Source organism: Phaenicophaeus curvirostris, chromosome 13 (assembly GCF_032191515.1).
Source record: "Phaenicophaeus curvirostris isolate KB17595 chromosome 13, BPBGC_Pcur_1.0, whole genome shotgun sequence".
NCBI lineage: Eukaryota > Metazoa > Chordata > Aves > Cuculiformes > Cuculidae > Phaenicophaeus > Phaenicophaeus curvirostris.
The window spans coordinates 12,148,222-12,281,746 of NC_091404.1; the positions used below are offsets into that span (position 1 = coordinate 12,148,222).

A 133,525-nucleotide genomic window follows, 5' to 3' on the forward strand; every position below is an offset into this window, starting at 1 on the left:
TGTGCCAGGCTTTGCTGCTGGCCCCAAGAGTCTCAGTTGACACTTATCTAAATTAAATCTCCTCATTCAGCGTGCCCAGCTTGCGAAGGTCATAGGATCCGCCGGTACTGTTGCTCCAGCCTTCCTTCCATTTGCAGTTTCCTCAGTGCTTGCTCTATCTGCAAATACGATCCACAGAGTTTACCCAGAGCAGAGCTTCATTGGTACTGGAGGCACAAGGTCCGCAGACTTAGGACCATCTAGGCCATGTCTTCAGGCTGAGGTGGGTGCCCCCTGCTTGTACATGGTGCTGGGGATGTACGTGAAATATTTCCTTAAGAACCTGCCATAAAATATCAGAAATACATTAGACACATGGATAAGTGGCTGTTAGATAAGGGGTTGGTTTTGAAGAGCAAGGGTTGGACTCTCTTTTCTTTGACAGCTTTCAGGAGAGCAACATCTGAAACACCCCCCAGCCTGCATGGAGGATGCTCGGGGGCTCCAGGAGGTTGGGTAGAGCTTGGACAGCCTTGGTGCAGGCAATGAGCAATTTGACAGAGCGCAGAGGATCTCCTCAAGGCATCGCTGAGCTGCACACCCACCGGCAGAACAGCTGCTGCAACAAGCCCTGTCCCTCCCTCAGCTGCCCATCTGGATCCCATCCAGCAGAGCGCCCAGCCCCAACAGCAGCCACAATCTGCACATGTGGCCTCCACCACAGCAGTTCCCCAGGAGGGTATGATATACCCCAAGGCTGCATGACGGCACAGGGGACCAAATCCCTTTGGATCACCCTGGAAAGTCCCATCACAGATGCAGCATGGGCGCAGGGCCAGATCCTGCGCTTCTCGATGCCCAGCGCTGAGCAACGAGCTTGCGACAGCAGAGAGGTGCAGGGCTGAGCTGCCCCCATGGAGAGGAGGGTGGTGGAGTGGGAGGGAGCCAGCCCAGCCAGTTCTTGCCATGCTCGGACTGCCTCCAAGCCTGGAGAAGCTTGCCAACCCCTCTAACATGACCCAAACTCAGCTCCCCAGCAGCTCGGACACCCAGGAATGGGTGAGGTCCCTTGGCCGGACACCACCCCCACTGCCCACAGAAGGGCTGGGGGCACATTTCCTTAGCACACGCAGCAGCCCCACAGCCACAGCTGAGCTCTTCAGACCCCACTGCCCCTCGGTGGGGAAATAAACCCTGCTACAGCATCCCCAGCTAGGCTAGACACACCCTAATGAGCAGCCAGAGGAGCCAGTGTAACCCTCCAGGATCAGCAAAGGACCCAGTGCTGGGGTGAAACACAGCTCAGAGAGGTCACTGAGGATGCTCTCTTTCCACACAGTATTTTGGGGACTGCTGGCTGAGCAACTGTGTCTGGCACAGCTCTGGAGAGAGGTGCCAGGTCACCCTGGAGCAGGAGGAGAGGAAAGGTGACCTCTGCACCTGGCTGTTTGGGGAGCAGGAGGACCAGCCCCATGGGAGCTGTGAGCCACCCCAGCCCCACTGGCCAGTTGCCCTTGGCTGGTCCCGCAGAACGGAGCATCCCTCCAGAGCCGCTGTGTGCGGCACCCGCCCCGTGCCGCACCAACAGCAGGGGTATTTTTAGCTTGGAAAAGCGCCACAAAAATCATAGAGAGACATTAGCTGGAGTTGGGACCAACGTCTCCATTCACCTTGCAATCTCCTCCAGGTCACCCTGCCCAGCTTAGAGAGGTGCTGGGTCCCGCTGGCACTGCCACATGAGCAACAAACACCCGCTGGGCTCCCCAGTATTGCCACCGTCCTGTCCCCTCCTCTCATGTCACGGTGCCGGCCTCCCCTAGGGAGCAGCCCCAGATCCTCTCAGCACCCCGTGGTTTTCCAGGTCCACTGGAGGGGATGTCCTACCCTGACTTGCTGGTGGCTACACACGAACCAAGTGCCTGCTTGCCCTGTCGAGACATGGTGGGTGTTCAGGCAGGGTCTCAGACTCAAAGCACCACACAGTTACTCACCCCTTAGCTAAGCATTTATTGCCTTGAGAGGATTATTTCTCCTACTGGGAAAGGAAAGCCCCCACTGCCCATCATACACCTTCTCTGGAGAAAGGTGAGCACCAGCAGAACGACCCAGCCAGCGTGGGCTCTCACACAGCTCCTCCATCCTCTGGATCCAGGCAGATCTGCGGCAGGTAAGAGTCTGGCCCCAAGGGAATAGTTTGATGCAGGCTCAGAGACAGCGGACAGAAAGGGAAAAAAAGGACATCACACTTTCTTCCCTCTCTTAGCAACGCCAGCTTCTGCTACCTGCACCTCTCCTATTAGCAGACCCTGACACAGTGATGGGGACGGTTTGGGGCTGGGATGGGAGCATCCCCAGAGAGGGCCTCGCCAGTGCTCACCCAGGGGACTGCACCAGGCTGGCAGCGGCTGCGCACACCCCAGCTCACAGTGTGGTCCTTGTCCCCCCTGGTCTTGCTGTCCCCACGGAGAGTGGCCACGGGGCAGCCTGGCGGTGGATGCCTCCGGGAGCCCATCGCTGGCAGCTGCCTGCTGGCTGGCATCTTCACTGTTTACAGAGAAACCACCTCATGCTCTGATTTGAGGAACATGGGGGAAAAGCCTGTTCTTGTCACTCCCAAAAATCCCCTGGCTGGGATGCGGTGCAGTGCCTGGGGTCCTCCAGGCATGGCTGGGCTCTGCTTTCGCAGCTCTTGCTTCATCGCCCCGATCCAGCTGGCAACAAATCAGCGCTGCCTTCACCTTCCCAATGGGATACTCGCTGCCTTCATTTTCTCAGAGCTTATTTTCAGCACCACTTAGCTCCTCGCAGCACCGGCTGCCCGCAGAGCTGCAAGGCAGGCAGGAGGGCTGTGGCTGCACCGTCCCCCGCAGCCCTGCCCTGCCACGTTGACTTCACTGGCCTCTCGAAGGGCCTTGTTAGCTTGGCCCTGCTGACCGCAGCACGTGTTGCTGGTTATCTTCAGAGCCCCTTTCCATGGTCACCTGCAGAACCAGCTCCACAGCCGCTCCAGCTGTCCCCAGGCCCCTCCATGGATGGATGCAGGCACGCCACGCGGGTCCCTCAGTTTCCCCAGAGGGCAGAAGGGATGAGGCCGGCTCCCATCCTCTCAGCAGTGTCAGATCAACTTAGCTTGGACAGTGTCTGCAAGAGGACCTGTCACGTAGTGTGCATTTGCTCCGTGCCCCTGGGCTCCAGATCCTGCCTTGAGCCTTCCCGAACCGTGGCCCCATAAACATTACTGGCAACGGTAATCGGAGGAGACTTCTTCTCCTGCTGGTGCTGGGAGAGCCAATGAGTGGGGACAAGGACTCCTGCACGCTGCTCACAGCTAAGTGCCCACAGCCTACAGCTCCCTGTCCTCTTCCCTGCACTGGACAAGGCTCCCCAGGCTTGGCTTCACACAGCCAGTCGTCCCTCACACCAGCTCCCTGCAGCAAACTCAGTGGAGAGCTCTCAAATTCCTGGGATGACATCCTGCTGAGGAGGAGCTGGTGCAGCCCCGAGCCCCTCACTTGCCCTGGGGAGAGCGGGCACACAGGGTACCACACTCTCACCTCAGGACCTCTGCAGCATCAGCTTCATATGGCAGCCCCTAGACATTGCCAAACTGTAATTAATACAATTAAATGAAATGAGGCACAGCAGGGTGAATGGAAACCTGAACGACATACCTACCAGAAACATTTAATCTACTATTTTCTCTGTTTTTAATACTATTTGCTTCCTCACAGATTGATCACAGATTTCCTAGGACTGGAGGCGACTGTGGCTCAGTTGGGTGGCCCTGTGGGACAGGGCAGAGTCAGTGAGCAGCCCCAGTCCCAGCCCTGCCAGTGCTGCCCTGGTTAACAAGCAGCTCCTCTCCCTCTGCCTCAGTTTCCCCCTCCCTGACAGCCACTGCAGCGCCCCACATCACGTAGACTGTCCCTCTTGCCCTCTCCAACGAGCTTCCCTGCACCTACTGCATGACAGGGTTGCCCACCTGCTGACCCCCTGGCAAGGTGAGCACAGGGGTCCCAGCAGGAGGGCTGAGCCCCCAGGTCTGTGCCCCTGCCTGCCTGCTCCCGGGGTGGCACTGCCAGGACAGGCAGGCAAGGAAGGATCCCAGCTGTTCCCATCTGCTTCATCCCGCTCAGACGGGCAGTTTCTCCAGGACACCCCTGCACAACCCTCTGATCCCAGCGCATCCCTCACCCCCGGAGCATCCCTTAGCCCAGCACATCCTCTGACTCCAGCACATCCCTCGCTCCCAGAGCTTCCCTCATCCCTCTCCATCCTTCCAACCCAGTGCATCCCTCAGCTCTCTCCATCCTTCCATCCCGGAGCATCCCTCGCTCCCAGTGCATCCCTCAGCCCTCTCCATCCTTCCATCCCAGCACATTCTTCGCTCCCAGAGCATCCCTTAGCCCTTTCCATCCTTGCATCCCAGCGTATCCCTCGTTCCCGGAGCATCCCTCAACCCTCTCCATCCTTCCATCTCAGCGCATTCCTCACTCCTGGAGCATCCCTCAGCCCTCTCCATCCTTGCATCCCAGCGCATCCCTTGCTCCCAGAGCATCCCTTAGCCCTTTCCATCCTTGCATCCCAGCGCATCCCTTGCTCCCGGAGCATCCCTCAGCCCTCTCCATCCCTCCCTCCCGCCGCACCCCTCTCTCCCCGCGCCTCCCCGGTCCCCTCTCGGCCGTCGGGGCGCTGTCCCTGCCCCGGTGCGGTCCCCGCGGAGCCCGGGGGGTCCGGGCGGCGGCGGGAGGAGGCGGGCACGGCCGCCGGAGCCCCCCACGCCCTCCCCGCCGCGGCGAGGCTCCGCCCGGCTCCCGGACCGGCCGCGGGCCGCCCGGACTATGAGGAGCGGGGGGCGGCGGCCCCGGTGCGGCGGGAGCGGGGGAGCCCCCGGCCGGGTCATGCCCGTGCGCCCGGGGCTGCGGCGGGATGGGCGAGCTCCGGGACGGCGCCCTCGCCTTCCTCCTCCTCCTCCTCCTCCTCGGCTGCCTCCTGCCCCGGCGCGGCCCGCTCAGGTGAGCGCACGGCGCGGGGCGCGGGGGCTGCGGGGGCCGCGAACCCCTCCCCAGCCTCCCCGTCCCCTGCCTTTCCCCGCACGGCACCCGGGATCTCTCCTGCGGGACCCCAGGCATCCCCATCCCCGAGCTGGAGGAGCCCCGGGATCCCAGCATCTCCCCCTCTGGGAGAAGGATCTCTCCTGCGGGACCCCAGGCACCCCTATCCCACACCTGGAGGAGCCCCGAGATCCCAGCGTCTCCCCCCTGGGAGAACGATCTCTCCTGCGGGACCCCAGGCATCCCCTTCCATACCTGGAAGAGCCCCGGGATCCCAGCATCTCCCCCTCTGGGAGAACCTCTCTTGTGGGACCCCAGCTATCCCCTCCCCGAGCTGGTGGAGCCCCGGGATCCCAGCATCTCCCCCTCTGGGAGAAGAACCTCTCTTGTGGGACCCCAGGCATCCCTTCCCACACCTGGAGGAGCCCCAGGATCCCAGCATCTCCCCCTCTGGGAGAAGAACCTCTCTTGTGGGACCTCAGGCACCCCTTCCCACACCTGGAGGAGCCCCAGGACCTGCACCACCAACCTCTATCCGGACCTCTCTTCAGGGCTGCTCCAGCCAGAGCGCTCCCAGCCCAGATCCAGAACTCCCCATGGGCTCTCACAGCTCCCCTGAAGCTGACTTCACCCCCAATTCCCCGCAACCCTAACCCAGCACCCCCAGGACCCACCAGACTTTCCCCCTGCAACCCCAGCCACACACAGCTGGGCTCTGCTTGTCCCCTGCCCCAGTGCTGGGTCCCCAATGGTCCCCAGGCCAGCTGGGGACCCTCACCGTGGTGGGATAAGGAGTGAGCCCAGCCAGGTGATGGTCCTGGCAGGTCCCTCTCCGGTGCTGCAAAGCCCTTGTGATGCCCTGACACTCCCCTGGCTCAGGGAGTTTGAGGCGGGGGTGTCTCAGGACAGTCCCTGACCCAGCTCAGTGGGTGCCCCAGGGCCCATGGGTGCAGGAAAAACTCTTGGCCCACTTGGGTGGAAAATTCAAAGCTCCCAGCACCTTTTTCTCCTCTCCAGCCACAGCAGGTGCTATCTGTGACAAGGAGGGATGCAGGGCAGGGAGTGGTTGGGGGGCTGCAGCGCCCCTGAGCTAAACCCACTCTCCCTCCCAGCACTCAGCCAGCGCGGCTGGAGCAGCACGGGGGAACCGCAGCGTTTGTGCTGAGGAGGGGGGGAAATCGTGTCAAAATGTTATCGCTTCGCATGTGAAAACTGTTTGTCTCGGGGTGGCATCATTAGGCAGACACGAGCATCTTCCATCCCCTCCGTCCTCTCACTCCGCAGAGGTGCTGAGCTCCAGGGCCAGGTTAGTGTCAGGGTCCCCTGGGGCAGGCAGTGCTCGAGCTGGGGAGCTGCAGCCAGACCTTGGGAAGAGCCAGGACCCAGGGGCTGTGTGCCAGCGTGGTCCTGCCAGCGATGCTGCCGGAGGCGGCTGCACCCAAGGTGTTCCCGCACCCTCTGCGCATCCCAAGGTCCAAACGTCGCTGGGGCTGCGGATCCGCTGCTGCTCAGCCAGGCAGCTGAGCCTCTTTGAGGAGCTGCAGCAGCGCCAAGGGAGCCTTCCTTCCACATGCTCTAGGGAAGAACCCTCAACCTCTTCTCCAGTGGAGGAGGACATGGCTCACAGCAATGTGGCAGGCAGAGGCCTGACTTAACTCCTTGTTATCCTGGCCCCTCGCAGCCCTCCTCCCAAAGGTGCATCTCTAATGCAGCTCCTGGAGGGGGAATTACTCCCAGACTTTTGCTCTTGGCCTAGACCAGTCTTGGGTACTGTCTCCAGTTAAGGGAAAACCTGCCTGGCTGGATTATTTTGGAATGGCCATTGTGACTGTTTCTAGCTGGCAAGGCTGCACATAAACCCCTCCAGGATGAATCTTGCTCCCCTGAGAGGAGGTAGGATAGAAGTGTGTTGGAAGGAATAAGGAGGTAGGAACAAGGACCCCAGAAGGTCTCAGCTCCCAGCATCACCCTCTTTGTGTGATAACGGAGTTTAGCTCCAAACAGGAGCAGTATTCACCTGGGCATGGACCTTGCAGAGTTCTGAGGCAGCGCGCAGCAGCACTAGCAGTGTGCTCAAAGCTCTCTTTGTGTCTAGAGGTCTCCGGCTGCTTCCTCTCCACCACAGCCACAAGCCTGGCAATGTGGTGAGCGAATGTCTCTCACATTGTTCCTTGAAATGATTATTATAGACTGACAGAAGGAGAGAAACTGGCAGGCTGAGATGCATTCACAAAAATATCCCCTCCGAGGTCAGTTTAAATAAGTCTCCATCATCGATGGGAGCGCTGCGTGGGAGAGCTCATGTCTGCTCTGCACCACGGCCAGCGTGCAGGTGGGCTTTGCTGCTTCTCTCCTGCCGCATTTTCATGGCAGGAGGGGTTGGAACTAGGTGATCTTTAAGGTCCCTTCCAACCCTAACTATTCCATGATTCTAAGGTGTCACAACCCCTCCTTGCTCACACCAGACCAACCCCATGGCTCAGGGTGTGGGGAGGTGTGTGTGTCATAGAATCATAGAATCGTAGAATCATAGAATAACCAGGTTGGAAGAGACCCATCGGATCATCGAGTTCAACCATTCCTATCAAACACTAAACCATCTCCCTCAGCACCTCGTCCACCCGTGCCTTAAACACCTCCAGGGAAGGTGACTCAACCCCCTCCCTGGGCAGCCTCTGCCAGTGCCCAATGATCCTTCCTGTGAAAAATTTTTTCCTAATGTCCAGCCTAAACCTTAAACCTCCCCTGGCGGAGCTTGAGGCCATCCCCCAAGCACCCTGAGCCATAAATCTGTGCTGGGTAGGGTATCAACATTTGCTCAACAACTCCAGCTGGGGCTACTGATTGAACCCAGGAGGGAATCTCCTCGTTTTCCTCCTCCAGCACCAGCACAGAGCCCAGCTGCCACCTGTGAGGCCACCACCCGCTGCGCCCCATCCCCACTGCAGCCCTGGAGCTGCGAGGCACCCAGCCCCAAATGCCACATCAGGTGACACAGCAGGCAGGGACTTCGCGGGCAGGGGGACAGGCAAAACATGAGCTCTCAGGCTGGCAGGTGAAGGGGGGAAGCTCCCGGGATCACAGCAGAAGGAGGAAAGGCTCCCGGGGTCAGCATGCTGACTCCGTACTGGAATGGACGTGGCAAGGGCGCAGCTACCTCCCCGGGGAACAGCTGGCAATCCCCGGGGGTGCTGAAATGCACCTGCAGACCCCTGGGTGCTGGCAGGCAGCTAACCTGCCTTCTCTCTGCCCTGCAGGCTGGTCTCAGGGCGGGAGGAGATTAAAGCTGCTTCCCGAAGCTCGCCCCAGCCCATGTCACCCTCTGATTTCCTGGACAAGCTGATGGGACGAACGTCAGGGTATGATGCTCGGATTCGACCCAACTTCAAAGGTAAGGGGAGGGCACGAGGCTCCCAAACCTGGCAGTGACCCACACTTACGGATGTCAAAAAACAGGGAACGAGCAGGTACGGGTCTAGAGGCCGGACCCCATCTCACGTCCCTCCATCCTTACACCTTGCCCAGAGTCCTGGCTGCCCCTGCGATCGCGGCGTCCTGTGAATCCCTGCTTTGTGCAGACAGCCGCAGGGCTTGCAGAGTGTGCTGGGTTTCACCTAAGCGCCTTGTGAGGGTGGTTCCAGTGGGCAGGGGGATGTTCGTGTGCGTTCATCCATGCGGTGTGTGCAGGAGATGGGATCCCCACATGAACCCGTGTGGTGCACGTGTTTTCCCGGCCGGCAGTGAGAGGAGGCTTCACGCTGTTTTCCAGGTCCGCCCGTCAACGTGACGTGCAACATCTTCATCAACAGCTTCGGCTCCATCACTGAGACCACCATGGTGAGGGTTTCACCAGTGCTATGGGCTCCTCTCCCAGTGCCTCCGGGCTGTCAGTGGCTCTGCCAGGGAACGTGTGTGTCCCGGTGCCTGAGCTTGTGGTCACAGGCGTCCTGGGAGCCCTTCTCCAGAGCCAGCCCTTGCCCTGTGCTAGGGACATGCTGAGCCATAGCAAACAGCTGTGGGTTTTCTGGCTCTGTGAGCTCTGTGTCCCTGCCATCCCCAGCCCTCTCGGGTGCACGGGGAACCCCTCCAAGGAAGCCCCGGAGCTAAAAATTCCTTATTTGTGCTGCTGCAAAGCCTTAATACCATTATCCATCACATCAGTCCCCCACAGAGCCCTGCGAGGAATGCTGTAGGCAGTAGCTACTGGTCCTCCTCTTCCTTCTTCTCCTCTCAGCTGCTGGGGTTTTGGCTTTTTTAATTTCCTCTGATGCCGACAGTGTGGGAAGGCTCCTGAGCTGCCCCTGCACCTGCAGGGCTGAGCCTCGACTGAGAGACCCCCTTCCTCTTCCTCCTCCTCCTCCTCCTTTGCCTTTTCTTCCTTCTCCATCTCCTCCTCCTTCTCTCTGAGCACCACAGGGTGCTCCCAGCTGACGCAGTGCTCTCTGCACCAGGACTACCGGGTGAATGTCTTCCTGCGGCAGCAGTGGAACGACCCCCGCCTGGCTTACCGCGAGTACCCTGACGACTCCCTCGACCTCGACCCCTCCATGCTCGACTCCATCTGGAAGCCAGACTTGTTCTTTGCCAACGAGAAAGGGGCCAATTTCCATGAGGTCACCACTGACAACAAGCTGCTGCGCATCTTCAAGAATGGCAATGTGCTCTACAGCATTAGGTAGAATACTTCTCTTCTGGAGCAGTGTCCGAGTGGGAAGACAAAGCTTTCCTCCCATGAGGCAGCTTTCCACCCCGCCTCTGGCTGACCCTAGCCCCCAGCAACCTCCTCCTTTTCTCTGCCTCCTCTAGGCTGACACTGATCCTGTCCTGCCCCATGGACCTCAAGAACTTCCCCATGGACATCCAAACATGCACTATGCAGCTGGAGAGCTGTGAGTACCTATGGGGTTTCAAGCTGTGCTTAGTCTCGTCTCGTCCCGTCCCGTCCCATCCCATCCCATCCCATCTCATCCCATCCCATCCCATCATATCTCATCTCATCCTAAAGGCCGGTGTCTCCCTGCTTCTGAGGGAGGTGAGCAGGAAGGAGCAGTTATTCAGGGTGAGGATGAATGGGGTGCATGTGCGCCCCTATCCTATGTCCCCCTCCATCCTCTCCAGTTGGCTACACCATGAATGACCTCATCTTTGAGTGGCTGGAGGAGCAGGAGGCCGTACAGGTGGCAGAGGGCTTGACACTCCCGCAGTTCATCCTCAGGGATGAGAAGGACCTAGGCTATTGCACAAAGTACTACAACACAGGTGAGCACCCCCGGGACCGGCTGCCTCCCCCTGCCGTCGCCTGGGGGTCCCTTTTGCCCACTGGAGCTGTCTTTCCCCACAGGCAAGTTCACCTGCATCGAGGTGAAGTTCCACTTGGAGAGGCAGATGGGTTACTACCTGATCCAGATGTACATTCCCAGCCTGCTCATTGTCATCCTCTCCTGGGTCTCCTTCTGGATCAACATGGATGCGGCGCCAGCCCGAGTGGGCTTGGGCATCACCACTGTGCTCACCATGACCACGCAGAGCGCCGGCTCCCGTGCCTCCCTGCCCAAGGTCAGTGCTTGCTCCATGCTGGGCTCCCACCCTGCAGCCTGGCTGGGGCACCTGGGCTGCCCGCTACCACCCCCAGGGGCAACCTTTTCTTGGGAAAGGCTCCTTAGCCTTGCCAGCTGGGATACCACATGTGCTGATGGGGAACAGGGTGCTGCTCAGCTGTGTGAGCTCTGGCCCGTGTGTTCTGAGATGGCTCCTGTGTCTCTTGGCAGCAGGGTGAAACTGGTGGGGGGGACAAGTGAATCATAGAATCACCAGGTTGGAACAGACCCATCGGATCATCGAGTCCAACCATTCCCATCAATCACTAAACCATCTCCCTCAGCACCTTGTCCACCCGTGCCTTAAACCCCTCCAGGGAAGGTGCCTCAACCCCCTCCCTGGGCAGCCTCTGCCAGTGCCCAGTGACCCTTCCTGTGAAAATTTTTTTCCTAATGTCCAGCCTAAACCTCCCCTGGCAGAGCTTGAGGCCATTCCCTCTCATCCTGTCCCCTGTCACTTGGGAGAAGAGCCCAGCTCCCTCCTCTCCACAACCTCCTTTCAGGTAGTTGTAGAGAGCAATGAGGTCTCCCCTCAGCCTCCTCTTCTCCAGGCTAAACACCCCCAGCTCTCTCAGCTGCTCCTCATAAGGCCTGTTCTCCAGCCCCTTCACCAGCTTTGTTGCTCTTCTCTGGACTCACTCCAGAGCCTCAACAGATGCAAGGTGAGATGCAAGGCAGTGGGTTCCTCAGCCCCCTCTTGCTCTTGCAGGTCTCCTACGTGAAGGCCATCGACATCTGGATGGCCGTGTGCCTGCTCTTTGTATTTGCCGCCTTGTTGGAGTACGCAGCCGTCAACTTTGTCTCCCGACAGCACAAGGAATTCATGCGCCTGCGCCGGCGCCAGCGGCGGCAGAGGATGGTGAGTCCCTCCCGCTGCCACTATCATGACGTCTGCCCATCCTCAGCCGCTGAGGGGACAACCTGGGGCTGCAGGGCCAGTTTCTCAGCAGCTGTCGGAGCAGGGCTCGTGCTGGGCTGTGTCCCACCACCTGGGGCTCGCGACCAGCCCCTCCAGCACATCAGGGATCCATGGGCATCGCAGCCCTTCTGCTGCGTGAGCAGCACCGTGCTCAGCACCCGTGGGTGCTCCAGGCTAGCACAATCACGCCCAGGGTGCCTCCTCCTTCTGCTGGAACATCCTTGGGCTCTGCTTCCTCTAAAAAAGCAGACAAACAGTGAGAGTGGGGGAAATGGCTTTTCCCCTTACCTGAAGCCCCAAACCCAAGCTCCTCGCTGTGCCACAGTGGTGACAGGTGCTGAGTGATGCATCGGGGTGGTGAAACCCCAAGGGGACCTGGTGGCACCTTGCAGGCAGGGTCTGTGCTGCAGACAGAAGTGCAGCAGGGCCTGGAGAGGCAGGTTCCCACACTCGTGGGACAGTGCTCCCCCCCATCAGCCCATCAGTGCAGGCATTAGGCCTGCGAGATGCTCAGGGAAGGCACGTGGCTGCCCCACTCTCATTTTCTTGCCGTAAGCATCAGACCTCCATGGAAAACATGAGGACACGTACACACCATGCAGGCTTACGGTGCCCTGGGCAGCCAGATCCTTCAGTATGTGCTGAAGACAGATCTGGTGTCTGGGCACTGTCGGAGGGGCTTCCCCGCAACGCGGAGCCCTCGTCCCCCACCATCCCCATCCCAGCACCCAGAGCCGCTGTCCCCAGGGCCAGGGCAGAGCCATCGGTCACCCACTGTCCTGTTTCTGTTTGGTGCACCCTGTCGGATGCCAAAAGGGCCTGAGCAGCGGGACGGCCAGCCTGGAGTCCCTGCAGCAGCTGAGCGTCCAGTACGGCAGCGAGCACACCTACGCGACGCTCTCGCAGCTCTCCAGCTCCCGGGTAAAGCACGACCCTCCGGCAGCCCCCCCCATGCAGCGCAGCGCACCCCCAGCAGCCTCACCCCTCCCTCCCCAAAACAAACCCCCCAGAATCCATCCCTGGAGGCCAGCAAGAGCCCGTGGAAGCAGCAGAGCAGTGGTTTGCACAGAGCATGTGCCCATAGGATGGGGTTGCCACTCTCTGGGCTGAAAAGAGACTTGAGAGAGGGATAGGAATGGAGCAGATTTGCCTGGAGACACCCCTTGCCCGTGCCTCAGTTTCCCCTTCCGTCAAGCAGAAGCAGCACAGCCTCTTTTCCCAAGGTATGGGTGATGCCTGAGGAGATCACTAACCACTCCTGGGCTGCCCAGTTCCCCAGGCTGTGTCCACACCTCTGGCAGGGTGAGGGCTCTGCCTGCCCATTTTCCTGGTGCAGGCAGGTTTGAGGCACTCACGGCTGCCGGCGGTAACTCCAGTTGCTCGTGGCACACTGGCACTTTGTATCTCCAGGCTCCCAGGCTCTCAGGCTGGCAGGGAGATGCTGGAGGACAATCACAGCTCGAGGAAAGAGATCAGGGCTGGTGCATCCTTGCCTCCCCACCCAGCCAGGCTTTCCCCGAGCTTCCCCTCTGCCATAACCTGCCCTTGGATGCCAGGAGAGGCTTCCCAGCTCCTCGCAGCAGGCTCCCTTGCCCTCCACTTTTCACAACCCCCAAGCACCCACCGCTGGAGATGAGGGCACAACATCCACCCAGCCAGGGCAGGGAGGGGGAGGCTCTGCTGAGCCCAGGAACCATCTGGCAGCTTAATCCAGGCCAAGATATGGTCGCCCTGAGGTGGAGGCTGCAGAGCCACCCCAGGGTGCTGCTGGCAAGGCACTGGGTGCAGCCAGGAGTACCCTGGGTTGCTGCTTGGTCAGAGCAGAGTCCCACTGCCTGCAGCTCCCACGCCAGAACTGCCTGATGCAAACACAGCCCGGGTGCCACAGCATGATGGCAAATCCCTCACACAGACTCCACAAACCTGGGCCTGAGGAGCTCCTTGTATCCAGTCGTAGTCCCCAGTAAGGGCCCCAGGGCTGCCCCAGTGCAAAGAGACCCAGCTGGGAGGACCAGAACTCCCAGTTTGCCATCTTCTCCCCCCAGTGCCCGGGCTGGGGTTGCTGTCTCCCTGAGCTGAGGAAACACATCCTGCCTCCCAGGGTACACAGGGCACCCCACCTCCCCCAGCACCGTGTCCCCCAGGGTGGCCACAAGCACTCAGCCTGTCCCAGGAGATAAAACTCCACAGCAAATGAGAACTAATCTCAGCAATTTGAGCTGCTGCTGCTCTCCCTGCTGAGAAATCTTGCTTAGCCGGCGTATTGCTGAGTTAAATAAAGATGCTGGGGCACAAGCTCTCTGCATGAGAGCCCCCTTGCCGGCTGAGCGCTTGTGCAGGCTGACCTCAGCGAGGAGGCTGCTCTCTGCAGTTTGGAGGGCAGCACGGGTCGGCGATGGCACTTGGGGTCTGTCACCTAGGCTTTGTGCGGGCATGGCATTAGGTGAGGGGCTGGCCTGCAGCGTGCCCTGGGGGAAGAGACCCACCACAGCCAGATACAGCACCAGCGGGGCAGAGAGAGGATGGGTCACGGAGACAAATGCGTGGCCCAGGAGCTCGGTAAGAAGCCAGATATGCAGCCCAGGGTTTGCAAATGCCAGTCCCTCAGCAAATCTTTGTGCACACAACCCCCCACCAAGGATAAAAGAGCAGGATGAGGGAAGTCACTAATGATGTGCAGCTGTCAGTGGAGAGAAGTGCGGGCACCACTGGCTGGTACCCAAGGGGCCGCAAGGCAAGCACGGCTGTGCCATCAGTGATGGGCTGTGACCTGAGAGTGAGGGCAGGCACCTCTCGCAGCACTTCTGCGGGCTTGATATGGGCATGCAGCCCCCTGCCAGAATCAGGAGAAATGGGGTGAGCAAGGGCAGGAAGACCAGCAGGGAGTCCAGCTCTCTCAGCCTCCCTCCTCTGCTGCACTGGGAAGCCCCTACCAAGTAGCCATGGGGAGAAATGAGGGTCAGGGCCCTTGGAGGGACTGGGAGGCCCTGCAAGCCCTCATGGTTGCCAAGCTCTGCACCAGCAAGTTGCCTGTCCCCTCCTATTAACCAGCACAGCATGCTTTCACCCTGCAGAAAACACAGCTGCTACATAAGTGCCTCCACCTCCAAGATCCCTGCACCTCAACACATCCTGAACCCCTGTGTGCTCTGCACCCCATTGCACCATGAACCCCTGTCTCGGCATCCCCATGCAGCCTTCATCGCTTGCATCCCCATGTGCCCATCTCCCCCCTGCCCAGTTCACCCCTGTGCCCCCGGCTGCCGGAGAGCCGGGCTTCCCAAGCCCCTAAGCCGGAGCTGGGAGGAGGCTGGGGCGGGGGGGTCAGTGTTGGGCTGCCAGGGTCAGGGTTGCTCTTGGATGCACCCTCAATACACGCGCAGGGTGACGAGGCAGTCGGTGAGTGCTCCTCCCGCACCCCGCTGCCTCCCCATGCCCGCAGCCCGCTGGCCCGAGGCTTTAGCCTGCACACTGCAGGCTGTCTGAAAGAGCACCTTACCTTGTGCCGGCACTTACGTGATCGTATGACCTGGCGGGGTTCTGTATAGAACACGCAGCCTCCAACGCCTGCTCGCCGTGCAGTGTCAGCACCCACGGGGTGCCCCAGCTGACAGCCTTTCCCTTCTCCAGGAGGAAGAGCTTGTCCGTGAGAGCCGCTTCTACTTGCGAGGCTACGGGCTGGGGCACTGCCTGCAGCCGAAGGACGGGGCTGCGGAGGGTCCTGGCATCTACAGCCCCCCGCCAGCCAGCATGCTGCTGCGGGAAGAGGAGAATCTCCGCAGGCGCTACATTGACCGGGCCAAGCGCATCGACACCATCTCCAGAGCTGTCTTCCCCTTCACCTTCCTGGTCTTCAATGTCTTCTACTGGGTGGTCTACAAAGTGCTGCGCTCGGAGGACATCCACTCGGTGCCCTGACTCCTGGAAAAGCACGACTGCTTCTCCGTCTGACCCTGCCATGTGCCCGGGTACCACAAGCTCAGCCAGAACCATGTTACCCCCTGTCCTGGGGCAGCAGTGCAGCCAGGCTTGGCCTTGGACGCTGGACATGTGTCAGCCTCCATGTCCCTTCAGATGCCAGGGCAGTGAGCAGGGGCATCGGCAGCCTAGATCCCCGCGGTCAGCTGGAGAGAGGGACCCCTCCTGCCTCCTGCATGGTGTCACCCCCAAGTACCCAGGGATGCTGTGCTGCTGGGGGGATGCTGTGCAGCCATGGCCCAGGGGAGCCCCTGGGGCTTTGGGATGCTTCACAGCAGGTGCCCAGGGAACACCACCAAACACCCTCCACCTCCCCGCACCTCCCATGTCAGCCTGCTGCTCTCCAGGCTGCCTCACTGAGCCATGAGCCACAAGCAGCCAGGTGAGAGGTTGAAGTCCTCTCTCCTCCCCTGGCCAGGAGCTCAGTTGCAGGAAACAGCGGGTAGCATCCCTGCCTGTGCCTGAACCTCGCGGGGTGCTGGCTATGGCCCCCCCAACCCAGCAACGGACAGGGCTCCTCCAGCCCCCAGCCAGCTCCAACGCGCAGCAAACCAGTGGCTCGGCGATGCTTCCCTCCCCGCAGAGCCCAGAGCTGCCTATGATGCCCACAGCTTCAGGTAGGACTGTGGCAGGGACGCTGGGAAAGAGGCTCCATCTCCTCCAAGAAAACACTAGCCCTGGGCAAAGCAGCATGTGAGCCCAGTCCCACTGACAGTGAAGGGCGCAAATGGCCTTTGCAGCTGCAGAGGGAAGCTGGTTAGCACTGGGGAGCCAGCGCTGCACTACGATAGGAATGGTTGGACTCGATGATCCAGTGGGTCCTTTCCAACCTAGTGATTCTATGATGCTACCTGCAGGACAGGGCCCACAGCCCGTCTTCCAAGGGAGAGTTTTCAGGATAAAAGTAGTGGGGACAGCTTGGCCAACCCCTTTGGAGGAGCAGAGTGAGCAGTGGCATCCCCAGACTGCTGCGTTCCCACAGCACCACAGTGCCAGCAGAGGTGCAAATCATCCTGTTCCCCAGCTTTCTCCCCACCCTGGCACCCAGGCACAGTGTCCCCTGGGCAGGTTCACCCCTGCTGCTCCTCCATCAGGGAGAAGAGCAACCAGAACCTCGACAGGACAAGCTCAGCAAGGCTTCCAGCCCTCCAGACCTGGATATCCTTCATGCTTATCAGGAAATAAAAGCAGTAGGTGACGTTTATTTAAGTCCTACAGAGAGAAACGTGTTGATGCTATCCTTTCCCTGTGCTTACAGCTCAGCCCAGGGGGCTTATGGCCCAGCGGGGTCCATCCTCGGGTGCAGGAGAGGGCCTGGGGTCTTCCATGCAGAGCAGGATGGAAATGGGATTTGCTTCTTTCCTTGGAGGCTATGGTGCCATCATGGCAAAATGAGGCATCTGGTGACTTGTGGGTCATGGTGAAAGTGACCCTGCAGGGCAGGGAGATGTGGGTGGGAGGCCAGCACTGACTGCTGAAGCCAGACCCAGGCAGAAATCCCCTGACGCTGCTCCTCGGGCAGGCAGTGCTCTCTCCCTTGCACAACTCACCAGAACCAAAGCCCTGCACCCTCTGGGCACCCTGCAGAGTGCTCGACCACGTGCACCCATTTCACAGACGGGGCAAGGGGAGGAGAACCAACACTAGCCCATGGCTAGGACCACCAGGACAGGCCAAGCCAGCTCCATCCCACTGCTGCCTCTGTGCCAGCCTTCCCCGCTGCCGGGGTCCCCGCGGGGCTGCTGTGTGTCCAAGTCTGGCTTTCAAGACAGCAGAGGAAGGGGTGCACCCAGTCCCCCGAGGCCAAACTCCGAGATGTCAGCGCCTGGGCAGCATCTGCGAGCGCTGGACAACCCAGCCACCCTCTAGCAGTGAAGGGCTTTTTTTAAAAGCATAGATCTGCGTACGCAAATAAAGCCTTTCTGGGATTTTCAGTGGTGTGCTGGGGGTCTGTCTCTGCTAAGGACCCTGCTGCCAGCTCCAGCTCCCGGCAGGACCCCCCGTGTGTGGGAGGGATGTGGGGATGAGGGCACAACAGCCCTGTGGGGACAGAAGCCCTGACCTGCAATTATGCCCAGATATCATTACTTCCACAGGCGATTTTTGTGACATAACTGGTGGCGACTGTCATGTTGTATCTCCCGCATGGAAGATGCCAGCAGGGCTGGCCAGGAGCCTCCCACAATATCCCAGCCCCAAACTTCATCACCCTCCTTGCCTACCCAGCTCTGTGGGGTGCTCCCTGTGGTCACCCCAACTCTCTTCCATTCCATCCAGGCTTGGCTGGTGGACAGGACCCAAGATGGGGCAGATGCGGGGCTGGCCTGGGGCTCGGACCCCTGAACATGGGCGAGCACCCTGACTGGCAAGTGTCCCTGCGCGGTCCATTTGCGCTGGCTGGCTGGGCCAGCGCCAGCTTTACAGAGCTGCCAGCTGTCCCTGGGGGGCTTACGCCAGCCCTGCGGTGCCATCCGGGGCCAGCGCCTTTGTCCCCAGCTGGCGCAGAGGCAGGCAGAGCCCGCAGCTGAGGGCCGAGTGCCCGAGCAAACATCAATCTCCTTCTGTCCTCCTGGCCAAGTTTCACAGACTGGCTCTGTTGGTACCTTGCAGCCCCATCACCCACCCAGTCCCATCGGCACCTTCTGTGGCAGGGAGGAGAGAAAACAAGGTGCACCCATGCCGGTTTGGTGCTTGGGTTGTTCTTTAAACAGGACAAACCAACCCCTCCGAAGGTCTTGCTCCTGCCCCCACCCCAAACCTAGAGAGACATAGCCAAGGGCAGAGCCAGGAGGTGTTTCACACAGTTTCTTCACTCCCTGCTCTCCTTTCTCTGCCTTGTTGAACATCACATCTGGGCACCTGGCTTCTGTTTGGAGACAAACACTCGGTCAGCCCTAAGCTACCCGGCTTCAGGAACAGGCACATCCTGGAAAAATGAAAAGGGTAAAAGCCTAACACATCCTTCCTAAGATAAAACCCCTGGCACCCATGCGCTGGTCGCAGCAAGGTGAGGGGGCCTCGCTGTCGGCACTGCACTAGGAGAGGCATGAGATGTGTGCTGCCCCACAGACCCTTGCTGTTCTGGTGGCCCTGGGAGCAGCTGCAGGGTCAGGAGAAACACTCAGACCCCATCCGTGGTCCTCCCAGCAGCCTGGTTTTGACCGGGAGCTGCTGGGACACCCATACAACTGCAGGGCTGTCACTGCCCTCCGGCACGCAGCTCCAGCAGGTCCCTCATATCTTGGGGACAGTGGCAGCACCCAGGGTGGGGGTGATGAGCCCCCAGGTCACAGTGTAGCCAGGGGCCAGCCCTGGTGGATCTGTCCCCCAGCAAAGCCCACAGCCTTCAAACAGTCAGTTTTCCATTTCTCACCCAAGGCTGTGCACTGGGGGACACATCCCAGCCACCACAGAAAGCGGCAGCGGGCACAGGACCAACAGCCATAGCCATGTTATTTGCTAGTTTAAAGGCAAGTTAATAGAGTTACACCAGGTTAGCAGGACTCCCAGACAGTAAAATGAGCATCGTTGGTGCTGGCAGCTTCCTGACAGCCTGTCAACAGCACGCCCAGGGCGGGGGGGCCACGGGCACACACGGGTTTGGGGCAGCACAGCCCCTCACCAGCCCCAGGGACTCTCTGGGACATCTGCGTGGGGCCAAAAAAACATACCTTTGGCTGGGCGCTGCAATAGCTTGCCAGCCAGGCCCCCGCTCCACCAACCCCAGGGGCCCTGATCCTGCTGAAGCTGAGTTCTGACGCTGTGGATGGCAGCATCGGGGTGCCAGACCTTCCCTTCCTCTCCGCTTCCCTCAGCAGTGCCTCCTGCTCACATCCACCACCTGGAGCTGTCCTGGGGCAACACCAACAGCCAGAGGTTTAGCAAACAACCCTGTCCAGGTGGACCCAAACCTGAAGGACAACACGCACCACGCTCGGTACACCGGGTTTGGAGCCAATTCTCAGCTACAGCTCTGCTAGCGCTGCTCCCCAAACAGAGGAGCTCCAGAAGCCCCCAGCAACACCTGCCATCTAAGTTGCAGCATCACATCACAACCCGTCACCTCCACTTGCTCAGAGGGGCTTCACCAGTGCTGTGCCAAACCACACGCTGTGAGTCCAGCCTTCACCGTGCAAGGGAAGCCAGACAGCACACGCAGGCCATGGGGCACCCCACATGCTCCCCAACCCAGGAGGTGTGGACACCCAGAAAAGGGCAGCAAGGGAAGGCTGGAGCCCAGGGTCTAGCAGGGATCAGCCCTGCAGCACTCCCAAACCCTGGGAATACAGTCTGGCTCTGGGCTGTGGTTTTGCACAAGAAAAAACAAAGTGATGAGGCTTTCCAGCCCCAAAGTGGCTTGTTTTGTCTGACTTCAAAAAGCCTTTGCGCTTCAGCCCCTCAAGGGGCAGTGGGAGGACCCCAGCACTGAAACAAGGAGCAATTATCAAACCGCAGGCTCTGAAGAGCTTTTGTTCCCAGGATGCGGCAGAGCAGGGATCGGAGGACACCTAGCGAGACGCCTCGATGGTCCCATGCACCAGAAGCCAATGTCGCCTGGCCCTGCAGCTTTCCCATCCTGCTCCCCTCCTCCTGCTCCAGTGGGGCTGCAAGAGCTGGTCCAGCCCTGGGGGAGACACACAGGGGGAAGAATTGGATCCTCATTTCCCACAGCTGCTTTAGCAGTGAGAGCATCTGTGTCTCCCCAACAGGCCACCAGTGCTGGCAGTGCTGACACCTCCAGCAGGGTGAGGTCCAGCAGTGCTCACAGCTGTGCGACTCCTGAAAAAAAACCCAGGGATTCAACCTGGGGCTGATCTCAGAGATGCTGCCTGGAAAGCAGGTGCCCCTTACGGCTCTCTGGGTCCTGCTGACACCAGCACTGCTCCTGGCCAGAGGTTCTCATCTCACCCCTCACCCTGGTCAAGCTGGGCAATGCCCAGTGAAAATGACTTATCCTTGTGGCTGAACTTGTTTGAAGAGATCTGTGTGGGCAGAGACGCAATGGATCCAATCCCCTCTTCTGGAATCCAAACAGAATCTCCCCAGGAACAACTTATACCCATTGCCCCTTGTCTTTTCTGTGTGACTCCTTGTAAAAGGGAGTCTCCACCCTCTTATATGGCATTATCTTGTCTTACGGCACAAACCATCACGGCCTTTTTGCATCCAAGCTGTGCTGGTCCAACCTTTTCTGGGAAATGCCTACTGTATTCGCACAATGTCCACACAGTAAGAGTAGCAGCCACAGACACTGTACCGTACCCTGGATGCTATTAATCACAAGGTCAAGTGAACTTAATACAAAGCTTTCACAAGATAGAAAAGAGCAACAAAAACTTAAAAGCCCACAACAGTAACAAAACCACCGTTCACAGCAGCCTTGCCTCCCCCTACCAGGTTCCCAGGACCCAGCAGCAGGAAGAAGGTGCATGCACAGGCTCCCAAAATACCAAAGAAGCTGGCAAATAAACTCTCTATTAAGACTTGTCTTGGAGTTTTAGAAAGCGAGCAGCCTTTATCAGGCCTGGGCAACACGAGGCAGTGATCTTCATCAATGTGTGCAGCGAGAGCAGAGCTGGGACAAAACGGATTTCCCACTCACACACGTGTGGATCTGCTGGAGGGCAGGGAGGCTCCGCTGGACCGGACTGCTGGGCTGAGACCAACGGCAGGAGATTTAACAAGGCCAAGTGCTGGGTCCTGCACTTGGGGCACAACAACCCTGTGCAGCTACAGACTAGGAGAAGTCTGGCTAGAAAGCTGCCTGGAGGAGAGGGACCTGGGGGTGTTGGTTGACAGTGACTGAACATGAGCCAGCAGTGGCCCAGGTGATCAAGAAGGCCAATGGCATCTTGGCTTGGATCAGAAACGGCGTGACCAGCAGGTCCAGGGAGGTTGTTCTCGTCCTATACTTGGCACTGGTGAGACCGCTCCTTGAATCCTGTTTTCAGTTCTGGGCCCCTCACCACAAATCACAGAATCACCAGGTTGGAAAAGACCCACCAGATCATCGAGTCCAACCATTCCCATCAATCACTAAACCAGCCCCTCAGCGCCTTGTCCACCCAGCCCTTAAACACCTCCAGGGAAGGTGACTCAACCACCTCCCTGGGAGCCTGTTCCAGTGCCCAATGACCCTTTCCATGAAAGATTTTTTCCTAATGTCCAGCCTAAACCTCCCCTGGTGGAGCTTGAGGCCATTCCCTCTCGTCCTGTCCCCTGTCACTTGGGAGAAGAGCCCAGCTCCCTCCTCTCCACAACCTCCTTTCAGGTAGTTGTAGAGAGCAATGAGGTCTCCCCTCAGCCTCCTCTTCTCCAGGCTAAACCCCCCCAGCTCCCTCAGCCGCTCCTCATGAGGCCTGTTCTCCGAGAACACCACAAGAAGGACGTTGAGGCTCTGGAGCGAGTCCAGAGAAGAGCAACGAAGCTGGTGAGGGGGCTGGAGAACAGGCCTTACGAGGAGGCCTGAAGGGAGGTTGTGGAGAGGAACGGCTGGACTCCATGATCCAGTGGGTCTTTTCCAACCTAGTGATTCTATGACTCTATGGAGATGGCGGGGGGGGGGGGGGGGGGGGGGGCTGCGCTGCGCGGTGACCCCCAACCCCGTCTCCGCCAATCGCGGGGCGCGGGGCTGGTCCCCGCGCCCCGCGATTGGCGGAGACGGGGTTGGGGAGTCCCCACGCGGGGCTCGGTCGCCATCGTCGCCGCCCATCCCCGTGGCGTCCGGGCGGCTGAGCATGGCGTCGGCCCTTCGCTCGTGGTTTTTCTGGGCTCCGGTGTCGTGGTGGCTGGGGGGGGTGTCGGCGTTAGACAACGGGCTGGCCCGGACGCCGCCGATGGGCTGGTTGCACTGGGAAAGGTTCCTCTGCGCCACCGACTGCGGCGCCGACCCGCGGCGCTGTGTTAGGTGAGGGGGGAAAACGGGGGGGGGGGGGGGGTCAGGGATGGGAGGGAGGGGGGATGCCGGTGGCAGGGGTGTTAGGGTCGGGGGAACCGGTACTGGGGGTGTTAGGGCTCTAGGTGCCAGTACTGGGGGTGTCAGAGCTTTAAGTAACCAGTACTGGGGGTGTTAAGGCTCTAGGTAACTGGTACTGGAGGTGTTAAGGCTCTAGATAACTGGTATTGGGGGTGTCAGGGCTCTAGGAACCGGTATTGGGGGTGTCAGGGCTCTAGGTACCGGGATTCAGGGTGTCAGGGCTGGGGAAGAGGGGTACTGGGGGTGTCAGGGCTCTAGGTAACCGGTACTGGAGGTGTTAAGGCTCTAGGTAACTGGTACTGGAGGTGTCAGGGCTCTAGGTAACTGGTACTGGGGGTGCTAAGGCTCTAGGTAACTGGTATTGGGGGTGTCAGGGCTCTAGGTAACCAGTACTGGGGGTGTTAAGGCTCTAGGTAACTGGTATTGGGGGTGTCAGGGCTCTAGGTAACCAGTTCTGGGGATGTCAGGGCTGGGATGGGAGAAGAGACCAGTACTGGGGGTGTCAGGGCTCTAGGTAACCGGTACCAGTGGTGTCAGGGCTAAGATGGGAGAAGGGACTGGTATTGGGGGTGTCAGGGCTGTTACGGGCAGGTACCGGTACCAGTAGTGTCAGGGACTGAGGGAAGGACCTGTACTTGGGTTGTCAGGGCTCTAGGAACCAGAACTGGGGGTGTCAGGGCTCTAGGTACCAGGATTCAGGGTGTCAGGGCTGGGGAAGAGGGGCACTGGGGGTGTCAGGGCTCTGGTGAGGGGGTGACTGGGGCTGGGGGTGACAGGGCTGGGACGGGCAGGGACTGGTACAAGGAGTGTCAAGGACTGAGGGAAGGACCAGTACTGGGGGGTATCAGGGCTCTAGGTACCGGTACTTGGGGTGTCAGGGCTGGGGAAGGGGGGTACCGGAGGTGTCAGGGCCTGGGACAGCTCTGGCTCCCAATGTGCCTTCCCCATGTCAGTGCAGAGCCAGGCTCACCCCTGCCCCGCTCTGCGCTGCCCCTTGGTTGCTGTGTCAGTGCTAGAGGCTCACCTGCCACGTTTTCCGTGCTCTTTCCCAATCATGCTGTTTCCCATTGCCCAGCGAGAAGCTCTTCGTGGAGATGGCCGACATGATGGTTGCCGAGGGCTGGAGGGACGCAGGCTACGAGTTTGTCTGCATCGACGACTGCTGGATGGCCCCGACGCGGGATGAGCACGGCCGGCTGCAGGCTGACCCGGAGCGGTTCCCCAGCGGGATCCGCAGGCTGGCCGACTACGTGAGTGCCACCCGCCACGGCACAGGGCAGTGGGGCAGCCACGCTGGGAGCAGGGGAGGAGAGAGAAGGCTAGTGGGAACGGCTGAGCTAAGGCCCTGCTGCCAGAGTTGGGGTTTGTTTCCCTTGCCTGCCCAGTTCCAGTTCCTCCTCCCTCATGGGTGCCCCATCCCTGGTTCTCTTTTTGTCTGCGCTCACAGGTCCATTCCAAGGGGCTGAAGCTGGGAATCTACAGTGACGTCGGGAACAAGACATGCGCTGGCTTCCCTGGAAGCTACAACTACTACGACCTGGATGCTCAAACGTTCGCTTCTTGGGGCGTGGACCTGTTGAAGTTTGACGGCTGTAACTCCGACTCGCTGGAGCTGCTGGCAGAAGGTAGGTGTGGGCTCCAGGCAGTGCTGCACCATGGGCTGGGAATATTCTGCTGGCAGCAACAATTCAAGGCCCAGGACAGGCTCCAGGGAGTTGGTTTTCCCTGAGCGTACTCATTTAATGGATTTGCTTACAAAAGCAGGTGTGAGGCTCTGTTCTGAAGCCAAAGGCAGCGAGCATTGCTGGCCCAAGTGTTTGTTACCTGTTCAGCCTCCTGGAGCTGTCACTGATGTGCACAGCTTGAGAGAGCAGTTTTCTCACACCAGAGACCACAATGTGCTGAGCACAGAAACATCAGCTGCTACTTGGGGGGCTCCCAGGGCAGACTGCGGCCTCAGCTCTTCTGCAGTGCTGTTACTGGAGAGCTGAAAGCATTTCACACACTTAACCCTTAATCCCTTTGGTGAAGCTGTGTCAACGCAGATCAGCTTGAAGCTCAAACAGCTTGTGTCAGCCACAAAAAGGGCAGTTATCAGGGCTTTTAACAGAAAAAAAAGGAAGGGAATCCTGGCATGAAAACCCTACCGGGGTTTTAATTTTAAAGCATGCCAGTGTAAATCCTAGATCAGAAGTTACGTGCACGCTGGCTGGCAAGTCAGCAGCTGAAAGCTCAGTAGCAAACTGTGCCACGGAGGCTTGGCCACAGGCAAGCACAAGCAAATCGCAGTGCTACAGAAGCAGACCTGCAGGAGGAACAATGGAACTCAGGAGGTGGCTTTCTTTGCCTGGGCTCTTGCTGCTGGCATAGGCAGTACCACGGTGTTTGGCAGCAGGAGTCCTGCGTGCAGTCCTGGCTTTGTCTGGCAGGGAGAGCCTGGCCCCTCTCTGTGCCGGTGATGCTGTCAGTCTTGTTTGTTCACTTTCTTATCTGCCCTGAAGATTAAGGGATGAAGTGTTTTGTAATGGAAAAGCACATGGGAAGGGCAGACACAGTGTTGCAATGGCCTGTGGTCAAGCATATTCTTCAGAAGGGCTCTTGTAGATGGCAGGATGTCATAGAACATCTTTGCTCCTTTGCTGGCCCCACTTCTTTCCCTGCCTGCACAAGTGACAATCCCATCAAAGCCAGTTGGTGGGGCACATGCCAGCTGCTACAGCCAGGAGCACAGCTCAGCACTGTGACAGCTGAGCCGAAAGCTCTTGTTGGATCCTACGTGTAACCCAGATACAATCCAGTTGTATTGAAGCAGTTACAGGGGAGAGAGCAAACTTTTCATTCCTTCTTTGCTGATTAAAAGGGACTTAACAGGGCTGTTTGGGGACAAGATCAGGAAAAAGTTAGTGCTTTTGCATTCCTGCCCCCTCCATACAGTGCAAATGCCTCATAAGAACGTGCTCCTGCAACATTACCTGGCAAAGTTGTACCCAGCAGGCTGATAGATTCCAACATGTATTTCCCAGGTATCTAAAGGGAAAAAATACCAAATAGCAAAACTTCGGCCTCTTCCCATGGCTCTGTGTACAGAGATCAGCAGTCTCAGAGCATTAAGCCTGGCTGTGGCCTGTAGTGAAGCTGTGAAGAAGTTGCCCTGTCCCTGGGGGGCAGTAGACTGGCTCCAGACTGTAGGCTTCCCTGTCCTCCCTGGGGTGCTTGGGCCACAATAACGTGTTCAGCCTCAATTTTGCAAGTGTTGAACTGAAACGTGTATTTGTGATCTGTGATCAGTTCCTCTGTTTGACCAAGGAGGTGGTGTAACCTCTGTCTGACGCCTTCCTCTAGGTTACAGGCGCATGTCTCTGGCCCTGAACAAGACTGGGAGGAGCATTGTGTACTCCTGTGAGTGGCCTTTCTACTTGAGGCCTGTGCAGCAGGTAAGGAATGTGTCTCGAGGCTTATCTGGGGCTGAAAGGGGGAAAACCAGAAAAGCGTTAAGACTGCCAAACAGCATCCCAAGAAACTTTCTGCTTTCTGGTCTGACACGGAACAAGACTATGGTGGAGGAAAACATCCGTTTCCTCTGGAGCCCAAAAGGATACCTGAGGCAAGTTATTACTCTGCTGGAAGGAATTGAGTAGGATCCTGCAGCATGAAGGCGCAGCCCAGCTGGGGTGTGCCACAGAGCACAGCAGCATCCATCTGCCTTCTGTCTCCAAGGAACAAAATCAGGGCAATGCAGAAACACAGCTAGTGGATACTTTGGTGTTATTCCTCCTGGACGCACAGTGCTGCAGACTCAGCCTTCCTGTCACCTCTAGGGACCAGGGGAGTGCCTTCAGGACAGCCTCTTTAACAGGAATTCTCCGTGCTGTTTACCAACAGATACTGCCATCCAGAGTCTGTGACTGACACGTTGCTCTCCACCCATAGCTGGCTTGCCCTGTGCCACCATGGCAGGAGCTGCCATTCCCTCCCACTGGGAGCTGAATGCGTTAGTCACTGAAGGGAAGGGTGTAAGCCCAAGAATTGGCAATTAGTGGGATGTCAGAGTTTAATCCCACTGGCTCTATCACACTTTCAGTAAAACAGTGCTCAAAGGAATTTTCTAACAGAGCTAGGTGACGACTATCATTCTCCCAATGGAAGCAATAGTGTCTTAAGTCCAGTCTTAAAAGACTGGACTCCTAGGGAACCAACACACACTAGATCATCCAGAGAGCTGGTGGGGGGAAGTGTTATCATAGTTCTCCCCTAAACTATGCCAGATCCAGTCTAGCCTTGTGTATGATCCTGTTCTCGTACAGCCAGGCTCTCTGACTAATCCCACTCATCATTTTGGCAGCCCAATTACACAGAGATCAAACAGTACTGCAATCACTGGAGGAACTTTTATGATGTCTACGATTCCTGGAGCAGCATCAGGAGTATCTTGGACTGGACCGCACTTCACCAGGACACCATTGTGAAGATAGCTGGGCCAGGGGGTTGGAATGATCCTGACATGGCAAGTAGAGTAACACTAACCTCCTTTACAGCACCAGCAAAAAATCCTTTCCTTGGCTGTAGGCTGAGAGGAGAGGGAGGGAGGGAGTCAGGGGAGAAACATTGAGTGGAAGGGCTCTGACAGGGCCCTAGGATCAGGAACTTGATGAGAGGGTCCCTGGCTGGAAAGGGAAAGAGAACTACAGCTACAGACAGTACTGAGGAGGCGCTGTCTGTGCAATGCAGCCTCTACAACCAGTGCCGGTTGAGAAAATAGGTGTGGCAGTTGGAGACAGTCTCCAAAGCGCTGATATTCTAGCAGAGGGAAAATACGTGGGTGCCAGGCTGGGTGCCAGCATTGCAGAGAAGGAATAACTGCATCCCAAAGCAGGTTCTTAAATGCTGCCTAGCCAGTTATGGATCCTTCTTTACCTCCACCAGTGGTTCATGCTAAATTGCCACAGTAGTCATGCCTTGTCTTTCCCAACCTGCTTCTGGCACTCAGCTCATCTAACCAGTCCCCAAACAGGGGTGCCACCCTCAGCCTCCTGTCATCTCACGTGTTCCTCGGCAGGCAGCATTATCAGGCATTTTTGTTTCCTTATCACAGCTGGTGATTGGAAACTTTGGGCTGAGCTGGGATCAGGCGGTGACTCAGATGGCAATGTGGGCTATTATGGCAGCTCCCCTCTTCATGTCCAACGACCTGCGGCACATCAGGCCCGAGGCCAAGTGGTTGCTCCAGAACAAAGAGGTGATCGCCATCAACCAGGATCCGCTGGGCAAGCAGGGATACCGAATTGCCAAGGTACGGCAGGTCTGAGCCGGGGGCACGGGGTGGGGCGCAGGCGGCCAGACAGCCTCCTCAGGAGCAGGACGCAGAGGGTATAGAGCCGTGCTTGGGGATCAGGAACAGGGGCCCAATGAGCCCACTTGTTCCTAAAGCCTGCTTAAACAGACAGACGCAACAACCATCAGTTCTGCCTGCCCTAATGTAAGCCCTGGGTTTATTTTCTCCTTGGCAGGACAAGAATTTTGAGCTGTGGGAGCGGCCGCTGTCTGGCCAAGCCTACGCCGTGGCAGTGCTGAACAAGCAGGAGATTGGGGGACCCCAGAACTTCACCTTGTCCTTCACCTTTCTCGGCAATGGGCTGGCCTGCAACCCAGCATGCTCCGTCCGGCAAGTCCTGCCGGCCAGCAGGGACTGGGGAGTTTACAGCTGGGTCTCCTCCGTGGGTGTGGAGGTGAACCCAACAGGCACCGTGCTGCTGAAAGTCATGGCACTGTAAGAGGCACAGGGACAATATTTTCGTAAGCCTCAGGCTCTATCCAAATTTCTTGCAAGAAGCCGCCTCTCTCCTTCCTCAAAGCGGGGTGCCAACGCTCTCTCCTTGGGCATTCACTCAAGTGTTTCTGTGGGACTTTGAACCTTCAGCCTTATGTGACAAACACTCGCTACTCATCAAGAGGTAACAGAGAAAGACACACTGCTTCTCAGTTTACCCTGTCTCAATCAACCCCTCCCTCCAGGGCAGCAGTTCCTGTTAGCACCCAATGCCACTACCAAAGAAATGCAAGGGGTACAGGCAGTGCCTTTGTGAGCAGGGAAACACGCCTCCACCTGCCTTGCTTGTGCCTTGCCAGGCCAGGGCACACAGTCCAAGAACAAGAAAAGGTGCTTCTACTGCTAAAGAAACCAAACACTCAGAGCGTGGACATCTGCTTCCACCTTCTGGTAACTCAGGGATTGGCCTAAATTACTGCACTTCTTAGCAACTGCTTTCTTGACAGCTGCCCGTTTAGCCTAAAAGTGATTGTCTTTTGGTATCCTCTTATCCCAGGAGTCTTCCTTTCACCACTGGCTGTCACTTCCATTTAGATGGCAATTCCATCTCCACCCCTCCTGAAGCCCTGTTCCTCAGTGAGCTGCCTTCTAGAAACACCTGTGTGCTTGCTCTCCACTGCTGGCAGAAACTGTTAGGTAGAAGAACACAGGGCCCTCTGAGACAGGAGGTGGATACGTAAATCATGTACCAGTGTCCTCTTCTATTACATAATCAGGGTATCTTGATTTGTTATTTCTGTAATTATGCACTTTGATTAAAATGTCCTTTGAAAGGCTAAGCTTTACCTTAGTTTCCCAGCACAGCAGTACACTATGGTATCTGAACACAAATCAGGCTTTAGAAAATGGGACGGTTTGTTGCAGTCACTGTTCTTGTGCAATTTGTCACGATTGCCACAAACAGCACTCAGTAAAGCTGACACAGTGTGGCCACGCTGTCCACCTCAGGGGCAGAGGCCGAAGCCGCTGCTGCAAACAGCTTAAGCAGCAGTTTGGAAACACCAATCTCATCAGCCAGTGCTAAGAAAGCCACCAATTCTGTTACTGTTCGGTAATTGTGCACTCTGGGTTTCTATGAACACGTAAAGCACCATTTCTCCATCCTCTAGTTCCATTACCACTATGAGTTACTTCACACTGTGCTCCCTCCTAGCATCTGCAGACAGTGGACTTCTACTCGTGGGCAGCGTACTGCTGCCTCAAACGGATCATCCCTCAAAGCCCCGTGCAGGCTGTCCTATCAGGTACCAGCCTCTCTGTGACTGCCCATCAGACACTGCTCATTTGAAGATTCAGTGCTGTCCTTGGGCTTTTTCTTTCAAGGAAAATTCTAAGCAGAGGTGTGAACAGCAGCAGGTCACCCCATCGCTTTCAGCAGCAGCGTGTGCAGCTGGGGAGCGCTGGGCAGGAAGTTTTGCCACTTGTGTCCAAACTGCTGTAACTCACAGCCACGACACACAGGGAGCCACAGCGAGGAGCCCCTGCCCAGTAGGGCAGGTGACACATCATCCGAGAAAGCCCCTAGCACTAAACTCACTGGCTGCATCTTTCTTGCCTTTCCTCTGGGGCAAGGGCTTGGTAGAGAAAGCTTCATCTAACAATTCAGATTCACCACAGAACGCCTGGAACAGAACTGCTGAAACAGAAGCATGAACTGCCTGACGTCAAACAAGCTGCAGAAATTTAGAGCAGGCCGTTTTGAAGAGCAGCCTTTACCACGGAAGCTCACAAATAAGCTGGGTGAAGTGCAGCAACACAACAACATTCACACAGGGAGGCCACAGGTGCAAAAATCCATTGGAGCCTCAGGCTTTCCATATACTCCAGAACAAGTACTGGTAACACAGTAAGGAGTTCGAGCCATCAGGCAGAGCTTTTTCAAAAGCCTTCAGATTACAAGCTGTTCATTTACTGAGCAGCTCTGCAGGCGACACCTTCCTGTTGGGCTGACATCCCTGCAAGCCCCATCCCACCAACAAGAAAAGATATACAGGAACAAGCAACGGATCACCTCCAAATATTTTAATACAGTCCACAATGAGTGGGATGGAGCTTAGAACTGGATCACCTGGCCCTGTAAGAAGAAAGAGACAGAGTGAGTTTATTCACAGATGAACATCCCCACCCTTTCTCAGCCACTTGCGGTGCACAAACATACCTTTCTCTTCTTGTCTCCTCCCAGTTCAAAATGCTTGCACCTCTTAATTGCCAGCATCCTCTTGGACCTGCAGTTGGGCTCCACGCACTCCAGCCTCAGCACAATCTTCTTTGTGGTCTTTGCCTGGCAGGAGAAGAGCAGAGCGTTATCAGTGAACACAATGTCCACAAGCAGACAAATTGCCACTAGCAGGGAAAGCTTATCCGCGCTCCTGAAGATTCAGCAGCTTGCCTCAAAGTGTAAAGGAAAAAACTTCCAGCAGTTAGGCCCCCTCCATTAAAGACAGGAAGGTACCTTAAGGACTAGTACAGGAGTTGAGCCACCTGTACTTCCACAATAAAGGACACTGGCACTCTGGGGCAGGGCTGGTCCCCAGCAGAGATCAGCCACGCTGCTACCGACCTGTGCCAGCGGATGCTCTGAGGAATGGGCACTTCTGCAGCGCACGAGAACAGACAGACACTGCTCGGGAAGTTCAGCCCAAAGCCAGGCAGAATCACCTGAAAGCAGCACAACTGACACACTTTCCCTGGAAGTAGCAGCAACACAACGTGCTCAATGCAGACCCGCAGCTACCAAGGAGTCACATGAAACCCAAAAGACTACAGAGGGAAGGATCCAAAGCTGCGAGGCTACTGCAGCAGCTACACAGTGCTGGAACCACCAGCTATAAGCCCTGGCCAGTCATCCATATAATGCTGACTGGGAAGAAACAGAAATGAGGATAGCAATGTACAGGTAGGGAGTGCCAAACTGCAAAAGCAGTACAGCTGCTTTGTGTACCCTGCCTGCAGAAGCATTTTCTGCAAGGTCTCCCCAATTCTTGGCAGAAAATCAACTTGAAAAACTACCATCTCATGTTTTTAGTTTGGGTTTTTTTTGTTGGAAGGTTTCCAATTTCTCCAGCAGAACACCAAGGCTTTCCAGCAGCGAGTCAAGTAGCTTTATAAGCTTAACTGAACAGTTTGCACAAAAAATGTAACAAATCAGCCCATTTTTTGCTTCCCTGCAGTCAATACCACAGATTTTGCTACCTTCCAACTCCTTGGCAAGAAGCACAGCATGAAAACATGCTGCAAGACCACAGTCCCAGGTACCCACACCCAGGAGGAATGACAGCAGGTTTCTGTAACTCATCTCTAACAGAATGCACTGTGGCCCTTCCGCTGCTGCTCTGAGACTCAAGAAAGGCCTCACACAGCAGCTCTCATTTACTGGCTCAGCAATATGGATTTCCCTAGAGACGGCGGGCTGCTAGAAAACAATGTTGTGTTCTGCATACCACCAGCAGTTGCACAGACTTTGCTTCTATGGTACTTATGCTTCTACGTCAGTAAAGACAGCATCAACACACAGAGAGCATCAGAAGTTTCCGTGGTAAAGTACTGACTGCTCAAGAGCATAAGGGAAGGAAGCAGCAGGCTCCCTTTCCCATACTCTTCCGCTCTGGCAAGCAACAAGGAAAACACTCCTCTTGTTAAAAGCATCACTTCCAGTAAGACCCTGCTCCCCTACAGCATCAATGCTCCCTGCAGAACCTGCTCTGCAAACGCATGCTACACCACTCCTGCAAAAAAAGGAGGATCTGCACGAGGCAGGAGCAGCAGGGAAGATGAGCAGATGTGAAAGGGGAACCCCAGAAAGCACTACCAGCACTGAGCTGCCATAACATAGCTTAAGCACAGGATCACCGCAAGGCTGAGAGGTCCCTCTTCAGCTGAGCAATAGGGATTGCCAACGAGGTTTCCCATCCTCCTCCCAGGAGCAGCACTCACCTTCTTGCGGAAGATGGGCTTCGTCTGGCCCCCATAGCCACTTTGCTTCCTATCGTAGCGTCTTTTTCCTACAGGAGAGAACAGCTTTGTTTAAGCAACAATTCAAGACACACTACAAGCACAACCGGCACTCTTTCCAAACTGTAACAGACCTCTGCCTACAGCTGCACAAGGAATCAGAAGCAATCCCCCCTCCTCCAACAGCCACACACTTCACCCACAACCATCACCCTGGCACAGGGCAGGACCATGCGAGCCCTGTGTAGCTTCCAGTTCTGAAGTCCACAACGTAAGAAGGATATGGAACTGCTGGAACAGGACCAAAGCAGGGCCACAAAGATGATCTGAGGGCTGGAGCACCTCTATGAGGACAGGCTGAGAGAGTTGGGATTATTCAGCCTGGAGAAGAGGAAGCTCCAAGGAGACCTTATAGTGACATTACAGTACCCGAAAGCTGGGAAGGGAGTACAAGAAAGGTGGGGATGGACTTTCTATTAGGGCCTGTAGTGATAGGATGAGGGGGAAGGGCTTTAAATTAGAAGGGAAAACATTTAGATTAGACATCAGGAAGAAATTCTCCACTATGAGGGTGGTGAGGCCCTGGCACAGGTTGCCCAGAGAAACTGTGGATGCCTCATCCCTGGAAGTGTTCTAGGCCAGGCTGGATGGGCCTTGAGCAGCCTGATCCGTGGGAGGTATCCCTGCCTGTGTCAGGAGAGTGGAACTGGATGATCTTTGAGGTCCCTTCCCACCCAAACCATCCTACGATTCCCTGGGCCTCACACAGCTTCCCCAGGCCGCGGCCCGTCCCTACCCTGGGCGTAGAGGGAGTCCTTCCCCTTCTTGTACTGGGTGACTTTGTGCGGCTGGTGCTTCCCGCATTTCTTGCAGTAGGTCCGACGGGTTTTCGGGACGTTCACCTGGAGGGGCAGAAACAGCCGGTCAGCCCGGCCAGGAGCCGCGCAGGGGAGACGCCGCGCTCCGGGCCCCCCCTCCCCCGCCTCAGCGCCGCGGCCCGGCCGCCAATCCCCTTTCCTCGGGAAGCCCCGCGCCTCCCTGGCGCCCGCCAAGCGCCCGTGGCAGCGGGCGGCACCTCGGGAGGGGCGGATGGCGGCGGATGGAGCCGCAGGAACAGCCCCACCAGCCAGCGCTCACCATCTTGGCGGCCCGAAGAGAAGGAGCGCGCCGGAAGCGGAAACGGATATTCGGGGAGTGGAAACCATAGAGATGAGCCCTGTGAGGAGAAAGAGCGGCCCGTCAATCCATACGCCTGCAGCGCCCCTTACCGGCGGGAGGAGAGTGGGGCGGGGGGAGGGGGCAGCTGAGGGGGTCTGGGGGGCAGGGCGGGTGCGGGGTGAACTGGGGGGGCTGATGAGGGGAATGGGGGGTTATGAGGGAGCTGCGGGGACTGAGGGGGAGGTCTGCGGGGTCTGGGTGTCGGGGGCTCTGGAGGGGCAGAGCTGCAGGGGAGTCTGTGGTGCTTAAGTGGGGGGGGGGGGGCTGGGGGGGTGCTGCGACTAGGGGGACTGGGGGTGCCAGGGGTAGGGGGTGGTGTGAGGGGGGGTGGTCGTCGTGCCAAGTGGGGGGGGGTCTGTAGGCTGGGGGGTACCGGGGGGGCGCTCGGGGGGGGGCCGAGCCCAGCGGCCCGGCCGGCGGCGGGAGGAAACACAGCTGCTGCTTTTGAGTCAGAAACCAAGAGAAAAAAAAAAAAGGGAACCGAAAGGGTGGGGTTGGCGGGCCCCGTCCTTCCTCCCTCCCTCCCCGAGCAACGACCCACGGGGCCGTGGGTGCCGGGACCCCGGCGGGTGAGCGGCGGCGGCAGCCGGGACACCGGGTGGCACCGGGCAGTGGGTGCTGGGACCCCGGGTGCTGGGACCCCAGTGGGTGAGTGGGGGCAGGTGCTGCAAACCCAACTGGCGCAGGGCAGCGGGTGCTGGGAGCCTGGGTGCTGGGATCCCAGCTGGCAAAGGTTGGTTGGTGCTGGGATCCCAGCTGGCACAGGCTGGTGGGTGCTAGGACCCTCCTGGGTGGCACAGGGCGGTGGATGCTGGGACCCTGGGTGCTGTGACCCCGGCTGGCACAGGGTGGTGGGTGCTGGGAGGCGGCGGGAGGGCTCAGCGAATGCACAGAGGGGCCCTGGGAGCCGCGTCCCAGCACCGCGTGGTGCAGGAGAGACGCAGCCGGGAGCACGAGGGCTGCAGTGGCCTGGGTGCTGCTGGCACAGCCTCACTGACATCACCAGCGAGGAGCCACTGCAGTGGGAGGCAGGAGCTGCCATGTGGCACCTGCTTGAGGCCTCACACCTCTGCTGAGGCCTGTCCCGCTGCCTGGCGCGCTCTCAGCTGGCAGCATCCAGCCAGGGGTGAGACAACGGCCATGGGGCCGCAGAGCCAGGAGCCCTGGGGGTGCAGCAGAGCAAGGGTGGGTGCCAGGGGCTGCAGGGAGCATGGGAGCAGGAGGGCAGGGTGCGGGATGGGTGAGAGGGGCTCCGCAATGCAGCAGAGCAGGAGATCAGGGTGGTGGATGCGTACCAGGGACCACAGCGGTGCTCCAGAGCAAGGGGTCAGGGCGCTGACGGTGCTTTTGAACGCTTTCTCGTGCTTTTTGCAGCGGGTGCTGCTCTGTGTTTGTTCCCAAGTCGCTCCCACGTGAGGAGACTCCCTCCTATGTCGCTCCCACCCTTCATTTTTGTCACGCTCCAGGCTGCACGTGAAACATGGGGGCTGTTGAGTTTGTTATTCCGAGGCACCCCATCGCCCTTCCCAGCTGCTGTGAGCATGCCAGCCCCACATCAAGCACTGGTGGCAGGCGGGGTTGGCTCCTTAGCAGGGCACGGGCAGGGACAGTGGCCCCGGGAGCACGGTGGGACACAGTGGTGTGTGCCGAGCCCGGTGGTGATGTCAGAACACGCTTGGTCGAGGTGCGACAGTGGCAGGAAGTCACATTATCTGTGGGGGGGACACAGGACATTCTTCCACCCTCCCACTCACTCACCACAGCAGAGCAGCGATGGGTGGCTGCGAGGGTGAGTCCTGCTGGGCACCCACCAGCCCAAAGGACAGGCAGGGACAGAGCGGAGCTGGTGACAGTGCTGGGGACAAGGGGGCTGTGCCATGCTGGGGCAGGACAGCCCTCTGAGATCCTCATCTTCTTTCCTCTCTGACCGTAGCGTCCCAGCGGACACGGCGAGGACGTGTCCCATCTGCCCGGCACTGCTGGTGGTGACTCAGCTGCTCCAACTCAAGGTAAAGCTTGTAGGGACCTGGCACTGGATGGGGGCAGGGGGCAATGGGACCCCTCCTGCTCCTGGGATACAGGGTCAGCAGCCACATTTTATAACTAGGGAAACTGAGGCATGGGGCCACAGGGGGATGCTGGGGTTGCTCTGAGCTCCTCCACCACCCTGCCAGCAGTCTGGGGTCAGTGGCTACCCAGCCACCCGCCCTGTCCCCAGCAGGGACACCAGTTCCCTCCTTCCCAGGCCTGGATCAACCAATGGAGGCTGCTGCTTTTCCTAAAAGACTCTGACCGCTCCTTTAAGTAGGTTTGGGGTATTTTTTAAATCATCCAAACAAGCTGGCAAGGCTTGAGCCACAAGGGCCAGAACGGGAGAGAAGTGGGGACCCTGGGAGTGTGAACCCTGCTTGTCCCCAGCCTCTCTGACTATAGCCACCACAGTGGGGCAGGACTGCAGCAGCAGGATCCATGCTGGGACAGTCTGGGCATCGCCAGTGGATTTGGGGATGCCCCTGCTTCTGCTCCTGGGCTAGGACATGCCCTGGAGAGAGGCAGGTGGGACCAGCCACTGGTATCATTTGTCCTCACCTGGTCCCTGTCATGAGTGAGCCAATACCTGCCTGCACAGCGGGTGGGCTGCCCGGCTAGGTACCAGGGGGGCTCAGCCCCAGACTCTGGGCAGCCTCTGATCCTCCTCTGGAGGAGAGCAGGGGCTAGGGAAACAGCTTCTCCTAGGCTGCTCTCCGAAGCGATGCTTGTAGGAGTAAAAGGGAACAAGGTGGAGGTGAAAAGGGAGCAGAGCATGCAGGTGGTTGGGACAGGAGGCACGGAAGAAGGTTCCAGCGTATCACAGTGGCTCCATGTAGTTTATTATCTCCGGGTTAGGTCCAGGCTGGAGTTGGGTGTTGGTTACAGCCCTCAGAGAAGCAGGAACCCATGGCTCTGTGGAGTGCTGGAACCATCTGGGTATCCCCGTGCAGCACGGAGGGTAAAGGATGAGTTGGATGGGCTGCCCAAGACACAGGCCACGGTGGATTTCCAGCTCTCATCCCAGCCCCTTCCTACCTGGACCATCTTTGGGGAGGCTGAGGAGGGCTGGGGGAGGTTTAAGCCCCTCTGGTTGCTGGCTGGAGGCAGCCCTTCAAGCCTGGCCTCCGGCTAGTGCTGCTTACAGGGCAGGAAAAGGAGTTGAGCATTGTCCCTGCACTCCAGCAGGGTCTGTGGGCACAGAGGCAAAGGAAGGATGACTTTAGGGCTATGCTGCTCTCGACAGCATGGCACTGCGGCTGTTCGGGGCCAGGACCCACCCACAGCTGTTTAGAGACTGGCTTCCCACCGCTGCCCTTCGCACGCTGCCAAGTCAGCGCGTCCCCAGCACGGCAGGAGGAAGCGGCCCACGCGAACACAAACGCATGATATTGGAGGGGAGGAGGGAGCCCGCTGGGTGTCAAGGGGAGGAGGGAGCCTGCTGGGTGTCACTGCTCAGGCTCCGCGCTCCTCCCCGGGGCTACGCTTCTCGCAACCTCCCCAACTCCCTTCCTCTCCAACCGGCTCTGCTGGGAGCCAAAGCCAGCTGAGTGGTGGTTTGGTGCACAGCCTGGTGTTGGAGAGAGGACAGGAGAAGGCTCATGGCAAAGTCCTCACGCTGACCTGCCCGCACGTGCTCCCCCTTGGGGGGTCCCAGCACCCCATGGCTGCCCTTTAGGGGGTGAGTGCATCTAACCGAAATCCAGCGGTGAGCAAGTTTTGGCTGAGCAATCACCATGTTGGTGTTGTCGTGCTCACAGCGACCCAGCAAGCACTGAGTGGAGCAGGCTGAAGGGGCCGACATGGCCAGCGTCATCCTTGAGAGCATCTTCTTGAAGCGCTCGCAGCAGAAGAAGAAAACGTCTCCCCTCAACTTCAAGAAGCGCCTGTTCCTGTTGACAGAGAGCAAGCTGTCCTACTACGAGTACGACTTTGAGCGGGGGGTGAGTCAGTGGCCCCAAGGCCACAGGTGCTATGCGATGGCAGTGCCCAGGGGTCACCAGTTGTCTTTTACCAGCACCGAGATCAAGGCTGGATGGGGATGGGGGTTGGCTTGAGCCTCCTGGGGTTTTCCCTCATGGTGATTTTGGAAATCAACTCCTTCTCTTGCAGCGCCGGGGCAGTAAGAAGGGCTCGGTGGACATAGAGAAGATCACTTGTGTGGAGACGGTGGTGCCTGAAAACAACCCTCCCCCTGAGCGGCAGGTCCTGGTGAGGAGGGTCTGAGGTTTCTGCTTGTGTCCCCCTGTCCTCTTTCTGGGGAAACAGGGAGGTCACCCTGCCCTGGGGCGATGGGAGGCTCTGCACCCACAGCCTGCACCACACCAGGGGTCCAGCTTGACAGACAGGGGGATGCCAAAGGCTGTGGGTCCCAGGGGAGGTGCCAGCAGCCAAGCTGCAGGATGCCAGTGTCCATCTCTGCCTCTCTCTTCCAGAGGAAAGGGGAGGATTACAACAACATGGAGCAGATCTCAATCATCGAACGGTTCCCCTACCCCTTCCAGGTGAGTCCTCACTGCACCCCCTTTACCAGTTTGCTCTGCTGGGAGGACCCCAGAGGGACCCGGGGCCAAATGTGGCATCGCTGACCCAGTGTCACTCAGCTGCCTGGGGACACCCTGCTGCCGCCACGCTGTGTGGAGCAGGCAGTGAGCCTCTGCAAGCCCCAAGGAATGGGACAGCTCTATTTGAGGGGACTGCTTAGATGGAAACCTGCTCCTGAGCTCAGTCCTGGCTCTTCCAGTCCCCTGGCGGATGCTGGAGGGATGCTGGCTGCTGACTGTGCCCGCTCAGCCCCCAGCCCAGCTGCCTGCTCCTGCTGGCACCCAAAAGTAGAGAAGGAAGTGGAAAGTCTCGGGGGAGGGGGCTTATTTATAACCTCTCTGTCATGGTCCTGTGAACACCGTGTGGGGCCAGCACAGCTTGTGCTCTGCACCGGCTGCTCAGGGTGGCCACAAAGCTCGGCCCCCTCCTCTCTGGGAGACCCTGATCCTGGGCACTGAGGCGTGTGGTCCTGCAGGTGGTTTATGACGAAGGGCCCCTCTACGTCTTCTCCCCGACGGAGGAGTTGCGCAAGCGCTGGATCCATCAGCTGAAGAACGGTGAGTCTGGGGGCTCTACAGCTCCCTTGGAAAGCAAACACAAGCAGTCAGCTCTGTGCGTGACACAACCTAGAGCACCAGCTTTCCAGGGCCTTGCTATCTCATGGTTACATTATCCCATGTCTATGGAAGAGCAGGTGCTGATCCAAAACTTTTCCTGTGATGAGCACGTGTGTGCATGCACACACAGGCATGATCTATAACATCCCTGAGCTGACACCCACCGCTCCTTCCCAGCAGAAGTGGATCCTCACCTCTGTTACCCTCTGACTTCTGCAGCACCACAGCCACCTTAGCCGAGGCTTCTTGCCCCCTCACGAGCCTGTTACAAATTAGCTCAAGCAGGTTCAGAAGTTATTGAGGGCAAGAGGAAACGGCAGGTGTAGCCACGCAGCTGTTCTGACATGCAAGGTGAGGGTAGAACCCCCGGTGCTTTAGGAAACGCAGACAAAAAGCCTCCTGGAAGACAAGGAGCATCTCTCTGAACCCACTCTGAGCCTCTCTCTAATGCTCAGCTGCATGGGTGCTACCTCCTTGAGCTGGGAGCGAGTTTTAGCAGCACTGCGCAGAGGGGCTGGGGTGCTGGGCTAAGATCTGCTGGGGCTGCCTGCCTGTGCCTCTTGGTGTGCGTATCTTTCTGTGGCTTTGTGCTGCTGGCGTGAGATTAGCTGCTTGAATTGACACAAGGAAGTTTGCCCGAGCAAGGCGGAAGCAGAGCAGGCTGATAACGAGGAAGTCAGTTATTTCACGAGAGCCTTGCTGCTCTGCCCCAGCGGGCAGCCAGCCCTCTCCCCACTTCCCTGCTGTGAGAGGAGGTTGCTGAAGCCAGGGTGAAATCCAGAGGGAAAAGCGGAGGATGCCCTCATCCTGCTCCACCAGAGAAGGGGGGCTTTGCACCCTGTGGAGCTTCTGTGGGCGAGCACCTTGCCGCAGTGGTGTTCACGCATATCCAGTTGTCCCTTTAGCTTGGGGTGAAGTATGAGGAAGCCAGTCGGCACCTGCCTGGCAAGGGAGTGGTGTCCCAGTAAGGGAAGTCTCCGAGCAGGCAGGGGATGGTGCCAGTGCCCTGCTCTCCCCATGCACAAGCCAGCACGGCACTCGCCTCCCACCCCACTTCTGAAAAAAGAATGGTTCAGAAGAGCTGTGAACTGTGGGCCTCGCTAGCCTGGGGAATGCTGGATGTTTTGGCTGGCAGGAGGGCTGGTTACAGCAGGACCTGGCCCTCCAAGCATGCTCGTGTGCCTTTGCAGAGCTGCTGAAGATCTTTGATCGGATCTGAACCAGGGGTTTCTTGGCACAGGGTTTGCGTAGCTGCAGCGCCAAAACACCAGCGATGAGCTGAGGGGAATCCGAGCAGCAGGGCCACTTTTGATGGTGTATCAGTAGCACAGCAGAGTGAAAGGATTTAAGGGACCTGATCATCTGCATTCAGGTTGCAGGGAGCTTTCTGCAGCGGGCAGGGAACACAGCCCCGCATCACGCACACCTCCCCTCCTCTCCCACAGTGATCCGGTACAACAGTGACCTGGTACAGAAGTATCACCCCTGCTTCTGGATCGATGGCCAGTACCTGTGCTGCTCCCAGACAGCCAAGAACGCTATGGGCTGCCAGATCCTGGAGAGCAGGAATGGCAGTAAGACACTGGACACCCTCCCCTTGCCCTGTCCCCAGCCCTTGGGGACACTGCTGCACAACGCCGGGCAGCTTTTCTCACCTTAGTCCCTTTTCTGTTTGAAGGTTTAAAAGTTGGGCGGTCACATCGCAAGACAAAGAAGCCTCTTCCCCCTACTCCTGAGGAGGACCAGGTAGGGGGCAGAGTCAGCATGTGGGTTTGTTCCAAGTTGTTTAAAGAAAGACCTGTGTGGGAGAAGCCAGCATGTTAATGTCCTACAGCGCATTGCTCAGAGTCGTACAGGCCAGGGCTCTGCTCTGGAGAGGGATGTCAAGATGATGCCCTAAGAAGGAGCTTGAACCAGGGGATGGGATCCAAAAGCCTGGGGGCAAGTCAAATGATCTCACCCTTGAGGTTCCCTAGGGGAAGCCAGGAGGATCGAGAAGCCCTGTTTTAGGGTGGAGGAGTCACAGGTTAAGCCAAAAGGTAGAGAGAAAACACCTTTTGTGAGGATGGGTCTCCAAGGAGGAAATACTGCGATAAAAAAAGCGCTGGGAGGGGATTGTTCTGGTGGAAATAAATGTGGGAGCTGAGCCAAACGCTGCCCTTCCAGGCCTGGGGAGGGTCTTGCCTGGGAAACTGTGTCTGCCGCCCTCACTGAGTCCCATGTTCTCCCTTGCTCTGGGGAAGATGATCATGAAGCCTCTGCCCCCCGAGCCAACCCCCAGCACAGCAGGTGAGATGAAGAAGGTCGTGGCCCTCTACAACTACGTGCCGATGAATGCACAGGACCTGCAACTGCAGAAGGGCGAGGAGTACTTAATCCTGGAGGAAAGCCACCTGCCCTGGTGGAAAGCCCGTGACAAGAATGGGTAAGAGCTCCCACTGCCCTCACCTCGCGATGGTGCCCTCTCCAGATGCCAAGGTGCTGGTGGGTGAGCACACCTGTTGAGCATCACAGGGGTCAGGACGGGCTGTCTGCCTCCCTGTGGGCTCCTGCGTGGGGCGGTACATGAGGAGGGTGAGGGAGACTGAAGCAGGCTGTGATATCAGCCCTCCCCAAGCATGAACCCCAATGTGTTGGTGCCAGGGGTTTTAGCCCATTTCTACTCAGCCTGTTGGAGCAGGAACCTCCTTTCTTCTTGGCTTCCTCCATCAGTTTGTGACCAGCCCCTTTTCTCCTGCAGGAGAGAAGGATACATCCCCAGCAACTATGTCACTGAAACCAGGAATTCCCTGGAGATTTTTGAGTGAGTAGGAGAAGGCACAGGGACATGGCAAGTTGTGCTTGGTCAGACACTTTTTACATCCAGTTCTGTTAACCTACGCGGCCTGCGAGCCCAGCCTGGCTGGGGCCACTCTCCTTCTTGCACTCTCTCCGGCCCTGTGACAGCCATCCCCACCCTTCTCCCTGCACCGCTTGTCCTGGCTGGGTCAGGGTCAGACCAGGCTGGGGACAGCGGTGGCTGCAGCGATGACCTTGATGACTGTGTCCCTCTTCCAGGTGGTACTCAAAGAATATCACTCGGAGCCAAGCAGAGCAGCTGCTGAAGCAGGAGGTAAGTGCTGACTCCTGAGGCTGGGTCTTTTCTACACCCCACCCCACTGCCGACTGCTGTCAGTGTCCAACATGGGACCATCCTCTGACTTTAACGCACCCTCTCCAGCCTTGCTCTCATCTCCACTCACTTTAAGTCAAGCCTGTTACAGTCATGCCTCCCCACAACCACCCTATCACAGAATCACAGAATCACCAGGTTGGAAAAGACCCACGGAGTCATCGAGTCCAACCATTCCTATCAAACACTAAACCATCTCCCTCAGCGCCTTGTCCACGCATCCCTTAAACCTCTCCAGGGAAGGTGACTCAACCACCTCCCTGGGCAGCCTCTGCCAGTGCCCAATGACCCTTTGCATGAAAAATTTTTTCCTGATGTCAAGCCTGACCCTCCCCTGGTGGACCTTGAGGCCATTCCCTCTCGTCCTGTCCCCTGTCACTTGGGAGAAGAGGCCAGCTCCCTCCTCTCCACAACCTCCTTTCAGGTGGTTGTAGAGAGCAATGAGGTCTCCCCTCAGCCTCCTCTTCTCCAGGCTAAACAAACCCCAGCTCTCTCAGCTGCTCCTCAAAAGGCCTCTCCCCTTTCTGTTCCAGGGCAAGGAAGGGGGCTTCATTGTTCGAGACTCCACCAGCAAGACAGGGAAATACACTGTCTCCGTCTACGCCAAGTCTTCTGTGTAAGTGGGTCCACGAGCTGTGTGTTCCTCCCTCGGAGGGCCCCTCGCAGCAGCCCTCTCTCCCTGCCTGTCTTCCCCACGCCGCTGAACCCACGTGTTGTCTCTCCAGAGACCCCCAAGGCATGATCCGACATTACGTTGTATGCTGCACTCCCCAGAATCAGTATTACCTGGCAGAAAAACACCTCTTCAACACCATCCCGGAGCTCATCACGTACCATCAGCACAACTCTGCGGGTCAGTGTTTGCGGGACAGAGTGAGCCCAGCAGTGTTTTCACTGACAATGACGGTATCTTCACCTTCCTGCACTGAAGGCAGGAGGCTTGTGTTCTCTGCTGGAACGTGGTGAGTGAGCGTGGTGTGGCAATCTAGCTTTTTCTGTTTCAGGGCTCATATCCAGACTGAAGTACCCAGTGTCTCCACACCAGAAAAGTGCTCCTTCCACAGCTGGCCTCGGCTATGGTAAGCTGGCCTGGGCTACCTCATGGTTCCCTGGCTGCAAGGTCCATTTCTACCTGCAGTAACTTTCCGGGGCTGGGATCGTGGCTGTCCCACGGCAACAGGGCTTAGAGCCTTCCCAGGAATCGCTTCCCAATCCTCACTGGCCCTCAGCTGACAGTACTGACCAAGTGATGCCACAAGTATCACTATGCTCCCCATCCCCTGGAGGGACAGATCTCAGATTTCCTGGATTTTTTGGGATGTTTTCTTTCAGGCAGCACATCCTCGTGAGCTTTTCTTGGGCTTGCTGGATCAGATGAGTAGGAGCACCCTGCAGGGAGGTCACCTGCACCCACGTTACGCTTGCACTCTCTGTCCTAGGGTCGTGGGAGATTGACCCGAAGGATCTGACCTTCCTGAAGGAACTGGGGACGGGGCAGTTTGGTGTGGTGAAGTATGGGAAATGGAGAGGCCAGTACGACGTCGCTATCAAGATGATCAGGGAGGGCTCCATGTCAGAGGACGAGTTTATCGATGAAGCCAAAGTCATGATGTAAGTGGTGAGCAGCCTGCAGGTCAGCGTTGGAGGTGACTTGCCAGAATGGCTGCGCTCCTGGGTGGTGGATGGACAGTCTCAGGCAGCCTCTCACTCTGCAAAACGCATCTGAGAACCTACTGATTTGTGCTGATTCCCTAGTGAGCTTTTCCACTGTTAGCTGGCCGGGAGCACCTTCCCGAAACTCTCTTTATTCACAGATGCTTCTTTTGCTGCTTGGCCTTCTAGATGCTCAGAATTGCCCTTCCTGCCCCTAACACAGGAACCTGTCTCATGAGAAACTGGTGCAGCTCTACGGGGTCTGCACCAAGCAGCGTCCCATCTTCATCATCACCGAGTACATGGCCAATGGCTGCCTCCTGAACTTCCTGAGGGAAACTCGGCGGCGGTTCCAGCCCGCTGAGCTGCTGGAGATGTGCAAAGATGTCTGTGAAGCTATGGAATACCTGGAATCCAAGCAGTTCCTGCACCGAGACCTGGTAGGGCTGTGGCTGAAGGACACATCTCCAGCTCAGCAACTGCCACAGCGGGACAGGGTCCGGCTAGTTTGTCACCATGAGGAGAGGCAGCTCTGCAGCCTGCTCTGCAGAACATCACTCTAAGCTTCCCTGCCCACCTGAGCATGGGTGGGATGCTCTGAAGTCACTGCTCTGCAGCGAGTTACACGTTGTAGAAAGGGCAGGACTAGGTAGTTTTCCAGGGAATGGGCAATGCAGTTGTGGCCGGGGCAGGGGTTGCATTAGGCATCACAGCCAGCCTCGCTGGCTTAGATGTGAAAAGAGACCTCGCAACCTCTATGAAAAGCTGAGCCTGCAGCTTGTCAGGCCTCAGGCTGGCGTCACCAGCTTGCAGTCCCACAAGGTGCTTTACCTGATCTCGTCCTGGCGCTGCTTCGTTCAGGCAAAATCAGTCGCCCCCCGTAGATAATCAAGGTGCCTGGAGGCCTCTCCTGCTGTCTTTGCTGAGGATCCCAGTCCAGGTGAACCCGCAGGATGAAGTGAGACAAAGCGTAAAGAGGGTGGGGGCAAGATGAAGTTCCAGCTGGTACAGGGGGACGAGAGAGGCAGGAGCAGGTAGGAGTGACTGCCACCATCTCTCCATCCGCAGGCTGCTCGCAACTGTTTGGTGAACGACCAAGGAATTGTGAAAGTGTCAGATTTTGGCCTTTCCAGGTCTGGTAGATATATCTGTGTCACCTTCCTGTCTCAGCCCCCTATCTCCTCCTTCAGTCTCTTCTGCACATTAGCCTTTCTCCTCACTGGCATCCAGCTCCACTTTTCCTTCTCCTGTCTTGCCACCTCATCTACCTGCCTCAGCCTTCTCCCTCTCCAGTTTCTACTACCCCTTTCTTACTTTCCATGCCTTTCCCCCACCTCTAGTCCCTGGCTGCAGCCCTCTCTCCACATCCCCTTTTTGCTGTGCTTCTCTGTCACCCTGTCCCTTCCCCTGACTAAACACATACTTGTTTGCAAAGGGACATATCTGCCTCTTGAAACCCATGCGGAGTGTGACCTCGGGTCATGCTCAGCGCTGTCAGTTCCTTTTGGGCTTGGTCAGTCGCATGGAGGAGTGAAATGTGAAAGCCTGATGGGCACCTTGATCCATTTATCTGCTGCAGGTATGTTCTAGACGACGAGTACACGAGCTCCATGGGGTCAAAGTTCCCAGTGCGGTGGTCTCCCCCTGAAGTGCTTCTGTACAGCAAGTTCAGCAGCAAGTCTGACGTCTGGGCTTTTGGTAAGAACGTGATGTTGATGCCTTGGAGGTCAGGAAAGGAGGGCGCCCCAGCAGCAGGGAACTCCTCTGCAAACCAGCCTCAGGGACAGGTGCTCCTGATAACGAAAATACCAGCAAATTAACTCTCTAAGGCTCGTGTTGGAGTTTTAGAAAACGAGCAGCCTTTATCAGGTGTGGACGACACGAGGGAGTGATCTCCATTAGTCACATGCAATGAGACCCAAGCTGGGACAGAACAGATTTCCCACTCGCATGTGTATGAATTTTCCCAGAAATCTTATGCACATTCTATTACTTTCCACGGACTAATTTTAATGTTGTTGTGAACTTCACACCAGTCCAAACTCTTGCTAATTTGGAGCTTTGGCTCTGGCTCTGCCTGACCTTGCATTTGGGATGGGGAGAGACTGCAAAGAGAGGGGATTGCGGGGGAGACACCTGTTCAGCTCAGATCACACCAAGTACAAGGTGTTATGAGCTCGATAGCATGAGCGGTGTCTGGAGAAACACTGAAAGGAAACGCTCTCAGAGGGATGTGCTGTCAAACTTTCGAAGAACGCAATCCCTTCGGTGAAACTTAACCTCTCCATTAACTTAAATCAAAGATATTCTGCTTTTTGTAAGAGCAACCACTTCTTGTGTCGCTCGGGTGCCACAAACCATCCCTGCCATTCCTCGTACCAGGCGTTCTGATGTGGGAAGTTTATTCCCTGGGCAAGATGCCTTACGAGAGGTTCAATAACAGCGAGACCACCGAGCACGTCATCCAAGGCCTGCGCCTCTACCGCCCGCAGCAGGCATCGGAGAGGGTCTACGCCATCATGTACAGCTGCTGGCACGAGGTGAGCGTCCCTGTCCCGGTTACCGGGGGGGGGGGGCGCGGGGCTGTGTATCCCCGGTTGCGGGGAATCCGCAGCGACGCTCCCCGGTTTTTACTCCCCGCAGAAGGCAGAGGAGCGCCCCACTTTCACCGCGCTGCTGGGCAGCATCGTGGACGTGACGGACGAGGAGCCTTAGAAGCAACCCCGGCTTATCACAGCCCCGTCGGCGCTGGCGGGACCGGCGCCGCCCCAGCGTCCCGAACACGCGTGCGCGCAATAAACCCCTTTTTCCCGCGTCTCCCTGGCTGCGGCGCGGGGTGGCGGGAAAGCACGCGCGGGGTGGCGGGAAAGCGCTTTCCTTCTGCGCGTGCGCTCCCGCCACTCCCCACCCCCTCCCCGCGCGCCCCCCGGTAGGGGGCGCGCGGGGAGGGGGGGAGAGTGGCGGGAGCGCACGCGCGGGAGGAAGGGGCGGGCGGCGCGCGCTGCACGTGAAGGTCGCAGCGATCCCGATCCCGGTACCGGGATGGATGCGCCGTCCGCCACCGGGTTAGGGGGAGCGGACCCGCAGCTCCAGCGTTTCATCGAGGTGGAGACGCAGAAGCAGCGGTTCCAGCAGCTGGTGCATCAGATGACCGAGTTGTGCTGGGTACGGGCGGGGCCCGCGCCGGTTACCGGGAGGGGTGGCATGTCCCCTTGGCCTTTGCCCACACCCGGGGGGGGGTGGGGGGGTGGAAAGGGACGCGGTGGAGCCGCCGTGGGAGGAGTCTCCATCCCGGTGAAAGCGGGGAAGGGGGCTGGATGCGCCTGAGAGCGTGGGGGAACCGGGGAGGAAGAGCCCGGTGTGGCCGGGAGCGGGGGGGAACGCAGAATCCGGTGTGTCCTAGGGAAGGGGGGGACACAGAGCCCCGTGTGCCCGAGGGAAGGAGGGGACACAGAGCCCGGTGTGTCCTAGGGAAGGGGGGGACACAGAGCCCCATGTGTCCTAAGGAACGCGGGGTCCACAGAGCCCAGTGTGTCCTAGGGCTTGGGGGGGACACAGAGCCCGGTGTGTCCTAGGGAAGGGGGGGACACAGAGCCTGGTGTGTCATAGGGCTTGGGGGGGGGCACAGAGCCCGGTGTGCCCGAGGGAATTGGGGGACACAAAGCCCCGTGTGCCCGAGGGAAGGGGGGGACACAAAGCCCCATGTGTCCTAGGGAAAAGGGGGGGATACAGAGCCCAGTGTGTCCTAGGGCTTGGTGGGGGGACAGAGCCCCGTGTGCCCAAGAGCTGGGGGGGACACAGAGCCCCGAGTGCCCGAGGGCTGGAGAAGCCCAGGACGCAGGGTGCCGGTGCATGAGGGCACCAGGCCAATGTGTCCTGGGACCACCGCGTCCCCCCCTGCCTGCAGGAGAAGTGCATGGACAAGCCGGGGCCGAAGCTGGACAGCCGGGCCGAGACGTGCTTCGTGAACTGCGTGGAGCGCTTCATCGACACCAGCCAGTTCATCCTGAACCGGCTGGAACAAACACAGAAGTCCAAGTCAGCCTTCTCAGAGAGCCTGTCCGACTGAGCGGGACCCGTGCCCCGGGGGACGCCGGCCAGCCCCCGCGAGGCCGAGCTCTCCCATGTGCCGGCTCCTGGTCACTCTGCCGTCTGAATGAGCCAGGACCAGAGCTGGGGGTTAGGATTTAATTAAATGCCAGTCTCGGGGAAGCTGCAGCCAGATGAGAGCCCAGGACAGAGGCACAGTCATTCCTCTGTGGGGTGACGTGTTGCTCCCAGCCCCGCTGCTGTCCTCGTGCCGGGACTCGGGGGCTGCCGGTGCTGTGCAGGGAGCGTTGGGAACGCTCGTGCTCAGCTGAACGGAGCGGTGGCGATGCTCTCATCTGTCCAGGGGTGCTCCTGGCACAGAGGTGAGCCCTGCCTGCAAGCGCTGCCATCAGCAGTTCTGCACAGAACGAACCCCCCATGGGCACCATTGCTGCACTTTCAGCCTTAGCTGGTGGGGCACAGTGATCATCCCAGGTGGTGCCATGGCTGGAAAATACTTCCAGTCTTCCACAGATAAATCATTCACCTGGCCAAGTGACAAATCCTCAGATTGCAGCACAATTCTGTCGATACTGACTTGCTCCGTTGATTGCTTTCCCCCGATTAATGTAATAAATATTAACTGGGTCAATTTTTAACATGAGATTTTCCTTTGTTCAGGTAAATGGCCACAGAGAATTGAAAGTCTGGCCACCTTATTACTCCTCCACCTTCCCAGTGATCTAGTTTATTGCAAAATTAGTAAAAAGCAGGCATAATTGTCCTCTGGCTAGAAGGTGTGCTCTGAATTATGATTTGTTGCCCAATTAATTTGGTCCCATGAATCAAACCTTTTCTGAGAGAGGCTACAGCCTCTTCCCCAAAGGCTTATCAACTCCTGCTCTCCTGTAAAGGAGCAGTTTATTTAGAAAGACTAAATGCAGGAAATAAATAACCACCTACTTCAGAACCTCATGTGCTTTTACCTGTGGCGATCACTGGAGGGAGGCCTATGCTGCAGCTTCTGCAGCTCTGCCCCCAGGGCGCAGAGAGGAGCTTCTTGACTGGACAAACAAGCTACTGATCTGCCCTCTGGACAGGGAGCATGGAATTCCAGCAGTGTTTACATACAGCGTGGCTCTGGGAAGCCTGGAACAAGCCCCTGGCAGTGGCTTGGAGCTCTACAAAGGAACCTGGTACAGCCGTTCCACACACGCCCATTTGCCATGGATGGTGGGACAGGGCCCCGAGTTCCTAACACGGGTGCCTTCCAGCCAGCAGCCTTCCTGCGAACAAATTCAGGAGGTGTTAGACAGAGCTGTGCAGATATAAACTCACTTAAGTGAGGACACAGCTCTCTAGTTATCCTTCAGAAACTTACCTCAATAGCTAAGGACTCTTAGGTCACCCCTGTTCCCACAGTAAGCGATTCACTCTCTGTCCCTATCTTGAATTTCTCACGAGCATCCACACGGTGCTTCCTGCCCCTGGAATCCTTCATGCCTTTCAGCGCTGGCCCAGCTCTTGGTACAAAGATAGCGCTAGCCACTTGCTAACTGAGCAAACCAGGTTTTAATAGAATACAGCGAGCAGCTGTTTCATCAGCCTGCACAGCAGACATCATGCGAAGGGGCCGGTCCCTCCGTAAGAGCCACAGCAGCACGTGGCAGCACCACTGAAGTTTCCCAGTTTGGGCTGTATTCTGTTCTTGGATGTGAGACTCTAAATAAATTCTAGCAGAGCGAGCAAAACAAGTACTTGACAGAGGGATTTTTGAATTAATATTCTGGGTATGTCACCTCTCAAGCCAGACCTCCAACTTGCCTCCACGTAGTCTCAGCACCACGTTAGGTTATTTGTAACCGTTAATTCAAATATATTTTTAAAAAAACACTGTGAGGCCCCCCGAGATGCGTGGCCTTCACCTTCAGTAAGGGTTAGCACTGGGTTAGTGCTGCAGGCCTCTGTGCAGCCACAGGCTGCGTCCTGATAAGGACAGACCAATTCTTCACGTAAATGAGTGAAGAGGCACTGGATCCCAGTAACTGGGGTGGTCCCAGGGCTCCTGCCTGCAGGTGCAGGAGGCTGCTGTCCCTGTCAATGGCAGTGACCCATCTCACACCTGGGGCAGGTAGACAGTCACTGTTCCTGCCAGTGCAGCGTACCCAGCAGCAGCTGAGGCAGCATGAGCTGCTCAGCAGTGGGAGCAGAAAGCTAAACAGTTCAGAAGCTTCCTCACACGCTTTCACCTTCCTCCCCCTCCTCCTCCTCTGTGCTCCGAGAGCCTTTGTCCTCTGAGGGCAGGAGAGGCTGGTGCTGACAGGACTGATGTCGGTCCGTGCTCCTCCACAAGCTGTGCGGGTCTGCCCTGCCCTGCAGGAAGAGGGGCAGGAGGTCAGGGGTGAAGGGCACGTCCCTGAAGGCGTGCAGGAGGAAGATGCCGGACACGATGGTAAGGAAGCCACTGATGGTGCCGATGATGTTGTTTAGCACCATGTGTTGCCACTCCTTGAAGAGGATGGCAGAGCACGTCATGACTGCTGTGGTGAAGAGCACGTAGTAAATGGGTGTGACCACAGATGTGTTGAAGATGTCCAAGGCTTTGTTCAGATAGTTGATCTGGACACTGATGCAGATCACCAGGCACACCAGGAGCACCCAACCCAGTGGTTCTTTCAGGACTGGCTTCCCAGAAAACAGTTCTTTCAGAGCAATTCCCAAGCCTTTGACGCAGGACACAGAAAGTGAGCCGATGGCGGAGCAGACCAAAACGTACACCAGGACGTTGCTCTGTCCATAACGGGGTCCAGCCACAAAGATAAGCAGAAGGGAGCTCACTAGGACACACGCAGCAAATACAATGAATCCTTGGGGAAAGTAGAATTAAAAGAGCACTATCAGAAAACAGTAGCACCAGTGACTGTTGTAAGTGAACAGCAAGTAGAGATGGAGGACAGGCAGGTAACCACCCCATCAGTCTGTCTTTTTAGCCTCCACCTGTAGGGACCAGGGCTGGGAAGCAGAGTTGGTCTCCAGGCCAAACAAAGTTGCAGAGAGAAGAGCAGCTGATCACAGCACAGTCCTACAAGTCAGCTTGCCAGGGAAAAGAGCTGCCCAGTGGGGAAGGGACAGGGCACAGCCAGGCTCTGCGGCACCGGCAGTTGTGGGGTGCTTGTTCACCAAGAACACAAGGCGGAAGCCCTGGCTGAACTCTGTGGGTTGTGGTGGGATAAAGAGGAAAGCACCACATCACACACACAGGGCCCTGCCAGAAAGGTCCTTCTAACAAGCAGCAGCATCTACCTGTTCTTCTGCTTTGCTTTGTGCTTCCTTGCTCAATATCTTATGGCACATTCTGCCGCTCAGGCTATTGCCCAAATCATATCCTTGCAACCCAATTCATCCTCTAACATAAATATTCGGACTTGGGTGTAATTCCTTGAATCGCTCATTCTCCTTTGCCTGAAGTTCCTCCTCTGCCATCCGTCAAACACACCACTGCCAGTCATCTGTGTGCAGGAACTCCCTCTCCTGCCACAGGCTGTGCCCTTTTGCTGGCAGCTGATTCCCGTGCTCTTCACTTGTTGGATCTGTACCTGACAGACAGTATAAATCCAGAACACTGGTAACTCTTAACAACCCACATTCTCATCCTTGCTTTGGCACAGACCCAGTGACTTCAGAGTGTCACTCAGGTTCCCTCTCTGTGAAGTGGGGTTCCTGTCTGCTAACACGTGCCCCCGTCTTTTGAGCTACTCAGTCAGGTGCAAATCCTCTGAGCGTGTGCATTAAGCACTGTTTGACTGTCACGAAACTTTCACATTTAAAGTGTGGAGACCGCAGGCTTTTCCCACCACAGAAGGCAGCCTGTAAGCTGTCCTGGCCACAGGGGAACGTTTCCTCCGCTGGTGTGCAGAGCAAGAAACAGCTCAGTTACCCCTTCATTTAGTCATTCCCAATTTAGCCAAACTGTATTCTGCCTTCTGCTGTCATTTCCAAGCCTGATGTTGACAGGACTCCTTTTATTTAAGTACCTGGATCTTTCAGCTTCTCTGCCATTGACTCCAGGCTGGAAACCTCTTCTTCCTGCGGAGCGTGGATAACCATCACCGTGGAGCCCAGGATACTCAGGACGCAGCCAATCTTCCCATGAACATTCAGCTGCTCATTCAGGAAGACAGAAGACAGAACTGCACTGAAAGATAGTAAAAAACCACCAAAATCAATTAGGCCAAGGGGTGGAGTATCTGAGAGAAGAGAGCAAAGCAAATAAGGGGTGGCACGTGAGGTCAGGGCGTTTCCGAGGCTGCTTACCTCACAAGGACACTTAGAGCACCCAGTGGAGTTACCAGCGTTGCAGGGGCAAAGGCATAGGCAGCAAAATTTGCTGCTTCTCCGATTCCCACTGCAAGAGAAACTCTGTCAGGTGAGCACCAAAGTAGGAGCAATTCAGCACAATACAAGTTTGAGCACATTCAGAAGAGACCCTTGGTTTCCACCTGAGCATCCTGGGTTTCTCTGAGGTGTGTCATGCAACCAGGAGAGAACAGCACCAGCAAGAATAAACAGAAGCCTGATACAGGTTCTCTTGGAAAGAGAAGGCTCGTGGTTACACATGGTGATCCTTAGAGACATGTGACTCTGCAGCTGAGCAGTAACTGCATAAAAGTATTTCCATAACGTCCTCAAAGCAGAAAGGAGTTTTCACCCATTTCACATTTCTAAGTCACTTTCTTCTCCTGGTACAGCTTTTACAGCTTTTTAAAGGGTAAGTCAAATACAATTGGTTATTAACTTTCACAAGTGTAAAATAGAACTGCTGAAATCGCTGTAGCACCAAACTGGTGATGCTGGATGTGCCATTATAACTGTATCGTCTGGGCAGGCCATTCCAGAAGCACTTAAACCAACCCAGTTTGACCCATTTAGCAGAGAAACCTGGTAACGCATGCAACTGCGGAATATTTCAGAGTTCTAATTAGATTCACAGCATCCTCAGACACACGGATAAATATCAAGCAGTCAAACAACGATCAAAATAATCGAACATGAAAACAACTGGAAGCAGTGATAGATACAGCGCATCTCGCTACAGTTCCAGAGCGGGTACTTACTGCACAGCAGACCTGCCCACCAAAGCCACTCCTGCAGGTATGCGTGACCTCCTTGCCCTAGGTGAGAAAGAAAGAGTAACAACCTCAGGTGAACATAAACAGCTCAGTATTGTCATGGTTTAGAATCATAGAATCATAGAATAACCAGGTTGGAAGAGACCCACCGGATCATCGAGTCCAACCATTCCTATCAAACACTAAACCATGTCCCTGTGCACCTCGTCCAGCCGTGCCTTAAACACCTCCAGGGAAGGCGAATCAACCACCTCCCTGGGAAGCCTGTTCCAGTGCCCATACTGGAACTGGTTTAGCTCAAACCAGACCAAGTATCCTGCCAGAACTGCCTTGGAGAAGCAAATGGGAGCAGCCTGATGTCTACATGCAAGCCTGCCTTGGGTCTGCTTGCCTTGACTCAGATATAGAATCACGGAATGGTTTGTGTTGGATGGGACCTTAAAAAGCTGTCCAATTCCAACCCCTGACACGGGCAGGGACACCTCCTGCAGACCAGGGTGCCCGAAGTCTCATCCAACCTGGCCTGGAACACCTCCCGGGACGGGGCAGCCGAGGCCAGGGCCTCGCTAGCCTCAGCGTGAAGAATTTCTTCCCGCCGTCTGATCTAGATCCTCCCGCTCCGATTAAAGCGCCTCTGCCGCCCGTGGCGACGCTGCCCCCGCTCGGCTCCGAGACCGAGCGGCCCCCGAGGCGCTCCCCTGGTACCTGCCCTGGCGCGGCCGCGGCGGCACAAGCGGAGCAGCCCCTTCTTCTTGAGGATGAAGCTGCTGCCGATGAAGGCGCTGGAGCCCAGGGCCAAGCCCAGGCCCACGTAGAACCCGCCCCGCGCGCCCCCGTCCCCCATGTTGGCGGCGCCGCTTCCGGGACGGGGCGCAGGGCCGGCTTCTGATTTCCGGCGGGGCGACTTCCGGCTAGGGCGACTTCCGGTGGGGCTACTTCCGGCAGCAGCCCGGGGCGCGGAAGGCACCGGTCCGGAGAGCCACATCCCAGCAGAAGCCCCGTGAGCATCGTCCTGCAGCACCTCCGTGCCCCTGCACTAGGACCTCTTTGGCTCCTTGCACACCCCTTTATCCCTGCGCGCCCCTCCTTGCGCTCCCCCCCTGTGCATCTCTGCACACAACCTTGCATTAACGCCCCTTCTTTTAGCACCCTCTGCCTCCGGGCACGTCCTCTTCGCGTTGAACCCCCTGGTCTCCTCGCACCTCCACCTCTGAGGCTTGCATCCCACATCCATTGCTTGCTTCTCCTTCGTGCACCTTCTTTTCAGCTGGATCCCACCTTGCCTTAGCACCCTCTCAGTTCTTTGTGCCTCTTTGCACTGTACCTCACTGCACGGGCACCTGCTCATCTCCAGGCACCCCATTTGCAGTAGCACCCGCCTTGCCTTGTTCCTTCCTGTCTCTGTGCCCCTCATTGCATCACACACAAACCATTCCCCCGTTTTGCACTGTACCCCCTCTTGTACTAGTGCCCCCAGCCCCCGTGCTCCCCCTTTCCCACTTCCAGCCCACCCCAGCACCACACTTTGCAGGGCACCCCATCTTCCACTAGCACCCTCCACCCCCTAACTTTGCATCGTCCCGGTAGGAGCCCCGTGAGCGGCAGGCAGCAGCCCCGGGAGCATCATCCTGGCAGCACCAGCCCCGGGAGCATCATCCCAGCAGCACTAGCCCTGGGAGCAGTGGGCAGGCCCTACTGGGGACTGTCCCAGCAGCAGCGCAGCCCTTGAGGCCCGCCCTGCCACCACTGTGAGTGAGAGCCTGGCCACAGGACCCTGGGCTGGGCTCTCTGTAAGAGCCTTCTCGGCCACCAGGTTGCTGCATCTCGTCCTCTGAGCTGAAGAAGAAGGGATGAGCAAGAGCAAGGATGATGCTCCGCATGAGCTGGAGAGCCAGTTTGTGCTGCGGCTGCCGCCGGTAAGAGAGCGTTCGGGCTGGTGCCCCTGAAGCGGCCGCTGGCACGGTTCGCAGGCAGCTGGTCGTAGAGCCAGCTTGAAAGAGAGCTTAGAGGATAAGGGAGGAAATTTCTGTAAGAGCAGAGCTTTAGCAAGTGCTGGGTCTGCAGTTGCTATGGCTGTTGGTGCACTTGATGCTGTTTGTTGGATGTTTAAAGCTGATCCTGGGTCCTACTGAGACCATAAGAGGGTGGTGAGGGGGCCTGTAACCTCCCCCAGCGCTGTTCTCCTCTGTCAGGGGCCTCACACCACTGGCACGGCTGTGTCGTTTTGAGGGGTGTGAAGGGCATTGGATACAGCAGAGCCATAAGTTTAATATGTGGTACTGGGAGGAGGGAGCAGTTTTTCACTGCGGTTCTTATAGTTGCTTTTCTGGATTGGGGTGGCAGGGGTGTTTAAAGCTGGGTAGGTGGGACAGAAGCCTTCGATGTTTCTTGGAGGAAGCACACCCCGTCCTGATGTAAGTCTGCCTAATTCCTATTCCCAGGAATATGCCTCCACTGTGCGGCGAGCGGTACAGTCTGGGAATGTCAACTTGAAGGACAGGCTCACCATTGAGCTACACGGTGAGTGAGAAGGATCAGGGTGTCTTAAAACTCCTCTGACTGTCCACATGGAAAGCTGTGCTACTTGCATGTGTTTTCCCATGAAATTTCTGCTGCCCAGGAAGGTATTGTTCAGTTTAGCTCTTTAGCAACAGCACTAACTTGTCCTGTGGCTTTCCGCAGCGGATGGACGCCATGGGATTGTCCGTGTAGACAGAGTGCCGCTGGCAGCCAAGCTGGTGGATCTGCCCTGCATCATCGAGAGCTTAAAAACCATTGACAAGAAAACCTTCTATAAGACAGCCGATATTTGCCAGGTATAGGCTGTCCTTGCCTGCTCCAACAGCTCAATTCCTTGCTTCCCTCTCCAGGAAAACCCTGGTGCACTTTGGCAGCTGGACACCTAGTATAATGTAGCCAATTTTGGTACTCTGACAACATCACAGTCTAAATTTCCCCACTCTGCTCAATGTGCAGAAATCCCATTTCTGAAGCATGAAATGTTATGTCCTTGCTACATATCTACTTGCTGCTGTGAGTAGATATAAAGTGAGCTGGGTGTGAAATGTTGTATTGCTCATGCCCCGTGCCCTTCAACTCACCACAGTTGGTGGACAGTCACTGGTTTTATTCCAGAAAACCTTTCACATCCTTTTGTCCTTGCATTCTGATAAGCATCCTTTTTGTTTGTGTGGGGATTACAGATGCTTGTTTGCACTGTGGATGGTGATCTCTATCCCCCTTTGGAAGAGCAAACTGTGAGCACTGACCCCAAGGCAAACAAGAAGAAGGACAAGGACAGAGAGAAGAAATTCATCTGGAACCATGGCAGTGAGTAGTGGCTGTGCCAACCCCCCTCATCACACCACCCAGTGTCCCCACAGCTGTGCAGGACACTCACCGCTGCCGTGTGCCGGCTGCGCTGCTGCTCTGTTTTCAGCACTCTCTCTATTCCTGAAGGGATCTTCTTGCTTTTGGCACACAGCTCTCCCTTTAGGCCATCTGCCTGATATGTGCAATCTGTTTCCTCTGTCACAGTCACTCTTCCTCTGAAAAACGTACGGAAGAGACGATTCCGGAAGACAGCTAAGAAGAAGGTGAGTTGCTTCTCACACAGATGCAGATGCAATAACCAAGACATAGAAAGGCAGAGATGTTAGTGCCGTAATTGTTTATTAGTCCAGAAGACATTGCTTCACATGTATCCTTGCCTGAGATGACGGTGAAAGGAGAGTAGTAGATTTAAACACTTTGGGTGCTTCCTCCCTGTTTTCTGAAATGCTCCTGAGGGGAAAATCCTCTGTGTAGAGAACTGCTGGACTTTACTCCCACAGCTGCCTTGGCATAGCACATCTCTTCCGCTCCTTGAGAAAGAAGGAAGACTAGCGTGCAGCTTCACTCACTCCTGCTTTCTCAGCTGAAATCTTCTCTCTATGCATGGCCCGTTCACTTTCCAACAGGCAACACTACAAATAGAATAACTGTTGTGTTGGCTGGGGGAGTGACAACAGATGGATCTCAGAAGCTGTCGTTGTGCAGGTGCACAGGCCGGGCAAGGTGTCGGGGAGATGCAGCACCATGAGGCTGGGAAGACTTGTTCTTCTCTGCTTTGCAGTTTCTGAGAACAGGACGGAGTGTTATTTCGCTTGAGATTTGGGAAACAAATTACTTGAGACATCCTTGCAGCCCACGTGAGAGATCTGATGTCACTGCATTAAGATTCTTGGCTAGTTTAAAAATGAAAAACCTTCCTTTGAATGAAGTGGGAAGGAGTTGACCGTCCATCAGGGAGCAGCACCTGAAGGACTGTCTGCATACACGTGGAAAGTCTTATTTTCTAAGTAGTATAAGTAGAAAATCGAGAGTATACACCTCACCAAGGACGTCCATACAAAGATGTTTGATTGCTTTCTGGAGGTGCTTAAGTTAGTTTTAGGATGAGCAGACAGTATCAGAGAAGAAAGGCTTGAAATAGAGCTCTGTCCAGAAGTGGAAGTTTGGAGTTGACCAGAATCAGCAGCCTGCACTAGGCATTTAGCAGTGTCTCTGTTCTCTTTCCTTTCTCTGGCCCAGTATATAGAGTCTCCTGATGTGGAAAAAGAGGTGAAGCGTCTCCTGAGCACAGATGCTGAAGCTGTCAGTGTCCGTATCCTTTTAGGAGAATAAAAGCTCGGGTGGGGACAGGACACTGTGTGTGATCTGGGGGTTGTGGAATGGAGAGACAAGTTCAGCCTCATGTGAGTGTGAGAGACTGAAAGATAAGCACACACAAGGCACTGAAGTTTTGGAGCTTCATCTTTGTCTTGTTCAAAGCACATTGTTTCTTCATGGTGACCTTTCTTTGCAGACTGTACTATTGTACTGAGCAGGAACTTGAGGAACAGCAGAGAAGAAGGCATTAAAAAAGGATTCTGGGGGTTTTCATCCTGCATATCGATAGCTGTAAGGCCAGACTTGTTGGAGGGGCAGTGATCTGCAGTTTTTAGCATTCTTTCATTGTACTGAGTCTTTCATGTTCTTTTTTTTTTCCTTGACTCATCTGTTCCTGCATTCAGGCTGGGAAGTCATTGCTGAAGATGAAACAAAGGAAGCAGACAACCATGGTTCACTCACCAGCCTGGACATCTCCTCCCCAGGGATGTCGGGACATAAGCAGGGCCACGGCTCCTCAGGTGCAGTGGGGAAGGCTGTTGTTTTATTTCTAGCCACTAAATAATCTGATGGGTGGAGGGTTAAGCCCTAACCAGAGCGAAGGACAGAGAATGTTGAGACAGGCACCCTGCACTGATGTGGTCCCTGGCAGGGAAAGGGTACTGGGAGGTCACAGCTGATTTTTCCCTTTTGCTTTTGCACCCACCTAGAACATGATGAACTGCGGGAGATATTTAATGACATCAGCAGCAGCAGTGAAGATGAAGATGAGAGGGATCATCATGACGACGAAGACCTGAACATCATGGATACTGAGGAGGACTTGGAGAGGCAGCTGCAGGACAAGCTGAATGAGTCTGATGGGCAGCAACAGGAGAACGAGGGGTCCAACCAGATAGGTGAGGAGGTGGAGAGCCAGATAGGCTGTGCTGCCCAGCTCTGCTGCTGCTCTGGGTCTGAACTCACTCTCTCTTCTAGTCATGGGGATCCAGAAACAGATTGACAATCTGAAAAGTAAACTCCAGGAGACCCAGGATAGGAGGAAGCGCCAGGAAGATCTCATTATGAAAGTGGAGAACCTGGCCCTCAAGGTGAGAGCTCTTCTGGGGTCTGTTCAAGTCTTCGACTTAGCACTGGCTTGCCGTTGGGTCCAGCAGACTGAATCAGCTGCTGCCCTGGAAATTCCAGGGGCCCTTGCCTTCTGGCTTAAAAATAATTGTGGTGGACCATAAACATTTCTGTGTGGAGGCAAAGCAATCCATGAAACTGCAGAAGACGAGGGGCCTGGTTGTCAGTGCAGCTTGGTGCTTGCATGTTGTGCCAGCACCCATTCTGTTGAGAACACATTGATAACTGTGATCTGGCGTGTTTGTCTCTGCAGACCCGTCTCCAGGCTGTGCTGGATGAGTTCAAGCAGCAGGAGGAGCGAGAGAAGCAGCAGGTGAGGGAACTCGCACTGTGGAGCAGGAAGGAATGGGACACAACACGGTTCTACGTTTGGTCTCTGACAGAGTTTCCCGAGTGTTATACCACACCACCTACTTTAAACACTGGTGTTACAGGTCAGGCATGGCTATACCTCTTCTGTACTTGCACGGAGCTTCCTAAGGCACAAAGGGGTACAGGAAATAAGGCTGATTGCAGCCTTCTTTCTGGAGGAGCAGTGAGCTGAAGCACGTCTAGTTGGCAGTCCAGGGCTGCTAGGGTTGCTGCCTGGGGTAAAACATGACACACAAACCCACTAGCACCCATGTACAAGAAAGGCAGTAGCTGTAGGGTCTTGGTGGGTCCCCGCCTGGGCAGCTGTGCTGCGTTTCAGCCAGGTGCCAAGGCAGGAGGTTCCCACTCGCAGGTTCCTCTTGCACGGCTTCATCTTGAGGGCAGTGCTGAGTTCTGCCCCAGAAGGTTTGCAGGCACAGCTCCCTGCGATGTACAAGCTAAACAGCCACCAGCATAGGTGGAAGGTCTGCAGAAACATGGAAATGCTTGGGTTGGAGCTGCCAGGAGTCCCAGCTATGCTTTACTGTAACATTTTACTCCCTTTTCCCAGATGACGTCCCTGCAGGAACAGCTGGAGTCCCTCATGGAGAAGTGAGGAGCAGGCCTGGGTCTTTGTACCTTTGCAGAGCTGGAATTGTTCATCAGTGGTGCTGAAGTCTTTGGTCCAGTGACGCCTCTGCTGCAAGGTGTGCTGCTGGCTCTGTGTCCAGAGCTGCTGTCATGTGCCTTGTGCTGGACTTAGATCAGTGAAGCTAAAGAAGTGGACTATGCCCGTGAAAGCAGCCAAAACACTGGTTTGACTGTAAATATTCAGCACCATTCTCCTGAGGGGTTTAGTTCTCCTTGGGACAATGCGGTGCAGCTTTCTGCATCTTATTAAGTCTGGGGCTTGGTGGGCTGTGGCTCATTCTTGTGTTTGGAGAATGTTCGTGTCTGCAAATCAGACTCAATAAAGTACCGGTTCCAACCCTGGTCTGTTCCCCTGGTCTCTGGAGCACAGGCTGTTGCCAGCTCGTGCCTGACCGCACACAGCCCCTGGCAGGTGCTCGCAGCAGCCTTGCTGGGCTGCTTGTGTGCCTGGGTCAAAGGGAACCCTGTGACCTGTCACTCTGTGGTAGGAACGAGGCCCTCCTGATCAGGGAGTTTCTTTAATTCCTCACGGACTGGGCAGGCAAATCCCAGATTAACCTGACAGGGTGGGAAGAGGATTAGAAAGGCAGTTCCAGAGCACAGCGGAGGGTAAGGGTGTGCCACGGCAGGACGCCCCTTTCGCAATCTGAAGGAGGGGAAGGGGAGAAGGCTTCCAAGCTCTGCCCCCAGCACAGGAAGCAAAAGGCCAGTGGCAGCCCTGGGACATGACATGCGTGTCCAGATAGCCAAGAAAGGGAGATACCCTGAGGAAGACTCGGTGCTAAGAAAGAGCCGCAGTACACCTGTGTGCATGTGCCTGTGACCTGCTCTTGGGGGCCAGCAGGAGCAGGCATGGAGGAAACCTACCTGCTGAACGTGGAAGGGGTCAGAAAGAAGATTCTGCATGGAGGCCAAGGGGAGCTGCCGAAGTTTCAGGATGGGAGCAAGGTAAGATGTCATCTTGGTTGTTACCCCAAAGACCTAGGAGAGGGAAGTGGGTCTGAAGCTGCCATCCCCTGCTCATCACAGATTCGCTGCTCACAAGCCAAGCTCCGGGTCTTTGGTGTGGGGAGATCCTATCTCCAGGAGACCTCTTGCAAGGCAGGTGCAGGAAGGGCTGTTTTGGGCACAGGTAGCCATGTTGCCCACTGCCTTCACCTTTTATTGATGCTATTATCCACCTCCTTTGTCTGCCCTGGGGCCATCAGAGCTCAGCAGCCATGATGCGATGCTGAAAATCTGCTTTTCCTTACACATGTCGAATAGGAGTGAGTGGTGCCAACAGTGAGCTCTTGTGGGTTTCTGAGATCCCCAGCCTGTGGGTACAGGCAGATCAAAGTGTGTTCTGCCAGGTCCTGGGGCCCCTGTGGGGGCACTCTGCACTGGGCTAGAAAGGGGGATCCAAAGACTGCAGCGAGATGTAGCACCGATGGGCATTAAGACACTCCACCATCTGCTTGCTGTCTAGGAGGCAGGATCTCCTGCTGTAGATGGAAAGCTGCCAATCAAACCAGCACTTCTTTGGGAGGAGTCTGGGCCCCATGTCCTGGCCCTGTGGCAGAAAGATTCAGGGCTGGAGGGCTCTCAGTGTGGTGCCTGCCCTGATTCAACACTGAGTTTTCTCCGGGGCAGATCACCTTCCACTTCCAAACGCTGAAGGATGACTTTGAGCGGACAGTGATCGACGACAGCCGGGAAGCTGGGATCCCCATGGAGATCATTGTGGGCAAGATGTTCAAGCTGGAGATCTGGGAGACGCTGCTCAGCTCCATGAGAGCCGGGGAGGTGGCTGAGTTCTGGTGTGATGCCATTGTGAGTGAAGTGCCTGTGGGCGCCCACTCCCCTTCTTCCTGCAGAGCCACAGCACAGGACCACGCGTCCCAGAGATGCTCCAGCCTTGCCTGGTGCAAGCCCAGGGGGTACAGGTGTCACTGAGCCATGGCACCAGGGGCCCATCCCCAGAGAAAGGGGGTGCCGGGTAGCCCCGTGAGGCTGAGTGGGGTGCTCCCTCTCCTTGCAGCATACGGGCATGTACGCCCTGGTCTCCAGAGGAATGCGGAGGATCGCCGAGGGCCGGGACCCCCTGGAAGGGCAGAAGCATCGCTGTGGCATGGGCAACATGTTTGACTACCACAGCACAGGCTACGATGACCTGGATGAGCTGCAGCGCACGCCACAGCCCCTCATCTTCATCATGGAGTTGTTCCGGGTAAGGGGGATGGTGGGAGTGGCTGCCAGCACAGGAATGGCTGAGGTGGACAGCTCAGCTCCTACTGTTCATGCAGGTGGAGGAGCCCTCAGCCTACAAGCGTGACACCTGGGCCATGAGCAAGGAGGAGAAGCTGGCAGCGGTGCCCGTCCTGCACAGCGAGGGCAACCGTCTCGTCCTCCGCAGGGAGTTTGCACAGGCAGCGGCAAAGTACCAGGAGGCTGTCATCTGCCTGAGGAACCTCCAGGCCAAGGTGAGCAGGATCTCGCCACCTCCTGTCATCCCTGCCTGGGTTTCCTCAGCAGAGCAGTCCCATGTGGGCCCTGGGGGCCCAGGAGGGGACGGCCACGGTTGTGAACATCCCATTGTGGCTCCTCGGGGCAGGAGAAACCTTGGGAGGACGGCTGGCTGAAGCTGGAGAGCCTGGTCACACCCCTGGTGCTCAACTACTGCCAGTGCCAGCTGGAGCTGGGCGAGTACTACGAGGTGCTGGAGCACACGACAGAGCTCCTCCAGAAACACAACGGTACCCGTACCCTGCATCCCCACCACCACCCCGGGGCCTCTGTCCTCTCAATCTCCCATCTATGGCAACACTCATCCCCTGTCCCTCTGCGTATATCAGCTGGATCCCCACATCCACTGCAGAACCCATGTCTTAGCTCACCCTGTCCACGACAGTGCCCACATCCCTGGTTTCTCCTGTACCCTGTGTCCTCTAGGATCCCATGCCCTTGATGTTGTCCCACATCATCCCGATTCCCCCTCTGCCCAGCACAGAATCATAGAATAACCAGGTTGGAAGAGACCCACTGGATCATCGAGTCCAACCATCCCTATCAAATACTAAACCATGTCCCTCAGCGCCTCATCCACCTGTCCCTTAAACACCTCCATGCGTGATTCCCATTGTCCACGATGACCCCATGTGCCCACGGCGGCCCATGCATGGCCCCCCGTTTCCCTGACTATGATAGTATCCTCACAAAGTGTGTCCATCTCGTGTTCCCCTGACTATAATCGTACCTGTGCTCGGTGGCCCCTGGATTCCCAAGGTCTCCAGCTGCCGTGGCTGGTGGCCCTGAGCTGCAGGACCCCCATCAGGCGCTCTCCTCTCCCGGCAGACAACGCCAAAGCCTATTTCAAGCGGGCAAAAGCCCACGCTGCTGTCTGGAACGAGCGGGAGGCACGGGAGGACTTCATGCGGGTGGCTCACCTTGACCCCTCCATGGCAGCTGCTGTGAAGAAGGAGCTGAAGCAGCTCGGGGAGAGGATGAGGAAGAAGCACGTGGAGGATCGGAAGCGCTACCAGGGGCTCTTCCAGCCAGCCTGGGGTCCACGGGCCAGTGGGGGACAGGAGAGCGGGGAGGTGGGGGACAGGGCAGCGCTGAAGGAAAAAGTACCCCAGGGTGAGGCTGGGGTCCCGGAGAGCCCTGGGCAGGGGGCAGGACAACCAGGGGCTGACAAAGGGCCCTCGGGGGCCAGGTGTGAAGGGGCAGGACTAGGAGGAGATGATGCAGCACCAGGAGGAGATGCAGCCCAGTGGCAGCCTGCTGGGAAGGAGGTGGAAGTGAGGGATGGGACAGAACTCCGGGAAGAAGCAAGCCTGGGAAACTATAGGGCAGAACCAGAGATTGGGGGAGCAGAGAGAGGCTTAGAGGAGGAAGACGAGAAAAAGGAGAAGGTAGAGGAGGAGGTAGAGGAGGAAGATGAGAAAAAGGAGAAGGTAGAGGAGGAATATGAGAAAAAGGAGAAGGAAGAGAAGGAAGAGGAGGAGAAGGTAGAGGAGGAAGTAGAGGAGGAAGATGAGAAAAAGGAGAAGGAAGAGAAGGAAGAGGAGGAGAAGGTAGAGGAGGAAGATGAGAAAAAGGAGAAGGAAGAGGAGGAAGAGGAGGAGGAGGTGGAGAAAGAAAAGGAAGAGAAAGAGGAGATATATGAGAAAAAGGAGAAGGAAGAGGAGGAGGAAAAGGAAGAGGAGCAGGAGAAGAAAGAGGAGAAGGAGAAAAAGAGCCTAGCAGCAGAGGCAGAAAAGCTGGCCGTAGGGCAATGTGGGGCAGCAGCAGGGACAGAAGGCGTAGGGCTTGGTCAGTGTCTGGAGCAGGGAGCTGGTGGGGCAGAGGGAGCTGGCAGAGGGACCATAGCTAGGGCTGACCCAGACAGAGCCCCAGAGCTGGAGCACGAAACACCCAGAGAGGTATTGGAAGAGGGGACTCATGAGGACCAGCAAGCAGGCAGCAGCCGAGGAGCTGCTGAGGAGGGCAACGTGAACCCAGACAGATTCACCTCTTGGTCAGTGCTTCAGGCTGGGCACTTGGAGCCAAATGAGGAGCTGGGCAGAGATGCAGAAGCACCTCCCTGCCCCATAGCAGTCAGGGAAGGGGCTGATGCCCCCCCAGGGCAGTACAGTGAGAGCAGAGAGCTCGGGGCCACCACCTTAGGGCATGGCCAGTTATCCCTGGATGCTGGAAAGGCTGGTGAACCACTGACGAGGAGGCACAGCAAAAGCAATGGGGCTGCTGCACCCTGAGAGCAAGCCCCAGGGTTAGGGACTGGCCCTGAAGTGGTGCAAGAACGATGCTGTCCTCATCCTGCTGAAGCTGGGACCACCAGCCCCACTTTGCAGCAGCATCTGCTGCCTCCCTGCTCCAACACCTTTCAGCTGGTCCCCACTGAGCTTTGCTGGCTGAAAAATAAAAGCTCTTCCCTGGCACCGTGTGCTGGATTTGCTCTTGGATGTGACTGGTTTCCCTCCTGCCTTGGTCTGGAGCCTCTCCAGCACGGAGACATTTTGCTTTACCCTTGTGGGATGGGTTCTAAAGGATACATTCCATCTGCATTTGAGCTCCTGAATCTTGTGTGAGACCTCTTGTAGCAGCACTGTTGAGAGCAGGTCCAACCCTACAAGCATCCATCCTGGGAAGGCTTCAGAGCCAGCCAGGGCTGGGCTGCACTTTATGTGGCGGGGGGGGCTGAGACCAGTCCTCAGCTGAGCCCCTCACTGTGCGCAGGGACTCAGGGAACACGAGTCAGAATCATCCGGACACCGCTGGGCACTGGAGATCTAATGGGGCTCCAAGGAGAAAGCACACAGGGAGAGAATCGCTTGCCCAGCATCCCACAGCTCCCTGCATCCTTCCTGGGGCTGAAAGCAGAAATTCCCAGATGAGGGAGAGGGAGTGACCCCACACAGCTTCCATCCCAGCCCTCAGGCTGCCACATGTCCCTGATCAGACCTTACTGCAAAAAGAGGACAAAGGAGGAGGGGGGTCAGGAGATTGACCCACGCCTGGGGAGCCCAGGACTCTGCCCACAGCTTCTCTGCCTCTAGTGATGTGGGCAGCCAGCCTGGCACAGAGCTGGGATCTACCCTGACTCAGCTGAGGTGCGTGGATAGAAGAGGCCAGAGCACCAATGTTGTTCTCAGTATAAATACAAATTTATTTTCTTTCCAGAGCAGAGATGGTGTGAAGCAGCAAGGACAGCAGCACCCCAGTAGACAGTTACCAGAGCATTAACCAGCTTGCTCCCTTCCCTGCCACATTCTGGCTCCCGACTACAGCCCACACTCACCCTGTACCCAACAGCCTGACTGAGAGTTCAGTATTAAAAAAATCCAGAGGTACTGCTCCCCACAACTGGCACTAGGGCCAGCAGCTCTGCTCTCCTTCTGCCTTGTCCTGCCTCCAGTTCTCTCCAGGCTGGGTACTTCTGAATTCATCCTCAAGCCAAAACCTTGCTCCTTCCTAAGTGCCCTCCATCCTGCCCCTGGGCTAACAGGGGTTACAGCCCCATCTCGCAGGCTGGCATGTGGTCAGTCTAACAACAATAACACTGCTGCTGCACGCCTGCCACTCATCTGGGTGTGCGAGGGGAGGGCAAGGACAACAACCTGCACTGCTGCTCGCGGACGCCGCAGCACAGGACCCCGAACACCTGGTTGTAAGGCTCACACCACCTAACCTGCAGCACAGGAGCTGCTTTGCAGCTTTGCCGGCTGCCCGCACAACCCTGTGCTCCCCAACACAGCCTGGGTCTGAACCTCCCCTTGATCAGCTCACCACTACATCCCATCCCACCCAGCAACAACTTTGTCTTTGCAGCAAGTCCTGTTCTGGGTAGGATGCTTCGCACCAGCATGCAGCCCTGCCTGTGCCTTTGGGCATCTCAGCCTTCCGCAGCCCGTGGCCCCAAAGCACCAAGACCATCTCAGCCTCTGCTCTGGGGCGCCCCACAGCACCTGACTCTACCTCTTTCTCGACATAACACAGCATGAGACAGCCAGCCTGAGGGAGCCTTTGGGACCAGGAGCCACCAGCCCTGAGCTACCAGCTTGCAGAACAGCCTCCCCTAACACCCAGCAGGAGTTGTCCCAGCAGCTGCTCCCTGGGTGGGAGCAAGGAGCAGCCCTGCCTGCCCCGCTACCTGCCCACGCTGCTCTTCTCCTGCATCACAGCTCCATGTCCTGGTGGCCCCAGGGCTGGAGAAACCCCTTTGTGCAGTGCCACAGGTACAGGCAGCTGAGGCTCCCCAAGGACAGAGCCAGGTCCAGCAGGACAGGCTCTCTGTGCCATGGCACAGCTCCCCAGGGAATCAGGCAGGACAGAGTACCCGCTGTCAGTCTGTCCCTCCGTCCACTGAGCTCCCCTCGCAGCAGCGTGATGGCCTGGACTGAAAGTGAAGCTGCACTTACAGTATTAGAATTTAATGGAGTGAGTCCATGAGAGTATTTAAGTACAGAATATATATATATAATATATAGAAATATATGCAAATTAAATGATAAGGCTCTGTTACAAAGACCCTCTCAAGGTAAGGCTACTAGCTGGGCTGAAGCTCTAACATGGACTCATCCCTACCTCATAAACCTCGTAGACTCTCCCCACCAGACAGTATGTTCCTGGCTGGCTGCGGAGCCCTGGGTGGCAGCGGGTTCAATTCATAAGGCTGGCAGCTGGATGCTGTTAGTAAGAGTTCTTTTAAAAACTGGGTGGCCCCAGGAGCGTTTTGGTGCCCATAAACCTGGAGGCCCCTGGGCACAACTGAAGAAGAGGAGGATGCTGAGTTCTGCAACCCAAAGGCTGCGATCAAAGGCAGCAGCCTGTGAGCACCCAGAGGAAACAGGCAGCTTTCACATCTTCAGTTCTTTCTTCTAAACCACCCAGGCTTGGACACCGTGGCTGTGTGACAGAGCCAGCCTCCTGGGGAGCCCACGATCCCACTCCTGCATGACCTGTGTTCCCCTGAGATCTTCTGGAGCTGGCAAGCATCCTGCACAACTGCCTCAGAAAGAGTCTGTGCAAGGTCTGCCACAACACGGGGAGCACGGCAGGGAGAGGAGCGGGAAGAAAGGAGCCAGGTAGCTGGTTAGGAAAAGGCTCTGGCTCACAGGAGGTGTTAGATAAGGGAGGTCATACCTGAAAGAGAAATGGAGAGGTCAGGAAAATAGAACCTGGAGCCATGTGGTTAGAACAGGGATGCTGCAGAGCTCAGGGATTGCAGAAAGTGGGTGAGGATCTGCATGGGAAGCAAAGGAAGCTCTCTCATCTTGTGTTAGTGCTGGCACTAAGCAATGTCTGCTCCAGCACACGCATGGGCAGCCTGGATGAGGGATGGAGCAGAGAGGATCAGCAGAAAGACCTACACCAAATCCCACTGGGCAAGTGGGGCGCCATCCACACATGCACCCCTCAGTCCCCATCTCTGCTGGGAAGAGCCATCTATGAGCATCTAGGAGACCTTGCACCACTGCTTCCATCTCCCCAGATAACTGGGGCTTCATCCTCTCCTGGAAAGGGTCTGGATGGGGTTGAATAGAGGAAGTGGCTCAAGGTGATTGCTGCAAACTCTGGGCTGGCAGATCTGTCTTCATAGTGGGGAGCCCATGGGGTGGTGCAGGGTCCCAGGCAGGGCAGGAGGCTGCCTTGCAGCTCATCTGCAGGAATCTAGTTGGTCCAGACTCTTGGCAGCTCTGATCGCCTCTCCTTCAGGTGTGGAACCTCATCCTCTCCGTGCCCAGGCCACACACCAGTTGCAGCAACGCTGCTGCAACACAGCTCTTCGCTGCAGGCGCTGCGGGGGTCGGCGGTTGCAGGAAAGCTGGGATCGGGGCTGGGTTCCATGGGGAAAACCTCATCTGAGGGAGCAGTAAGAGGCCAGAGAGGGCGATTTCACTCGAGTACCTCGAGAGTTAGGGAAGGCGCTCCGCAGCTTCTCCATAATATCTTCCAGGCATACGCTGACTTCCTGGGTTTTGGCTTCCACCTCGTCTGCAGCAGGAAAGAGGACAGAGGAAGCAGTGAGCAGGCTCTCTGGGCATCTGCCTCGCTGACCAACACCTCTTGCAGGACAGCAGGTTGCAGGCGTCTTCCTGCAGCATAGGACCAAGGGAGCAGGGCTGAGAACTGAGCCCAACCCCAATCCTTACCTGCAGCTTCGGTGTCAGGGGTGTTGTGCTCTTTCTCCTTTGCCTGGCTGCTTTCAGACTGATGTGGAGACGAAGCCAAGGAAGAGGCTGCTGAACCGTTGCCATCTGACTCTGCCGGAGGCTGGAGAGAGAATAGATTTGTCATGAGCCTCTGTCCTTGTCCTCCCCTTTCTGACCATCCCTTTCTGCTACTGCCCAGCTCTGTCACGCCAAAGCCCACACCGAGGAGGAGGCTTCTCAGATCCTTGCTCTGAGAGTACCTGCAGCAGCAGTTCCCTCAGCCGGTGCAGCTGGGACTCGAGCTGCTTGTTGTGGTCCTCCAGGATCTGCATGCGGGTCTCCAGGCGGCTCTTGTGCTGCCGGAGGATTCGTGCTTCTGCCAGGAGCTCATCATTACGTGGGTCTTGCACTGATTCTGGGGTGCCTGTAGCCAAGGTTGGAGACTCCACCGCCTCATCATGCTGCCATTTCAAACGTCTCAGCTCTCCCTGGAGGATCCTGCAAGACAGACTAGGTCAGCATCACCACTCTCCTTTCTAGAGGAAACACTGCTGGAAATACCTGGCAGCTGTGCTTCAGGGATGGCCCATGACTCCAAGACAAAACAACTCTGAAGGCTTTGCCACACATGAGGCTTGAGGACCAGCTCGCTTCTGGGCTTTGCCCTGTGCTGCAGGGTGGGCTGCCAGCAGCTCTACCCCACTTAGGCAGTTTACAAAAAGACACGCAACAGCATCCTAAGAGGCTGAGAACAAAGGCAGGGAAAGCATCACCTCCTCCTTAATAGAGCTGCCCTGCCCAGACCCTCACCTTCTGTGATCCAGAGCAGCGTCACCACTGTTTGCGAGGGGCTCAGGGTCAAGAGAGACAGCAGCACCCTGGGCTCTCTTCAACCAGTTTAGGGTTCAGGAGGGGAACATGTTCTGGATATGGGGGCAGGAACATTGTGGGGAAGAGAATCTTCTCCCTTCCTTGGAGAGCACATCCTCAACAAATGGAAGTTTCAGGGCTCAACCTAGACACCTTTCAAACTAGCTCACTCAGCTCCTCTGATCCCCAACCTCCAGCCCCAGCAGCTATTCCCTCATTCCACTCTGAACTCTACCAGGTTTATTCAGCCCCTTTCCCTTAGGCTGTAAATCCCCCTTTCAGAGTTGCCCATGCCTCTACCTGTTTTCATCCTCTAAGTGAGCCAGGATCCTCTCCAGCTCTCCCTTGTCATCCATGCTGAGGCTTCCTGGAACCTGCTGGCTGCCCCCAGGCTCTCTGTCAGTGATGGGGCTGGAATGGCGCAGCAGGTATTGGTCCTCATCCCTGTTGCAGCAGGTAGAGAAACACCTTAGTGAAGAACATCAGCCTCATGAGGCTTGCATGCCCTGGGAGTAGGACAGCCTGGAGGGAGGTGGTTTCATATAGGAGCCTGTGCTGGCAGCTCCAGGTCTAGAGCTTGGAAATGGCTCAGCACACGTGGGTAGCTTGGGGTGCCCAAGAGCTGCAGGATCAAAGAAACTAGGAAGGAAAGCATTTCTGTGCCCTGGCTAGGTAGGGATGGAGCCACAGGAGCCCTGACTCTGCAGGAGATAAGGAGGGGGGAAAGGAGGCAGAACTCACAGGCTATCATCAGGGGAGAGACTGTCACTGAAGAATGAACAGTTCTGGCTTTCCATCTCTGCAAGCCTGGAGAAAAGAGAAACAGGTTGAGATACAGTCAGAGACACCCTGAATGTCTGCTCAATGCACCCCACTTACAGCAGCCCCTGCAAGACCCCTTTTTTGGCAAGGTCTCCAGCTGACTGCACCCAGTCTGCCCCACTTTACAGGCTCTAGAGAGTCTTGTCTTTTTAGAAAAGAAGAGACACTGCAGCTCTGGAGTGACAGTCTGGAATAAAGCACTGCTGCCGTGCAGCCAGCTCCAGTAAGCAAAGGAAAAGGGTGAAAGAACATCAGCTCCAGCCTAGGGACTGAGCTACAAGCTCTCTGTGCTCCTCAGGTCCCCACAAACCACAAGGCAGCAGCAATGGGAAGCAGGCAAGCAGCACCTGTGGGCGTGTAGGCAGAGCAAGACCTTGAGGGATCTGCCTGCTAAGAATCCAACCAGCAGCTCATATGGGAAAGAGCAGGAGGGTACTTGGAGGCTGCTTCATCACTTAGACATCTGCTGTCAAATGCATGGTGTTTGCTGCCAATTTGTGTGGCATCAGCCATGTCCCAGCAGGAGCAAAATGGTACAGGGAGGTTTTCCCAGCCCTACAGCTGCACTGCAGCCTGAGTCACCCCAGCCAGCCTCTGCCTGCCAGGCAGCATACTGGGAATTGTGGAGGGGGCTACAGGCAGCAGGAGATCACCATGCATCTGCCCCGAAACCCCTCCACACCCATCGGAGTCGTGCTCTGTGCCCTGGCACGAGAGCAGTGCCCAGTGGTGATACCTGCTGGCAAAATGCTCGATCCGGGAGTGGGTGTCGGCGTGCGGTAACATCGGGGAGGAGGCTGGTCTGGAAAAGACGCACACTGGTCAGCAAGTCTCTGTAGTCCTCACTCAAAGCTAGGGCTTGGAGAGGCTGCCCTGGTCTCATCTGGGATGAGAAGAGCCAGGGACGGGCTGGACAGGGAGACTGAAATCTCTATTTCTCCAAGAATCAGGTGCCGTATTACCCCCAGCCCTCCCACCAGAGCCCTGTCTTGGAGCTGAGATGGGGCTTCCATCCATAGAGCCCCAGTATCAGGCAGGGTCAAAAGGCACAGCCCAGGACCCAGCCAACTCACGCCTCGGAGAAGTCAGACTCGAGTACAGACTGGACGGGCAGATAACCTCTCTGTGGGTGCTTGCTGAAGTACTGCTTGGACCGAAACTTGTTCTTCAGCGTCGTGGCAAAGTCTCTCATGTTCTCACTAGATGTGGTCTGCAGAGACACAAACATTATTGAGGTGCTGCTCAATGAAAAGCGGGGAACCACAGGCCAGCACCCACAGGAGAGAAGTCCCTTTAGTCTGGGCGTAAGCTCCACGAAAGAAGAGGCAGACAAAACTAAGGAAGCAAGGAGGGCACACAGCAGATCTTTCAGCCTGTCAGGGGGCCTGGTACAAGCCAAGCTGGGCATCGGAGGATGTCGTGCATCCTGCTCACTATGAGCCCCAGAATATCAAGAACACAGGCAACTTCAAGCATGTGGAGGGGGACAAAAATATACAAAGGATTCACTTCTGCGGCTGCATCAGCCTAGATGTCACAAGGCTGCTACTATAAACGTGGACTGGCTTTGAGCCAAACCCTCCCAGCCCAGGTCCGTACCGGGGTGTAATATTCCATGATGGGGTAGTGCAGCTTGTTGCCCTTGCTGGCTCGCCCGGTGAGGAAGCACGTCTGGCAGATATCCACATTGAACTGCTTCAGGCTCCGATACCTGCAGAGATCACGAGGCCATAGGGAGGTAGTTAGAGTCAGCAAAACCACAACATTTTGGAGACCAAGGAGAGCTCTGCAGGGGATGGAGGTGGTCTGTGCCACTCTTGCACCCCACTGGATGAAGTCCCCAGAAGAGCCTCCTGCTTGTTCTCCTCTGCTGGCACTTGCTCTGACCTGCCTGAAATGCCGCTGCTGCAGAGCTCTAGGTTCCCCCAACAGCACACCCCAAACTCAGCTCCCTCCTGCAGGACACCCTGCTCTTCCCTTAGCGGCCAAGAACTCTTATGTCAACCCCTACCTGAAGCCCTTGATGGGGCACTGCCGGCAGACGGAGCACTTGGTCTGATGCTTCACTTGTTCAGCCATGGTCACCCGGTGCAGCACAGCCAGCCACACCATGGACTGCGGCTCCAGGTTGGCCCATTCCAGGAACTGGGATGCCTCGATGGCAGGTTTCCCATTGCTCTGGGGAGGGGAAAAGAAGAGGTTGCTCAGAGCTGGGACCCGGCTGCGATGGGGTGTGAGCTCCTTGCCACCTGCGGGGGCATCTCCCCAGCAGGGCTGCAGCGGAGGGGACAGCTTGGACCACGCTACCCTACTCACAAAGCGGAAGCAGCTGCGGATGCTGGGCTCCACATTGCTGCCCCCAAACGCTGCCACCTCCCCGAGCTGGCGCGGGACCTGGATGGCCTCGTGGAGCAGGACACCAAGCTGCCGCTGGTCACACAGTCCCCCGGCGTTTGCTACTTGGCTGAAGAGATCTGTCGGCAGGACGGACACACAGCCCCGTTAGAATCATAGAATCATAGAATAACTAGGTTGGAAGAGGCCCACCAGATCATCGAGTCCAACCATAAGATAACCATAGAGATATGGTTGATGCCGTCACACACCAGGCAGGTGATGCAGGCACAGGGGAGCGGTGTGTGGATCAGACCAGGGACCCTGCAGCTTGTGTCCGGTGGGGAGCTCAAATTAAGGGGGGGAAATTGAGCTATGAGTAGGTAACCTTTACCAGTCTCCTTCTACTAGGAGTTTAGAGTCTTGAGACACGTGTTACATACATCCCTTCTTTAACAGCCATAGCTGCCCTGCCCTCTATGAATCTACCCAACCCCCTTATTTAACCCCTTGGTGCTTCCTCTGCCATCCCCTCCTCAGTACCCATGGCAGTGACTCCCATGCTTAAAACGCAGTGAGGAAAGGGGCTTCCCTTAAGTGGTCTGAAACCTAATTCCCAGCCACACACCCCCATTTTTTTTCCCTTCGGGGAAGCACTGGATAACTGTTGCCTGTTTGCCTTCTCTGCACTGTTCCTCATAGTGTCATGCGAGCAAGATCATCACAGCACCAGTCAGCCTGCAAAAATGCCTCCCAATTTAGGTGGCGTAGGCTTGCAGAGGGAGGGAGAGGTGGCAATGCAAGCAGATTAGTCACTGCACGAAAGCTGTTTCTCTGCTCTTTCTGAGCAAAGAAGGTCTAAGCCAGGACACAAAAGCACCTCCGCTCGCCCCAGGTTACTCTGCATCAGGTCCTGGGGGAGGGAGATGGAGGACTCACACTGAAACTTCTCCTTGACCTCTGTCCCGCACAGACACGCGATGCCCGTCTTGAAGGAGAGAGCCCTCATCTTCCCACTGCGGCCACTGCAAGGTGAGATATTGCACAAGTTTACAAATGTTTTGGAGAGCTGGGTTTTGTTCAGCAAGGCAAGCTGGCACCTGGCATCCCCCTCGCTAGCAGCCAGGGCCTTTTTGCAGCACTGCCAGCTGGAAAAGCAGCACAGAAGTTTCCCATCAAGCACGGAGCCCCAGAGCTCAGAGGGATGCTGAGGGACCAGTACCTGTCAAAGACATTTAGCAGCCAGTTAAGGCTCATGTCCACACAGAGTGGCACGTTCACCAGGATGCCCCGCTCCTCCTCCAGCCTCTCGTAGAGGGCAGTCAGGCAGTGGATGACCTCCACCACATCCATCGCCCGATCGCTGGGCTGCAGGTCATGCTCATTGAAGATTTCCAAGGCTGTGGCCAGGGTCACCATGTCCACTGCAGAGAAAGCACAGACAGAGGGATCAGAGACCCCCATTCGGCTACAGCAGCCCTAAATGTTCCTGGGTATGGGACTGCCTGGTCACCCCAGTGTCGTGAAACTGCTCTGCAGCCACAGTTCAACCCCCTGAGTACCAAACATCCTCTCAACCTCACTGTCTTCTTCCAGACCTTTCACTAGATGCCTGCCAGGGACCCCACTCCTGCCTGGCTGTGCCTCCTCTCCCTGTTGGGAATGATTAATTCAGGAGAGAGTTTTCCTTCATCCTGCCGCTGTTTAATTTGGACAGAGCCTTAGGTGAGAGGTGTTGCCTAAACTCTCCAGCAGCCAAGGATGCTGCATCTGTTAGATTCCCATCTGCCTGTTTGCCCCAGAAACTCCTCAGCCGTCCCTCAGAGCACCACACGTGATGCTGAACTCCTATGGCACCATATTCACCTGGCTATTAATCCTCATTTTAACTACAGTTTTGCCAACAGTGAAGAATTCAGGCTTTTTGGCTCCCTTCCCCCTCTTGAAGTAGCAGAGCCCTCATTGCCCCTTGCCAGCAAAGCTGGTTTCAGCTCTCAGTTACATCCACAGCTTCTCCGAGCACCCTTGGGTGAGCCTCTGCCTGATCCCACAGCTTTAACTTTGAGCTGGACCATTTTGTTCTCAAATCCCTTTGACTAACACCTGCCCTTGAGGCATTTCCACCATAAGCCTGCAAAGAAAGGCACTGACACAGACACCTCGCTGGTGGATTTGCTCAGCTTTCCAGCCACAGGCTCATCTTCCTAGCGCTTCTCGCCTTGGTAACCCCCAGTGGGCTCCTTCCTTTGATGTGCTGATAAAAGCTTGTATTAGTTTAATGCCTTTATCGAGGGAGACTCAGCAGGAGAGAAATACTTTCCCAACTCACATCGCAGGGCTTTTTGCACCCGTCGCAGCTTCATAGCTGTCCGATACGCTGAGAACTTGATGTTGTTCAAATCCGCTGCAATAACACAGGAAAAGAAGAATAAAACCACAGCTCGACATCCTTATCTCCAGGGCAGGAAGCAGCCCTTGCAGATCCCAGACACCAGCCCCACCAGTGGAAGCAGAGATGGGGCAGGAGGGGCAGAGCCTGGCGGGGGGGGGGGTCGCAGCGGTGGGTTTGGGGTCCCTGTGCCGCAGAGGGAGCAGGTGGGCTGGGGGGATTTCACACAGCACCCCATGCTGTGGAAAGGCAGGTGCTGATGGAATAGTTTTGGAGCAACCTCCTTACCTAGCGTCTGGTACAACTCCATCATCTTCGGGTGGTCCCAGCAGGTTGTCTGGGCCTGGTGGCTGGAAGGAAAATAGAAGGAAACCAAGAGTCAGGTTGGGAATTAAAGCAGCTGCCATAAAAGATGGGGGGGAAATAAAAAAAATGACCTGGCCAGCCCCAGGAGTGAGTCCTGCAGTGTTTGCAGGTGCTGCTGCCCTGGTGAGCACACTCCCCAGCCACAACAGCACGAGGATGCCCACAGCAGGACACCCTCAGCTGCTGCCCCCCTCCTTCCAGCCAGCCCCTCCTCTCATCTGGGGTGCAGAGAAATCCTGGCTTTGCCAGGTCAGGAGCAACGTGCTTCACCGAAGCTCAGTGCCCAGACCAGACTGCTCACTGACCCCCACTCCTGGCTGGTCCCCAGTTCCTGTTCCCACTGGGGCAGAGAAGCCCACGGGCTGCGGCTGGGAGCACACTCACTTGATGTAGTATGGCACTTTGTTGGGGGAAATGGCTCGCTCCCAGGGCACCTGAACAGACGCTGCAAGGAGAGAGACAGAGATGTTGGATCGACACCTTTAGGTTGATGCTGTTTCTGATGAGCTGCAGGTGTTTCTGTGCCAGCAGCCTCCCGAAGAGGCTGCGCTTCCCAAATCAACTCCTGGGGGTGTTGCGTTTCCAAGGACAGACTCCAGACCCTGGAGCACAACCTGCTGCTCATCCTCAAAAGGTCTCCGAGCCCGCAGCAGCTCAGGTCTGCAGGAACAGCATCCCTCTGCCTCACCACGTGAATGAAAACCTCCTTAACGGGTGCGTTTTTGGCTTCCGAATGACTAACACAGGGTAGTGGGGACTGCTTTTTTCTGCCATCTGTTGTCTTGCTCACCCAGCCTCTGAGGCTGGCACAGTCCCAGTATTACCTGAGACCTGCTGCAGCATCACAGCTCTGCACTCCGAAGGGGAACCGCACTCACCATCCCACCCCTGGTCTCACAAGGTAAGGTAGCAGCACAACGCTAACTTTGGGAGAAGCTTCCCTGTGCACCAGGCACTGGCCTGGGCCAACATCGAGCTGCCTGCGTGGCTCTAGGGGCTCTGATCTCAGCAACAGGGCTCTGCCCCCGTTCTCCTGTGCCACAGACCATGCTAAGCTGCTCTGCAGAGGCAGCCCCACAGCAAGAAGTCAGGAGGACCTGGTCACGTACAGGAGAGGAAGTGTTGGGAACCTGGTCCAAAGTCCCGGTGAGCATCTTGGAGCTGCTTCAAGCGTTCGTTTATGGAGGCCTGGAGAATGGGACAGAAGACGTCAGTGGCAGCCCCCTAGGCATTTCATATTGAAGCCTCGTTCAAGAAGGCTTGTGGTTGGTATTTATATTCCCCTTGGTTCTCCTCAGACAGCATCCTTTATTCCTCCCACTGCCTTTGCCTGCTCAAGACCTCTACAGGTTTACCAGCCACCTTCTTCACACTGAACTGACGTTTTCCTCCTCCAGGAACACCAGCCATACCATCCCTGCTATGCCAAGCCTTACTTTATCATCCTGGAAACTTGGCAGTGAGCCTTTTCCCAGTGTCCTCCTGCCTGTGGTTTACCTGTAGTGCTTGGCCCTGACTCCTTCTCACCTGCAGCTGCTTCCAGCGGGTGTTGATCTGCTCCAGAGTGCGGGAGTTCTCCATGGACAGGTGGACATCGGAGATAGCAAGCTGGTGTGCAAGGTCATTGACCACTTTCACTCCATCCTTCATGGGGGAGAGCTCATCTTTGAATAGCTGGAATTCCATGCCGAGTAGAACAGACATAGGGCAGGAGAAGAAGAAGGTCAGCAGTTGGATCCAATTCCTCTGGTACCAGCTAGGGTGGGCTAGTGGCTACTAAGATGCTGCTGACTAACACTCCCACAGGGAACCTTAGCAGGGGGAAAAAATAACCCAAATCAACAAAACAAACCAGCCAGACTGGAAATTACTCAAATCTCCTCAGAAGTGGGATTTGGACAATGGCTCATCCATGCTGAGCCACTTTACCTGTGTAAGATCTGTGCCATGACAAGGTGCTCAGCGCAGCCAATGGCTCAGAACACTGCAGACCAAACCCACCCTGACAAAGCTAGGGGGCTGTCAGACAGAGGGTCTGGCCTCCAAGATCCCATTGAACTGAGCAGTCAGGAGGAGCTGCACTGCCCTCCTGGGAAGCAGCATCTCATCACCTCTGGGGCCGAGGTTGGAGCCTGTGCAGAGCCAGAAGTACCTTGGTTGACTGTATGTGCTCTGGCAAGGAGTCAATGAAGAGGTCCCCAATGGGTTCCCAGGTTTCACGCACACTTTCAGCCTGGTCCAGTGTGGTGCTGAGCTCCTCCATGGCCCCTTTAATCTCTAGCAGCTGCTCCAGTGTGCGTTCAATGTGACGGTGCTGGTCCACGCATCGGGCCGTGAGCTTCTCCCACAGCTCACTGGCCACATTCGCCTGCTTCCACACAAAGCGGCTGATGTTTTGGATCCGGTGCCGGGGAGAGACATCTGTGAGAGCAAAGCAGAAGATGAACAGACAGCAAAAGTGGGGCTCCAGCCCAGAGGAGAGCAAGGCAAGAGATGGATGGAGGGCAGGTAAAAGGCAGATATAAAAACCAGGGAAAGAAGGAAGTAAACCAAGTGATAACAGCACCCATCTCTGCACCAGCTCCTCCAGGTATCCAGGCCACTCACAGACCTCTGGCTGCTCTCGCAGGCAGAAGTCCTGCTGCCTTTAAAAATCCCAGAGTACATCTGATACTGTCTCATGAGGTGCACCCCATCATGGGCTGCAGTCTCTGCCTTCATGCAGGACAGAAACACTGCTCTGTGCCAGTCTGAACTATGGCCAAAGGACTGGAAACAGCCTGGTGCGTGATGGCACGAGGCAGAGCACTGATGTGCTTTGTGCCACACCAACCACCTCCACTCCATCCTCTCCAGTCCAGCCTGGGAGGAGCCGTGTCATGCTATAGGAAAACAAAGAAGGGGAACTACACATACCTTTGCTTTCTGAAGCTGGTTCTTCTAATTCCTCAAATGGATGCTGGGAAAGGAAAGCCTGTGCTGACTCCAGCACAGAGTAAATGTACGGTCCCCGAGACTTCACCTCTTCCATGAAAGCCTGGAGAGCAGAACACACAGATCAGACAGCAGGCTGAGCTGGAGATCCTGCCCCTGCTGTCCCTTCACCAAGGGCTGCAGTGATTTCTTCACCTCAGGGCCCAAACCTCACTGGAGACTCAGAGAGAAGTTAACAGAGAAATATTTTTGCGCTTCGGGGCAGGAATGACCACCTGCAAGAAGGTGGCCCCTACAGAGGTCTGGACTGCAGATCTGCTGGAAGGAAGAGGCAGAACAGTGAGCTCAGAAGTGTGCATTGATCCAAGGCTGCATAAGAGGAACTGCTTTATTGATGATGCATTCACCAGCACTGCTTGGAGCTGCCCCTAACTCATGGAGCAAGAAAATGGTCATGCAAATAGTCCTCCCAGCAGCTGTTCAGCAGCAGGTGCAGCTGCTGGAGGAGCAAGGTAGGGAACAGCAGGATGCCCCAAAGCAGCACATCCACCGGGACAGACTTTGGAGGTAGGTTGGTTTAGGACATCCTCCCCTCCAGCTGCATCCCCCCACTGGTGACGTCTGCTCGATCCATTATTTGTACACCAGGGAAGGGGCTAGCTCCAGAGAGGATGAGGGATAGCAAATGAGCAACAGTTTAGCTTTGTTTTCAAGGTAAAAACAACTAAAGTCCAACAGACACTGGCAGCTAGAAGGAAACGTTCCGATCAGGGAAGCAGGAAACTGATGTGTCTGGGTTTACTCCAGCTTCAGACATGATATCAAAGCTGTACTGCATGAACAACTCATGTCATAATCACTGAGTTGCCTTAACACCAACCAACCACCTCAGGCCCCAGGATCTCAAAAGCAGAGACTGGGGAGAGAAAGTCCCTCTGTTGCAGAAGCAGGACGAAAGAAATACATTAGGAGAGGAGAGACACGGCCCACTACCAGCTGCAGTGCCTGAAGGTGACCTGAAGCTGTAATGCAGATTTATTGTCTAAACCCAGATGGGCTCTACCTGTCGTATGCCATGAGCATTTGCGATGGGACCGGAGCTCCACCTCTCCGTAGGAAGCAGAGATGGAGAAGGACTGGTGCACTCACAGGCTGTGGGCATGGGCAGTGACACAAGGTGGGGGCCCCAGGCAGGGCTGCCCATCTGCAGCTCATTTTTCCAGCGAACGGTGGCAGGGGAGGCACAAGGGAACGTACCGCATGCGTCTCCTTTTCCTGCTGCACCAGGAGGACATCACCCCGCAGGGGCAGCTGTGCTGAGAGCTCCTCATCCTTCTGCCCAAGCCAGTCTATGATCTCCTGGAGAGGCACCTGCAGCTTCCCACTGTGGTCGGAAAAGGCCTCCAGCCGAGCCCTAGCGGGAGAACGATGACAGCAGGATGGGGGTCAGACAGACAGGAGCGGAGCAGGTTCCCCGGGGAGGGAAGGCACAGCACCACGGCGGGGGTGGGTGACCCCCAAGCACCCACAAGACCCCACCAGTGACTAGCAGGACACCTCAGCACAAGCTGTGTGTGACTGTCAGCCAGCAAATCTCTGCACCACCAGGCAGGGTGAAACTCTGAGGCTACTCATCACCTTGGAGCCCAGAGCAGAGGACAGAGTTGCTCTACATTTGCCTGTGGGTCAAGGCTAGCACGGAGGAGCTTGTCTCATGCTACACGACCAGGCAGCTTCCAGGAGCCTTGCATTAAGGCAGGAGACAATTAGCACGCCCCAGTTAACCTCTCTGTCATGATGGCTCTGGAGCTGCAACCTCTGATGGTCTGGAAGGCGTGTTCCCCCCATGCACTGGAGAGGGCTCTCGGAGGAACAAGCACAGCAGAGGGGGTAGCAAGGCCATGGAGGAAAAAGAGACAAGCAGTGGCAGAGCATGGAGAAAGCAGCAGAAAGCAAGCAGGAGTGAAAGAAGGGGAGGGAGATGAGGACAGCATGGGTGGAAATGCAGGGGATGCTTCTCAGCGTAGAGAGAAAGACCCAGGGGTCTGTGCACAAGAGGGGAAATTAGGCCAAGGTCACCAGGTATTCATGTGGCTCATCAAAGGAACAAGTTGGAAAACCTTCTACCAAGCACATGCAGCAGGCACGTCTGGGAGGCCACAGAGCTTGCTCCAGGCAGGAACTCTTACCGAAGGCTGTGGGATTTCTTCTTAATCTCGTTCCAGCAAAGATTCATCTCCAGAGGAGCCTGGGGCCGGATGGCACTGCTCGGAGCCCGGGGGGTTATGCACGAAGGTCCCGCACCATCCTGCGAGGCTTCAACCTGGGCAGAAACAGAACCACGTTGCATGCAGAGATTGCTTCGCAATGCTTACAGCACTTCCATGGGGACACCTGCTCACTTCTGTCTTGACCCTGCCTGGTTTTTCAACATGCAAGAGGGCTGCCCTACTCCCAGACAGGTCTGTCAGCAGCTCCGGGGAAGCTTGTGACCATGCCTGGAGGAAGGATGCAGTGCCAGCTCCAGCAGCACTAAGAGCAAAGGTTGAGAGAAGGGCTTACCACACCTCTCCTGTTCTGCAGGATCTCTGTGCTCCTCAGTTATCCAGCAATGAACTTCTCACTGCTAGGAATTCAGTCCCTACAGGGCTAATGACAGTTTCTTTCCATGCCATATAGGGCTGCTATACTTTGAGAAGAGGTGAGCACTACAGGTCCTGTTGTTTCTAGGGACCAAGGGATCTGCCAACCTCCTTTATGCCATCTCCAGTACTGGGAGCTGCCACCTACTACTCTACAGAAGCACAAGGATATTCAGTGCTTGCACAGCAAATCTGAAATGCCGCATCTCCTCCACAGATGATGCTTCTGCTCTGCACCTTTCTAGAATGAGCAGTGGTAGAAAGGATGCTCTGAGAAGCCATGGAGCAGTTTCCAGCAGTTCCTAACCCAGCCACCTAAAGGAGGCACACTTTGCACCGCACCACTCAGCCTGGAAAAGTGGGTAACGATCCCTGGACAATAAATCCTTAGCGCACAGGGTAAGGAATCCTCTCCTAAGCCTTTAGCACTGTATCACACTTCTGCTTGTCATGGCAGCGACGATTTCGTTGAACTTGCTGGCAACAGCAACACACACCAGCAGGACTGGAAACATCTCAAATAGGACTCCGTGAGCGAGAGGGGATTTCCTCTCCAAAAACCAGTTTGTTGTACAAAGCCCACGGACACATTGCATTTCCACAAGCGAAACTTTGATGCGCTTGGTTGGGGAAATGGCAGCATTTTGATCTAATGCTACTTTGATAGAGCTCATTTGTGGTAATTATCCCCAGGTAATTAATCAACCATAATTAACTGCATTAGCAATTTCTGAACAGTACATACAACAGGCACCCCTTTGCCAGAGAAGCCTCTGGGGGAAAGCAGCAGCTCTTCCAAGGGGAATATGCAGATGCGTGTCAGTTGTTGCGTCCAAGGGCTCCCAGAGGTGTTCAAGGGATTGATCCAGCCAAGCCAAGAACAACAGGCAGGAGGAAACCACCAGATGAGGAATTTGGCTGCAGAGCTTAAACAATGCTTCCTCCACACCAGTTCTCAGAGAGGAATCATTGAATGATCCCCAAGAGCAGTGCTAAGTTTGTTTCATCTAAAGACATCTAACATCAGGCTGATCTATGCCTCCACATACTGCCACTCTAGGAGCATCAAGGAAAGAGAAAACCATCAACCACCGAGTTCACAAGAATCCTAGGGCCATGAATAATAAACCATTCAAGCTAAAACTGCTGCTTGCACTTAGAAAAATCAATAGTCTGCATACGCACATCTTCATGACACTGAAATAGGTTAGCCCTGTTGTGACACCAGGGAGCACTCAGCCCTCCCCTCTGTCCTGGGAGATACCAAAGGGGAGCATCAGCTCAGCCTGCGTGCAAGCTCAGCAGACAATGTAGTCCTCCTAGCTTTAAGAAGTTGTTAAAAGCCCACGAAGCCTGCGAATCACAACCTGTGCCCAACAGATGACCCAGTGACAGCAGCCAAACAGGGGCCAGGTACTGAACATCTGCAACCTTAGGACAAAATCCCTGCAAAGGAGCAGAGGGAAAAAGCAGCGCTTTCTTTCTGAGCATCCTCTAAGCAACCCTTTCCCAGAGCCCCAGCAGCGGCAGCCTAGATCCGCATTCTCCCTCCACCCTTGAACAGCTTTATTTTGAGGCACAGAACACTCACGCAGGTTCTGGCGAGCGCATCTACCTGTACCCAGCCACAGATCCGCCGCAGGGCTGCTCAGCTTTGCTGGAGGAGTCAGCATCGCCTCCCACCCCTCCGGGTGCTGCCAAGCAGCACCCGGCAGGGAAGCAGGAAAGCATCGTGTGCTCAGCCAGAGCAGGGCTGCCTAAGCTTTGACACCCCAGGAATCTGGGGGGAGGCGGCAGTGCCTCACAGCCAGCCTCAATCCCAGCTTTGTCTGGTGGCATTCCAGCAGCCTCCAACCTGCCTTAACCCTGGTAGTGCCACCGTGGGTGCCCCTGAAACACCAAGGGGACAGAGCTGCCCGCTGTAGGGCAGCCCAGCACGGGAAAGCTCTGGGCACTGGGGAAGATCCATCTCTGCAAAGGTGGGCTGGGCTGGGGGGACCTGTAGAGACCTTGCTCTCAAATACTGGAGAACACGCAAGGCAGACAGGGGTGTTTATCAGGAAAAGGTTTTCTCAGGGAATGGTCCCAGCAAGCTTTGGCTACCTGGAAGATAAGGAGTCAGGTCCTTGAGACCTAACCCCCAAGAAGTCAAAGGTGCCCTCCTTGCCCCCTGCATGCCCCAGCCCAGCGCCTTGTGCCAGCACAGATGTTCCTGGGGGCCTGGACTGGGTGCAAAGAGTTTGTTTTTGTCAGAAGGCTCTGGGCTGACTCCTCGTGTCCCCCACAGTCATGCCACCCAGCATTGTTTCCATGCTCTCCTCCACCTACAAGGAGGGAATGAAAAGCTCCCTGTATCTCTCCCTCTCTTCCCCTCCTTCCCTGCTGGCACATCTGACTGCTCTGGGACTAGCATGACCAGCCTTCTCTCCTTGCCACCTCCCAGGTCCACCAGGTGCAGGACTAGCCCCCAGGCTAAAACAGGAGGCTCCCAGAAAGCCAAGGCACAACTAAGGATGGGTTTCCTGCAGCCTGCTACTGGAGCTTTCAGGATAACTAAGGAAAAGAGAGGAAGGGTGTTTCCTAGGTGGCAACACCTACACCTATAAGAAGGGCACAGCAGACCCTTTGGAAGAGATGGGTTCGCCTTGTTATAACTGTCTCTCTCCTTGTTTCATCTGCTGGGTTGTTCACTAACCATCCCTGTGCTGGCCCAGCAGCAGCCACCCAACAGCCACTCCAGGGCCATTAAGCCCTCGCTCGGCTCCACCTGCCAGCCTCATCCTTGCCTGCTGCAGACATCCCAGAGACAGCTCTGCCTTCCTCCTGCAGCCCCTGGCTCTCCAGGCAGGACGCGTCAAGGGTGATGGCAAGCCATGGCCAGGCTCAGCCTTTCCTCTTCACATCTGAGGCATGATGCAAAAGGAAAATGCAGAGCCAGGGACCTCATTCACCTTGGGAGCAACACTGCCAGCATCCAAGGAAACTTTGGCACCATCCATCAATCTCTTGCCAGGTGAGAGGTACCCTGGGGCCAACAGCTCCAGGCAGCAAAAGGGAAGCCACACTCCAGCAAAGCCGAGGCAGCATCTCCCCAGCTTTGCTGTCCTGAGTGACCCAAACCAGGGTGTAAACTGGCTTGTGATAGCTTGGTGCAGAGCACGGGCAGCTTTGCAGACAGTTGCAAACCTTTCTGTTCTCCATTCTGCTCCACCATCTAGCCAGGGATCCCAGAAACCTTCACCTCTCTGCCTGGCCTCAGTGAGGAGCCTGACCTGCTGGCTCAGAGACTCTGGGAGAAGGAGAAGGGAGACTGGTAATGTGAGCACCCACTCTCCGTTCCTCAAGATAACTAGACTAGAAAGAGGTCAGACTCCTCCTCTGCCTTACAAGCAGTCACCAGGGACTTATTTCCAAGCTGTTCTCTGTAACCAGGAAGACTAGAAATCTACATTTTCAGCCAAAGATGACATTTTACCAAGCTTTTGGGGGAAAAAAAGTAAACCCAATTGAATCCACATGAGTTGTTAATGGTGGCCTCTGGCTCATTGTTTTGAGGGAAGCTAGAAACCTAGCTCTGCAGGTTGTGTCTCTTGCTCTACTTTAGGAAACCTTTTGCAGCCAAAATGCTTGAGGAGAGCTAACACTCTCATTAAGTGCGAGCCGGTGGGGGTTTGGAGCTGACAGCTTTCCCTGCCACCAGGACAGAGATCCTGGCTTGCTTCACAGACATTTTACAGCCGGTGCAGAAAGCTGCCGTGAGGAAGGGTCCCAGATCCAGCTCTTACCTGAGACAGCGGGTGAGCAGTGCTGCTGTGCTGCGCCCGGTCTGTGACGTGCCACTCAGGACATCGTGGGGGGACATAGGGCCATTCCTGCATCACCAGGGGCTGCATCAGAACTGATGTTCATGGGGATGGAGACAATTCTGGGCACGAGCACCTGAAAAGGAGCGTGAGAGTCCTTGGGTCAGCTTGCACCTCCTCATGGAGCTGACTCCCTCCCTAGCTGCCTAGTGGTACATTTGTGAAGGCTGAAGAATAAAAGAACATGTTTTTTTTTTATTAGCATATCTGTACTAATGTTACAACATTTCGTTAAGTAAATATTCAGCTCTTTTTTGCATCTAGCTGTACAATTTGCTGTGACGATGTCCTGTGTTAATGAGTCCCATGGATTGTGTTGCGTTTTTTAAAATGGTTGGATTTCTTGAACTACAGGAGATGCCCAGGCTTTAAAGGACGATAGAAGAGAGGATCTCACTGTCATGACCACCTATGTTTAGCCATAATAGACATACCCCCATAACAGACAATATTTTCAAAGGTATTATTTTTCATTTTATGTCCAAAAGGAAAATTGCCTAGAGCCTCCATCACATGCATGTATGGGGGGTATCAGCTACCTTTTTATGAGCTTTTACTCATTATGAGTAAGAAAATTCCCTTTTTCATTCCATTTTAAAAACTGTATGACCCGTGAAGCCAGTTAGCTGTTGCCCCTTGTGTATTCTATAGATATGAAACACAACCTCTGGTCATAGCACTGTTTTTTTCATTGTTTGGACTCTGAATAAGCTAAAATAGTGATTTATCCCACTGCCAGCATCACCTTGGCTTTACAGAAAGCCATGAGAAAATAAAGCCCAGAGGAAATGATGCAAGGTAATATTTACCTGGATCTGGCAAATTTCTAGAATGGAAGCACAATCCCTTAACTCTACATTTGATCATTGGCAGCACCGTGAGAGGAGCCAAGCACTGTGTTTACAGCAGGATAGAGACCTAATGTGCAAAAGCTGTGAACACTACACAGGGCTTTGCTCAGATAAGAGTGACTGTGCTGTCTCCAACCCACTGCCCAGCGTGGTGACGGCTTTTCTACTTGTAGAAAGAAACTATCACCTGGCCCCAGCAACCAGACCTCACGTCCAAGCAGAGACGGGGCTGTTACCAAGGGATAAATGGAGCAGCGCTGCTGGAAGAAGGTCATCGGCTCCTTCACACCCAGCTCGCTTGGACCAGCTGAGAAATTTCCTGCTTGGTTCCCACTTTCCTGCACAACCAGCAATCATGTTGGACAGCCAGGTGAGGAGAAAGCCCCCAGGCCAGGGCACACACCGCCCATCTCTCACATCCCACGCTCCCCTGCCTGAATTTTTGCTGCCTCTCCCCTCTCCATTACACACATGAAGGGAGCAGCTTATCCTGTCATGATTTTTTTTAATCCCTCAGCAATTCCCACAGCCATAATTCTCTCCCTCTCCAGCAGAACAGCCTGTGCTGAGCTCTCCTGCATGTCAATAATCCAAGGTCCTGTCCTCTACCCTTCCTGCCCATCTGCACAAACGAACATCACAGACTGTGCATCGCAGCACTCTCCCTCTGCTCCTTTCAAGTGCAGGCAGGGTTATCAGCAAACATTAGTAGTTATAAATTCTAGGGTCTTCAAAGCTCCCCAGCCTCACATGGTAAATTCGCCTCTCAGAACTCCAAGGGTAGAGCGGATGATTGCTATCTTTGACAGCAGGCAACCCCCTGTCCTTTTCCTCCAATGCTTCTGTTATTTGGAGTCTGAGCTGTCCCTGATCCTCTAAATAACCTCTAGATGAGGCTCAGTCTAGCAGAGATAAAATTCTTAGGTCATGAAAAGTTATTTTGCCTCAAAAAGGAAAGCTGTTGATCTATACCGCACAACTGGGAAATCTATGGCTTTTGTCAATAAGGTTCTGCAATATCTCAATGCTGCTGTCATCCTGGGGCTTCAGCTTTTCTGCTGCACAGTGCAATGTAATTTCAGCGATGTGTAATTTCAGCCTCAGCCAGCCCTACACCACCACACACAGGGACCCTCCGCTCCCAGTCCTCCCAGTACAGCCTGGTCTCTTGTTCATCCCACTAGAGCTGCAGAACAGGAGATACTGGGAAGGTCACTAGCTCCCATCTTAATGCATTTTGCTCACGGATAAGCCTCCATGCACAGGGTTGGTGTTGTTCTGCAGACAGAGGTAGGTAAACCATCTCCTACAGGTATCCACGTGTAGGATGTGGTGAGCGTCCATGCTTTCTGCCAACATTATGGAAATAAGAGCAGCCTTTGCCTCATCTCCTGAGTTCCTGGCTCTTGAACTCATAGAATCATAGAATCACCAGGTTGGAAAAGACCCATCGGATCATCGAGTCCAAAACTCCTTCAGCGATGACAAGGTCCATTAGGACACAGCTATGGCACAAGGGAACTAAAGCCTCTGAAGCAGCAGTCAAAGAACAAAGATGGAGCTGGAAAGCTGAGTGCCAGCAAAGGTCACTTCCTCAAGTGTGTCCTGTGACCTTAAGGTCCTTGCTGACCTTATGGCAGGTTTGATGGCAATGGCTAAGCTGCTCTTTGCCACTCTGCAATAGCAAAGACAAAGTCTAGATGTGGAGAATCCAACTCAATGTGGAAGCAACACAGCTTCACAGCAGCCAGCACAAAGGAGAAGGGAGAGACAACCAGACAGTGAGGCACAACTGCAAGCAAACCAACAGCTATGCATAATCCCTTGCCAAATTCCCTGCAGTTATAGGAACCAGGCAAGAAGAAATGGTTTTGATCTGCTCTGCTCCTCCGCTGTGCACACAAAGTAGCTCTGACTCTTGCACTTTTACTTTAGTACTTCAGTAAGGCACGGTGTCTGGGCTCCGCAGCACGTGGAGTAGATGTTTTGTGGATGCTTCCTGGCTAACACGTCTATCGCCTGCTGCCCACGCCTGTCAAGAACTGAACTTGTGATCCACCTTGCCTCTCCCACACCAGCATTTACCCTCTGCTCTAGGTTGGTGCTGAAGATCCTGTGTGCTACGGCTGAGGGACAACATCACAGATTTAGGAGTTCGCAACTATAACTACCATCCCCACAGCCTGCTACAAACCTCTACGTGAAAAGCAGTTGAAAAATGCTCCTTTTGGAGACTCGGGAAGCAATGGGGTCAGGCAGTTCAACCAGATTTTAAGTGAGGTTGATCCCTTGGACACATTCCTGTGCAAGAGGAATAATATCAAGGCCCACACAAGCAGGAGCAGGTGAGAATTTCCACAGGAGGACATTGCAAGAAGCAGTCTTGCAGTCACCATGAAGCAGAGGGAATGGCCTCAAGCTCCACCAGGGGAGGTTTAGGGTGAACATTAGGAAAAAATTTTTCACAGAAAGGGTCATTGGGCACTGTCAGAGGCTGCTCAGGGAGGGGTTGAGTCACCTTCCCTGGAGGTTTTTAAGGGACGGGTGGACGAGGTGCTGAGGGACATGGTTTAGTGTTTGATAGGAATGGTTGGACTCGATGATCCGATGGGTCTTTTCCAACCTCGTGATTCTAAGATTCAGATATTGTGGGACTGTACCCATACAGCGGGGAGAATAAGCAGTAAAACCTTTCCCACTGGTGTGGTGTCTCCAGTCTTTTCTGGAGGTTCCCACTCCAGGCCTGAAGGTGATGAGACCCTTCCTGAGAAGGATCAGGTGCAACCTCATTACATGATGCTGTTTTGCACACAACACTTGCCTCTGTTTTTAGTACACTTTAAGAAATGAAACATTAGACATTTCACAGTGCTCTTTTACAGCTTCCAAACAACTTAGTAAACAAACCACAACCATCTAACCTAGCTGGAGACCACAATGATCCTCTAATTGAAAAATAAGAAAGCCAAAAATATTGATGTTACAGTTCAACGGTTGAATGCTTGAGCATTAGGGTGTATTCAAAACACTTTTCCTCTTTCTACACGAGATGTACCTGTCACAAATTTAGCCTCACTGCACTGCTTTTTGAAGGGTCTGACAAAGACAGCTGGAATGGCCTTTGCTCAATCAGTTCAGCTTCAGCTCTACCACACAAGTTGCTTCTCCGCTCGGCGATCTTTTCACTCCTACTTCCAGACCTGTTGCAGCAGCAGCCCTGGCTGGCCAGAGATGCAGAGCTTGGGTGCCCAGGCTGAGCCCCATCTCCCGCAGCATCTCTTCTCCACCCTAGCCAAGATGACAGCTTGCCAACAGGGTGTTTCTGCTATTTTGCTGCATTTGTTTTAAGTCCTCCTGCTACAAATCCAGATCCAACTCTCTCAGACATCAAGGGAATTCACGCTGTAGCTGACCTGCGTCGCTAAAGGTAACACCCAGGATTAGGGACCTGCCGTGGACACTAGAGTCCAATGCCAGGTGTGGAATTTCTAGCTCTCCAGCACATAAAACAGCAGCAAATACAGCAGATGGGTCAAGAGGTCTCTCAATCACAAGGCTTATGCTTTGAATTGCTAATTTCCTCCAAAACATTCTTTCTGGGTTGGAACTTTCCACTTCAGATTTTGGCCTAGAAGGAAAAAATATGGCAAAATTTTGAGGCAAAGCAGTTCATCCTTTATCCCATGAGGGGAATGGAAATACAAACACATTCCCTGCTGCTGGAAATGCTAATGACCTTGTTGTTGTTTAACTTACTGTACGAGAGAAATAATAACATTTTAGCTCAGCATGCTCAGTGTCCTTTCAGGAGAAAGGTGGGAGGCTTGTGGATATTTCAAAGTTCAGCTCCCATGTAGACGCTAACAAAGGGAGCATTCCCAAGCTGGCAGACAGCAGGACTCCCTCAATAGTGCAACAGCACATCCTGTTCCAGCAAAAATTGTTTTTCCCATGTGTAAGTAAATAGTTTAAGCCTGAGACTGAGGGTCAGCAGATCTACTTCCCAAGACCCATCTAGGTCAAATTTTGGTCAGAGAGAAGGAAGAGGAGTCTTTGTCCCACCACAACCAAGCATATAAACAACACAACCACCTCTTAGTGTGTGGGTCCTTAAGTTTCCATCTCTTTCCAAACCAGGAACGGATACCCAAACACACTCTTTTGAAAAAGCCACCCCAACAGTCTCGTTATTCTCACTTGGTCCTGTGTACAAGGAAAGGGGAAAAGGACCATTAGCAAACTTCCATCTGAACAGGCATTTCCAACCGCATCTTCCAAGGGCTAAAAGCCCCAGATGCCAAAGCTGCAGCTGGGCTTTGCACTGCAATTCTGCCTAAGTACCAGGTCTCCTTCGTTAATTAGAATGAAGAGTCCTTCAATTAAGCAGCTGTCCTTAAGTGGTAACATAACCTTTGCTGTATCCGGTAGTGAGCAAGTAGCACAGAAGACACCTTATTCACCGAGGGTGGGTGAAGTGGGGCGCTCTTGCATCTAATGAGCTGCATCCTTAAATGTCCACTTACACTTTGAGCTCATAACCCAAATGTTATTTTAATGGGTAAACAGATGCCACAGGTCCTAATAAAGCAGCAGCATCTCTTCTGCTGGTTCACTTGCTCTGTTTTCCCAGGCAAAAAAAATACACACACAAAAGCTCAAGCTGAAAAATGTTCCCAGTTAGGCTCACACCAGGAAACTGAGATGATGATGGCCCCAGCTAAGCAGGTGAGTGTGGGCACACACCCACGCCATGGCCAAGCAGAACTGACTGTTCCTCTCTCTGCTTCAAAATAACTTAGGGGAATTTATTTAGGAAGATTGAAATCTACATTTCTTTCACACGCCCTTCCAGCCTCCCAGATGGGTTTTAAGCTGCTCTCTTTCTAAAACTTGCTTTGCCTAGAAATTCTTCCCATCGCTTCTCTTCCTCCTTCAATTAGCCAAGCATTACAAATAGTTAACTGAGCACCTTGAGGACCCGTCTGTAAACTCATCATCCCACTGTGCTGGACACAGAGAAGTTAGACCTGATGGACAAAAGGATTGGAGGAAGCATCAAACCTCTTCAAACCTCCCAAAGGGGACAACAGGGGTGGGGGGACACAATAACTTGCCTGGTGACCAAAAGAAGGTTGCACCAGCCATGAAAATTGAACCCAATTCTTCAGAGGCTCAGTCATGCCCTGCAGCCCTGAAACTAACCTGTCTAAACCCACTTAAACATCTTGAGTCTTTTCTTTGTCTTTCTCCTCTAAGAACCTGACACCTGAACCTGAACTTTCTTGCTGTTAGAGGCAGGAAATGAGTCTCACTTCACGGTAAAAACCACATCACCCATTTCCCTGACCACAAAACTGGTCAGTGATAGTGGGAAGAGCACCCCCACCCCACAGCGATAGCCAAGGTGATGCCGTGCTAACTTTCAGCTTCCTCAATGCTTCGTTTCTCAGTGTCAGACTAAAATCTCTTCCTCTGTACTGAATATTCAGCCTTGCCCCCAAGAAGCTTGTCTTTATAATAAACTTCCAGCCAAAGCACGGGGCTCTCTGGCTTTCTGAAGCTGTGCGTTTTATAAGCAGGCTGTGTGCCGCATGAAGTCACATTTCCTTTTCTTTCTTGAGATGTCTCAAAATGACCTTTTTCTTATGCTAAGGAAAGAAAAATGGAATGGAGCTATTTCGGCTCAATTCTGAAGAGCTCAGTTTCATCTTTTCACCAGTGAAAATGAGGGGGTTTTGAAGATAGAATTCTTTCTGGTCAGTACCTCTTGTTTTGTGAGACTTACAATTCCTCTTTTATGCTTTTATCATAGGCATCCAGCTGAAAGTGGTGGCCTTGAATGTATTTCTCAAAATAGTATTATAATCAGAATTTTTCCGTATGTCTCCAGAATTCAGTACTTTTGTCCAAACCCACTCATTTAATCCCTTCTCTACCTCACTTTGTTTAGTTTTGAAAAGAGTCGCTCCAACCTGAGCAACTCCATGCATGGTTACAATCCTGGCCAATTTTAGAGATAATAATTAGAGGTAATAATCTGGAGACAGATGGTCCTCATCTTAATTTCTTCAACTGACAAAGAGAACCTGAACACTGCATCTTGTTATAGCACCCACTTCCAACACCTCCCCATGCCAGTGCTCCAAGCACAGTGCTGTAAAACAAGATAGTTTAAAACTGCACATCTACAATCTGGTCCCTTTCCAGAGTGTCATGGTTGTCACCAGAGCCCTGCCTGGCCATCCCCACAGTGGCAGAGAGAGCAGCTTTCAGCATGAGGAACTGGCATGGGAGGATGCGTGATGGCACCAGAGCCACAGCGGGCACACGCGCTCCACACAGCTGCCAGATAAAGGGAAACCCTCCCAGTGTGACCGAGCCTCGTAGCTGGGACTTCGCATGGTGTGTTGCTGCAGGGTACAGTGGACGCGCAATAAAGGCTGGTAAAGAGAATAATCCAGCAAGAACTCTCACAGCTCCAGAAAGATCAGTGAGCAACAGAAGAAGAGAACATGGGAAGGACCTTTGATTAGAGCACAGGTAAAACACAGACGGAGAGATTTCACTGGAGGTTTTTTTTCACTGCTGCAAACAAGAACCCAAACATTTGTTCCTCCCACAGATGGCACAACACTTGAAAGTGTGGGAGTAGTTGCTCCACACCCCTATCACTGCACAGGGGCAATCCCAGCACTGAAACCCTTTGAATACAATGCTGGCAATTCCACCAGCAGAGCTCGACACCTGTGATGCTGCACTGGACAGAGGATTGAAGGGACCAGGCTGGACTGGGGACCGGTGACAATCTGTTGTGCAAAGAGGCACAAAATCTTAGTGAATCACTGCCCAGACTGCCCTGTCTGGCACAGAGTGGGAGGCAGAGAGCTGAGCCCTGGGGAGCAGGAAAGGTCCCGTGTCTCCTGCGGGTGGTTCTGCAGCCGGTGGGGCTGCTTGCGGGAAAGGGAAGGTCAGTGGCAGCAATATCAGGCCTTGAGAGAGGAGGAGGAAGAATGACTGAAAGGGATTAGGGAGAAGCTGGGGGAAGGGAGGGCAGACACATAAAAGAGCAAAGCTGGACTGGGTGAGGTAGTGAATGAACAGGGCAGAGCTGGGACCAGGGTCTGATCCCAGCCTACTACTGGAGGAATATTTGTGTCCCTGCTGTCTAATTCTCCCAGGAAGATGCTAGAAGGCCATCATGCACCCTTCCCCGAGCAGTCCTTCAGCTCAGGCAAAACCACTGCCAGAGTAATTAAGGCTTCAGCGTGCAAAGAATCAAGGCTGGTGAAATCAGGATGCTGGCTACTATTGTTCGCCTAGGGCACCACATCGCTTACTGATTCCCGGCCTCTCCCTGCAGAAACAGTCTTGGCCACCTCTCGCTCCCACTGCATCCCCTCAACACCTTTCTTTTCTCCTCTGCAAGTTTCCTCACCCACACATACATGGACAACGTTACCGTGAAGGGATATGCACATGCACACACACCCAAAGAGCACCTTTATCAATGGATGGTTAACCTCGGATTTTCCCCTTTTCCACCCCAGCCCGGATCCGAGTGGGAAACAAAATCTTGTCACTGCCTACCTTCCAAGTCCAGTGGGTCTGAGATGTGGGGACAGTGGCCAGCAGCCTTCGGGAGCAGAGATCGGGGCTGTGAATCAGCAGAGGAGTCCCTGTGACAGGGATGCATGCTGCCTGCACGCTCCCTGCCTCTTCTCCTCCTCCTCCACCGCCCCGCGCTGCTGTGTTGCTATGCAATCACATCACCAGGAGTAACAGCATCTCTCCAAGCCTGCAAAGAGATACCCTTGACTCGGAAAACGCAGAAGAAACAAGGACGATCCCCACAAAGTGCTTGGCCCTTTGGAGGTCTCCTTGGCCAGCGATCGATCCGGAGGAGGGGAGGGAGAACGATGGAGATGCAAAGACAGACACGCACGGAAAGAGGAGGAGGAGACAAAATACACATGGAGAGAGAAAGAGAAAAGGGAGGAGGGGAGAAATACAAATGCACAAAAGGCGCTGTGGTCTGACCTCCGGAGACCTGTCGCAGGCTGCTGGGCTCAGACACGCTTCCTGCTGCTTGTCAACGTCTCCCCGCCGCCTTCCAGGACTGGCAGCTCTCACGTTAGGTTAGATAAGGCCATGGGTGTGCTGGAAAATGCCAGACACATTCACCTCCTTTCTTAACTCTAATTTGGGCGTCTGGCACAACGTTTAATAGCCTAAAAATAGCCAATTTTAAAATTAAATTTAAGGAACAAAAAATAGGATAACCACTTAATTTCAGATACACTTCCTATTCTTCCTATTCTTTTCTAAGAAGGAAGAGCCAGTTCTCCAAGCTAGGAGAAATCCTGATCCAAGATTTTTTAAATGTCAGGGTAGCTCACCTCACTTATAAGAAACAGAAGGATTTGATCTGCTAACTTGGCTGAGGACATGGGCAGACCAGGAGTTAGGATTTCAGTCCATACATAACAAATAGTTTGCAGTTCTTTAAATCATTCCACCCAAGGATTTCAAACTGCTCAAGATGCCATTGATTTTATTCCCACATTATACAAAGAGAAGCAGAGTTAAAGGACTTGGTCAAAAAGAGGATTCGAATCTAATCCCAGCCCCACGCTTTAGCCACTAGGCTGTCTCAGACTGTCCCTGGTAAAAATTAAGCTTAAGAAACACAATCCTCCTGGTCTTTGTCAGAGCAAGCTTTAATGAGCCTCAGCCCTTCTTTTCACAGAGGTGTGAGGCTGAAGTTGTTATTTTTTCTATACGTACAGTCACGTTCTTCAGAAGTATCACTGCTATTCATAGAGGTTGCCCATTTTCATACATTCATTCCACACAAATGGTAGGCCTGGGGTACCTCAAGATGCACTTTCACTTGGCTCATTCAGACCCAGCAAACAGATATGGAACACCAGCTTCACAATTTCACTGTATTTCTGAGAATCCTTTCTGGCCAAGACATCTCTCGCAGCAATGGAAAATGCAACTGCCAGACTCCTCCAGTGGCACAGACCTTCCTGGGGCTCTGCGGTGAGGAACACCAGTCAGAAAATGCTGTCACACAGAGCGGCAGTGCCCAAACCACTTTGGTTGCCTGTGACCAGGGTGGTGGGAGGCCAAGTCTACCTTTCAGCCAGTTTTGAGACTCCAAGAACAAAACAATCTAATGCCACATTGTTGTTGGAAGGTGAACGTCAACAAATCAAAATCTTTCTAGGTGTCCGAAGTGGAGAAGGCAGACAAAACTATAATTCATCTTCAGTAAAATATATTTGAGAGAGTCCTTAAGAAACCAGAGTGCTCCTCGTGGTGGTACCAGCTAGAACCTCCAGCAGGTAGTGGCTGACTCCAAAGAACTTCTCCATTCATCCTAAGTAGGTGAAGCAGAAGTCAGGAGCAGAGCGTATCAGCACGTTGTGAAACGAGATGTACAGAAACCTCATGTAACTACTCTGAAAGGAGAAGCTTTTTAAATAGCAGGCTCCTTGTAACTGGTTCCAAAAGAAGCAACACCAAATGCTTCAAGTACCAACACAAGAATATGTACTCACTCCACACACACCTGCTTTTAAAATCTTCTTCAAGAGCTTCTGCTTCCACAACAGCTGCACTGATGCAACAAAACTCATTGTCAAAAGCCGTGTTTAGACCATAAAAGGATAGATATGGATATGAAGACAGAAATGAACAAAGTCTCTGCTGCGCTTTTTTTGTTGATGTGTACACACACACATAAAGAATAAACCCTGGGTTAAGTAAGGAGTTGAGGGGAAGCCAACAGAGAGCTGAAGTGCTACCCAGGCAACTCCAGACACACCATTTTACAGAGAGACATGACCAAAGCCAGTGGCCGTGTGCACCTGTCACCAACAGTATCTAAAGGGACGTAACGTGGATAAACAAAGCAGGTACATATCAAGGCAAGTTATACATGCACGAGACAAGAATCGGCACAGAGACAACAGACAGCACAAACCACAGGACCAAGTTACTTTGCAGTACATACATCCTAAATTATTGACAGTTTTGGGACAGCTAAATACAGCAGGAAAAAAATCTCTTGTGTCTGTTTAGCTTAAAGTTTGAGACAAAACAGAATCTCTGGTGAAAGAGTTGTTTCCATGGCTGAGAGCATCTTCCTAAGTCCCCCAGTACCTTCTATTTTAAGGATGTAATTAGGACAAACAGCCAAGCAATTCAGAACTCGAAGGAAATCAGGGAGAAAAACTCTCATCTGTCATAAACACAGCCTTTCACACGAGCACTACAACTTGTTTAAGCGTCTGGGAAGGTTTATGAGACAGGGTGCTAAATTTAATACGCTTTGAGTTCTGAAGAGAACTTAATCCATAAAAATCTCCCAAGGAACTCCAAGAACTTAGCTTCCGGAAGTCACAGTGGCACCTACCGTATGTCTTTCCATAGCAACATATCTCAGACGTTTTACATTCTACTAAATGGCAAATATGTGCCTTGTTAGAATAACTAAGAATCTCCACCTACCCAACGGGGGCATCTCAATATATACAATGATAAATGCTTTGTACAAACTCACCTTAGATAAAAATCTAGCCCGGTTTTATAAGGCATGAGCATGAAATTGAAATCAGATTCTGTTTTACACCAGAATGACTCGCGTTAAAACACTGGAATTTAAATCAATTTAAATCATTGGAACAGATTGCACTTTTGAAATCAGAATCAGCCACACTGAGTAAACATACAGAGTCGCAATATGTAGAATGCCCTGAATACAAATGTGGTTGCTGAAAAAGACTGGGGAGAACTGCGCTACATGGAAATTCACTAAGAGGATTTTTAGACTGGAAATTTTAAAAAGCTAGAAATAAGGGCTGTGTCTGGCCTGCCCTTTCTCTTTATTCAAAGTCAGTGTTAATTCGGCCAAATCACTTGTCAACTGGAACATCCATAACACAAAGTATCTTGCATTACCAACCAATAAAAACATTAAATAAAATTCTAGCCTTTGCATTTTCAACACAACCCTTGAGGTCTCCACAGAGTTAAAGGCTATCACCTTCACCGCTTGCTTCCCCTGGACTCCCACCCTTTCACTTCCTCATCTGAAAAAGTCCTTGTCACAGAGAATTGTTCCTCAAAATGGACACACTCCCTCCTCTTCAAACACTGCAGCTTTCGTCCTTTGAAGTATCCCATCTCCTAAAAGATGAGACGCCTTCCCTCTTGTACAGAAGAGAAAATGTTGTTACAACCCTTTGGAAACTTTGCTACATACTTTGCCTTTCAAAGTAAAGCTCAAGTTGATCAATTTATTGCAATTAAAGCATTTTAGAGAATGACACTTTACCTGGGAACCCAGGATGTAGATCGTGCATGGAAGGCTGGGAAGGTCCTACATGTGGAAACAAGTCATTGGTATCTTACCAGCCTCCAAACGCCTAAAACAAAGAACAGAGCTAAACATTGACTGATGATAGATATGACAGCGCATCCTTGCTGGCAGGAGAGTACGGGAAGAGACAAAAAAGGGGCACTTTCCCTACAGCCAAGAGTGTCTTTGTGGATCCAGCTGCTGAACAAGGAGTTTGGTGAAAGGCTTGTGATTCCAGACAGGGTCCCTTATGGCTTGAATGGATCCCGTTTCTCCCCACAAGCCTGCTAATCCCCGTTTTCCCAAGACACAGGGCTCCCTCATCTGGGTCTTCTACTAATTGAAGTAACAGAGAAAGTGAGCTTGTGCACAGCCATCCATATCCAAATGACAGTAATTAGGTTTTGATGCAGGATCATTGATCACAGTGGCTACGCTGCTGTACCTGGGAAGGGAAAGCCAGAAGGAACAGATCTCACACAAAGGGACAGACCTGCCCATCAATTCCAGTACATTAGGCAGGCAAACATGCTTGTGAGTAGAGCACAAAGAGCCTCTTTTCAACGAGAAGGAACAAAATTAGAATTAGGGGCCCTAAATTCAGCTTGAGAAGAATCTAAGAATCGTTGCCCAGATATTGTACCACCCTGTTCCTTTTTTTTTTTGTTGAAATAACAGATATAGAATAAATAAATGTACCTCCTTTGCTAGCATCAATAAGCACAAACATCTTCCAAGCAGATTCTACCCTGCCAAAAGCATTTAGAAAAACAGCAGGATACTTTCTAAAAGCACAGTACCTGGGGTGAGAGGGAAGAATGCGTAGAGAGCTGATACAAGCAGACAGCTGACATGCAGTCAGAAACAGAATGAATCCCCCTTTTCATTTGTTCTGGCAGAGAGACTGAAAGAGCCCCCCCCACCATTAGAAATGAGGAGTGAAGGGGAGAGAGGAGTCTTTTCAGAGCAGTGAGCACCGAAAGAAGGAGGGGTGGGTGTCAAAAGAGCTTAAAAGAATCCAGGGGAGAGATGGAGAAAGAAGAGAGAGAGGAGAAAATGGTAGAAAAGAAAGCAAAAACACGCAGGAGAGAAGGGGAAGGCAGACAGGCGGTTTGCAGGGGCCGTTTTGTTCTTCAAAAGCTGTCAAACACATTTACAATGTACTTTCCATCCCCCTCCTTATTTACTGGGCTGTGCACACAAAGGAGCTGGAAAGCAATCACACGGGAGCTGCCGAAGATTCGCTTCGACATAGAACAGAGGTGCCCTAAGAGAAAGGAAACTGCTTAGCGACCCGTGTACAACAAACCATGATGGGAGCATTACAGGCCTAGAGAGTCCAGGGAGAGGGTTGGGAGAAAACCTGCAGAGAGCAGCCTCTTCCCACAGAGCTCACACTCAAGACTTACAAGCAGCACAAATACAGGAGGGGACGGAGCCAAACTGCATGGGGACACAGCTGCATATGAAAATGTACATATACATAAGCAGCTTGTCAGCGAATTCTTTAAAGGAAGAGCCCAAGTGACTCAGGCAGAGATAAAATTTTTGAAAGTATCTGTTGTAATTTGCACATAAACCGAGTATCTAAGGCTCAGGAGCTCAGCCACATTACCATGACTTAATATCCCATCACTAACCTGTACTAGAGCAATCTGTCTTGCGTCACGTTTCTGGCAGGTATCAAAACTTGCTTGACGTATTCTTGCTCATTAAGCTGCACAAAGGGATCCCATCTGAGCCTGCAGATTTCTAAATGCTGTCAAAGTTAAAGTAGTATTTACAGCCTGAGTAAGGTACCTCCAGTTTTTATTGAACTGTTTCAATTTCTGCTTTTGTGTAAGACTGTAGCGAGCCTGAAAATGGAAGTTAGAGGCCAAAATAATTAAGGCTTTTTTTTTTAATCTTTATCTTTGCTATGCAGAGTTTTTATTCCTACAAGACAGTAAACTGAGAAGCAGAGAAATCACAGAAACACAGAATTAAGGTGGAAAAGACCTTCAAGATAGAGTCCAACCATAAAACGAATGAAACAGCGTCACGATATGTCCTTTACCAAGCGTTGTTTATATACTTCAATACCTCCCTTGCCAGCTGTGCTTACTCAGGAGTCACTCAGGCAGGTCTAACAGCTCCATACAGATCTTGGGAATCTTGTGCCGAAAACTACATCGCTAGATGCTAAGAACATCATAAAAGACCTTCTTAATCAAACGCAAAGTTCGGTGAAATCAAACCACCATGAGACCAAAATCATTACTTTTACTCTAAAAAGCAGATCCATAATAAAGGAAAGCCATCAGTGCAACATAAATCATCTTTCCTGGAAGAAAATGCTTGGAGACACCATTCTTTCAAGGTACTCATCCTCCAGATCAAGCTTGTTACCAACACCTGCTGTACTTCACCCAGACTAGATGTATCCTCTGACTAAAGAGCACATAAAGAGCTCCCTCACACACTCTCTGAGGAGCCCCAGCACTACAAATAAAAGCAGTCCAGTATTATTAATTATAAGTTATCAGAGGGTCTAGGACCACAGCTAGACAAGATTTTCACTGTGCTGTGATTCTGCAGAGAAGATGAATTCCTAGCCACGTCAGTTCCCTCATTTTCCCTTATTCTTTTCTCCTCTATGCAAAGACTCATGATAAACCATTTTGTCACAGCAGCTGGGAGGCGATTGCTCTGACCCAAAGGGCTCATAACTGAGCTTTAACTAAAGGACAAAGAGAGCCAAGTGAAGAGGCACTGGGCAGAGGCACAAAACCCAAACATTATGTAAAAGGGACAAAGTGAAATTTATTTTGGTACCAGTTAAACGTTATTAGAAGAGCTCGGGTGCATGCCATTAGCAGCTATTAGAGAGGCAGAACAAGCCTCAGAGGTTCGGTTTTCTCAGTGGCTACGGCTGTACCACCTTCTAAATCCTTGGGTCCTGATTTATTCATAGCATTAGGAATGCAAAATGCAAGCATAGGGAAGTAGGCCAACAAGAGAATAGAAAGCAGGGACACAGAGGAACCAGTTTCTTCATTCCAGCTGAAAACAGGTTGAAATAATTAACTCTTTCAGATCAAGCTCTCTCCAAGACAGCAACACTGTCCAACGCACAAAAATGCAAAAATTAGTCTCTCCCCACAAAATAAAGTGATGATTAAAAGAAACACAATGCGCACACAGCTTCAGAAAAAGAATTCAGCTTAACTCTAGCCCAAGGCGTTTGCATTTTCGGATGCATTCAGGCTCATGTGTCTGACAGGGGAGGGGTTACTGGCTTTGACTGTGTAAACCGTGGACCAGATGTTCAGCTGGTGAGACTCAACATAGATCCATTAGAAATTAGTAAAGCTGTGCCTGCCTACCCCAGACAGGATTCTGGCCCTATACTTTGAAATCCTATCTAATACCCCAATTCAGATTTTTCTAGCGGGAAAGGCTCAGTTTCTGGGAGCACCTACACAGGCTATTAGAAAAGCTGCCAAATGTAGTTGAGCTGGAGCAACTGCTGACCTGCTGGTAATATCACAAATCCCCCAAACTGAAAGCATGTAGAAGCCTCCTAAGAGGGGAGATCAGGCAGATATCTGAGCAAGTCATTGACTTTTACCTATGTAGAGGCAATAAACAAGCCAGCATTCCCAGAGATCAGCTGATACTAGAAATTTGGACACTGAAACAGCATCCTCTAGAAAGGAGAAAAACACTCAGACTCAAGTGACACAAAAGCAGGTTCTTTCCTTCTAGTGAAAGATATTGAATCCCCTCAGAGGGAGGTTACAGGCTTAACCTAAACTTAAATATTCCAGGGTGCTGACTGAGCATAAGCCATAAATCATCTTCTCACCTGGCTCCATTTTAGTCCTCAGGGCAGATGCTGCAGTCAGCCAAGTCTTTGAGCATATGCTAGTATCAGAAATCAGTCTGCAAACTTTGCCATCTAATCACTGTGGTAAAGAGCAAGAGGAGGGAGCACAGGAGAAGGAAGAGGTACAGTAGCACATTCCTCCACAAAAGGACCATTCTTCCATTGAAGTGGAATGTTAGTGAAGTCAGATGTTTAGAGAAAAAATGAAGAAAATGCGTCCAGAAGCAAAAGACGACAAGAATCACCAAGGCATATAAGATTCAAAGTCATCTCAAGTGGTCAGTAATACTAGGCATATCCTTGCTGCATAGGAAGGAGTTTAAACAGCCACCTTGACCCACAAAACTGACATTAAATGGAATTTACTTGCCCTGTTCCTTTACTTCTGCACCTATAAGCATCCAGCCTGTGAATTTGAATGACAAAATTGTACACAATTTGTTTAAAAACATCTGTAACACAGGATATAAGAGACTTGTGATGCTGCAACAGCATTACATGATTCTGTGTTTTCTCAACGAAACACTATTCTCAAAGAAAAATTGATCTCAGGGACCAATAGCTATACAGCATTCCATATATCCTAAAGGACTTTGCTATAAGCCTCTTTAAATGCATTTACATACATCACACACTCTCTCTTAAGAGTCAAGGCACCTTTCACAACTGAAATTAAGTACTTTCAGTCTGACAGGAATGTTACAGTGCTCTGCTCCTTCCACATAAACTTCAACAAGCATCTAGGTAACATGAACTCTGTCTTTCTGGCTAGAACTAAATGCTTCTTTGAGACATTCAGTATTTGCTCCTTTCCTCACTAAATGAGCCTGCCATAAACAGATCTATGTCCATGTCTTCACCTTGTGTTTTCCTAGAGCTGCCAATCCCTCCAGACTTCTTCCTATCCAGAATCCCAGTGCAGCAATATGGAAGTATAAGTCTGGTCAGCATCTGAAGACAATCGTATAGTGCAAGGACAAAAGCTAAGGATTAAGTTGTCCTTAAGGAATGCAGTACACAGGCTTTCCAGCACAAGTGCTACTGCTTCCAATACGTTTTTAAAGGCAGCTTTATAGAAAAACTATGGAGCTACAAACATTTCCTTCCTCAGTCTTTAGACAAAACCTTTAATGAGTCTAACAAACAGTAGGCAGCACTATGATAGGGATTTCCAGCTAATGGTGTTGGGATAGTCCTCAGCCAACAAACTGAGCTAGTCCAAAACAACAGTATCAGCCTTTAGAGGAGAAAACTGGTTACACATTGGATCCACATCTTGAAATATCCACTTGGAGGCTCTTGTAATTTAAGGTTCCCTTCATTGAGAAAATATAATCAGAATTTTTGAAGATCTGTTTCTTTTTACTGAAACTGAGAAGCAGCAGCCACACTAGCTGGAATAACACAGCCAGGCGAGAAAGGGCAATACTATAGTCTAAGCAGATCTCTCCGCAAACCTTCCTTTCAAAGTCTCCACTGAAAGATTTTATTATTCCCTGGACAGAATATATATACACATAAGATATATACAAATATAAATATATATATTTACACATATTAACCAGATCACCTATTTGAGTCGAGAAGTATGGTACTCAACATACAGCCAGTGTGATTTCGAGGGATGAAGCCAAACATATCCTTACTGGCTCTAGAGTCACTCTCACGACCGATTCCTTTACTGGTTCAAAGTACAGATTCACACTATAAAATTCCATATACCCCCACGCATCTTTCAAGTGGTCACCACCTCATTTTACAGCAGTTCACTCAAATTTTAGAAACCCAATTTCAGCTCCTCCTAAATTGTAGTCTGTTAAAATGAAGTGACAGGAGAAGATACATTTTGTAGGTGAGTTCCTTTAAAATGGCATGTTGGAAACATTTTACAGAATATAAATTGTATCTATGTACACATATACAACACATACAGAGCTAGCAACATAAAAGGGAAGCTACATTTGCACTTATAAATAGAAAATGTAAAACTGGCAGCAACACTGTTGGAAGTGCTTAATCAATCAATAAACTACCAACCGAACAGCAAATTTTCCAGCTGCATTAGAATGTAAGGGATGTTGGCAAAAAGTCTCTTTTGGAAACTTCATAATGAAAATGAAGTTCAGGAAGGTCAGTTTGGTCAGCCTGCTAAAAGCCAGCATACTCACAGTACAACAGGGAACTGGGAAACTCCCAGGGCTCCAGTCCAGTAAATCTACAGCATCCCTGAAGGGCTGATTAAATTGTTTCTCATTACCAACTGTTGAGGAAGGGAAAGCAGGTCAGGGATCAACATTACTTATACACAAAGCAGCACTGCTCACTGCAGTTTTGAGATAGAGTTTTTGTTGCTCGAAGCAGATACTCCAGCAGAGGAAAACAAGGATGAAAACTGCAGATGATACGTAACAGATGAGCTCAGCAGTTTCAGAACAGAGAACTTCAGCAGGAAGAAGGGGTTCAGTGTTAGTGAACCAAGCCAGCCTAAGAATTCCTGCCGAGTCTTCACTTCCCCAAAATAGACGTCAGTACAAAAATGCAGTAATTGCTCTGTTTCTCTCCTCCAAGGAAGGAAGAACAAGTGAGAGAGTCCATGACATTCAGCTTTCCTGTTCCAGATGATGAAAAGGCTCCAGTGAGACCTAGGGTTCCTCTTGCACGTTCCCTGCTTTCCAGCGAGAGGCCTGAGAAACACGATTGATGCTGCTTTCAATAAAGAGCTTCAGGCCCTTTAAACCTTGTGCATAGAGATATTCCAGGTACCAGTCCCACTTCTTTCCCTATAAAAACAGAAAGAATAGTCAGATGTGCAGGACACAGCCTTGTCTCTTTCTTAGACCAATCTGAAAAGGTCTGCAAATATCGCCTTCCACACTTTGACAACACCCATCCATCTGTAAATACCCACAGGCATACACGGTTGAAAGCAAGAACAAAGCTACATCCATCTCAGATATTTCATACTAAAGTCCATTGATAAAAAAACTCTGCTTCAAATACACCAAAAAAATAACCTTTTCTGGAGCCAGCAGAGAAAAATAAACAGCATCATACTGATACTGCAGTGACTCATGAAGGAAATCTATAAAAACCTCAGACCAGAACCCACAGATGGCTAGGTATGTAAATTCTCACGTGTTGGTGTCCTCATGTTTGTCCTTGTTAGGAGACTGAACACAAGTCTACAGCTGGAGTTTTCTCCCTTCCAAAATTTTTATAGAGCACTTGTAGAATTTGTGAATATTAATGAACCTCATCCTCTTCTACACAGGCACTGAAAACTGCCTGTTTTCACTTCACTAAAACAAGAAACCTTACCTTAATTAAACTGAAGTTGAAGCTGGTATCATCTGGCCAAGCCTTAGGGAAAGGAAATAAAAACAGTATCAAGTCAAAAAAAGTATGTCCAGAGTCACTGGGCCTCTGCTTAATCCCCTCCTAAACAAGCAATAGCAGGTGTGCAGAGAAATTCAGACATTTTTAACTATGCTCCAGAACAGGCTTCCAGTATCATACTACATCCATATGTGGCAAGGAAACGTGGAGACCCTCTTGCCCTATGCTGTTGCATTACTAGATAACAGTGAATATTTATAGGTATCTAGAGCCATTGTCTCTCCACAGTGTAAAAGTTAACCCTGAAAGCATTATGCAGCTAATACCCAGCAATGAGAAAGAGCAAGAGGGGAGAACCTACTGATATTTAGATTATTGCTTGTGTTACCAGGTGTGCTGCAGAGCAGTGCCCTCTGGTGCTCAGCGCTGAAGTGGTTAAGAAAAGATGGCACTGCAGCTAGATGCTTTTTCCCATCTTAAGACACACCTGTGTCTTAACGATAGCAAAAATCTTTCTTGGTTCTGCAGTAGGAAACCTCTTTACTAACAAAAGTTAAAGAAGAATCAGGAAGCCTCAGAGCAGCAAAGACAAACAGAAGATATAAAAGACTACTCCTGCTACAACAGCAGGAAGACCAAGGAAAGAAGTTGTATACAACAAAAATATAAAAGCCTCCTCTGGCAGAGACAAGACTAGGGTTTAATCAGTAGTAAGATACAAACTGCTTAGATTCAGGACACTGAATATATAAACGATGTCAAACTTGCAAAGTGTTCCTATCCAGCATTATTTGCTTTAACTTCAACCTCAGGTTGTCCTTGCTTCCTTGCAGGAGCCACACTTACACATGCCTTCAGTCCACCAGCATTCCTCACCACAAAACAGCATCCTTGTGCACCCCTTGGATAGGCTGCAAAGCCGATTTCTCCAAGCAGCATCAACATCTTGGAGCAATAACAATTCCAGCAAGCTGCTGCATCCACTATTCAGTAGCTACATTGAACACAGGACGGCCACCACAGGACAGCCACCCGGAACTTGAGAGAGTACTAGCAGAACTCACAGCTAGACAATGAGACAGCACTATATTATCTGCCTTGTGTACTTGAAATAGCTCTTGTATTTCTTTAATAAAAGCCTAAATAAAAGAATTAATGAAATTCTCAAAAGCTACTGCAAGAGCCAGAAAGCACTGCTGAAAGTTCTATTGTGCGCACCTGCATACAATTAAACTTTGTATTTCTTGACTTCGTGGTGTTCAAATATTTAGGTCTCACTCCATATTTTGTGGGGCAGGATGCACTATTCAGAAGCTTTTACTGAATTAGTCATTTCATTATCCTCAAAATGATTGTAAGTGGAAACTCGCATCTAAGCCTTTTACATTCGTGCTTTCATAACCATGCTGCGACTATTCATATTGAGCCATGGCTAGGAAACAAATGGAATGCCATTCTCGCTTTTAAAAGCTCAGGTGGCTCTACAGGTTAGCCAGTACACCAAGACACTTCTCCGGAGAAACTGTCAAGACAGAACACTTGGTGCTGGCAAAGGCCTGGATGTTGGCCTGCAGCATTACCTGCTGCAGGAAGTTGACAGCATAGCCCAACACGGCTGGGTGGCGGACAATGTTCAAGCTGGTTTTGTATTCGTGCACTGTAGTTTTCTTCAGCAGTTCTTCATCCATACAGAGACCTTGAGGATGAGCATCCTTCTGGAATGCATTGGATGTCCACAAACAGCCCACCATAGCCGATAGATACTGGTTGTACTGCTGGTACGTCTGGCTACTGAACCTGAACTGTAGTATTTCCTAAGGCACAAGAAAACAAACCCAAAAAATAGCATCCTCAAAGTGGTCTCTTAAAAGAATGCCCTCAGAACACCTCTCCTCCATTCAACCCAACTTCTCAGGTCCGTTCTATCCATTCTATCACACAGATTTGTCCACGATACCTTTTTACTCAGTTCATTTTCTTTTGCAGCCACCAAGTTGGTTCGATACCTCAAAAAACAAAAGAGAAAGTTAGGTGCTTGTACGTAAAACAAAGCTGGAGGGGATGTATTAAGAAAGCTTATTTCCTCCACAAGAGAGATCAAACTTTACTGGTTTTAAAAAAAAAAAAAAAAAGAAGACAACATTAAAAGAATTCACAGGGATTTTATCTCTTGGCACAGACCCACCCTCTCCAGGCAGAGTTGGAAGGCACCCAATAAATTCACCTCTCAAATGATTAAGACATGACCTGTTTGCCTGGAACAGTCACTTTCATAAAGGCAATACACAAGAACTGAGGTACAGCCTTAAAATTAGCAGAAAAATGCAGTGTATTTTTAAGAAGGGAGACTTTCGTTCACTAAGCAGAGAAACAGAAGCCACTGGAAGTAATGCAACTTGACAGTTGTTCTATATAATAAGCACTAGCTCCTCTTATTTCCCAGAAACCATCCTGTCATGTTAATAACCCTGCAGACTCCTTAGAGAAAAAGCCACATGGAGAGCCCTGTGCCAGCTGTCAGCAATTGGCCACTCTTCTCAGATGCGGCCACTGGAAGTAACAAGGCCAAGAACAGCAGCCACATTTCTGGGTCCCACAGAGCTGAACAGAGCTGTCTTCAGACCTGCAGGCAGCACAAGGCAGCCCCATATTCCCAGAGTTGGGAGGTCGCAGAAGAGCTTCCTACTCAGTCCAGCACAGAATTTGTATGGAAAAGCTCATCTAAAGCACAAGAGTGAAAAGTTGTATAGTTAACTACCAGCAATCCCAGTTGGCTTATTAAGTTCTTTCAAAACAATATGGGAACTCCTTCCTCCACATATCAAAGGTATAATGCTAGGAAAGGGGTGAGAATCCTGCTATTTAGGATAACAGACTAATAACAGACTGAAAAAGAGAGCAAGAACTGCAAGAACTAGAGCTATAAAATCATAGCATAGAATCATTAGGGTTGGAAAAGATCTCCAAGATCATCCAGTCCAACTGGCAGCCCAACAAATCCTATATCATGAAAGCTGGGCACAACTCGAACTTTCACCTTTGCCTTGCATGGTAGGAAAAAGTAGACTTCAGAGTTTACACCAAAGAGATTTCATTTCCAAAAGACTGGAAGAGGAGAGGAGTCCCTACAGCCCACACCATTTGTAGTACCTGTACATAATATAGCAGAGCTGATTCAAGTTGACAGGATCCATGCTGAGAAGCGCTGGGTAGAAAACTCCAGCAGGAGGCATTATCAGCAGAGGCAGACCGTACATCAGATAGATGTCACACACCTGCAGGAATGAAGCAAATCCAGGCAGATTATTACTGCCACTAACAAACCCCAAAGCATCTAAAAGCAAAAGAGAGCACAGCACTGCATTTCAGCCAGTTCCATCAACCTCATGTAAGAGGGAAAGCCAGGGTAAAGCAATTGCATTTGTTGCCTTCTCAGTACAAGGCACATTCATCAGTTCACATCTCCATCACCGCTTCAACCATTTAGGTACACCATATGTTTTGACATGGGTACTTGTTGAGTCAAATCTACCCAGATGCCTGTAAAAAAGCAGCAGCCATTTATTTCTGATCTTTTTGATCATTCTGACATACACAGCTGGGGTTACACTAGTCCTGACCTTGTTCCTAGCCTGGTTTGCTCACACCAAAACAGGCCATACATCTAACTGGGAAATTAAATCTTTCCGTTTGACCTCGCTGGAACTGCATGAACACACAATAAAGCTTTCTTCTAAGAAAAGATGATACGGCCATATAACATGGGTGTATTATCAGACCCACGTTTAGAATGTTTGCCAGACCTTCACCTTTCCTCTTGCCCTCAACACAGCTATTACCACGTAGGGTACAGGCAGATACATGTATGTAACTGATTTACTGGCATTTTCAGAAATCTAAACTCAGCTGCATGATTTTAGAAATCTCTGGAGCTCTAAAAACATAAGCAAAACACCAAGAAAAAACTCAAATCCTAGCTGTCTGCCAGAGCACCAATAATCATCTATCAAAGGGTGCATGATTCTCTGTACACTCCCATAAAATGATCATTTACTTATTTTAAACACACTGTCTTATCCAGCTGTGGCTGCCCGTTAGTTTTGGGCATTTTCAACAGACATTTTAGTTACAATTGGATCATAGAAATGTTTTTTCAACTCTTCACAATTTATCCAAATTGTCAGAGCAGCAACAGCATGGCTGGAACTCACAAGGCAATAAGCACATCTAGAGAGGGCATGAGGAAACTAGAGAATCGGCTTAGGCCTGTTTGATAATGCTCATTTTTGTCTGCAGGACAAACTGAGGGAAAAAACCTTCATTTAAGGGAACATTTAAGGAAAAAAAAATCAGGATTATCTTTTTAATTAAACTGAACATTGTTCTTTTCTATACATTAGCATTAAAAAAAGCATGTTAGACTATCTTGTTACTTCTCCTTCCACAGTTCACCTCTGACATAAGAGCAACCACTTTTCAGCAGTGTTTAGTTCCACCCTTGGATGCAACAGCAGGACTTGTCACCTGTAGGATCTACCAGGTACTTGGAACATCCCTGCATGTAGTCACAAAGTTCTGTAAACTCCTAATGAGAAAGGTGTTTTCATGTTATAGCTTAAAAAAAATGCTAACAGCCTGATTCTAAAAGCCAAAATGAATGGGATACATACAGCCTTATAGAAATTCAGGATGAAATACATCAATAACATAGAATTTTTTTCCAAGCGCAACGCAACAGTGGAGATATGTCCAACAAAGCTGATCAGTTCAGCCACCGTATCAACTACTCCAGAGAATGTGGTATTCCTGCAATGACATAGAGCAACATTAGCATGCAATAAAAAAGGAAAAGCGGTAAAAAAAGAAATAGATGTTTATCCTTCTGCCCCATCAAGCATTCCACAACATATATTTGTTTTTCCAACACACCCAGTAACATATCCTTCTCAACACTGTCAGTGTTACAAGGGTTTTGACTTCTGGGCATTTCAACTCTCAGTATCAACAGAAATACTTTTAAAGAGAAAGAACATGATTGACAAGGTAGCTCACAGTACAGCACAAACATTACAGCTGCATTAAACTTTTAGATGACCTTTATGCTAAGTAATAGGGCTAAAATACAAATCTAAATACACTAGCGAACAACGCATAGAACACCATATTGCATTCATTTCAGACCAACTTACAAGAGATGGCGTTGAAAGTCAGACTCTGAGTCTTCATGAATCGCATAGCAATTTAACCAGTTTTGCAACAGTTCTTTCAGGCTCTCAAGAACACTGCACTGCAAGAGGCAAAAAGAAAACAGGCTAATGACAATTTATGTAAGTGAATAATACTAAAAAAATGCCAGAAGAATTGATGTATACAGGGAAAGATTTCATGAGTTTCTCAGGACCACAAACAACAGCAAGATAATTGCATGTTCCCTTGAACCAAATGTATGCATTATTACATAGCTTTCCCTGGAGAATGAGAGTTGCAAATACCGAGTTAAAATTGCAATAAAACAAACCAAATATTGTCTTATGTGCTGCCTGTTCTTTTTATTTCCAATGCCCAGGTTAATTCCAGTCAAAAAGGCACTTAGATCCCCAAAGAAGTTATGTTAGAAGTATATATTTTACCCTCACTTGGGCACAGAATTCCCCAAAAGAAGTTCCCCTTAAAATCCCTCAGACTGCTACACTTGACACAAGCGCAGACAGCAATATCAACTAGAGGCAAACAGCCACAGCATTCACTTAAATTACCTTAAAGTAAAGGGACGACGTCAGGAAGAGCTGTGCCAGGGGATCACAGAGTCGCGATTTGATTTCTGAAATAAATTAGAAAACAGCATGACTGTGCACAAAACCTATCCCATAAGATAAGACACTGTCCAACCTCAGCCAAAGGATCTGCAACACATACCAGAGAAGTCTCTGAGGGGCATCCAACTCAGAAGTCTGAGGACTTGTGACCGGCAGCAGGAGCCATCCCAGAGAGGAAGACTCCTATACAGGAATTCTTCACAGGAAGAAAAACCCTCCTACAAAGCAGATGAACATTCAAAAACTCATCTCATATGCCTGCACCTTGCCATGCTCTATTCATCCTAGAGAAAGAAGCTTACACCTCATGCTTGCCATACAATACATCAGGACATTATAATTATCATTCTTGAACTATCTTTCCTGCAGAAAACAAGGCCATTGTCAGAATATTGACTCGCTATATACAGGAATATGTATATTTATTACCTGAGACATTACCACGTCTCAGAGATACTACAGGAAACACACAAGTCCCAAAAGTATTTTAAGAGAAGACTTCAGAAATCCTTCTTCCACAAAACAGAAGTTTCTTACCTGCAAGAAACACTCTGCCTTGTAGATAGTTTCCAAGAAGTCCTTGAATTCTTTTTCATGTTGGTAATTATCAGCTACACACCAGGTGCATTCTAAACAGGAGAGAACACTGTATTTGAATTTGAGCACAGCAAGAACAAGCATAATCAGAAACTAAATTCAGTTCTCCAGTAGTTCTTTTAACACCATCTGATTATTGCTATAAATCTGAACAGCAAAGTACCATTATTGAATGGTGAAAAGTCTCAGATATCCTTCAGTATTACCTTGCACGATAGGGAGGCAAGTTCCTACCTTCCTGCAGAGTCTGGTCCATCCAATAGTAGAGCCTCAAGTGAACAGATTCATCTTCGATGTAATTCATGTAGTGAAGCAAAAAAGGGTTTGTTAGCACTGAACCCATCCGGGAAGGTAACTACAAGAGAAATCAATAAAAAAGTTATTCAGTATTTACATCAGCAAACTGCCAGACATTCTCATTTTATCAGAGTTGTCCGGTCCTTTTAATCAGCAAAAAGGCCACATCCTGGACTCATCCATTACCCCCAGGTAGGACTAGATGCTGTCAGAACTAGGTAGCCCACATGCTATTCACAAATAATCAGGGCATAGAAGAATATCCTTTGGAATCTCAAAACATTCAGTGAGCTTACTGAGTCCTTCCTGAAACTCACCTCTAGGCAGTGGATATTTTGTAGGAGCTGAGAAAAGGTCTGCAACTGCTCCACTGGAAAAGACTCATTCATACTCAACAGAGAAACGCTGTTCTTTCCCCTGTCCTTTTCTAAAATATTTTTGTTTGCACTGCTTGCAGGTAGAATCAGCTGGCTATTCCACTTCTGTAGAAAAGAAAGACAGATGAATTCACAATGGCTTAGTTTCCAAAGCAATCAAATACACTTGTGACCAGTGTTCCTATAAAAACCCTGTTTTGCAAAAAAGGAATCCAGGCTTTCATTATAATGGGAATGCTGCTATATAGTTACTCCACCCTTCCCAGCGTTGAAATAGTCTCACATCCTTTATTTGCCAATATTCATAATGAAAACAGATGCTTGGCACCTTCTAGGGTCTACCTTAGACTCATAACCTACCCTTTTTCGTGACTGAGCTTGAGCTGTGCTTAAAAACAGTGGCCAGGACACTGCAGAGTTTTCCTGGTTTCTCTGCCTTACTGCGTTGATTGCTGCTTTCCACAGGCCACCTGGATTCTTGAAGAAAATCTGAAAACATCAATCAGACATCTAGGCAAGAAGTCAAACAAAGACATAGCAGCTAAAAGACTGGTTTCTGTTCTGATAAACATCAACACAGTGATATAGACACACTCAAAACTGATCAACAGACCACAAGGCTAGGTTTCACAGCACAGAACTCTCGTCATTCATCGGTTTTATTACCTTTTAACTATAGCTCAACAGTTATGCTTTTATTTCCTTCTGAGAGGATGTCCCCTTTTTCAGATCTCCAGCACTTCTGATTTATAACCCTCACTCAGATTAATCATCAATTCAAAGAGTAAATCTCAAGTATACATTAAAATAAAACATGACCAAAGTAGGTTTATCAAGTTACTAAGAAAGCTTCCCAAATTCAGCAAGAGTGATACCCACCAAAAAAAGAACAATGTTATTTACTTTTCTTCTGTACACGCCAAAAGGATGCAAATTCTCTAACAGACTACTGTGCAGCACCATGCAAAGTCTAAATATGTAGAGCAATATAAGTACACAAGCAGACTGGAATGAAGGAAATTGTCTCTTTTTTAGAAAAAGAAGTTGCCTACTTATAAGTTAAATGGCTCCTCTAAAAACAAACCCAAACCCCAAGTCTAGCCCACTGAAGTACAAAAAAAAAAAATCTGTTGCAGAATTTAGGTGTCGCCTGCCACTATTTTCTCTTATACATATTCCACTTGGTCAAAGAGCTAAGCATACACATACGCCTCTCTAAAGGCAGAGTCATTTCTTTGCTACTACCTTGAGGCTCTGGCAAATCAGCTTAACCTATTTTTCCTCATTTTTTTTCTTTCCTATGACAGACTTTACAAGTGGGAAGTTACTGAATTCTATTATTACTTGTACTTGAAAAAGTCAGCAGTTTGGACAATGCCTTGTATAAATAAGAATGTTTGTTTCCTGAAGAACTTAGCTTGTGTGAAACAAGTGAAAAACAGCAGCAACACCAACAGGAGGATTAAAGTAAGCCTCTTAGAATAAAGACAGATGCCATTCCTTTCCAAATCATCTCATTGTGCTGAAGAGGAAGCAAAATGCAAGGCAAGGAATCCTCATCTAAACCTGATTTTACTCAGTGAAAACTGGGAACAGAATTAATCTCCATCATTAAATCATGCTATCACTCAAATGGAAAGCTTAGTACAAATACTGTCATAAGCACTGGTTCCAAAGAGATTAAATCTAATTCCTTACCTTCGTTTTCCCAGGAAGAGTTATGGTCACTAGCTCAGGACAGAAGAATTTGTAAAGTGATAGTAGAGCCTGCAGATAAGACTGCATTCCCTGGCAAACCACAAAACAAGAGGAAAAACATGTGAGGTTTTGTTTTTAATACAGAAACTGAATACTGTATTCCAGAAGAAAAAAAAAAGTGATTACTAAAAGCTTTCTAAAGCTACATGTCAGTAAGTAACCATAGATGATCAACTGAAAATGAAAGGAAAAAGAGAAACTATCAATGAAATACCATAGGAAGGGGATTGAAGGAACTTTCTGAAGTTACAACTAATTATAAGGAATTTAACAATCAAAACTATGAAAAATGTCATCGGCCGTCTAAATGCTCCAGAAGTGTAAAGCTACATTTTTTTCTTACAAAAAAGGGAGCAAAATCCTCTATGATTTCATATTTCCCAGATGGTTTTGATACTACTTGAAAAAGGAAGAAGAACAGAAAAATAAAGATAGTAATAGATAAATGAAGCTTCCTCCTGCTTCAGAGATTTTACCACATCCAGCCATAAAATATACAGCTTTGTGCACGTCATTGAACGTGCTGACGAAACACAAATAGAAATTAGGGGTGTACATGCATGACAGAGAAGTCCTGATGCTACAAACATACAACATACAATTCTAAGCCCAAACCTGTCCTGAGACACTAGCCACTCTTCTCCATTCTGCAAGGACACAAGACTCGAACTGCAGTATTGACCACAGTTCAAGCTCTACAAGATTTGAAATAAACTCACCACTTTTGCTTGGAGATCAAGCAGTTTCCTAATCCGAAAAGGCTTGACTGGACATAGAAGAAGAACATAATGGATTTAAAAAACAATGCAGCAAACGCTTAAGCTAAGATGCAATATCACTTTTATTACAGAAGGCAAGGAGAACCAGTCAGTGATTTCTAGGCAACAGACAGTTTCCTACTCAAAAAGCATTTTACATATCAGGCTGAACTCACATGTCCTTGCCTTAAAAGCAAGATATGGGCTAGTTATTGTATCAGCTCCGTTGGAATGAAAGGCAGTGCCAGCAAACAGTAAGACAGAACAGTATTCCACCTCATACCAGTGGGCAGACTCACCATTTTCTTTCCTGGTCAGCAGGTAGAGCAGGTGGCAGGCGTACGGGCACTGCAAAAAACAAGGCAGCAATGAACTATCCTGCTGGTGCAGGCTGCTAACCAGGATACACTAAAAGCAACATGCAGGCTTCAAAGCAAATACTGTTTCTTTCAGCTGGCTGCCTCAAGTCACCACTCCATCCCCACCTTCCTTCCCTTGGGAAGTAGCACATTTTTAAATGTCACATATGTGAATCTTATTTAGAAACATTGTACTATGAGCAGCCCCTAAGGTAGTCAAGCTATGTAACAAGCTTGGACATTGCTTTTCGAAACATGGTTTAGATATTTCAGAAGTCCGCAGTAAAAAGTACAACTACATTTTCAAGAGGAAAGCCATCTTTGAATCAAAATAATGCATTAGAACATCTAGCTACAGCTGAGGCTGTTCACATCAACGCTGCTGCACTTTCCAATTGCCCCATCATGCCTAAAAATGCTATTTAAACAGCAAGAACTTGAATCCAGTTTTAATAAAACATTGTAATTAATGTTAGCACAAAACCATTAAAAACTTTGCCAGCAATGTAACTCAGAACTTTGAGAACTTTAAAAGCCTCAACCACAAAATATCCTAACCTGAAAGAATATTAATAATTTCATACCTAATATGACTGCCAAGATCATCTCAATATGGACTGGATACAAATATTTTAACATTCCAGCACCTGGATTTTAGTTGCCATGTAGCAGAAATCTCCTGACTGCTTGTTCTCATTTAAGCTACACTTCAAATCAATTAAGTAGAAGAGCATTCAGAGTTTCTCGCCTTTAAATAAATATTTGTCTGAAAGGTTTTTTTCTTTTTGCATGAGGTGTGCCCACTAGGTTTCTCCCCAGGAGCGGGAGACTTCTCCTACCCATGTCTGACATAAAAGCAATCCCAGAGACTGCAGTGTCGTAGTTACTCTTGGGAATTTAGACAAAATATACTGTCACTCAGATGCAGAGCAGCAATTCTTGGAAATATGCTTGAACAGACAGACCACAGCACTGCAACTAAACTAAACCTACAGTACTTCACTGTTTCTGAATCTGAATTACCCAACAAACTTGGAATGCAAAATTAAAAAAGAAACATTTCAGCCATCAGAGAGAGTTCTCTAACCAACAGCTACTCTGGATTCATTCTAGCATTACTATGCACACTATTAATGAACATTTAGGTTTATTTGGTCAGTTCCATATAATTTTCAGCTCTCCTTACCATCCTCTCATATTGCAGGAGGAAAAAGAAGAAACCATAGAGGGCACGAATTTGTTCCTTGTGATCAATGAAGTCAAACACTGTGATCAGCCATTTTAAAAAAAGCACCTGGAGATACGAAAAAAAGCCATATTACATTAATGAATGGCCAAAAGCAAGACAGAGCAGTTACCAGCCAATTTAAGAGAAACAGTCATTAAGGATACATGCCACTTTCAAGGACAAGGTAGAGGAACCATGCCTAAGGAATTCAGAGATACAAAACAAGCAGGAACTATGCAAATTCCTCTCACACTTAATGTTCCTTGGTTCCCACTGCCCTTCCAGCAGTGGAGTGTCTCTGACAATCTTTCTAAGTTACAGTGCAAGAACCTTGTACATGAAAATCCTAGGATTTTTGCTTGCTTAAAATAATCCGTCCTCATCATACCTGTGGAGAAGAAAGAACTACTGTAAATATTTAGTAAATTACCTGGACTTTGTCTGAGCATTTGCTGACACAAAGCCAAGATATAGACGAAACTACAGAAGTCTCTGGTATTACTGAGGCTGGAATCAGGCTCTTCAGTAAACGAATATTCACTGTATCAGCTGGAAAACAAACAATTTAAAGTAAGATGGTGCTCACGTACCAGGTTCCTTGATGTGGTCTCGCAGCTTAGCTCAAAATTACCTCTGGACAAGATTATTCACAGTTTTGTTGCTCAAAGTAAAAGTGCACAAGAACCTAGACTTCAGAAAGTTAAGTATTTATTTCCAGCTTAAAGAAAGAAAATGGGATATCAAGTATTTTAGTACTGAAACAGCCCTTAGACTCTTGGCAAGACAACCAAAACTAACATGACTTTCTGGTAACATTAAACAAACAATTCTTTCAGAAAAAGGGTATATGACTGTCAGCCAGACACTAGTAGACTCATGTTCTGGAGACAAGCTAGTAATCTTAAATCAAGAAGAGCACTAAACTATTTGCAGAATGGAGGAAGAATCCTGTGTGCTCCTCTTGGATTGGAGAGAAAAGAAAGTTTAGGTTTTTTTCATCAAATATCTCATTATTTAGAAGTATAAATGGCAGGTACCATATCTAAGAAAGCTGCAGGAGGGCTGCACTGATCCAGCTGAACCGATTGTTAGGATGACATTTTGATTTCAGCTAGTTTCACTAAGAAAATTATGTCAGCTTGTTCAATTATTTTGATCTTAGGGAAAGGAAGACTACACAAAGTTACGACAATGGAAATACACAATGGTTGCTAAGGACACACCATGAGCCTTTGAGAGACCTGCAATTTTCATACAAATGTTCAAAAAACATTTGTAACTACTCATAATACTTTTCTGGGTATCACTCTCCTACAGCACGAACTGAGTTTTTTTTAGCAGGAACTCAGAAATCACACTGAAGCATTCCAGAAAGGTTAATTTAATGCTGAAGTACCCAACCATACCATCACCATAAACTCAGTATCTCAAATCGGTTTGATCAGAGGGGAGAGAGACGTTCACAAGACATGCTAGCAGTACATAAACATTTTACCAAGTTTGCCACTGAGTGCCACATTTAGCAATATGTTGAATGCTTCAGGGGGTAACCCTCTCTGCAGGGCAATGGTTTCCACAGTAGTCAAGCTTTCCTGCAGAACACTGTTCTTTTTCAGCGAAACGTGACCTTCAACTAGGAGAAAAAAAAAAAAAGACACAAATATAAGGATGAAACAACTTCTGAACTGAAAATGAACTACTTCAAACTTTTCTGAACTGTCCCTACATATACTCCTTTTGGTTGGGTTCTTTATTTAGTAACAGAAAGGAAAAGCCTTTCAAGACATTAAAAAAATATTACAAATCTCAGGCATTAAAGAGGGAAAATGGCAGGTAAAATTGGATATTTTTCAAATTAATATTGTTAAGGATGCATTTATCTTTTCAATCCTAGGTAACTTGCCTTAAAGTTGTTCTTACCACTCTCAAAGTAGCTCAAAGCTTGTTCAAGGGAGTCCTGCTTGCTCTCCTTTTTCTGGTTGTTAGGAGTTTGATGATTTTTGACACCTTTTTCAGGATGAGTTCTCACTCCTTTTCGCCAGGCTGAGAGATCAGTTTGATTTTTATGCTGAACTAAAGGAGGCCGCTTTGGGGTCTTAGAACTCGGTCTTCGCTCCATCTTTTCAGGCTCGTGGTTGAGACTGGAGAAGTTTACTCATTTGTCATGTAGGTCTCAATCCTTCTTTACAAAGGGGCAGGAAAACAGATCAACTTCCAACAGCTCAAAAACCAGAGAGCCGGTTCCCTGACAGAAAAAAAAAATTTATTTTTCTGACGATGGGATTTTAGAAGGATCCTGCACAACGTAACAGAGTAGCTTCAGAGGAAATCATTTAGAGCCACCTGCGCCCAGAAAGATCAGACAACGGTGCATCAAAACTCCATTCTTTCATTAAAAGGGAAGAAAAAAAAAATCACACAAAAATTTAAAAAATAGCTGATAAGATTTAGTATAGTGGTCTGATCCAAAGCTTAACATAAAAGTAAAGTAGCAAAACACAGTAAACAGTAAATAATTTTCTTCTGAGCTTATATTGGTATATACAACACAAGTATAGAAACTGATCAGATACAAAATAAACGCATTATCAGTTTCATTACTTGTGTTGTGTACGCCAATGTAATCAGTCAACAGGTCATGACTTCCCGCAAAGTAACATTTTAAAGGATCACAAGAATACATTGTCATCTTATTTTACAAAAACTAGATTCTTCTGCCACCTAGGTAGAAATCTAGCAGCTAGGATTGAAAAATAGAGGAAATGTTGGTAAACTTCCAAGTGAAGCACAAGAGCTACCAACCCTGCAGAACTACCCATCTCTGGGTGAAATACAGCCAGGAAAAGTAAAATTTTTCTCCTCAATATGCCAAGGAGATCAACCTTTTATCCACAAAATGTGAAATTTTGCCACAATTTCCTGGATTTTTTGCATATGTATGCATGCCCCCGGATTGCTAGAATGTATCTTTTGCTTCCCAGTTTTCCTGACACAATAAACAAGAATAATTTTCAATTCATCATCGGTCTTCAGCCCTCGCTTCCTTAAGAAGTTAGAATCACCCCCATTTTCCCATAGGTTTGTTTATCATCAACCTCCCTGCGTAGCATCCCCAGAATAAAGCCCTGGCCAGCAGTGTCAGGACCCCCTCTGACCTCACGCAGGTTGACAGGATCCATACACTCATGTTGAAAAATGGCTCTCCTGACCTCAGCTGCGATGCACCCCTGGTGCAACTGAAAGGCAACACCAAGCACATCACAACTTCTACAGAGATGCTCTGTATGACAGTGATCAACAATCATAGAACGGGTCAGGCTGGAAGGGACCTTAAAGCCCACCCAGTTCCACACCCCTGCTATGGGCAGGGACACCTCCCACAGACCAGGCTGCTCAAGGTCTCATCCAACCTGGCCTTGAACAATTCCAGGAAGGGGGCAGCCACAACTTCTCTGGGCAAATTTGAATAGCGGAGCGATTGCAAACATCACAACAATGGAGATGCTTCAAAATGGTGATGATTCCACGGCAACCATAGACTGACAAGACCCAGACTGATATGTAAAGCTGCAGAAAACCCCAAGAGCTCTGGAACCCTGCTTGTTGCCTCTGGCACGGTCCCAGCAGGCGGCAAGAGGCTCAGGAAGCAGATAGATCTGACAGGTCTCAGCTACCACACTCAGGGACATAACAGCAGCTTTCACACAGATACCTTAGCGCCTGCTTTACACAGCTTTGTTATTTTCTCTTATTTTTGTCTTACAGGAATTCTACCAGAGAGGTTTGGTGGGGAAGGGGTTGCCATCAGCCCTGGGAACAGAGCAGACAGGCCGGGATGCCTGCTTTACTCGCAGTGACCCCTTCAGCACTAAGCCCTCAGTGGAGGCACGGGGCACAGCACCCTTCTCTTTACCTGCCCTTCCCCCTTCTCCCCTTTCCCTCTTCCCTCCTTTCTCACAGAATGACTAGATTGGAAAAGACCTCCAGGATCATCGAGTCCAACCATTCCTATCAATCACTAACCCATGTCCCTCAGCACCTCGTCCACCCGGCCCTTAAACATCTCCAGGGAAGGTGACTCAACCCCCTCCCTGGGCAGCCTCTGCCAGTGCCCAATGACCCTTTCTGTGAAAATTTTTTTCCTCATGTTCAGCCTAAATCTCCCCTGGGCAGAGCTTGAGGCCATTCCCTCTTGTCCTGTCCCCTGTCACTTGGGAGAAGAGCCCAGCTCCCTCCTCTCCACAACCTCCTTTCAGGTAGTTGTAGAGAGCAATGAGGTCTCCCCTCAGCCTCCTCTTCTCCAGGCTAAACACCCCCAGCTCTCTCAGCCGCTCCTCGTAAGACTTCACCTTCCCTCCTTTTTCACCCTCACCTTCCTCTCCTCCCCTCAGTCCTGTCCCGTTCCTCGTTACCTGCCTCCAGCACCGACTCCAGCTCCAACCGCTGCGCATTTCAAACCCCCGCGCCCCTCCCGCGCATGCGCGCTGAGCGCCGCGCAGCCCCCGGGCCTCTCCTCCCCGCCCTCTGCGCATGCGCACAGGCTCGCGCGGCCCGCGGGCGCAGCCACCACGGCTCCTTCCGCGCATGCTCGCCGGCACCGCACCTCCTCTTGCGCATGCGCACCAGGCGCAGCCCGGCCCAGAGAGAGCCCCGCCTGTCGCGCATGCGTAGTGCCGCCCCGAGGCCGCGCAGCCCCGGCGCTTCCGCCCCGCCTCCAGCCGCTTCCGCGCGGCGGGGGATGCGGGGGGGGGGGCGGGGCCGGCGGGAGCGGTGACGGAACCGTAGAATGATTTGGGTTGGGAAGGAGTTCAAGGCCCATCCGGTTGCTTCCCTCCCGCAGCCCAGGCTGCTCGAGGCCCGTCCAGCCTGGCCCTCGACAGGGATGGGTCAGCCGCGGCTTCTCCGGGCAGCCTGGGCCAGGGCCTCACCACCCTCTGTGTGAAGAATTTCTTCCTAATGTCTAATCTAAATCTTCCCCCCTCCAATTTAAAGCCATTCCCCCTCATCCTGTCTTCGTGCCCTTGTAAAGTCCCTCCTCACCTTTCCTGTACTTCCTCCCCAGCCTTCAGGTACTGGAAGCTGCTCTGAGGGTGCCCCAGAGCCTTTTCCAGGCTGAACAACCCCAACGATCAGCCTGTCCTCTTACAGGAGGTGCTCCGTTCCTATAATGATCTTCGTAGCCTGCTCTGGACCCGTTCCAACAGTTCCGTATCCTTCTTATTTTGGGGATTCCAGAACTGGACACAGGAGTCCAGGTGAGGTCTTTTCCCAGGTGGGCAGCGGTGCCAGGCAGCCCGTGCAGGGCGGTCGTTAGGCCAGGCCACAGGCAGCTCTGCTGTGACAAACCCCTGCTGCATCTGGGAGAGGACAGAGCTAGAAGGGGCCTATAAGATGGGGGGGAAACGTTTTAGCAGGGCCTGTTGTGATAGGACAAGGGGTAATGGTTTTAAAATAAAAGAAGTTTAGACTAGTTATTAGGCTGAAATTCTTCACGTTGAGGGTGGTGAAACACTTGCACAGGTTGCCCAGAGAGGTGGCAGATGCCCCTTGCCTGGAAACATTCAAGGTCAGGTTGGACAGGGCTTGGAGCAATCTGATCCAGTTGAAGATGTCCCTGCTTACTACAGAAGAGTTGGACTGGATGACCTGTAAAGGTCCCTTCCAACCCAAACCATTCTATGATTCTATGGGGCTGATGGGAATTAAATCACAGGCTTGGAGATAAAAAGAAGAAAGAAAAGCGTGGGAGAGCTATTAATGATAGGAATGGTAAATTAGCATTGTCATCTTACAAAAGGACTAAATCCATTCCTGGCGCCTTATCAACTCTAGAGATGACTGGGGGGCCTCCAAAAATAGTTTGCTCATGCTGGGGGCAATGATGGAGGTCAACCTAATAAGAGATACACACAGAATTCTTCTTACTGGGCTCCGAGGGGAGTCTTGGCTTCCTCTGTGATTTAAAAATACATAGCCACCTCTGCCAATCATGGATAATAGATCATAGAATGGTTTGGATTAGAAGGGACCATGAAAGTCATCCAGTCCAGCCCCCCTACAGTAAGCAGGGACATCTTTGACTCAATCAGGCTCCTCAAAACCCCATCCAACCTAACCTTGAATGTTTCCAGAGATAGGTAATTCATTTCTCAGAACTCACGCACACTCTGAAGTTTTTTCAGGGATAAGCTTTGCTACGTGGAATATTTTACATTTATTATTATGACATCCATACAGGTTTCAGTGAAGACCATTACAAAAGACAAACACGAACACTTGTTTCCAAAAGTTTACTGAGTTGGATTCACACACAAGGGGCAGCTGAGCAAAAGGCTGCAGCAACTTAGTTGTGAGTATTTTGTGTAGGAACACACACCACCACGTGGTTTTGAGTTGGTGGTATTTTTATTTGGGTTTGGATTAAAAAGTCATTAATACCTCCAGTCAGGGTGTGGTACATGAACTGTCTTTAGGGAAGTAAAGCAAATTCTATATACCTTCAGGATGACCTTGGGGTAGTCTGTAAAGACAAGAGATTGTCTAACAGAGGTGGCCTCTTGGTAGTTCCCTGTGTTCAGGGTGCACATCTGATAATTAGGCACTTTTTGGGGCTCTCAGAGGAGGACTTTTCAGCATATATATACACTTGGGACTGCACCTATTTCAGCAGTGAACATAATGTAAGAAGAAAATTGGATATACTGCACATGAATATCCATCATTTGTTTCTGTAGAGAGAAAATACATTTTACTGGAGTTTTAAAGTCTTTTCTCACTGCCACGTTGTACTGATGCAGAAATTCATTTGAGACGAATTTCTGTTTCACAAAAATATTCAAACACCTCTTTTAAATGCCTGTGGTTGTTAATATATAGCCCAGCAGGGTTCAGATGGCTTCCATCCTGCATCACTTCGTCTTTCTCTGACATTCCCCTGATACCATGCTGCCAACGTGAAGTGCAGTGTTTGCGCACAGGAAAAATATTTTCAGATCCTTCTCTCAAGAAAGAAATTTGTTTCTGTCAAGACATTTTTTCTCCAAATTTCAAAAAGTTTATTTTCATGAATAATTAAGAAAATAAGGAAAGCGTGAAAACAGACAAACATCAAGAAAAACAAACTCAGAGGTAACATGTGCTTCTTCTGATACTCTGTAAGATTTCAGACACAATACACAAGGATTCAGGCTCTGGTGAGAGGACTTCCCCCAGCTCACCAAAGCCATATGCAGGATGAACGGTGAGGTACATGGACACATTCAGACCCTCATCTATCAGCAATAACTGACAAGTCTATACAGTTTCAATAGATACAGAAAAAGGGATTATTTTTTTTTCTTGCAAGGAAACAGGGAGCATGATGCTATTTGCCAACAGCAGACAGGTGTTTTGGAGTTCTTGGGCAGTTCTGCTCTCCATCCCCTCACAAGGGATCCTTACTCTCTGCCAAGAGGGGTAAGGAGGTGCCATTGCCTCAGTTTTAGAGCCTCTGCAAAGTGTGGAAATCCAGGAAGATGTAAATAGTTAAATCCCATGATTTCCCTGGATAGCCAGTCCAAAGTAAGGACTGGGCACAGAGGCAGCAAAGGACAAAGGATCCCTCCCTCGAACACAACAAACAGCACTTTTATGCTCAGTAGGGTCCTTTCCCCCCTGGACTATGGAAAAGGAAATGTATATTTGTGGATGGGGCTGCACAAGCCAGCACAGGGACACTGGTTATGTTCTGCCCAGCCGCTGTTGCTGAGACTGCCATGTAGCAGAATTGCATCCAGGCTGGATTTCAGCTGCCACGGGGCTTGGGGCTGATACTCCGGGACTAATCTCCCCACTACAGCAGTGCTGAATTTGCATGACTGCCTGCCCAAGCCTTTGCCTGTCCTCTTAGGGTGGTTTTGCAGCTCCTACTGAGGCCAGCACTACTCCAACCAGGCTGCTAACTGCCTCCAAGCTGTCCTGCTGAAAGCTAGCTTGTATTTATCTACATGACAGGGCACCAGCAAAAGCAAGACTACAGTTTAGACATACCACGTGTCTCTCAGACCCCAAGTGCAACTTTATTTAGACAGACAAAAAATATAAATAGGTAAATTAAAAAAAAAACCAAACAACCAACAAATGTTGTGGGTGATTTTGGAGAGAGCTGCCTCGAGGGTCCGTATTTCTCATACGCACTCAACTAGGATACCTTCATTTTGCCTTTCTCGGGAGCTGCTTCATGGATGAGTGGCTGCTCATCCCCATTCACTGACAGGATCCTCTTTTCAGGTGGTTGCTCTTCAGGCTGGCGGGCAATCAGCAGACGACAGGTAAGCAGGATCCCAAAGACTAGGGCATGGGCGTAACGCTTGAGTGGATCCCCCACTAGCTGGTGGAAAAAGAGCACAGCCAGCACGAGGAGAAGCAGGAGAAAGTTGGCCACGTCTTTGGGGCGACCAGGCACCAGTGTCATGACGATGCCACACGCCACTTCTAGGGCACCAATGCTCTTGCGGAGAAGAATGGAGCTGACTCCCATCTTCTTTAGCATGGGGAGGGCCCGCACGTAGCTTTTGTATGCTCGTTTCTGCAATCAAACAGTAATAGCCAAGAACACCATAATGTGAGAAAGTAAGGGCAAAGCTGACTTCCACTGGAACAGACTGACATCCAGTATGACCTAAAGATCACTTCAGGTACGCTTCTGGCACAATATCCAATCTATACCCCTAAAGCTTCTGTTAGAGGAATATTAACACCATCAACCTGCAATTCCCCCTTTATAAGGTGTTGTCTCCTCACTGGAAAACAGTTCCGCAGCCTCGCACCCATCTTTGGAGCTAGGACCTGGCCCGATGTACCTTCTCCTGAAATCCAAAATCATGACTGCTAGAATTAGCAATGCAGAACCATGTTGTTGAAAAGCAGTACCTCTCTCTAAGGACAACTTGTCCTTTATAATCAACACACCTAGTCCCTGCAAAGCCAAGGCACAGCAAGTGAAAACACAAGTCTCTTTCTGCCTCAAAGCAACTTAGAATATCCCTGTGTTTATGGGCAATACAATCCTAGCATGGGACTGTACAGCAGAGCTGAGATTCACCAACCTTACATATGCTTACATACCTTTATGATCCTTTCTTTCCTCAGATGACAGCAAAATTGGATATCCTTTGCTCCCTGGTTTATGCTGGATTTAGAAGCAGTTTAAGTTGCAAGACTCAGGCTCCTTATATGGTTGCCTCATTGTTTCAGGGAAGAAACAACCTCTGTCCTTATACACGCTCCAGTTCTTGAGTTGGAGCATTAGGTGCTTGTGGGCTTATTGTTTGTCGGTTTGTTTTTTTTTCAGTCAACTATTTCCTTCTTTTATAGATTTTAATAAAGCTCCTAGTTACTGGAGACACTGAAATTATTTCCACTTACACTTGAGTGTTCTACCCCTGCAGCTATTTTTGCCACTGTGTTCTCTGCTTTCTGATCAGGGAGAGGTAAATGGAAGCCAAATCTCAGGTACAGAGTTGTTCAGCTCTCACAGGCGCTAATCAGATTGTAGATTTACTTCCATGTGATTTAGGAAACTGGCACCACAGGCACACACAGATTCCCCACTTCTCTGAAAATCTTGCTTCTTCCTTCTAGGAGGAGCCGACACTTCACATGTGGTTAAAAAACATGCAGTGCTGTTATTTTTGCTACTAAATAACTGAAGATCTTACAGCACATTTAAGTGTATGCATTCTAAGGATGCATTTTAAACCTCTCCTCAGTGCAGAGTGTTTTTAAATACTTGTGAGAAACACAGCTTTATAAAGGAACATCCTATCAGCGTGTCCTAGAGTACTCTGGTATTTTAATACACAAACTAGTGTGCCTGGGTTTTGCTGAATGAAAACCTGAAAGTTTGGTATTTGGTAGGTAAAGGGAGTTTCTCAGTTTGCTTGGGGCGAGAAGCCATACGTATTGATTGGCAAGATCAGGTTTTTCACTAACCCATCCCCATTACATGACAGACCACCCGGGTGTGCAGCACAGCACACGCAGGAAGCCAAATGAGCCATGACCGTGTTACAATATGGGCTATTAGGAATAACCATGCGCTGTAATATCCGAGTGCCTTTGCTTTCTCTTCGTAAAAACAGATCATTCCTACCTGTAGGCCTGACTCATAGTAAAGCAGAGAGGGACAGAGAAGCAAAATACTTCACAGAGCAGGGATTTTGCAATGCTTGTAATATCTCAGTGCTTTTTTCTATCCCTTACGTAGCAGAAGCTGAAGAGCTTTGTTTCATGGGCGTTTTATCTCGGTCTCTTACTCCTGAGCTACTTCTCGGCAATTCATCTCTGTGAGATCCTTGTGCTGCAGACACACTGCGATTCTGATGCTATTTGAGAGCTAAGGAAAAGCAGCTGGGCAGGTGGAGCAAAGGGAGAGAACAGAATGTGCTGGAAACTTCCAGCAGTATTTTTTTTTTTGGTGCACAAAAATTATACCAACAGTTTTCAGCCGCTGCAATAAATATAAGGGGGGGGGGGAGGCGAGGAGGGGATGACGGCAAGAGAATAAACAAACATAACCAAGGGAGCCAAAGGTGGCAGGCAGTCCCTGGCCTGCCGGCAGCTGTCAGAGCTCTGCAGCAGGGTTGGTCCTGGGCAGAGAGGAGCAAAACCAGCTGAGAACCACACACAGACTGTTCCTTCCTTTCCTCACCCCGTTCCCGCTAGGCAAGAGGAGGAGAGGCTCACTTCCCACACTTTAGAGAATAATAAGGTGACTATTAATAATACCTGCTTCTGCCGGCTAAGAACCTCAAAGCGTTTCACAGTCATGAATTAATCCCTGCGCGAGTCTGGTGAGGTCGGGACAGGCATTATCCTTGCTTTAAAGCACAGAATTTTGAGGATGATTGTCTGGCTGCCAAAGCAGGCATTTGCTTTTCCTTCCCCCAGCCCAGGGGCAGGTGTTCTCCCAGGAATCAGCTCTACCTGCCTGCTACGGCTGGCGCTTCTTCAGACCTCGCTTTTCAGAAACCCTTGTGTCCCCATCTTTTTGCGGGCACCGGTGCCGCCCCAGCCTCCTCACCTTCCCATCCCTATCCACATGGGATTTATCCACGGATGGGCTCAGGGTAAGGGCTGCCAGGACATCCTCAGCATTCTGCGTTACCTGCATCCCTCAAATAAGAAGACAGATAAGCTTCTTCCCTTCTCTCCGCTGGAACAGGCTGCCCAGGGAGGGGGTTGAGTCCCCTTCCCTGGAGGGCTTTAAGGGATGGGTGGACGAGGTGCTGAGGGACATGGGTTAGTGATTGATGGGAATGGTTGGACTCGGTGATCCGGTGGGTCTTTTCCAGCCTGGTGATTCTATGATTCTGTGATTCTACGATTCCCATCGCTCAGGGCTCCGGAGCTCTTCCCTTCTGCGGATCCCGCTGCCAACACCGCTCCTGCTGCAGAGGTTGTGGGGAGGAGAGAGCGTCTTTGCTGTACTCACCATCTCGTTGTAGGCGTCTCTGCTGAGCCGGGGGGTCAGCTTGATCGTCCCCATGAAGACGAAGAAGAGCCCCAGGGCCACCGAGAGGGCGACGATGGTGACGGTCCTGGGGGATGCCATGCCGGGAACCGGCCTAACGCGGCCTCCTCGCTCTGGCTGCCGGCCCGGGGGGGAGGTAGCCAGTCACCATCGAAGGAGAGACGGGAATAAAGCTGCAGGGGCGGCGGGGATGGAGCGGGAGGGATGCGGCCTCCGCCGCGCCGGGTCCTAGCGCCCGCCCGCCCCGCCCCGCGCGCTCCCTGCGCGCTTCGCAAATCACAGAATCACAGAATCACCGGGTTGGAAGAGACCCACCGGATCACCGAGTCCAACCGTTCCCATCAAACACTAAACCGTGTCCCTCAGCGCCTCATCCACTGGGCCTTTAAACCCCTCCAGGGAAGGTGACTCAACCCCCTCCCTGGGCAGCCTCTGCCAGTGCCCAATGACCCTTTCTGTGAAGAATTTTTTCCTAATGTCCAGCTTAAATCTCCCCTGGTGGAGCTTGAGGCCATTCCCTCTCGTCCTGTCCCCTGTCACTTGGGAGAAGAGGCCAGCTCCCTCCTCTCTACAACCTCCTTTCAGGTAGTTGTAGAGAGCAATGAGGTCTCCCCTCAGCCTCCTTTTCTCCAGGCTAAACACCCCCAGCTCTCTCAGCCGCTCCTCGTAAGGCCTGTTCTCCAGCCCCTTCACCAGCCTCGTTGCTCTTCTCTGGACTCGCTCCAGACAAGCTCCAGTTCCACAAATGACACATGCAAAGCTGTTATGGAGCTGCTTGTCGGGCTGCAGGGTGGCAGCCAAACACCTTTGCGGGGTTGTTCGTTAGCGGGAAAACAAAAACACGTTAGCAGAGGGTGCAGGAGTCTCCTGCGGCCCATAGTCTCTTGTACTGAGCTTCAACACGCACAGCAAACAACATAGTGCCTAATACATGTACCACAGAAAAGCAAAAGGAAAGATGTCTTGTCCCTGTGGCTCTCCTGGAACCTGATGCTCAAAAGGGACAATGAGGCCACTTGTGCCACCCTTCCCCAAGGCAGGAGAAACCTGTCCTCTATGCTCAGCTCTCCAAAAGCTAGTGGAAAGGCTTCCTGATCCTCTGCTCCTTCCTGATTTAAAGTCATTATCTACCCCCTCTAATTGCAACAGATTTCCTTTTGAGAAAGCATAGTCAGGCCAAGCAAAAATCCATTCAGATCTCGCAGCAAGAAGCCAAGGTACAATTATTCAAAACAGAACTGCTAGAAAACCACATCCCTCACTGTAAAGTGAAAACAAGAGGCTGTAACAGCATGCAGAAATCTTACATTCCTGGGATAGTAGAAGAGTGATACAACCTATTCCCATCAGGAATCTCCCATCACTTCCCTTTCTAGTGGTATAATAAGTCTTGAGTCCCAAACCCACGTATTTTAAGCCCTTATGGCTTGAGAACTGGTGGTTGTTGTTATTATTCCAAGCTCAAGGTTCCTTAGGACTGGAGGTAAAAGTCTGAAAAACACAGACGGCGCTGTCTGTTTCCTTGGGAGTTTATCAGCCTTGATTCACCCAAATCAGATAAGAAACTACTCTGTCAGAGGAAAGAGTCAATTTTAACACCCTGGGTGTAGAAATGTGTCCTAATACTGGTCTAGCCTAGATGACCAGGATAAACCAAAAGGTAACTTCAATACAACATAAAAGCAAGTTCACTGTCAACTTGAAAAACACCTGAAATATCATAGAAGCAAGCAGAGAACTAATAGCATGGCAGTATTAGAAAATACAGTGGATTTTAGTGCTTTGTATTTGCATGTTGATGGTGAAAACCCACAATACCAGGGAGACAGTATTTTCCAGGCTGCTTTAACCAACAGCCCAAGAATAGGTTTGCAGGGGAGGGAAGGGTAATGAGATGCTACAGAGAGCCTTTTCACCCAAGAAATCCAAGTGTGTTCTTAGAGCAGTGTAGTTGGACAACCCAAAGTAAGAGAAAAAGCAAAATTCTTTATTGTTATACAGCTTTCAAGAAAATAAGTTAAAATCCCAGCTACACTGGCTCCAGTCTTCAGGACAGCAGGCATCTGCTTCCCAGGCTCTCAGAGCTGCCTCCTTGTCAGCGGGTGAACAGCAGGACCAGCTCACAATGAAGGGTATGAGGGAACATATCAAAGGGCATGGCTAACATGGGGGCAAATGGCTCTCCTGCCAGCTTCTTCCCTGGGTTGGGTGGGCAGCACAGCCTGTGGAAAGCAAAGAGAGCATCCTTTAGACCAGCAGCAGAAGCCTTCCCAGCATTATCAGCAGCACCGTGGCACAGACAATGCTCTAAGGAGGTTTATGTGTTTGGCTAACATCCCTCAGAGTCTGCAGCTGACACTGGGTGAGGGCTGGGACCATCCACACTAAATCCCAAACCAGCTCTGAAAACCTCACAGACAAGCTGAAGAGCCAGTGGCAGGTTTAAAGCTCCCTTTCTCACAAGCCATCCCAGCTGGGAGATACTTAATACCTTTAGGAAATAAGCCTCAGTTTTGCACTACCTCCATGTGTGACCTGCAGGCAGATTTGTCCCAGATCAAGACTTCACTGTGTGCTTAACCATAGGCAGGTGACTAATCCCCTTGGCTTCACTGGCTGGGGGCCAGTCTTCCTCCAATAAACTCACTGGACTCTGTATCCCACATCCAGATGTGCTGTTTTGTTGGGAAATGATGTGTAATGCCATTATAGCCTGTTTGCATTGTTTTCTATTTCTTACTGGTGCACTAAAGCATATTGCTGGATCATAAGCCCCAAAGAATACCAACCACCTTATACTAGTGAGTGCAGCTTGCAGGTAAACCTAAAGTACCACAGAAGCATAAATCGCTTCTGACCATGCAGTGCCTAGTCCTAGATCACACCTGCAGGGCTCAGTGAAATTCAGTTGCAACAAAAACCTTCCTAAGCCAAGGTCAGATTGTCTGGACAGAATAGGGTCTGTCACTCAGGTCAGTAGAAAAGAAGAGAGGAGGCTGCTCACTCAAGAAAGTTCCTCATAGCTTCACCCTCTGGCTTGCAGGAGATGTAGAGGAGCCTTCGGATGGACTTGCAGTTTCGGATCGCTCGCACAACCCTGTAATCTGCAAAGAAAAGACACTGTGCTTTTACAGTGATGCATCACCACCAAGAGCTCTCCAGAATGGGTGATGGCACAGCAGTTATCACAGAACTGCATTGAACTGGTGAAAACACAGGGAAAAAGTAATATACACTTTTTGCCATGTCCTGTCTCAGATGCAGGCTCTTAGGAGGCCAGCGGTGCAACCCACGCTGCTAACAGCTCAGGCGATTTGGCAGAGAAGAGCAGCAGGAGAATCCCTCTGCTTCCCAGGGGGATGAAGCATCAGAGGAAAAATGTTACTTAATTGAACAGAGGCACATAAAACCTTCCATACATGGTTGTGAGACTGCGTCTGGGCACCAGCACCAGTTTAGGACTTCCCAGTACATACTGGAGCAAGTCCATTGGAGACAGTTAGAGGGCTGGGGCATGGCATGTTCAAGGAGGGTGTGAGGGCTGGGGTCGTTCACCCTGGGAAAGAGAAGGTAGGCAGGGATCTACTTGATGTCCTCCAGAGCCTCATGGGGGATTACAAAAATGGAGCCAGAATCTTCTCAGAGAAGCACAAGAAGATGAATGTCAATAGATGCACTGAAGCAAGGGGAAATGATGATTAAATATATTAGGAAAAAAAATTTCAAGACAGGGTATCCACCCCTGAGCACATTCAAATCTCAGCTGGGCTTTATAGCCCTGTGCAGCCTTATGCAGCTTTGAAGTTGGCCTTGCTTTAGTTTGGAGACTGCACCACAGAGCCTCAGAGGCTCCTTCTCTCCTAAATAATTCTGTGAGCCTATGAAAAATGGGAAAAAAAATATTAGAGCTGTCTGTTCCAAAAAGAAAACATGATAATGATACTGAAAAAAGCAGACTCTGAGATTTTAGCTGCTGTCAGCAAGAAGGTGAGAAACTAAAGACAAAGTGAGCAGAGGGTCTGGAGCTAGTGTAACGGGTCTCACAGAACTTGTTCAAAATTCTCTTTTTTCAAGATGAAAATAAATAACATATTCTCTTACGGAGCCCAGCTCGAGATGGGTTCACCACAGCAACAAGAGGTTGAGAATCCTCCCACGATGACAGGAGTTGTGGTAACACGGCCTCTGCCTTTCCACTGTGAAACTCACAGTTTGAAATTCCTGTGAAACAAGAAGAAACCGCATGAACTGAGCGGAGTCAGTCTCACCAGACCTTAGACATAACACAAAGCACCGCCCTTTGCTGCGTGGAGGTAACCTGTTAGCATCACTCCGCTCACTTCTGCCTCCGATTTTTCAGCAGTTAGCTTGCAACTTTCTGCCACAGCAAGCTTGAACTCACCATTGAACGCTGCATTCCACCTGGCGTCCTCTACTGCTTTCTCCACCACCTCAATACCAATAATCTTGGACACTTGGTGAGCCAGAGAGAGACCAATTGTGCCTGGAAACAAGGGATACAAAAATATCCCATACAGCCCTGCTGAAGAAACAAGCCTTTGGATAGTGGGGCCACTGCTCACCTGTTCCACAGCAGATGTCGAGGAGGACGGTGTCCCCACCAGCCTGACCCAGCTCCCTGACCGCCTGGTACAGAACTTCTGCTCCACCTGTGTTTACTTGGAAAAAGGCATCCGGAGAGATGCGAAACTTCAGGCCGAGTATTTCTTCAAAGATGTGCGGTTCTCCGTGAAGGAGCTGGAAGGGGGACTGCTCGTGGGAGCAGCGTGTCATGGTGCTAGCAGAGCACACAAAAAACCAGCTGTTAGAAGGCAGCAGAAATGCAGCTGACTTCCATTTCCACTCCCAGGGTGCAGAGGAGGATGGTTTTTCCCCCTACCAACTTTTATTTCACGTGAGCCTTTCAAGAGGATCAAGGAACTGTGATTCTTTGTAAGAGAACTGTAACTTGCACAGCCTAGAATTCTTTAAAAGGATGAGAAGGACTTTGCAGAAGGCTGCGGGCCTAGGCTCTATTCCCTAGTTTTGCTGCTAATGCAATTTACTGTTACGGGAAAGTAATTGTAGGTTTTTTCCTTTAGTTTCCCAGGCTCAGAACTCCCGCGAGGTGGAGCCATAGAGTTTTCAATTATTGCAAGTCTGGAAAAATACAAGATGTGGCCATCTTAAAACCATGTCTGCAAGAGGCATCCAAACATCTGTCATTCTCTCCAAGAACTCCCTGAACTGGTAGAATTTGAACGTAATCAGAGCAGGAGAAGAAAAAGGACATGGCTTTATTTCCAGTCTTTCTCTATATCATAGAATCATAGAATCACCAGGTTGGAAAAGACCCACTGGATCACTGAGTCCAACCATTCCTATCAAATACTAAACCATGTCCCTCAGTTCCTCGTCCACCCGTCACTTAAACCCCTCCAGGGAAGGTGACTCAACCACCTTCCCGGGCAGCCTCTGCCAGTGCCCAGTGACCCTTTCCATGAAAATTTTTTTGCTAATGTTCAGCCTGAACCTCCCCTGGCAGAGCGGGAGGCCTTTCCCTCTCGTCCTGTCCCCTGTCACTTGGGAGAAGAGGCCAGCTCCCTCCTCTCCACAACCTCCTTTCAGGTAGTTGTAGAGATATCAAGACACATACCTCTCTTGGAAGTAAAGTGAAGTCAAGGCACAAACTGCTCCAGGTCCACACGTGAAGAACTCCTTAAGCAATGCTTTCTGAGTAGCCAGTTCCTCCTATCAAGAGCAAGAAAGGAAGAGCTGGATGGTTGGGTAACCTGATTAGACACCTCTCTCCCCCCAGTGACACAGCCAGTGAGCTCAGGTCAGCCAGACACCCTGATGTGCCTCCTGCCAGGAGCCTTGTGCTGCATGCACTCACCTGGCCCAGCTCCTGGGGGTGGAAGGTGACGATAGCCATGGTGTGGCCACGGCTGGTGGTGCGTACCACGAGCTCCCGCCAGTGTCCGCCTTCATGGAAGAGGAGACAGGAGTCCAGGGGTGAGCAACGGATGAACTCCTCGTAGCACTGAGCAGAGGGGAAACAGCACTTGTAGGGCAGTGAAGAACCTGGTCTTAGCATAATTCTGTGCACCCCAAGTGGGTGGCCCTTCCAGCAGTATCATCCATTTTTTCTGTTTGATTTCCTTTTCCAAGTTCTTGGAAGACAAGGCATTTTAATAATTTCCATTTGCAATTCTTGTGTGTTTTAATAGATTGGCAGGAATTCATTGCTACTTGATTGATTTTGTTCTTTGAGACAGCTTAGAGGCTGCAACATTAACATACCAATATAAATTTCAAACCAATATATATTCATCAACCAGCATCAGGCCTGAAACTTTTCAGAAGATAGAAATGGAAGTGAAAACTCTGTGTAAATAAAATTCCAATGTTCTCCCAAATACCAGCTATGGCAGTCCCTCTATTCCAGACTAGGGACAGACATGACTTATTTACCTGGGCTACTTGTTTGTGTTTCAGGGGTATGTTCTCCACGTGGTTGGCTTTCACGCAGACAATATTTTTTGCTGGAGAGAGAGACAGACAGGTATTTAATTGTTTTGTTCAGGGCACGTAAACGACTGTAGCATCTGACAGGATAAACTGTGGAAAGGCATTTCCCTCGAATTCTCCCATTGTTTCTAAAAAAAAGAAGAAAAAAATGGTGTCTAAGTGCCCCAGTAAATCCTGTAACATTCTGGGTACGCACAGTCTGCAGGACCTGCCAGAATTCCCTTTGCCAGTGATTACTGTCACTGACTTCCACAAAGGAGCTTTTTGAATCTCTTCTAGCAGCTCCCAAAGGAGCCACTACCCTCTTGAAATAAGAAAGCCAGAGCAGAAAAGGCTGGTTTTCTAATGGGAGAATAACAGTGTGGGTCTACAGCAGCACAGTAGTTTATGTTGCCTGGAAGACAGCATTCCCACTTCAGCTTACATGCTAAACTTCTGCTGTCAGAGGTAAAATGCATCCATGGCATTATTTTCCAATGAGAAAAGTACAGAGCAACCACCCCAGTGCCTCTTGCTATGGGTGCTGAGAAGCAGAACCTAGTATCGACGGTGTGAGCCAGTTCAC

General features: G+C 51.9%; 12 protein-coding genes across 21 annotated transcripts in view; 6 read left to right on the forward strand and 6 right to left on the reverse strand.

The window, feature by feature from the left end:
• Positions 1 to 4,908: 4,908 nt before the first annotated feature.
• On the forward strand, positions 4,909 to 16,015 carry LOC138726084 (glycine receptor subunit alpha-4). 2 transcript variants are annotated; one of them, XM_069867506.1, is made up of 10 exons: positions 4,909 to 4,994; positions 8,291 to 8,424; positions 8,803 to 8,870; positions 9,485 to 9,708; positions 9,840 to 9,922; positions 10,152 to 10,292; positions 10,375 to 10,589; positions 11,340 to 11,489; positions 12,366 to 12,470; positions 15,180 to 16,015. In XM_069867506.1, exons 1-10 carry the CDS (start codon positions 4,909 to 4,911, stop codon positions 15,465 to 15,467), a joined length of 1,494 nt encoding a protein of 497 aa, XP_069723607.1. In that variant the 3' UTR covers positions 15,468 to 16,015. The 2 variants fall into 2 exon arrangements, with proteins under 2 accessions (XP_069723607.1, XP_069723608.1); XM_069867507.1 differs by lacking the exon at positions 12,366 to 12,470 and having other exon boundaries at positions 4,932 to 4,994.
• A 6,232-nt stretch (positions 16,016 to 22,247) lies between these two features.
• On the forward strand, positions 22,248 to 29,090 carry GLA (galactosidase alpha). The gene is made up of 7 exons (XM_069867556.1): positions 22,248 to 22,434; positions 23,579 to 23,753; positions 23,951 to 24,128; positions 25,846 to 25,937; positions 26,846 to 27,007; positions 27,596 to 27,793; positions 28,011 to 29,090. Exons 1-7 carry the CDS (start codon positions 22,265 to 22,267, stop codon positions 28,272 to 28,274), a joined length of 1,239 nt encoding a protein of 412 aa, XP_069723657.1. The 5' UTR covers positions 22,248 to 22,264; the 3' UTR covers positions 28,275 to 29,090.
• Positions 29,091 to 30,337: 1,247 nt separating this feature from the next.
• Positions 30,338 to 33,497, reverse strand: RPL36A (ribosomal protein L36a). The gene is made up of 5 exons (XM_069867387.1): positions 33,419 to 33,497; positions 33,078 to 33,183; positions 32,264 to 32,331; positions 30,489 to 30,611; positions 30,338 to 30,404 (listed from the first exon to the last, which is right to left on the reverse strand). Exons 1-5 carry the CDS (start codon positions 33,419 to 33,421, stop codon positions 30,384 to 30,386), a joined length of 321 nt encoding a protein of 106 aa, XP_069723488.1. The 5' UTR covers positions 33,422 to 33,497; the 3' UTR covers positions 30,338 to 30,383.
• Positions 33,498 to 34,084: 587 nt separating this feature from the next.
• BTK (Bruton tyrosine kinase) lies at positions 34,085 to 46,345 on the forward strand. 3 transcript variants are annotated; one of them, XM_069867531.1, is made up of 20 exons: positions 34,085 to 34,147; positions 35,433 to 35,508; positions 37,288 to 37,470; positions 37,640 to 37,738; positions 37,963 to 38,031; positions 38,547 to 38,628; positions 40,134 to 40,262; positions 40,367 to 40,434; positions 40,932 to 41,113; positions 41,429 to 41,491; positions 41,746 to 41,800; positions 42,394 to 42,476; positions 42,586 to 42,713; positions 42,865 to 42,939; positions 43,300 to 43,471; positions 43,737 to 43,953; positions 44,582 to 44,646; positions 45,093 to 45,211; positions 45,896 to 46,053; positions 46,157 to 46,345. In XM_069867531.1, exons 3-20 carry the CDS (start codon positions 37,330 to 37,332, stop codon positions 46,226 to 46,228), a joined length of 1,977 nt encoding a protein of 658 aa, XP_069723632.1. In that variant the 5' UTR covers positions 34,085 to 34,147; positions 35,433 to 35,508; positions 37,288 to 37,329; the 3' UTR covers positions 46,229 to 46,345. The 3 variants fall into 3 exon arrangements, with proteins under 3 accessions (XP_069723632.1, XP_069723633.1, XP_069723631.1); XM_069867532.1 differs by having other exon boundaries at positions 34,129 to 34,147; positions 35,441 to 35,508; XM_069867530.1 differs by lacking the exon at positions 34,085 to 34,147 and having other exon boundaries at positions 35,124 to 35,508; positions 46,157 to 46,344.
• Positions 46,346 to 46,478: 133 nt separating this feature from the next.
• TIMM8A (translocase of inner mitochondrial membrane 8A) lies at positions 46,479 to 48,194 on the forward strand. Its single transcript, XM_069867485.1, has 2 exons — positions 46,479 to 46,678; positions 47,421 to 48,194. The coding sequence occupies exons 1-2, from the start codon at positions 46,556 to 46,558 to the stop codon at positions 47,580 to 47,582; spliced, it is 285 nt and encodes a 94-aa protein (XP_069723586.1). The 5' UTR covers positions 46,479 to 46,555; the 3' UTR covers positions 47,583 to 48,194.
• Positions 48,195 to 48,223: 29 nt separating this feature from the next.
• On the reverse strand, positions 48,224 to 53,538 carry LOC138726071 (magnesium transporter NIPA2-like). Its single transcript, XM_069867484.1, has 5 exons — positions 53,377 to 53,538; positions 52,657 to 52,713; positions 51,857 to 51,947; positions 51,577 to 51,737; positions 48,224 to 50,409 (listed from the first exon to the last, which is right to left on the reverse strand). Exons 1-5 carry the CDS (start codon positions 53,513 to 53,515, stop codon positions 49,778 to 49,780), a joined length of 1,080 nt encoding a protein of 359 aa, XP_069723585.1. The 5' UTR covers positions 53,516 to 53,538; the 3' UTR covers positions 48,224 to 49,777.
• Positions 53,539 to 53,585: 47 nt separating this feature from the next.
• Positions 53,586 to 59,788, forward strand: TAF7L (TATA-box binding protein associated factor 7 like). Its single transcript, XM_069867493.1, has 12 exons — positions 53,586 to 53,671; positions 54,485 to 54,587; positions 55,113 to 55,191; positions 55,354 to 55,487; positions 55,875 to 56,001; positions 56,209 to 56,267; positions 57,244 to 57,316; positions 57,726 to 57,842; positions 58,032 to 58,220; positions 58,300 to 58,412; positions 58,703 to 58,762; positions 59,372 to 59,788. The coding sequence occupies exons 2-12, from the start codon at positions 54,522 to 54,524 to the stop codon at positions 59,414 to 59,416; spliced, it is 1,062 nt and encodes a 353-aa protein (XP_069723594.1). The 5' UTR covers positions 53,586 to 53,671; positions 54,485 to 54,521; the 3' UTR covers positions 59,417 to 59,788.
• A 100-nt stretch (positions 59,789 to 59,888) lies between these two features.
• Positions 59,889 to 64,370, forward strand: LOC138726076 (aryl-hydrocarbon-interacting protein-like 1). Of its 2 annotated transcripts, XM_069867491.1 has the most exons (7): positions 59,899 to 60,399; positions 61,084 to 61,263; positions 61,472 to 61,660; positions 61,737 to 61,913; positions 62,045 to 62,186; positions 62,785 to 63,356; positions 63,504 to 64,370. In XM_069867491.1, exons 1-7 carry the CDS (start codon positions 60,304 to 60,306, stop codon positions 64,185 to 64,187), a joined length of 2,040 nt encoding a protein of 679 aa, XP_069723592.1. In that variant the 5' UTR covers positions 59,899 to 60,303; the 3' UTR covers positions 64,188 to 64,370. The 2 variants fall into 2 exon arrangements, with proteins under 2 accessions (XP_069723593.1, XP_069723592.1); XM_069867492.1 differs by lacking the exon at positions 61,084 to 61,263 and having other exon boundaries at positions 59,889 to 60,399.
• A 704-nt stretch (positions 64,371 to 65,074) lies between these two features.
• DRP2 (dystrophin related protein 2) lies at positions 65,075 to 84,376 on the reverse strand. 5 transcript variants are annotated; one of them, XM_069867385.1, is made up of 23 exons: positions 84,227 to 84,376; positions 79,989 to 80,122; positions 79,057 to 79,213; positions 77,782 to 77,902; positions 77,018 to 77,286; positions 76,393 to 76,539; positions 75,975 to 76,053; positions 75,250 to 75,310; positions 74,788 to 74,849; positions 74,440 to 74,514; positions 73,333 to 73,534; positions 73,050 to 73,135; positions 72,093 to 72,250; positions 71,788 to 71,954; positions 71,376 to 71,487; positions 70,850 to 70,986; positions 70,513 to 70,578; positions 69,696 to 69,761; positions 69,255 to 69,398; positions 68,345 to 68,582; positions 68,085 to 68,205; positions 67,840 to 67,926; positions 65,075 to 67,074 (listed from the first exon to the last, which is right to left on the reverse strand). In XM_069867385.1, the coding sequence occupies exons 1-23, from the start codon at positions 84,332 to 84,334 to the stop codon at positions 67,055 to 67,057; spliced, it is 2,817 nt and encodes a 938-aa protein (XP_069723486.1). In that variant the 5' UTR covers positions 84,335 to 84,376; the 3' UTR covers positions 65,075 to 67,054. The 5 variants fall into 5 exon arrangements, with proteins under 5 accessions (XP_069723486.1, XP_069723485.1, XP_069723484.1 ...); XM_069867384.1 differs by having other exon boundaries at positions 69,255 to 69,422; XM_069867383.1 differs by having other exon boundaries at positions 65,075 to 67,926.
• Positions 84,377 to 101,857: 17,481 nt separating this feature from the next.
• Positions 101,858 to 117,184, reverse strand: CENPI (centromere protein I). Its single transcript, XM_069867399.1, has 20 exons — positions 116,838 to 117,184; positions 116,413 to 116,550; positions 115,348 to 115,466; positions 114,876 to 114,983; positions 113,630 to 113,678; positions 113,292 to 113,338; positions 112,513 to 112,602; positions 111,175 to 111,303; positions 110,755 to 110,919; positions 110,375 to 110,495; positions 110,081 to 110,172; positions 109,644 to 109,761; positions 109,484 to 109,548; positions 108,917 to 109,014; positions 108,398 to 108,533; positions 106,878 to 107,002; positions 105,685 to 105,733; positions 105,308 to 105,541; positions 103,710 to 103,751; positions 101,858 to 103,171 (listed from the first exon to the last, which is right to left on the reverse strand). Exons 1-20 carry the CDS (start codon positions 117,034 to 117,036, stop codon positions 103,034 to 103,036), a joined length of 2,262 nt encoding a protein of 753 aa, XP_069723500.1. The 5' UTR covers positions 117,037 to 117,184; the 3' UTR covers positions 101,858 to 103,033.
• A 5,058-nt stretch (positions 117,185 to 122,242) lies between these two features.
• On the reverse strand, positions 122,243 to 126,571 carry TMEM35A (transmembrane protein 35A). The gene is made up of 2 exons (XM_069867673.1): positions 126,391 to 126,571; positions 122,243 to 123,483 (listed from the first exon to the last, which is right to left on the reverse strand). Exons 1-2 carry the CDS (start codon positions 126,508 to 126,510, stop codon positions 123,097 to 123,099), a joined length of 507 nt encoding a protein of 168 aa, XP_069723774.1. The 5' UTR covers positions 126,511 to 126,571; the 3' UTR covers positions 122,243 to 123,096.
• A 1,824-nt stretch (positions 126,572 to 128,395) lies between these two features.
• TRMT2B (tRNA methyltransferase 2 homolog B) overlaps positions 128,396 to 133,525 on the reverse strand; it is an 8,868-nt gene continuing 3,738 nt past the window's right edge. The window contains exons 5-12 of one of the 2 annotated variants that reach the window (XM_069867400.1): positions 132,904 to 132,974; positions 132,326 to 132,472; positions 132,086 to 132,180; positions 131,013 to 131,227; positions 130,832 to 130,933; positions 130,531 to 130,650; positions 129,434 to 129,533; positions 128,396 to 128,651 (exon numbers count right to left, since the gene is read on the reverse strand). In XM_069867400.1, coding sequence (XP_069723501.1) covers positions 128,525 to 128,651; positions 129,434 to 129,533; positions 130,531 to 130,650; positions 130,832 to 130,933; positions 131,013 to 131,227; positions 132,086 to 132,180; positions 132,326 to 132,472; positions 132,904 to 132,974 — 977 coding nt within the window. In that variant the 3' untranslated portion in view covers positions 128,396 to 128,524. The remainder of the gene's footprint in view (positions 128,652 to 129,433; positions 129,534 to 130,530; positions 130,651 to 130,831; positions 130,934 to 131,012; positions 131,228 to 132,085; positions 132,181 to 132,325; positions 132,473 to 132,903; positions 132,975 to 133,525) is intronic. The other variant, XM_069867401.1, reaches the window with a different exon arrangement.

Bases quoted from the DNA above. Each gene is read 5' to 3' on its own strand.
- LOC138726084 (XM_069867506.1), top strand. From the start codon at position 4,909: ATGGGCGAGCTCCGGGACGGCGCCCTCGCCTTCCTCCTCCTCCTCCTC. The intron at 8,425-8,802 runs GTAAGGGGAGGG...GCTGTTTTCCAG, and splicing joins GATTCGACCCAACTTCAAAG to GTCCGCCCGTCAACGTGACG. The intron at 8,871-9,484 runs GTGAGGGTTTCA...TCTCTGCACCAG, and splicing joins CCATCACTGAGACCACCATG to GACTACCGGGTGAATGTCTT.
- GLA (XM_069867556.1), top strand. From the start codon at position 22,265: ATGGCGTCGGCCCTTCGCTCGTGGTTTTTCTGGGCTCCGGTGTCGTGG. The intron at 22,435-23,578 runs GTGAGGGGGGAA...CCCATTGCCCAG, and splicing joins GACCCGCGGCGCTGTGTTAG to CGAGAAGCTCTTCGTGGAGA. The intron at 27,794-28,010 runs GTACGGCAGGTC...TCTCCTTGGCAG, and splicing joins AGGGATACCGAATTGCCAAG to GACAAGAATTTTGAGCTGTG.
- RPL36A (XM_069867387.1), bottom strand. The intron at 32,332-33,077 runs GTAGGGACGGGC...TCTCTCCTGTAG, and splicing joins GGACTCCCTCTACGCCCAGG to GAAAAAGACGCTACGATAGG. The intron at 30,612-32,263 runs GTGAGTGCTGCT...TTCTCCTGCCAG, and splicing joins AGCCCATCTTCCGCAAGAAG to GCAAAGACCACAAAGAAGAT.
- BTK (XM_069867531.1), top strand. From the start codon at position 37,330: ATGGCCAGCGTCATCCTTGAGAGCATCTTCTTGAAGCGCTCGCAGCAG. The intron at 41,801-42,393 runs GTAAGTGCTGAC...TTTCTGTTCCAG, and splicing joins AGCAGCTGCTGAAGCAGGAG to GGCAAGGAAGGGGGCTTCAT. The intron at 45,212-45,895 runs GTAAGAACGTGA...TCCTCGTACCAG, and splicing joins GTCTGACGTCTGGGCTTTTG to GCGTTCTGATGTGGGAAGTT.
- TIMM8A (XM_069867485.1), top strand. From the start codon at position 46,556: ATGGATGCGCCGTCCGCCACCGGGTTAGGGGGAGCGGACCCGCAGCTC. The intron at 46,679-47,420 runs GTACGGGCGGGG...CCCTGCCTGCAG, and splicing joins AGATGACCGAGTTGTGCTGG to GAGAAGTGCATGGACAAGCC.
- LOC138726071 (XM_069867484.1), bottom strand. From the start codon at position 53,515: ATGGGGGACGGGGGCGCGCGGGGCGGGTTCTACGTGGGCCTGGGCTTG. The intron at 51,948-52,656 runs GTAAGTACCCGC...TTTCTCTTGCAG, and splicing joins GTGGGCAGGTCTGCTGTGCA to TGGGAATCGGAGAAGCAGCA. The intron at 50,410-51,576 runs GTACTTAAATAA...ACTTTCCCCAAG, and splicing joins AGAGAAGCTGAAAGATCCAG to GATTCATTGTATTTGCTGCG.
- TAF7L (XM_069867493.1), top strand. From the start codon at position 54,522: ATGAGCAAGAGCAAGGATGATGCTCCGCATGAGCTGGAGAGCCAGTTT. The intron at 54,588-55,112 runs GTAAGAGAGCGT...TCCTATTCCCAG, and splicing joins TTGTGCTGCGGCTGCCGCCG to GAATATGCCTCCACTGTGCG. The intron at 56,002-56,208 runs GTGAGTAGTGGC...CCTCTGTCACAG, and splicing joins ATTCATCTGGAACCATGGCA to TCACTCTTCCTCTGAAAAAC.
- LOC138726076 (XM_069867491.1), top strand. From the start codon at position 60,304: ATGGAGGAAACCTACCTGCTGAACGTGGAAGGGGTCAGAAAGAAGATT. The intron at 61,264-61,471 runs GTGAGTGAAGTG...CTCTCCTTGCAG, and splicing joins AGTTCTGGTGTGATGCCATT to CATACGGGCATGTACGCCCT. The intron at 62,187-62,784 runs GTACCCGTACCC...CTCTCCCGGCAG, and splicing joins GCTCCTCCAGAAACACAACG to ACAACGCCAAAGCCTATTTC.
- DRP2 (XM_069867382.1), bottom strand. From the start codon at position 84,334: ATGCAGCCCCTGGTGATGCAGGAATGGCCCTATGTCCCCCCACGATGT. The intron at 79,214-79,988 runs GTAAGAGTTCCT...TTCTCCCGCTAG, and splicing joins AAGAAATCCCACAGCCTTCG to GGCTCGGCTGGAGGCCTTTT. The intron at 68,583-69,254 runs GTAGAGGCATGG...TCTGTCTTGCAG, and splicing joins CACTTAGAGGATGAAAACAG to GATCCTCCAGGGAGAGCTGA.
- CENPI (XM_069867399.1), bottom strand. From the start codon at position 117,036: ATGGAGCGAAGACCGAGTTCTAAGACCCCAAAGCGGCCTCCTTTAGTT. The intron at 113,679-114,875 runs GTAAGGAGAGCT...TGTTTTTTGCAG, and splicing joins TCCTGCAATATGAGAGGATG to TGCCCGTACGCCTGCCACCT. The intron at 111,304-112,512 runs GTAAGGAATTAG...TGATGTTTTCAG, and splicing joins CTCTTCCTGGGAAAACGAAG to ATTTTCTTCAAGAATCCAGG.
- TMEM35A (XM_069867673.1), bottom strand. From the start codon at position 126,510: ATGGCATCCCCCAGGACCGTCACCATCGTCGCCCTCTCGGTGGCCCTG. The intron at 123,484-126,390 runs GTGAGTACAGCA...GTTTGATTGCAG, and splicing joins GAGACGCCTACAACGAGATG to AAACGAGCATACAAAAGCTA.